General features: G+C 43.3%; 1 protein-coding gene across 2 annotated transcripts; it reads left to right on the forward strand.

Annotated features, from left to right (window-relative positions):
* Positions 1-29,269: 29,269 nt before the first annotated feature.
* Positions 29,270-103,225, forward strand: ICAM5 (intercellular adhesion molecule 5). Of its 2 annotated transcripts, XM_040414926.1 has the most exons (8): positions 29,270-29,553; positions 45,488-45,566; positions 72,167-72,454; positions 87,924-88,157; positions 89,352-89,609; positions 90,922-91,182; positions 91,878-92,138; positions 102,458-103,225. In XM_040414926.1, the coding sequence occupies exons 2-8, from the start codon at positions 45,515-45,517 to the stop codon at positions 102,541-102,543; spliced, it is 1,440 nt and encodes a 479-aa protein (XP_040270860.1). In that variant the 5' UTR covers positions 29,270-29,553; positions 45,488-45,514; the 3' UTR covers positions 102,544-103,225. The 2 variants fall into 2 exon arrangements, with proteins under 2 accessions (XP_040270860.1, XP_040270861.1); XM_040414927.1 differs by lacking the exon at positions 91,878-92,138 and having other exon boundaries at positions 29,285-29,553.
* Positions 103,226-143,018: the final 39,793 nt, after the last annotated feature.

Consider the following 143,018-nt stretch of genomic DNA (forward strand, 5'->3'; position numbering starts at 1 on the left):
GTGGCAGTAATGCTGGTACTAGTTTAGGGTACATATGATTTTTGGTTGCTCTATATTACACTTTTTGTGAGGCAAGGTAACAAGAAATAGCTGTTTTGGCACAGTTTTTATTTTTTGTTATTTACAACATTCGTCTGACAGGTTAGATCATGTAATATTTTTATAGACCAGGTTGTCACGGACGCTGCGATACTTAATATGTATACTTTTTTTTAATGTAAGTTTTACACAATGATCTCATTTTAGAAGCAAAAAAAATCATGTTTTAGTGTTTCCATAGTCTTGAGAGCCATAATTTTTTAAGTTTTTGGGCGATTACCTTGGGTAGGGTATGATATTTGCGGGATGAGATGACGGTTTTATTGGCACTATTTTGGGGTGCATGTGACTTTTTGATCGCTTGCTATTACACTTTGTGTGATGTAAGGTGATAAAAAATGGCTTTCTTTACACCGTTTTTATTTTAAATTTTTTACGGTATTCACCTGAGGGGTTAGGTCATGTGATATTTTTATAGAGCAAGTTATTACGGATGCTGCGATACCTAATATGTATGCTTTCCTTTTATTTATGTAAGTTTTACACAATGATTTCATTTTTGAAGCAAATAAAAAAACATGTTTTAGTGTTTCCATATTCTGAGAGCCATAATTTTTTAAGTTTTTGGGCGATTACCTTGGGTAGGGTATGATTTTTGCGGGATGAGATGACGGTTTTATTGGCACTATTTTGGGGTGCGTGTGACTTTTTGATCGCTTACTATTACACTTTTTGTGATGTAAGGTGACAAAAAATTGTTTATTTGGCACAGTTTTTATTTTCTACTTTTTACGGTGTTCATCTCAGGGGTTAGGTCATGTAATATTTTTGTAGAGCCGGTCGATACGGACGCGGCGATACCTAATATGTATACTTTTTTTTATTTATGTAAGTTTTACACAATAACAGCTTTTTTAAAACAAAAAAAATTATGTTTTTTTTATTTTTTGGGCGATTGTCTCAGGTAGGGGTTCATTTTTTGCGGGATGAGGTTACGGTTAGATTGGCACTACTTTGGTGGGCAAACGCCTTTTTGATTGCTTGCTGTTGTACTTTTTGTGAAGTAAGGGGACAAAAAATGGTTTATTTAGCACTGTTTTTATTTTTTATTTTTTACGGTGTTCATCTGAGGGGTTAGGTCATGTGATATGTTTATAGAGCCAGTCGATACGGACACGGCGATACCTAATATGTATACTTTTTTTCCCCCCCTATTTTTTACCAATTTTTTTTAACTTTATTTGGGGAAAATTACGTTTTTGTTTATTTTTACTTGAAACTTTTACATTTTTTGGGGGGAAACTTTTTTTCACTTTCTTTTTTGTCCCACTTTGGGACTTGAACTTTTGGGGGTCTAATCCCCTTTACAATGCATTCCAATACTTCTGTATTGGAATGCATTGGCTGTATGAGTAATTCTGTGTGTATTACTCATACAGCTTCCGGCCTGTGAGATCCAGGGGGCTGGATCTCACAGGCACGTCACAGGAAGGCAGCGGCGATGCTTCAGGAAGGCATCGCGCTGCCTTCCATGCCATCGGGTCCCTCCTACAGCCGCATGGGGACCCGATGGCACCGCCGCCCGCCGGATAAGGTAAAACCGCAAACCGCAGGTCTGAATTGACCTGCGGTTTGCGGCGTTCGCCGATGCGGGGGGGTCACATGACCCCCCCGGCGTTGTGACAGGATGCCCGCTGAATGATTTCAGCGGACATCCTGTTGGGATTAACCCCCGCCACGCCGCAATGCTGTTTTAAAGTTAGGACGTACCGGTACGTCCTAAATCCCTAAGGGGTTAAGAAGAGGGTGAAATTCAGAGTAACTGCACAGAGATCAATCACTGAGCTCTGAACTTGCAGCTCTGCAAGCAGACATGTCATACTGCTGATATACCGCACATTGAACAGCTCCAGGTTATATAAATTACATTACTCCTCCTGTAATAATCCTGGGTTATAGCTTTGTATTATACTCCAGAGCTGCATTCACAATTCTGCTAGTTGTCATCTTTCATGTGCCTTAATCCTAAAAGACATAGGACATATGAGAAGCTAATCCCTCAGTTGATTTCGTTTAGCACATTCAGCAGCAGTTAAGTAAATCATTACAGTTGAATCCAGTGAGAACTATTCAGATGGTATGAAGATGACTCACCAGAACATGACAGCTTCCTAGCAAGACTTGGAATTTGGGTGCATTCCAAACTGCACAGTGCACAGCGTCCAAATATCATCTGCTTTGTTTGGGTTTACTTGAAATAATACTGCAGACATTCCAAGATGTTATCCAACATCAAACCATGTAAACCAGCCGAGAAAACCACCTCTGGTGGAACTAAATCTTCAGGCCGATGTTGTGTGATGTACTGATGGGTCATGTTCTCTGAAGGAAATCTCAACAGGCCCCCATATAGTCACCTTTGCCAAAGGTCAGCTACTATAAGGCCTCTTTCACACTTGCGTTGTCCGGATCCGTAGTGTACTCCATTTACAGGAGGTGCCCGCCGGATCGGTATCACCGCAAGTGAACTGAAAGCATTTGAAGACTGATCCGTCTTCAAAATGCGTTCAGTGTTACTATGGCACCCAGGACGCTATTAAAGTCCTGGTTGCCATAGTAGTAGTGGGGAGCGGTGGAGCAGTATACTTACCATCCGTGCGGCTCCCGGGGCGCTCCAGAATGACGTCAGAGCGCCCCATGCGCATGGATGACGTGATCCATGCGATCACGTCATCCATGCGCATGGGGCGCCCTGACGTCACTCTGAAGCGCCCCAGGAGCTGCACGGACGGTAAGTATACTGCTCCCCCGCTCCCCACTACACTTTACCATGGCAAACAGGACTTTAGCGTCCTTGCAGCCATGGTAACCATTCAGAAAAAGCTAAACGTCGGATCCGGTAATGCGCCGAAACGATGTTTAGCTTAAGGACGGATCCGGATTAATGCTTTTCAATGTGCATTAATTCCGGATCCGGCCTTGCGGCAAGTGTTCAGGATTTTCTCCAGCCAAAAAACTTTCCGGTCCGGAACTGAAGACATCCTGATGCATCCTGAACGGATTTCTCTCCATTCAAAATGCATGGGGATAATCCTGATCAGGATTCTTCCGGCATAGAGCCCCGACGACGGAACTCTATGCCGGAACACAACAACGCAAGTGTGAAAGAGCCCTAAGACATATGGCCACAAGGTGAGGCTGAAGACCACAGTAGCTAGGAAATTATAGATTACGCCTGAAAATTTTCAGCACATATTCTAGTAACCTCACCTTGACTGGCCCAAAGTAGGCCCTGGGCTACAAGACAAGTAGGTCCACCACTCATATGATTGCAAAACGCAGTAGTTATGCCCCCTAATGCCCCCAGTAGTTTTGATCACCTGGTGCCCCCATAGAGTACTTATTCCCCCTCATTCTCCCCACACAGTACATATGAAGGGTAAAACAGGAACACTTTATTGAGGGCTACCCGCCCGTATTTATGCAGGTCCCCATCTGGTGGACACGCCCCTAGGGGACCAGAATGAAGACTATGACACAGGACAGATATGCAGCACTGCAGGATAGACAGACACAATACATCCCCACAATGCATCATGGTTTCCTCCTCTCTGCCCTGGAGACACCCGAGAAGTAATCCAATTATCTCTCAAGACAAAGGGAAATCACCAATACACATGTGGGAACAACAGGACAGGAATCACCACCCAAATACACAAAATCCTTCCTTCTGTCTGTGATATAATTATGGATTAACATAACTATCACAGACAGTAAAAATACAGTTTTTAAACATACACTGTAACTTTAAAACCATACATTCCATCTCCATAAAAATTACATATTTAAACTCAGCATACATCAAACATAAACACTTCCAAAAATCACACAAATCCCTCCAGCGGATCAAAAGTTAAGTGGAAGTCCTTTATGACCGACCGCAAGCACAATTTCCTGCCCAAAACAGTTCCATAGATTTAAGCTGTGCGGCCGGTCTGTCTGCTCCTTTAAAGTTAGTATGGGCCATAATCCTGAGGCAAGAGGCTGGTAGCCAGGCCCCTCCGAAGCCCAGTGGCGAGGTTGGTTTCGCCACAGGCAGTATTTCTGACACCGCGCAGTTTGTGAACTGATCTCGTGCTGCTGTGGTGAAAGTGTATTGTGAGTGGACAGATGGCACCATTGTGAATAAGTGACGTGGAAAATGAGGAGCACCAAATTCCATTGATGTGAGAGGTGAACACCAGCTATGATGGTTCACAAGGGTGGACCAACACACTAGTGATGAGCAGCATAGGCAATATTAGTTTTCGCAATATTTCGCAAATTTTTTGCCTAATATTCGCCATAAATTCTCAAATTCTACAATTCGTGATCTCCAGTCATTATTTTCTTGATTGCGAAAATCGGCAATGTGATATGCGCGTATTGCGCACGCAATACAGGCGTTGGTCACTTTTGCTACATTTTTCAAGCTGTTAGAAGTTTCCTGAGACTGGAGAAAATGGTTGGCAGCAACTTTCGTGCCTGTGAGGAAGAACTACTGATCACTGTAAGTAATTTTACATTACAGCACTGTTTTTGATTACATTTCACATGCATGGCAGAATAATCGCTTTATATGCAGATAGAGTGCTTCAATATATTCACGATTACGCAAATCGGCACTAATGATGCGCATATTTTTGGCGCAATACATGCATCTTCGCATTTTATCAGGTCTGAGTAGATATTACTGATTGGTGCACTAAGTATTGTTGTGACATCACAGCACTATGTCTGTAGTATGTATGTATGGACAGCAGAGAAACAGTAATTCTTATCACACTACCTAACACCCTGCACTGGAACCTATCAGCTACACTGTATCACTATATCACTGTCACTATATCACAACCTACACTGACTATCTCCCACTAACTATCTGTATTATATATATGAACTATCTAACTATCTAATGTAATTGGATAAGCAATAGGATCCAGATGAAAGCACAGAGCACAGCAATGACACTGCTCTCTCTCCCAGAACTGCAAAAAACTGCAGAAAATGGCTGTTATATAGTAAGTGGTAGACAACTTTCCTATTGGTTGCTAGGGATATTGCTAAGCTCAGACAAAGATATTGCAGCCTTCTCATTGGCCCACAAGCAAAGCAGTGAGGGTACAAAAAAAATCTAGAATATTTGCGATTACGAAGGTATAGCACTACAGTTGCAAGAAAAAGTATGTGAACCCTTTGGAATGATATGGATTTCTGCACAAATTGGTCATAAAATGTGATCTGATCTTCATCTAAGTCACAACAATAGACAATCACAGTCTGCTTAAACTAATAACACACAAATAATTTAATGTTACCATGTTTTTATTGAACACACCATGTAAACATTCACAGTGCAGGTGGAAAAAGTATGTGAACCCTTGGATTTAATAACTGGTTGAACCTCCTTTGGCAGCAATAACTTCAACCAAACGTTTCCTGTAGTTGTAGATCAGATGTGCACAACGGTCAGGAGTAATTCTTGACCATTCCTCTTTACAGAACTGTTTCAGTTCAGCAATATTCTTGGGATGTCTGGTGTGAATCGCTTTCTTGAGGTCATGCCACAGCATCTCAATTGGGTTGAGGTCAGGACTCTGACTGGGCCACTCCAGAAGGCGTATTTTCTTCTGTTTAAGCCATTCTGTTGTTGATTTACTTCTATGCTTCGGGTCGTTGTCCTGTTGCAACACCCATCTTCTGTTGAGCTTCAGCTGGTGGACAGATGGCCTTAAGTTCTCCTGCAAAATGTCTTGATAAACTTGGGAATTCATTTTTTCTTCGATGATAGCAATCTGTCCAGGCCCTAACGCAGCAAAGAAGCCCCAAACCATGATGCCCCCACCACCATACTTCACAGTTGGGATGATGTTTTGATGTTGGTGTGCTGTGCCTCTTTTTCTCCACACTTAGTGTTGTGTGTTTCTTCCAAACAACTCAACTTTGGTTTCATCTGTCCACAGAATATTTTGCCAGTAATGCTGTGGAACATCCAGGTGCTCTTGTGCAAACTGTAAACGTGCAGCAATGTTTTTTTTGGACAGCAGTGGCTTCGTCTGTGGTATCCCCCCATGAAATCCATTCTTGTTTAGTGTTTTACGTATCGTAGATTCTCAGGGATGTTAGCATATGCCAGAGACTTTTGTAAGTCTTTAGCTGACACTCTAGGATTCTTCTTCACCTCATTGAGCAGTCTGCGCTGTGCTCTTGCAGTCATCTTTACAGGACAGCCACTCCCAGGGAGAGTAGCAGCAGTGCTGAACTTTCTCCATTTAGAGACAATGTGTCTTACCGTGAACTGATGAACAGCAAGGCTTTTGGAGATGCTTTTATAACCCTTTCCAGCTTTATGCAAGTCAACAATTCTTAATCGTAGGTCTTCTGAGAGCTCTTTTGTGCGAGGCATCATTCAAATCAGGCAATGCTTCTTGTGAAAAGCAAACCCAGAACTGGTGTGTGTTTTTTATAGGGCAGGGCAGCTTGTAACCAACACCTCCAATCTCATCTCATTAATTGGACTCCAGTTGGCTGACACCTCACTCCAATTAGCTCTTGGAGATATCATTAGTCTAGGGGTTCACATACTTTTTCCACCTGCACTGTGAATGTTTAAATGGTGTGTTCAATAAAAACATGGTAACATTTAATTCTTTGAGTGTTATTAGTTTAAGCAGACTGTGATTGTCTATTGTTGTGACTTAGATGAAGATCAGATCACATTTTATGACCAATTTGTGTAGAAATCCATATCATTCCAAAGGGTTCACATACTTTTTCTTGCAACTGTATATTCTAGATCTTCGTGAATTCTCAAAGTGCCGATATTGTAGTGTTGATCGCGAAAATTCTAATCGCAATGTTTTATTGCGATTAGAATATTCACGATCAACACTACAACACACTACAGTGGAGCTCACCACCAAAATGAACCAGGGGGCTACCAGAGGTGTGTCTAATTCAACAGTTCAGTGAACCCTACTGCGTATGGGGTTATGAAGCAGATGGATGGTCAGTGCACCTCTCCTAACAAAGTTTATCAGCAGAAAAGGCTCCAATTTTGGGACCTTTGCTGATTGGTCGACGGTTGTCTACTCCGATGAGTCACGTTTTCTTCTTCATCGAATGGATGAACGTTGGCGTGTCAGGTGAGAAACATCACAGAGCAAACACCCGGCAACCATTGCTGGAAGAACACAAGCTGGTGGTGGCAGCGTTATGGTCTGGGGAAAGTTTTTGTGGCATTCTCTGGGCCCAATCATCCATGTTGAAGGCACTCTCAACCAATTTGGGTATGAATCCATCCTTGGGTAATCTAAAATGTAATATTTTATTAGTAATGCAGATAAAAAGATAGTTTCCAAAATAAAGTGTGCAAAAGACAAACCTTGGGATAGGAATGATGTATCAACCCTATGGCAACCCAGGTATCTATCCCAAATGAAAATAACAAAAAAATACACGATAGTGCACGGCGGCACCAGTAACCGTTTGTCCTACCGGTACCGCGGGACAGGATGCGGATCGATAACCACCGTCGTCAAACCTTCGGTTGAGGTTTCTCCAATTGAAGATAAATATTGAAGAAATCAATGAACATCAGGCAGTAATGCACATGTGTGCAGGGTCCCTGTTGAGGCCCTATGGCTAGCTAAGATGTTTATCCCTAACACTAGATGTAGGTAGCAGCCTCACCACAGGGCACTCGTCCTGACAAGGATGACCCCGTCCGGAACCTGTCCCTCAAATGAATTAACTGTGTGTCCCTAAAGGAAAAAAGATCTCCCTACACGCATGTTTCACTGCCTTAAAAACCAAATTAGAAGGCAATTCATCAGGGGAGAGATGAGGTAAAAAGTACTAGGGATAGGTATAAGATACACCCTATATCCCTAGAGACCAGCCTAACTAGATACGTCAGCCAGTAGTGGGGGTAACCAGATGGTGGAAACCTCCTGGGGCGGTCTCTGTGGATAAGGAGACTATGGTGCATGCAGTGACATGATAAAAAGGACTGCACATGGGACGCCACTGGCGTCCCTGGCGTCCCATGTGCAGTCCTTTTAATAGACAGTCTGGTTAGACTAAAAAGTCAGAGATATCAAAATTCTTCTAATGCCACAGCGCAAAAGGCACTTCATAGTGCTGCGCCTGCCACAATGACATACCCCAGGTACCTAGTCTCTTCTAAACCTATCGCACATTTTTTTGGGTTAGCGGTTAGGCCAGCTTTCCGAAGCGAGTCCACTACAGCCTGCACTTTGGGTAGGTGAATTTCCCAGTCGGAACTGTGGATAACAATATTGTCCAGGTAAGCCAAAGTATACCGACGATGTGGACGAAGCACAATGTCCATTAGTCACTGAAAAGTGGTGGGGGCGCCATGCAGACCAAAGGGTAAGACCTTATATTGATACAGCCCCTCAGGCGTGATGAAGCCAGTTTTCTCTTTGGCAACCTCCATTAAGGGCACCTGCTAGTACCATTTCATGAGGTCCAAAACAGAAAAATACCGGGCTTGTCCTAACCTCTCGATGAGCTCATCCACCCGGGGCATGGGATACGCATCGAATTTGGAAACCTTGAGAAGTTTTCGAAAGATCCTACAAAACCGCAATGTCCCGTCCAGCTTGGGCATCAATACTATAGGACTGGCCCACTCACTTTTTGACTCCTCAATGACATTTAGCTGCAACATTAGCTGCACCTCCTCCAATATGGTTTGTTTCCGAGCCTCAGGTACCCGGTATGGTTTTTATCTGACTTTTGCCTGAGGCTCAGTGACAATATCATGCTGGATTATGGAAGTGCATCCAGGGAGGTCCGAGAACACATCCGTGTTCCGACTAACGAACTCCCTGGCCTCCTGAGTCTGTTTAGATGAGAGGCTGTCAGCAATATTTATTGTGACAGCCGCCTCTCTTGCATCAGACAGAGGGGCCAGTACCTCTGCTCCTAGAAAACCTGGCGGCGGGCTGTCTTCTGTACAGGTTTCCCTATCTTTCCACGGTTTGAGTAAATTCACATGGTAAACCTGCTCCGGTTTTCGCTTCCCTGGCTAGTGTACCTTGTAGTTTACATCTCCAATTTTCTTGAGTATCTCGTAGGGCCCCTGCCACCTAGCCAGGAACTTACTGTCAATGGTCAGCACCAGAACCAAAACCCAATCACCCAGGTTAAAGATCCAGACCCGAGCCTGCCGATTATAGACCCGACTCTGGGCTCACTGAGCTGCCTCCATATGCTCCCTAACAAGAGGCAACACTGTCTCTATACGATCTTGCATCTGGGTAACGTACTCAATGACACTTTTATGTGGAGTGGGTTGTTGTTCCCATGCCTCTTTGGCCACGTTCAAGAGACCACAAGGGTGTCTGCCATATAGAAGTTCAAAGAACTCAGTAGAGGCCTGCGAACATGAGATAGGACAAAATGGAGATCCCAGTCCTTCCCATCTTTGGACACTACCTTTTTCAACATATTTTTTAATGTTTGGTTAAACCGTTCTACCAGACCGTCAGTTTGCAGATGGTAAACGGACGTCCATAGTTGTTTTATGTGCAGCAACTTACAGAGTTCCCTCATCACCTTGGACATAAAAGGGTTCCCTTGGTCAGTCACAACCTCTTTAGGTAGTCCTACTCGGGAAAACATCTCCATTAAGTCCTTAGCTATGAGTTTGGCCAAGGTATGTCGCCGTGGCACCGCCTCCGGGTACCGAGTGGCGTAGTCCAGAATGACTAAGATGTGTTGATGCCCTCTGGCACACTTCGGTACTGGGTCTATGAGCTCCATAGCTATTCGGTCAAACGGTACTTCGATAATCGGGAGAGGTACTAGGGGACTACGGAAATGTGGCTGGGGGCTGGTTATCTTGGGGGTCGGGCAAGACTTACAAAACTCCTCCACTTCTTTGAATAAGCTGGGCCAGTAAAACCGTTGTAGAATACAATCCTGAGTTTTCTGCAGCCCCAGGTGACCTCCGAGAACGTGTTGGTGGGCTAGATCTAACACAAGCTTGCGATAAGCCTTGGGTACCACCAACTGTTCAATAGGCTCACCCCATAGTTGATTTACCCGATACAACATATCTTGATGAACCACAAAACGGGGAAACACTGACTCTGCCCCAGGTTGTTGTGGTTCACCATCTACTATTAACACATTTTTACTAACGTAGAATCCAATGATTCTACATTAGTTATGAAGAAATATCCACATAATGCTCTGAATATCTTTATGACTCCAAATTATTGTAAAGGGCTTGAAAATGAACACTCTTGAAAAATATTTTCCAGAAAAAACGCACCGGAAACGCATCAAAACCGCATGCAATACCGGTGTGTTTTTTATACTATGTGACCCCAAAGGGGATGTTGAATAATTGTATGAAAGATCTTTTATGTAACTTATTGCCATCCAGAGAAATATCCACATAATGTTTTTATAATGTTTTTAATGTTTTTATGTCTCTAAATTACTGTAAGAGGCTTGAGAATGAATTCCTTTGAAAAACCTTTAGGTAATATTATATTTTTAGAAAAAACGCACTGGAAACGCATTAAAACCGCATGCGATACCAGTGCGTTTTTTACACAATGCGACTCCAAAGGAGTTGGGGAACAATCGTATGTAAGTTTCTTTATGCAATTTTATTATCATGACTTTTTACTAATATATATTCTTAAGGTGGAAAAATATTTATAGATCCCAATCCCTCAAAAATCGGTATTCCAGACCAGTCCTTTATACATCTTTGATTCACTATAAAAGAGGAACATCAGAAGGGGGATGTTAACCACTGAGGAAGGGGTCATTGTCTTAAATCCCTGAAACGCGTCTGGTGTTAATTCCCCCACTAAGGAAAGTAGGGATATTGCAAGACCGAGGAGGCCTGGACATTACCATAAGAATAACGAATTGCCAAATTAAGAAAGCACTGCCGTACAGAAGACATTAAGACCGCGTGCAGCAAACAATTCAATTGGCGCGAAAATTCGAATTTGAACCAACAGCCCTTGAGACTGGAACCTTAAAGGAAAGTACGCCGAGTCGAGGGCTCACCGTCCAGTAAAGACCTCCTGGTAAGACTACGAATATCCTATATAAGCGATCGCTTTGCAACTAAATACAGCGGGACGCCGCTGTGCTTATTAGCAGCCTTAATATCGTCTGCCCAAATTATTGGAAACCATACATGCTTAAAACTCTGGGCACCATTATACACATGTGTTAAAAGACTATTCCGCAAGCCGACTATCATATTCGGCAGTTTGCGATCATCTCTATTACGAAAATTTCGCATTGACTACTTATCTATGTATATAAGAGACTGGTCATAAATCGGAAGCAAACGACTATTTATCGATTATTTACCTATTCATTTTCTTAAATATTCGACATGTGTAAAACGCATCTAGTTACCACTAGTGGACAATACGTTTTTTACGAATATTTATATGAATATTTATCCGATTATTATTGAATATTCGAATTTATCCTTTTTAAAATACTTACATATTGGGATCTATATTTATGCTGTTTTTATTTTAGGTTTTATCTACCGCTGAATTCTCACCGCTTTCATTAATGATTTATCCTCTGCTGTTTTAAATATTGTTGAATTTTATCATATATCATACATTGTCAATTTTATTGTATTTTACGTTAATTAAAGATCCCTTTACTTTAGAGAGTGCCCCACTTCTATTTCTTTATTATATCCACTTTTATCAGACTGGGTGTAGTCTGTTAGTGGGAGCACCTCTGTTGGATCTCCACCCCATTCTAGTGCGACATTACTTTATATTTAGCATTTTAAACTATGCCACAACAAAGATCCTACTTGTCTTATTTATACAGCATTGACGAATGTGGCATCAGATTGGAGAGGAGGTGATTTGATTAACCACCTGCCATCTGGGCCCTTTGCCCCCTTCCTGACCAGGCCAAATTTTGCAAAACTGACATATCTCACTTTATGTGGTAATAACTTTGGAACGCCTTTATTTATCCAAGTCATTCAGAGATTGTTTTCTCGTGACACATTGTACTTCATGATAGTCATAAATTTGAGTCAAAATATTTCACCTTTATTTATGAAAAAATCCCAAATTTACCCAAAAATTTGAAAAATTCGCAATTTTCTAAATTTCAATTTCTCTGCTTTTAAAACAGAAAGTGATACCTCATAAAATATTTATTACGTAACATTCCCCATATGTCTACTTTATGTTGGCATCATTTTGGAAATGTCATTTTATTTTTTTAGGACGTTAGAAGGCTTAGAAGTTTAGAAGCAATTCATCAAATTTTTAAGAAAATTGCCAAAACCCACTTTTTAAGGACCAGTTCAGGTCTGAGGTCACTTTGTGGGGCCTACATAGTGGATACCCCCATAAATGACCCCATTGTAGAAACTACACCCCTCAAGGTATTCAAAACCGATTTTACAAACTTTGTTAACTCTTTAGGCGTTCCACAAGAATTAAAGGAAAATGGAGATCAAATTTTTACATTTCACTTTTTTGGCAGATTTTCCATTTTAATCAATTTTTTTCTTTAACACATCGATGGTTAACAGCCAAACAAAACTCAATATTTATTACCCAGATTCTGCGGTTTACAGAAACACCCCACATGTGGTTATAAACTGCTGTATGGGCACACGGCAGGGCGCAGAAGAAAAGGAACTCCACATGGTTTTTAGATGCCATGTCCCATTTGAAGCCCCCTGATGCACCCTTACAGTAGAAACTCCCAAGAAGTGACCCCATTTTGGAAACTAGGGGATAAGGTGTCAGTTTTATTAGTACTATTTTTGGGTACATATGATTTTTTGATCATTCATTATAACACTTTATGGGGCAAGATGACCAAAAAATTGGTTGTTTTAGCACAGTTTCTATTTATTTATTTTTACAGCGTTCACCTGAGGGGTTCAGTCAAGTGACATTTTTATAGAGCAGATTGTTACGGACGTGGCGATACCTAATATGTATACTTTTTCTCATTTATTAAAGTTTTACACAATAATAGCATTTTTGAAACAAAAAAATTATGTTTTAATGTGTCCATGTTCTGAGAGCTATAGTTTTTTTATTTTTTGAGAGATTTTCTTATGTAGGGGCTCATTTTTTGCGGGATGAGGTGACGGTTTTATTGGTACTATTTTGTGGGACATATGCATTTTTGATCACTTGGTGTTGCACCTTTTGTGATGCAAGGTGACAAAAATTGCTTGTTTTGACACAGTTTTTTTTCATTTTTTTTTACGGTGTTCACCTGAGGGTTAGCTCATGTGATATTTTTATAGAGCTGGTTTTTACGGACGCGGCAATACCTAATATGTATACTTTTTTTTATTTGTTTCACTTTAACACAATAATATCATTTTTGAAACCAAAAAAATGATGTTTTAGTGTCTCCATGTTCTAAGAGCTATAGTTTTATTATTTTTTGAGAGATTTTCTTATGTAGGGGCTCATTTTTTGCGGGATGAGGTGACGGTTTTATTGGTACCATTTTGTGGGACATACGCGTTTTTGATCACTTGGTGTTGCACCTTTTGTGATGCAAGGTGACAAAAATTGTTTGTTTTGACACAGTTTTTTTTGTTTTTTCTTACGGTGTCCCACCCGAGGGGTTAGGTCATGTGATATTTTTATAGAGCTAGTTTTTACGGACGCGGCAATACCAAATATGTCTATTTTATTTAATTTTTTCTATTTTTAACATTTTTTTTCATTCCTTACTTGGGGACTTTTTTTTTTACATGTGAAACTTTTTTTTATTTTTTATTTTCAACCTTTTATTTTTATTTTTTTTATTTTACACTTTTCGTCCCCCATAAGGTCATACAAGACCTCTGGGGGACATTTACTTCACTTTTTCTTTTTTTTTTCACTGTTGATTTCTCCTGTAACTGGGGCTGACATAGTAGCCCCAGTTACAGAAGAAATGCACCCCTAGAGAGGCTGTACAGCAGCAATCCAGCGCTGTACAGCCTCAGAGCAGGGCTGATCGAGGTCTCTGAGAGACCTCACACAGCCCCTGCACTCTCCGGTCACGGCGGTCACATGACAGCCGGGCCGGAACAGGAAGCGCATAGCGCTTCCTGCTCTGCATACACAGCGCTCGGTGAGCGCTGTGTCTGCAGCGATCCAGAAGGCAGGGACACCTGGGCACTGTCCCTGCCTTCTCTAAGGGTTGCCCTGCTGTCACTGACAGCGGGCAACCCGATCAGCAGCTGCACGATTAGCGTGCAGCTGCGATTTCTGAAAGGACGTTTTAAAACGTGCTTTCAGAAATAGAGGTCCACCCATAGGACGTTTATATCCTATGGGCGGACGGAAAGTGGTTAAGAAGATGTAAAGAATAGAATCTAAGTTTATATTTGATTTTGGCTCATTAACCCCGAATGTGTTGAATGCAGATTGGGAGTTATATGTTTTTTTGTGATTGGGCGCCCCCCGATTTAATGGAAGACCAGTTTATATTATATTCCTTGGTCCCCTTTGTCGGTGGGCCTCCATTCATTTTTGCCCAATTTCCCCCATTCTCCATCAAATATGGGGATACATTATTTGTTGTGGGCATTAAATATTAGCTGCAATATAATTATTGCTTTTGCAGGATCAATAACGGTATACAAAGATGTTATGGATGTTTATTGGATATATCTTTTAATACAAGCCCGTTTTTTATGTAATTTTATATTAATTATTATTTCTGGTGTATTTCAGCAGTAATGGCATATAAAACGCAATTTATGAAAAAAAAAAAACGCATTGAAAACGCACAGAAATTGCATCCTCATAAAAATGCTTAAATGTTTAAAATCCGGGTTTTCTATACCTCCATGAAGTTAATTGATTCCAGTTCGGATCTTAGCTTTTGCTATAATGTAATATAAAAAGATGTGGGGAAGCACTTCAAGGTTACCACTGAGGAAGGGGTCATTTAGAAACCCCGAAACGCGTATGGTCTATACCTTGTTCCGGCATGCTGGCATAGCGGGTCACATGAGCTTCAGCGTCTATTTTAAAACTGAAAGACAACGAACATCTTTAGACACCAAGTCTCCGCAAGGACAAGGAGACACTGGTCGGGCATAGGTAATAGTAGTACAGTTGCGTTTAGTAGGTGGGACGCCACCTTGACATATTACCGCACTGTGTCCATTTGTTTTCACCTTAAGTCCCTGTGACTGGTTGCATATGTTCTAGTAAAAGCAGGGTGGCACTACCTTCTTGAATTCGCGGAGCAGTCTGATGAAAGCACACTTGTGCTGAAACGCGTCACTATGCCACTTGAATATGTGACTGAATAAATCTACATTGTGATCTACATCTGCGAAGTGCCGGTCTTCTTCTTTGAAATGGTTGCATATGTTGTCCGTTTGATACCTTTGACAGGAGCATTATATGAGACTGATTGCCTTTCTAAAAGCCGAACATAACTGTTTGAAAGGGTGATATTATTGCCATTATTGGAAAAATTACAGCGGCTCACCCTCTCTCTATATGGAAAAGGTGCTCACCCCCAAGTCCCACCCTCAGGACCCGTAAGGAATAAGTAAAAATAACAAGTATGGGGGGGGCACACGGCATACTATGTGCCCCCCCATACTTGTTATTTTTACTATTGCCATTATAACAAAGGAAAACTACAATCACGACCATCTGATTGCGGTCTCACATTGCAGTTATATATAGACCCATTGATGAGTATTATTTGACTGCGGTTTCTCACGATATATATCCATTGCTGCCAATTGTGGATTTAATGCTGCATATTTGATTTTAAAGCTGTATATTTTAATATTTATTTAGTTTTACTGCCATTTTAGGGGTAAATTTTCTAATAAATTAGATATCTCGGTTTGATTCCATATTTGAGTTCCTGGTCCTATATTTATTATTATTGTATTTATTATTTTGTGACTGGGTGGGTCACAAGGACCAAGAGCACCTTATCCTGATAACTCAGCTGTAGTGATCCACAGTCATTTGTGCAGATACATACATATACACTCACCTAAAGAATTATTAGGAACACCATACTAATACGGCGTTGGACCCCCTTTTGCCTTCAGAACTGCCTTAATTCTACGTGGCATTGATTCAACAAGGTGCTGATAGCATTCTTTAGAAATGTTGGCCCATATTGATAGGATAGCATCTTGCAGTTGATGGAGATTTGAGGGATGCACATCCAGGGCACGAAGCTCCCGTTCCACCACATCCCAAAGATGCTCTATTGGGTTGAGATCTAGTGACTGTGGGGGCCATTTTAGTACAATGAACTCATTGTCATGTTCAAGAAACCAATTTGAAATGATTCGAGCTTTGTGACATGGTGCATTATCCTGCTGGAAGTAGCCATCAGAGGATGGATACATGTTCTCATTCTGTTTACGCCAAATTTGGACTCTACCATTTGAATGTCTCAACAGAAATCGAGACTCATCAGACCAGGCAACATTTTTCCAGTCTTCAACAGTCCAATTTTGGTGAGCTCGTGCAAATTGTAGCCTCTTTTTCCTATTTGTAGTGGAGATGAGTGGTACCCGGTGGGGTCTTCTGCTGTTGTACCCCATCCGCCTCAAGGTTGTGCGTGTTGTAGCTTCACAAATGCTTTGCTGCATACCTCGGTTGTAACGAGTGGTTATTTCAGTCAACGTTGCTCTTCTATCAGCTTGGATCAGTCGGCCTACAGGACTGCCGCATACTGGATGTTTTTCCCTTTTCACACCATTCTTTGTAAACCCTAGAAATGGTTGTGCGTGAAAATCCCAGTAACTGAGCAGATTGTGAAATACTCAGACCGGCCCATCTGGCACCAACAACCATGCCACGCTCAAAATTGCTTAAATCACCTTTCTTTCCCATTCTGACATTCAGTTTGGAGTTCAGGAGATTGTCTTGACCAGGATCACACCCCTAAATGCATTGAAGCAACTGCCATGTGATTGGTTGACTAGATAATTGCATTAATGAGAAATAGAATAGAAATTCTTTAGGTGAGTGTATATGTCCTTCTTTATATATATAGATGTAGTGGTACGAGTGTAGGTTTACACTCACTCGCTGGAAAAAGGGACGTATACAGAGAATCTGCATGCAGGAGATATATGTCTTCCACTGTGTGCAGGTTACTGTAAACGCAGCCAAGACTGTGACTCTCGCTGCCCACGCTCCACATTACAGTGTAAATACCCAGCAGTACATGTGTATTCTGCAGCTCTAGTACAGCATATACACATCTGTAGAGATAGTATATAGTGGCTCCTTAGGGAAACAACATTTTACATAGTTGCCCATTTTGTGACAGGATTGGATTAGGAAGGATTTCAGCTACTGAACCTGCAGTGATCACATCTGCATGAAACAGAGACCGGAACCCAGTAATAGATTGTGACTTATTGTCTGCCTGTTGGGAGGTGTTCCTATAAAGTTTCCAGATCTTATTCATTTCCTGATGCTTTTATAGCCATTACATATTCCCATGTACTATCCTGAGAATTTTGTGTTGACTAATTGTTATAGAAGTCAGAGCTCTATTTTTAAGATTCAGAGCTTTGAATCATCCATTTAGAGGTGAATGATAAAATTATCTCTCCCAGTTGTCACCACTAGAGGGAGCTCACTGCATACAGATATATACAGCTCCCATAAATCAGTCTTCAGTAAGCTCCTATGCTACCTCTCCCTCCCTCTGGCTGCAGGTAGACAGATTTTTATGATTTAAAACTTATCTAAACATTCAGTTAGCTTCTCAGAATAAGCTACCATGTGTGTAGGCCTGACTGATAGAACAAAATCTGAGCATTATATGACATGTGTCTGGCATTTTCAGCAGTTTTGCATTTTTGCATTGTGCACCTCTAATTCTCAGTTGAGTTGAGCTGGTGCATAGAGACTAGCTGGTATCATGTTTGCCCCTAGACTACACATGGAGATAGTAGATTCTGCTCCCTAATTCTCTCTTACTCACACCGAATCAGTCAGAAGCATTATATAGGATCTTATAGGGAAGTTCTGGGCCAAACTGGGAAGAACCTGTGTTGAGATATAACACTTACTATTAGCTGCTAAATCTGCTGCATCATTCCTGTGTTGTGCGTCTCTCTGTTTCTTTCTCCCTCCTCCTCCTGCCTCCTCTCTCCATAGACTCCTATGGGATGATGTAATCTGATCTTCCTGTTGCAGGCAAGCTGTCTTGGTCTCACAAGATGGATTTTCTCATAAATGTTAGAGAGAAAGTTTAGAGAAAGCGAGGGCCGGAGAAGAAAACAGATGATAACTATAGAGCAAAGCATTTTTCTCTAATATATTACACATTTCTTATATTTGCCTTTACTATTGATTTATGCAAAGTTGTGTGAAAGTACAGTGACCATAAAAAGGATTTATCCTTCGAACAGTATTACTATGCAATCATTAAAGGGGTTGTCCGAGTTATATTTATTGATGACCTATCCTCAGGATAGGTCATCAATATCAGATCGGCAGGGGTCCGACACCCGTCACCCCCCGCCGATCAGCTGTTTGAAGAGGAGGTGCGCGCCGTGCCAGCGTTGCCTCCTCTTCACTGTTTACCTGCTCGCCGTTGCATCTGCAGCGGTGAGGAGTTGTAATTACACCCAAGCCGTCCCATTCATTTCAAGGGGACGGATCCCTTCTATACACTTATAGTCAATGGGGATGGAGCGACAGACCGGGGGCACATGTGAACTAGCAGCAAGAGGGATCCGACAGGCTCTTCACCTGCCGGAACAGCCTGCAGGAGTCCCCTGCCACTAGTGTGAAACTAGCCTAAGGCCTCATGCACACGACTGTTCCGTTTTTTGCAATCCGCAAACTGCGGATCTGCAAAAAACGGAAGCCGCCCATGTGCCTTCCGCAATTTGCGTAACGGAACGGGCGGCCCATTGTAGAAATGCCTATTCTGTAGGCTATGCTATATATTTTTTTCGGGGCCACGGAACGAAGCAACGGATGCGGACAGCACACGGAGTGCTGTCTGCATCGTTTGCGGCCCCATTGGAGTGAATGCGTCTGCACCCGAGCCGCAAAAAATGCGGCTCGGATGCGGACCACAACGGTCATGTGCATGAGGCCTAAGTGTGTGTGTAAAATATTTGTGAAAAAATATAAAATTGGATATCCTCTCCAAATGTTGGTTGTGTGATATTTGGAGCTAGGAATATACCAGTAGGATCGTGAGGATTTTTATAAAAATAATAAAAAGATTTATTTTCAATCTTCATAAAAGTTGATTACAGTACTAATATAGTAAATTTCATCAGTATATTGTCCATGTCAGTGTGACTGTCCTGAAGGTATCACGTTGGAAGTCAGAGATCCCTTCTCAGGCCTCTGCCTTGTTTCTTGTAAGTCTTCTTTTAGCATCAGTTCCCAACAGAACTCCCCTCATGCTTGTCCCTGTCACGGATATATAGCATGGATAAAAGCATGTCATACACGTGTAGGTGTTTGTTCTTCTTCATATATGGAATACTTGAAATATAGTCCTTGACATATGCATACAGAAATTCCATCCCCCTTTGGTTTTGTAACATCCTGAAGTATGTCAAGTGTATGTATATTGTCATCTGGTAAAAGTTTGAATCATTTCCTCTACAATGTGCATTTTCCAGGTCTGTAATATCCATGTACACCAGCAGGTGGCAGCAGTATGTAGCAGAACCAAGCCAGTTAGTATATCTAGACTGGAATAGACCATTCCAGGCTAGCTTCCCCCTATCTGAGGAGGAGTGAAATGTTCCCACATCCTACTTCAGAGGGAGGATAGAAAGTTCTAGGCAGTGTTCCAGCCACCCCCTGTTGGGGTAGGCTGTGTGAATAGGAGCTCCCAGAAACAGGGACCCAACCAGGGATCCAAGCCTCTGCTGAGGCCCAAGATCAACCTTCCCAGCCTGAGTCCCTTACCTCAGCTGGATGACCAAGAAAGCAGCCAACTTCAGAACTATCAGATCTCCAGGACGCCACCATCATACCCTGCGAGCAGTCCTGTAAGTACAGATTCCAGAACAAGGAGAAGATAAGTACCTCCATAGCTAGTCAGGCCCAAACTAAGCAGACCATAGACAGAGCAGAAGACAGATACCTGCCAGATTCTTAAAGGCGTATGTACTAGATGCAGAATATATAGATATATAATTCCTGCCACATATTGCCAACACCTGCTGGGATCCTAGACTATTGCTGTAACATTGTATGGATCTAAAGCTGCCTCTTATAACATCAAGTAAAGACAAGTTGGACCCTCTTTTCTGTGTGGAATTCCATCATTCCTACATTACTCCCAGGGGCGTACATAGAAATCACTGGGCCCCATAGCAAGAATCTAAATTGGGCCCCCATTCCCCTTTTATAGCCCCTCCCACTACCCATTCCAGGCCTCTCTCTTTGTTCCATGAACTATGCTTGCTGCTGCGTTTTATAATTTATGCATCAGGGCCGGATTGGGATTACAAAACAGGCCTGGCAGACAAAAGAGGTATAATAGATGCAGTGTATACAGATGTATAGTGTATACAGCAGTGTACTGATATGTGAGGAACATGGTATAATATATGCAGTGTGTACAGGTATACACTGCGTGCAGAATTATTAGGCAAATGAGTATTTTGACCACATCATCCTCTTTATGCATGTTGTCTGACTCCAAGCTGTATAGGCTCGAAAGCCTACTACCAATTAAGCATATTAGGTGATGTGCATCTCTGTAATGAGAAGGGGTGTGGTCTAATGACATCAACACCCTATATTAGGTGTGCATAATTATTAGGCAACTTCCTTTCCTTTGGCAAAATGGGTCAAAAGAAGGACTTGACAGGCTCAGAAAAGTCAAAAATAGTGAGATATCTTGCAGAGGGATGCAGCACTCTTAAAATTGCAAAGCTTCTGAAGCGTGATCATCGAACAATCAAGCGTTTCATTCAAAATAGTCAACAGGGTCGCAAGAAGCGTGTGGAAAAACCAAGGCGCAAAATAACTGCCCATGAACTGAGAAAAGTCAAGCGTGCAGCTGCCAAGATGCCACTTGCCACCAGTTTGGCCATATTTCAGAGCTGCAACATCACTGGAGTGCCCAAAAGCACAAGGTGTGCAATACTCAGAGACATGGCCAAGGTAAGAAAGGCTGAAAGACGACCACCACTGAACAAGACACACAAGCTGAAACGTCAAGACTGGGCCAAGAAATATCTCAAGACTGATTTTTCAAAGGTTTTATGGACTGATGAAATGAGAGTGAGTCTTGATGGGCCAGATGGATGGGCCCGTGGCTGGATTGGTAAAGGGCAGAGAGCTCCAGTCCGACTCAGACGCCAGCAAGGTGGAGTACTGGTTTGGGCTGGTATCATCAAAGATGAGCTTGTGGGGCCTTTTCGGGTTGAGGATGGAGTCAAGCTCAACTCCCAGTCCTACTGCCAGTTTCTGGAAGACACCTTCTTCAAGCAGTGGTACAGGAAGAAGTCTGCATCCTTCAAGAAAAACATGATTTTCATGCAGGACAATGCTCCATCACACGCGTCCAAGTACTCCACAGCGTGGCTGGCAAGAAAGGGTATAAAAGAAGAAAATCTAATGACATGGCCTCCTTGTTCACCTGATCTGAACCCCATTGAGAACCTGTGGTCCATCATCAAATGTGAGATTTACAAGGAGGGAAAACAGTACACCTCTCTGAACAGTGTCTGGGAGGCTGTGGTTGCTGCTGCACGCAATGTTGATGGTGAACAGATCAAAACACTGACAGAATCCATGGATGGCAGGCTTTTGAGTGTCCTTGCAAAGAAAGGTGGCTATATTGGTCACTGATTTGTTTTTGTTTTGTTTTTGAATGTCAGAAATGTATATTTGTGAATGTTGAGATGTTATATTGGTTTCACTGGTAAAAATAAATAATTAAAATGGGTATATATTTGTTTTTTGTTAAGTTGCCTAATAATTATGCACAGTAATAGTCACCTGCACACACAGATATCCCCCTAAAATAGCTAAAACTAAAAACAAACTAAAAACTACTTCCAAAAATATTCAGCTTTGATATTAATGAGTTGTTTGGGTTCATTGAGAACATGGTTGTTGTTCAATAATAAAATTAATCCTCAAAAATACAACTTGCCTAATAATTCTGCACTCCCTGTATACACTGCTCAAAAAAATAAAGGGAACACTTAAACAACACAATGTAACTCCAAGTCAATCACACTTCTGTGAAATCAAACTGTCCACTTAGGAAGCAACACTGAGTGACAATCAATTTCACATGCTGTTGTGCAAATGGGATAGACAACAGGTGGAAATTATAGGCAATTAGCAAGACACCCCCAATAAAGGAGTGGTTCTGCAGGTGGTGACCACTTCTCAGTTCCTATGCTTCCTGGCTGATGTTTTGGTCACTTTTGAATGCTGGCGGTGCTTTCACTCTAGTGGTAGCATGAGACGGAGTCTACAACCCACACAAGTGGCTCAGGTAGTGCAGCTTATCCAGGATGGCACATCAATGCGAGCTGTGGCAAGAAGGTTTGCTGTGTCTGTGAACGTAGTGTCCAGAGCATGGAGGCGCTACCAGGAGACAGGCCAGTACATCAGGAGACGTGGGGGAGGCCGTAGGAGGGCAACAACCCAGCAGCAGGACCGCTACCTCCACCTTTATGCAAGGAGGATTAGGAGGAGCACTGCCAGAGCCCTGCAAAATGACCTCCAGCAGGCCACAAATGTGCATGTGTCTGCTCAAACGGTCGGAAACAGACTCCATGGGGGTGATATGAGGGCCCGACGTCCACAGGTGGGGGTTGTGCTTACAGCCCAACACCGTGCAGGACATTTGGCATTTTCCAGAGAACACCAATATTGGCAAACTCGCCACTGGCGCCCTGTGCTCTTCACAGATGAAAGCAGGTTCACACTGAGCACATGTGACAGACGTGACAGAGTCTTGAGACGCCGTGGAGAACGTTCTGCTGCCTGCAACATCCTCCAGCATGACCGGTTTGGCATTGGGTCAGTAATGGTGTGGGGTGTCATTTCTTTGGAGGGCCGCACAGCCCTCCGTGTGCTCGCCAGAGGTAGCCTGACTGCCATTAGGTACCGAGATGAGATCCTCAGACCCCTTGTGAGACCATATGCTGGTGCGGTTGGCCCTGGGTTCCTCATAATGCAAGACAATGCTAGACCTCATGTGGCTGGAGTGTGTCAGCAGTTCCTGCAAGACGAAGGCATTGATGCTATGGACTGGCCCGCCAGTTCCCCAGACCTGAATCCAATTGAGCACATCTGGGACATCATGTCTCGCTCTATCCACCAACGTCACGTTGCACCACAGACTGTCCAGGAGTTGGCAGATGCTTTAGTCCAGGTCTGGGAAGACATCCCTCAGGAGACCATCCGCCACCTCATCAGGAGCATGCACAGGCATTGTAGGGAGGTCATACAGGCACGTGGAGGCCACACACACTACTGAGCCTCATTTTGACTTGTTTTAAGGACATTACATCAAAGTTGGATCAGCCTGTAGTGTGTTTTTCCACTTTAATTTTGAGGGTGAATCCAAATGCAGACCTCCATGGGTTGAAAAATTTGATTTCCATTTTTAAATTTTTGTGTGATTTTGTTGTCAGCACATTCAAATATGTAAAGAACAAAGTATTTCAGAAGAATATTTAATTAATTCAGATCTAGGATGTGTTATTTTTGTGTTCCCTTTATTTTTTTGAGCAGTGTAGTATATACAGCAGTGTATTGATATGTGCAGTACAGGGTATATTATATGCAGTCTGTACAGATATATAGTATATACAGTAGTGTAATGTGAGGTACGAGGTATAATAGATGCAGTGTGTACAGATATATTGTATATATAGCAGTGTACTGATATGTGAGGTACTAGGTATAATAGATGCAGTGTGTACAGGTATATAGTAAATATAGCAGTGTACTGATATGTGAGGTATAAATTACAGCTCGTACCTCACATATCAATCCAATACTGTATATACAATATACCTGTACACACTTCATCTATTATACCTCGTACCTAACATATCAGTACACTGCAATATATATTATATATCTGTATATATTGCATCTATAATACTGTTTAATATATGCAGTGTGTGTGTATATATATATATATATACAGTCAGGTCCATAAATATTGGGACATCGACACAATTCTAACATTTTTGGCTCTATACACCACCACAATGGATTTGAAATGAAACAAACAAGATGTGCTTTACCTGCAGACTGTCAGCTTTAATTTGAGGGTATTTACATCCAAATCAGGTGAACGGTGCAGGAATTACAACAGTTTGCATATGTGCCTCCCACTTGTTAAGGGACCAAAAGTAATGGGACAGAATAATAATCTTAAATCAAACTTTCACTTTTTAATACTTGGCTGCAAATCCTTTGCAGTCAATTACAGCCTGAAGTCTGTAACGCATAGACTTCACCAGACGCTGGGTTTCATCCCTGGTGATGCTCTGCCAGGCCTCTACTGCAACTGTCTTCAGTTCCTGCTTGTTCTTGGGGCATTTTGCCTTCAGTTTTGTCTTCAGCAAGTGAAATGCATGCTCAATCGGATTCAGGTCCGGTGATTGACTTGGCCATTGCATAACATTCCACTTCTTAAACCTTGAAAAACTATTTGGATTGTTTTTGCAGTATGCTTTGGGTCATTATCCATCTGCACTGTGAAGCGCCGTCCAATGAGTTCTGAAGCATTTAGCTGAATATGAGCAGATAATATTGCCCGAAACACTTCAGAATTCATCCTGCTGCTTTTGTCAGCAGTCACATCATCAATAAATACAAGAGAACCAGTTCCATTGGCAGCCATACATGCCCACGCCATGACACTACCACCACCATGCTTCACTGATGAGGTGGTATGCTTAGGATCATGAGCAGTTCCTTTCCTTCTCCATACTCTTCTCTTCCCATCACTCTGGTACAAGTTGATCTTGGTCTCATCTGTCCATAGGATGTTGTTCCAGAACTGTGAAGGCTTTTTTAGATGTCGTTTGGCAAACTCTAATCTGGCCTTCCTGTTTTTGAGGCTCACCAATGGTTTACATCTTGTGGTGAACCCTCTGTATTCACTCTGGTGAAGTCTTCTCTTGATTGTTGACTTTGACACACATACACCTACCTCCTGGAGAGTGTTCTTGATCTGGCCAACTGTTGTGAAGGGTGTTTTCTTCACCAGGGAAAGAATTCTTCGATCATCCACCACAGTTGTTTTCCGTGGTCTTCCGGGTCTTTTGGTGTTGCTGAGCTCACCGGTGCGATCCTTCTTTTTAAGAATGTTCCAAACTGTTGTTTTGGCCACGCCTAATGTTTTTGCTATCTCTCTGATGGGTTTGTTGTGTTTTTTCAGCCTAATGATGGCTTGCTTCACTGATAGTAACGGCTCTTTGGATCTCATCTTAAGAGTTGACAGCAACAGATTCCAAATGCAAATAGCACACTGGAAATGAACTCTGGACCTTTTATCTGCTCATTGTAATTGGGATAATGAGGGAATAACACACACCTGGCCATGGAACAGCTGAGAAGTCAATTGTCCCATTACTTTTGGTCCCTTAACAAGTGGGAGGCACATATGCAAACTGTTGTAATTCCTGCACCGTTCACCTGATTTGGATGTAATTACCCTCAAATTAAAGCTGACAGTCTGCAGTTAAAGCACATCTTGTTTGTTTCATTTCAAATCCATTGTGGTGGTGTATAGAGCTAAAAATTTTAGAATTGTGTCGATGTCCCAATATTTATGGACCTGACTATATATATATATATAGCTGTGAGGCATACAAGGTATAATACTGTAGATGCATTGTTTATAGAAATATGTGGTCAGTTATGCATTATGGTCACTGTGTGGGAGGTACATGAGGTAGTGGTCACTGTACCTGTCTGAAGTATTATACATGAGTGTGCAATCAGTAAAAACAGGGCATGGGGGGAAGGGTAAATGACAAGAAGTGGAGGACCTCCTCTTACCACTCCATTCCAGTCTGTATGGATCAATGCAGAGCTGATTGTGAACTTCTAATACTTACTGTTAGGGGTTGAAGGAACTGTGATGATGTCATCACAGGTCCTGGCAGATGTACCTTTCAAACCTAGGAACTACACCATTTTTGGTGCAGTTCCTTTGCTAGATCCTGCAGGACCTGTGATGCTGAAGATGATGTCATCAGTGGTCCTGGCAGATGTACTGTTCTAACCTGGGAACTACACTTCACACTGTGCAGTTCCCTTACAGGACCTGTGATGACATCATCAAAGGTCCTTTAGCTTTAGAAAGATAGACCGTAGCAATTAGGGGGCGGGGCCTCTCCTCCACTGCGGGCCCCTCTTCCTCACGGGCCCCATAGCAGCTGCGTGGTCTGCCTATATGGTAGGTACGCCACTGATTACTCCTATTTACAGCACTCAATTTGTTGCATGTGAGCCAGGATACAGGAGTCCATCCTTACTACAGGTAGGAGACACCGGTGACACAATACAGAGACAATATCCCCCTCTGGCATTCCTAACCTAGTACGTGTGCTCATATCATCTTAAAGGGCCCTTCTATAGTACCTTCGCAAGCTGCAACTGGCATCACAAATTTATACACAACTAAATCTGACCCACTGCATAGCAGCCCCAACTAACCCAGTGTCCTGCTCAATGCAGTTTTAATATAGATGATGTCAGTACAATGTGTAGTGGATCCTTTACATACCAACTATGTTATGGCATTATCATATGTGACCAACGCTGCAGAGACAAGAATGAAAGACGTAATCATGGTGGTCTGCTCCCAATGGAGAAGATGAAGAAAGAGAACATCTACATTAGGAACATCAATAGTTATATTATGTATTTAGTGCTGTATATTCCTTTATATTTTGTAGTGCTGAATGTATATAATATAATATAAAATAAAATATAATATAGCATCCATCCAGCAATAGAGTAACAGTGGATTTCCTATCTACATCCCCCCTGGCTTGACAAGCTTAAAGAAAGGTTTACCTGATTTGTATGGGCCCTGTAAGCCCAATAGGCCCTGGCATTTGTCCAGGATTCCCTAATTCTGATGCCCAGTTGCAAGAACAAATAAGTGAACCCTTTTGAATTACCAAGGACACCAAAACACCTGCAGAAGACTTTACAAACTGTAAAAACCTCTGGCCATGTGCCATTATAAAAACACTGAACAAGAATGGTGTTAATGGAAGGACAACAAGAGGAAAGACGCTGCTGTCCAAAAAAAACATTGTGGACCATCTCAAGCTTGCTCAAGTCCACCTGGATGTTCCACGATGTTCTACAGATACATGAGACAAAAGTGGTGCTTTTTAGCAGAAATGTACAACACTATGGAGTGAAAAGAAACAGTGCGTACCAACACTAAATTCAAACCCCAATAGTAAAACACGATAAGGGGCATCATGGTTTTGGGTTAATTGTTGGCCTTAGCTTGGGACATTGAGAAAACAGTGAGACCCTGAACTTAACCCGCACTACTGTCCTTACCTGATTGCAGGATCCGCCCTAAATGACAGCCCACAACTGGACGGCAGTCCCTTCCTAACAAGGTGGAGGGGCCTTTATAAAGAATTGCGTGGAAAAAATAATAAACTTAGGGATAGATACACTAAACAGATACAGACCATATGGGTCGGATGAACAGAAGTGAACCAAAACAAAGATTACACAGAGCAGTACAAAACAAGATCAATATCAAGAGTCAAATCTAGAAAACAGAAATCAGAAACGTACAAAGCCAGAAGGTCAGACCAGAAAATCTTGTGAGATCCAAATCGTTAGGCAAAATGGTAAAAGTCAAAACACGCAGAGGTCTTAATTGGGGAGTAATGCCAGTAGTGCTGGCTGCTTGCAGAGCGTGCCCTCCGTCCAGTTAAAAACAACACAGAGTATTTGTGTTTTAAAGTGGAGTCAAAGTCCTGACCTTACCCATATTTGATATGCTGTGGAATGACTTTATGGGGGCTGTGCACACAAGAAATCCCCCCAAAAAATTGATAAATTAAAACACATTTACAGGGAGGAATGGTCCATAATTCCTCCTCAACATTGTTTAAATCTTATTTGCAGCTACAGGAATTGTTCAGTAGACGGATTGCTGCTGAAGGGGGATCTAAAAGTTATTACATTTAAGGGTTCACTTCATTTACGTTACCGCCCTGCACTGTGGATATTAACTCTATCGGGGGAATTTACCATGGGGGAAATATCTGGTCAGTTTTGCTTCAGTCTGTGTTGGAGTACCTTAAGAATTTGTCTTATTCTTAAACCTAACAGTTTTGTCTAGAAAAACTACTCCAGTTTTCCTACTCCACCCCCCTCCTGGAGTGAGATTGAGACTTTTTTTTTATAAAGTGTCAATGTTAAATCTGGAGTGAAGCTCATTAAAATAGCTCTTCATGTCCACTTATCCACTCACATTACAAAACTCAAGCAAATGGTGTAAAAGTAGCAACATTTTTGCACAAGTGAGTGGAAAAAGTTGCAAAAGCCAAATTTTGCGACTTTTTGAAGCTAAAATTCTGGAGTGAAGGCATGGTAAATCAGGACCTATGTGCTCAATAAAAAGACATGAACGGTACAACTGTATGCTATTGTTTAGCTAGATTAGGGATGCCCAACCTGCGGCCCTAGTGCTGTTGCAAAACTACAACTTCCAGAATGCCTGGACAGCTTACAGCTATCAGCCTATAGCAGGGAATGGTGGGAATTGTAGATTTCCCTAATCTAGCTAAACGAATAGCTAGATTGTATTTTTCTATAAATGTGACTTAGATAACAATCCAATCAAATTTTCTTTGTAATCAATGCAGAAATCCAACTGTATAATAAAAACAAAAATTAAGAATTGTGATAGTTTTAATTGGCACCATATAGTACACCATAAATAGAAGATGCCCAATCACACACCAACATCATGCCAACATGGAACGCAACATAAGCTGGAAAAGGGAAAAAGAGAGGGACTCCATGAGTTCTGCATGATCTTTTGCACTTGTACACACAGCTGGATTCAGTCAGCAGTATTATGGCCTATTACATAATTACATCATAAAAAAGCACACTATTCAGAAAGGAAGCAATGCAGTAATATACATGGCTTCCTGTTTTTATATTTTCTGCTAATAAGCATTTTACAGTAGAGGCTTAGAAGCAGCCGATAAGAGGTAAGAAGTCTCGGTCCGGAGCCTCCTCTGCATAGAGGACTGCAGAGAAGGATGCCACTGTAAATAAGATGAGGTTCATGTGGGGGATGCAGAAATTATCTCTGCTGGGAACCTAGGACGCTGGGAAAATTATAAACATCTGCCAAGTGTTCCTTGCCTGCGCTGCTTGGGATTTCATAAGACTCCAAGACGAGGAAACTACGGCATGTATAATAGATTCCGGGAACAAGGTAGATAACGCATATCTTATAACTATAAGCCTGAGCTTTCCACTATCATCGTCTATATACTCTACAGTACTCCATGCGTTACGTCCTCAACTATCTATCTGCATATCCCTCTATAACTCCTTCACATTTCTTTGCCTCATACATTACAAAATGTGTTCTATTTTCTTATAAAACTGTTGATACTACTCCACATAAATGTATATTACTCCATATACCCTCTCCTCTTATTATTCCATATAACCTCTCCTATATCTCCTCCTTTTACTCCATATAACCTCTCCTATATCTCCTCCTATTACTCCATATAAACTCCCTATATCTCCCCCTATTACTCCATATAACCTCTCTTATATCTCCTCTTATTACTCCATATAACCTCTGCTATCTCTCCTCCTATTACTCCGTATATCATTTCCTGAATCTCCCCATTTAAATCCATATATCCTCTCTTATATTTCCTCCTATTACTCTATATATTTTCTCCTATATCTCCTCCTATTACTCCATAAAACCTCTCCTATATCTCCTCCTATTACTCCGAATAACCTCTGCTGTATCCCCCGCTTTACTCCATATATCCTCTCCTATATTCCCCCGCATTGCTCCATATATTACTCCTCCCATTACTCCATATATCCTCTCCTATATCTTCTGCTATTACTCCATATAACCTCCTTTATCTCCTCCTATTACTCCATATAACCTCTCCTATATATCCTCCTATTACTTCATATAAACTCTCCTATATCTCCTCTTATTTCTCCATATACTCTCTCTATATCTCCTCCTATTACTCCATATAATCTCTCCTATATCTCCTCCTACAACATCATATCACCTCTCCTATATCTCATCCTATTAAGCCATATAACATCTCATATATCTCTTCCTATTACTCCATATAACCTCTCCTATATCTCCTCTTATTACTCCATATAACCTCTCCCTATATCTGCTCCTATTACTCCATATAACCTCTCCTATATCTCTTCCTATTACTCCTAATAACTTCTCCCCAAATCTCCTATTACTCCATATGTCTCCTCCTAGTACTCCATGTAACCTCTCCTATATCTTCTCCTATAACTCCATATAACCTCTCCTATATTTTCTCCTATTACTCCATATAACCTGTCCTATATCTACTCTTATTTCTCCATATAATCTCTCTATATCTCCTCCTGTTACTCAATATACCCTCTCCTATATCTCCTCCTATTACTCCATATAACCTACCCTATATCTCCTCCTATTACTCCTAATATCCTCTCCTATATCTCCCCCTTTTACTTCATATATCCCCTTCTATTACTCCATATAACCTTTCCTATATCTCTTCATTTTACTCCACATAATCTATCCTATATCTCCTCTTATAATTCCGTATAACCTCTCGTATATCTCCTCCTATTAATCCATATAACCTATCCTATATCTCCTCCTACAACCTCTCCTATAATTCCTCCTATTACTCTGTATATCCTCTCGTATATCTCCTCCTATTACTTCCTATTACTCCATATAACATTGCCTATATCTACTCCTATTACTCCATTTAACCTCTACTATATCTCCTTCTATTACTCCATATAATCTCTCCTATATCTTCTCCTATTATTTCATATAACCTCTCCTATAGCTCTTCCTATTACTCCATATAACAACTCCTATATCTCCTCCTATTAGTGCATATAACCTCTCTTATATCTTCTCCTATTACTCTATATAACCTCACCTATATCTCCTCCTATTACTCTATATAACCCCTCCTATTTCTCTTCCTATTACTCCATATAACCTTGCCTATATCTCCTCCTATTACTCAATATAACATCTCCTATATCTCCTCCTATTACTCTATTACTTCGAATATCCTCTCCTATATCTCCTCCTATTACTCTATATAACCTCTCCTATATCTCTTCCTATTACTCCATATAATCTCGCCTATATCTCCTCCTATTACTCCGTATAACCTCTCCTATATCTCCTCCTATTACTCCATATAACCTCTCCTATATCTCCTCCTATTACTCCATATATCCTCTCCTATAACTTCTCCTATTACTGCATATAACCTCTCCCATATCTCCTTCTATTCCTTCATATAACCTCTGCTATATATCCTCCTATTACTCCATATATCCTCTCCTACATCTCCTCCTATTACTCCATATAAACTCTCTTATTTCTCCTCCTATTACTCCACATAACCTCTCCTATATCTCCTCCTATTACTCCATATATCCTCTCCTATATCTTCTCCTATTACTCCATATAACCTCTCCTATATCTCCTCCTATTACTCCATATATCCTCTCCTATATCTCCTCCTATTACTCCATATAACCTCTCCTATATCTCCTCCTTTTACTCCATATAACCTCTCCTATATCTCCTCCTATTACTCCATATAAACTCCCTATATCTCCCCCTATTACTCCATATAACCTCTCTTATATCTCCTCCTATTACTCCGTATATCATTTCCTGAATCTCCCCATTTAAATCCATATATCCTCTCTTATATTTCCTCCTATTACTCCATATATTTTCTCCTATATCTCCTCCTATTACTCCATAAAACCTCTCCTATATCTCCTCCTATTACTCCGAATATCCTCTGCTGTATCCCCCGCTTTACTCCATATATCCTCTCCTATATTCCCCCGCATTGCTCCATATATTACTCCTCCCATTACTCCATATATCCTCTCCTATATCTTCTCCTATTACTCCATATAACCTCCTTTATCTCCTCCTATTACTCCATATAACCTCTCCTATATATCCTCCTATTACTTCATATAAACTCTCCTATATCTCCTCTTATTTCTCCATATACTCTCTCTATATCTCCTCCTATTACTCTATATAATCTCTCCTATATCTCCTCCTACAACATCATATCACCTCTCCTATATCTCATCCTATTAAGCCATATAACATCTCATATATCTCTTCCTATTACTCCATATAACCTCTCCTATATCTCCTCTTATTACTCCATATAACCTCTCCTATATGTCATCCTATTACTCCATATAACCTCTCCCTATATCTCCTCCTATTACTCCATATAACCTCTCCCTATATCTGCTCCTATTACTCCATATAACCTCTCCTATATCTCTTCCTATTACTCCTAATAACTTCTCCCCAAATCTCCTATTACTCCATATGTCTCCTCCTAGTACTCCATGTAACCTCTCCTATATCTTCTCCTATAACTCCATATAACCTCTCCTATATTTCCTCCTATTACTCCATATAACCTGTCCTATATCTACTCTTATTTCTCCATATAATCTCTCTATATCTCCTCCTGTTACTCAATATACCCTCTCCTATATCTCCTCCTATTACTCCATATAACCTACCCTATATCTCCTCCTATTACTCCTAATATCCTCTCCTATATCTCCTCCTTTTACTTCATATATCCCCTTCTATTACTCCATATAACCTTTCCTATATCTCTTCATTTTACTCCACATAATCTATCCTATATCTCCTCTTATAATTCCGTATAACCTCTCGTATATCTCCTCCTATTAATCCATATAACCTATCCTATATCTCCTCCTATAACCTCTCCTATAATTCCTCCTATTACTCTGTATATCCTCTCGTATATCTCCTCCTATTACTCCATATAACATTGCCTATATCTACTCCTATTACTCCATTTAACCTCTACTATATCTCCTTCTATTACTCCATATAATCTCTCCTATATCTTCTCCTATTATTTCATATAACCTCTCCTATAGCTCTTCCTATTACTCCATATAACAACTCCTATATCTCCTCCTATTAGTGCATATAACCTCTCTTATATCTTCTCCTATTACTCTATATAACCTCACCTAAATCTCCTCCTATTACTCTATATAACCCCTCCTATTTCTCTTCCTATTACTCCATATAACCTTGCCTATATCTCCTCCTATTACTCAATATAACATCTCCTATATCTCCTCCTATTACTCTATTACTTCGAATATCCTCTCCTATATCTCCTCCTATTACTCTATATAACCTCTCCTATATCTCTTCCTATTACTCCATATAATCTCGCCTATATCTCCTCCTATTACTCCATATAACCTCTCCTATATCTTCTCCAATTACTCCATATAACATCTTCTATATCTCCTCCTATTACTCCATATATCCTCTACTATATCTCCTCCTCTTATTTCATATAACCTCTCCTATATCTCCTCTTACTACTCCATATAACCTCTCCTATATCTCCTGATATTACTCCATATAACCACTCCTATATCTCCTCCTATTACTCCATATAATCTCTCCTATCTCTCCTTATATTACTCTATTACTATGAATATCCTTACCTACATCTCCTCCTATTACTCTATATAACCTCTCCTATATCTCCTCCTATTACTCCATATAACCTCTCCTATATCTCCTCCTATTACTCCATATATCCTCTCCTATAACTTCTCCTATTACTGCATATAACCTCTCCCATATCTCCTTCTATTCCTTCATATAACCTCTGCTATATATCCTCCTATTACTCCATATATCCTCTCCTACATCTCCTCCTATTACTCCATATAAACTCTCTTATTTCTCCTCCTATTACTCCACATAACCTATCCTATATCTCCTCCTATAACTCCATATAACCTCTCCTATATCTCCTTCTATTAATCCACATAACCTATCCTATATCCCCTCCTATAGCTCCATATAACAACTCCGATATCTCCTCATATTACTCCATATAACCACTCCTATATCTCCTCCTATTACTCCATATAACCTCTCCTATATCTCCTTATTTTACTTTATTACTCTGAATATCCTCACCTACATCTCTATCTATTACTCTATATAACCTCTCCTATATCTCATCCTATTACTCCATATAACCTCTCCTATATCTCCTCCTATTACTCCATATATCCTCTCCTATATCTTCTCCTATATCTTCTCCTATTACTCCATATAACCTCTCCCATATCTCCTTCTATTCCTTCATATAGCCTCTCCTATATCTCCTCCTATTACTCCATATATCCTCTCCTACATCTCCTCCTATTACTCCATATAAACTCTCTTATTTCTCCTCCTATTACTCCCCATAACCTATCCTATATCTCCTCCTATAACTCCATATAACCTCTCCTATATCTCCTATTAATCCACATAACCTATCCTATATCCCCTCCTATAGCTCCATATAACCTCTCCTGTATCTCCTCTTATTACTCCATATATCCTCGCCTATATCTTCTCCTATTACGCCATATGTCATCTTTTATATCTCCTCCTATTAATCCATATAACCTCTCCAATATCTCCTCCTATAACTCCATATAACCTCTCCTATATCTCCTTCTATTAATCCACATAACCTAATTTATATATTTTCCTATAACTGCATATAACAACTCCCGTATCTCCTATTATTACTTCATATATCCTCTCCTTTATATCCTCCTATTACTTCGTATATTCTCTCTTTTATCTCCTCCTATTACTCTATATAACCTCTCCTATATCTCCTCTTATTTCTCCATATACTCTCTATATATCTCTTCCTGTTACTCCATATACCCTCTCCTATATCTCCTCCTATTACTCCATATGACATCCCTTATATCTCCTCCTATTTCTCCATATAACCTCTCCTATATCTCCTCCTATTACTCCATATATCCTCTCCTATATCTCCTCCTATTTCTCCATATAACCTCTCCTATATCTCCTCCTATTACTCCATATAACCTCTCCTATAGCTCCTTATATTACTCCATATAACCCCTCCTATATCTCCTCCTATTACTCTATTACTCCGAATATCCTCTCCTATATCTCCATATATTACTCTATATATCCTGACCTACATCTTCTCCTATTACTCTATATAACCTCTCCTATATCTTTTCCTATTACTCCATATATCCTCTCCTGTATCTTCTCCTATTACTCCATATATCATCTCCTATATCTCCATATAACCTCTCCTATATCTCCTCCTATTACTCCAAATAAACTTTCCTATATCTCTTTCTATTACTCCATATAACTTCTCCTATATCTCCTCCTATTACTCTATTACATAGAAACATAGAATGTGTCGGCAGATATGAACCATTTGGCCCATCTAGTCTGCCCAATATACTGAATACTATGAATAGGAAAAATTCGTACCTGGGATTTTACTTTCCTTGAGTCCGGAGGCAGCACAGCATGGGTTAATAGTGTGACATCTTCTTTCTAGGACCGCCCACCTAGTAAAACAAGTAATCAATTAATTAAATTAATAGCCTCCCCTATAAGGGTCACCTCCCAGAATGCCTCGGCGTGTTAAAGAAATAGACTCAGACAAACATATGCACAAAAACAATTTATTAGGGAGGGTATACTTGTGCTGCCTCCGGACTCAAGGAAAGTAAAATCCCAGGTACGAATTTTTCCTTTCCCCTATCGTCCTCCGGCAGCACAGCATGGGATTTTTATAGATCTCATAGGGAGGGACTTTCATCCACGGCTGCTGACAAAACCCCAGTACCAAAGGCTGAGCTCCTAGCATTGATGTCCAGACGATAGTGCTTAGCAAACGTCAGAGACGAGGACCATGATGCGGCATTGCAAATATCTTCAATGGGAACTTGCGCCATTTCTGCCCAGGAGGTTGCTGCAGCTCTGGTGGAATGGGCCCTGATTGGAAAGGGTGGAGGAAGGGCTTCAAGAGAATAGGCTTCCATAATTGTTGATTTTATCCACCTCGCAAGAGAGTCCTTAGAAGGCAGTTGTCCCTTTCTTGGACCAGCGAAGAGAACAAAAAGATTTTCGGTTTTCCTGAAGTCTTTAGTTCTCTGGAGGTAGATCTGTAAAGTTCTCTTAACATCTAGAGTATTCAGAAGTATCTGTTGTTCGTTAATCGGATCAGGAAAGAATACCGGGAGAAATGATTCCCTATTCTTGTTAGCTGAAGAAGGTACTTTCGGCAAGAAAGTCGGAATTGTACGCAGTAGGACTCCATCTGGTAAAAAGCGTACATAGGAAGATCTGGACGACAAGGCTTGTAGTTCTCCGAGCCTCTTAGCGGAAGTGACGGCCGTCAGAAATAAAGCCTTATAAGAAAGCCATTTGAGATCTACATCTTGTAAAGGCTCAAAAGGTGCTGAGGTAAGTCTCTTTAGGACTAAGGAAAGGTCCCAGATAGGTGTAGGGTCCCTATGTACCGGTTGCAGTCTTCTAATTGCCTTGAAGAACCTGAGGATTAGAGGGTGATGAAGGAATCGTTTTTCTGTCATAGAGTTAATGGCAGTCATATGGGCTCTCAAAGTATTTGGTTTGAGACCTTTCTGAAGCCCATCTTGTAGAAATTGCAGCACTGAAGAGACGTCAAGGTCATTGTGGCCAGAATCAGAACTCCAGGATACAAATTTCCTCCATATTTTAGAATATTTCCTGTTAGTCGAGTCTTTGCGAGAGGCAAGAAGAGTATTAATGACGGACTGTGAGAGACCTTTTGCTTCTAATTTAGATCTTTCAACTTCCAGGCGGTAAGATGTAGACGGTCTAGACTCTGATGATATAGGCCGTTCTGGAGAAGTAGATCCGGACGTGGAGGGAGCTTCCAGAATTCTCCCCTGGACAGATGAAGGAGGAGCGGGAACCATGACCTCCTTGGCCAGAAGGGGGTTATCATTATTACAAATAGAGGCTTCTCTTCTACTATTTTCCATAATGTCTTCGGAATGAGAGGAAGTGGGGGAAAAACGTAGGCGGAAAGGTTCTTCCAACTCATTGAGAAAGCATCTACCACTGCAGGATTGTCGGAGATCTTCAGAGAACAGAACCTGCTTAACTTCTTGTTCGTTGCAGATGCCATCAGATCCCAAGACGGACAACCCCACTTGGCTACAATGCTTTGGAAGACAATAGGATTTAGTTCCCAATCTGCTTGGTTGGCTATTTTCCTGCTCAGAAGATCCGCTTGAGTATTCGAGGAGCCCCTGATATGCAGAGCTTTCAACTCCGCAAGATGTGATTCTGCCCATCTGAAAATCTTCTTGCATAACTGCAGCAGGGGCCTGCTTCTCGTGCCCCCTTGCTTGTTCAAATAGAATACCGTGACAAGATTGTCTGAACGGATCAGCACTGACTTCCCTGACACCTCGGTCTTGAACTTGTACAGTGCTAATATTACAGCTTTCAATTCTTTGTAATTTGAAGACTGTCTCATTTCTCTGGAGGACCAGCGGCCTTGCACCCATTTGTTCTGGAGGTGCGCTCCCCAGCCCTGGCCAGATGCATCCGTCGTGATGATTACTGAAGACTGAAACTGGAATTTCTTCCCTTTGATCAGATTGCTTGAGTGAAGCCACCATTTGAGGCTCTGCACTGTGGAGGAAGATAACTTCACCTTTGCCCCCAACTGGTAACGACTGCGCCGCCAAGCCTGGAGTAAATTCTGCTGAAGATCTCGGGTGTGGATATTCGCCCAAGGCACTGCATCCGCAACAGCTGTCAGATGTCCCAGTGTTTTCATAACTCTGTGGACGGACGGTGAGGGCAGAGATATTAGTGTCTTCACTTCCTTTTTTAATAATTCCATCTTTGGTAGAGGAAGGTATAACTTCATGGAGACTGTGTCTATCAGGAAGCCGAGAAAAATCTTGGAAGTGGAAGGAATCAGATCGGATTTTCCCCAGTTTAACAGGAAACCTACAGACTGGAGAAGTTTTATGGTCTCTTCTAGATGATGCTGCAGACGACTCTCTGACTCTGCAACGACAAGCCAGTCGTCCAAATAAGGGAAGATCTGAATCCCCTGAAGACGAAGCTCCACAACAACAATGACAGCAATCTTTGTGAAGATCCTTGGGGCAGAACACAAGCCGAACGGGAGGGCCTTGAATTGGAAATGCAGCGTTCTCTTCCCCATCCTGATGGCGACTCTCAAGTATTTTCTTGACTGCAACTGGATCGGAATGTGGAGGTATGCGTCCTTTAAGTCCAGAGAGGACATAAACTGATTCTTCCTGAGGACCGCAGTAATGGACCTTATTGTTTCCATTTTGAAATTGATTTTTTTCATGCAACGGTTCACATAGCGGAGATCTATAATTAAGCGGCTTTTTCCGTCGGGTTTGGGAACGCGAAAGACTCTGGAGTAGACGCCTGTATATTCTTGATGAACTGGAACTGGTTCTAAGGCTCCTTTTTCCAGGAATTCTTTTAAAAGCTGGATGATCTTTAGATCTCTTCCATCGTTGAGAAGAAACCTGTCTCTTAGTAGATGGTTGAACTCTAGGGCATAGCCATTGTGAACCACATTCAGCGCCCAACAATCTGAGGTAATCTGCTGCCATTTGGAGTAGAAGAATGCCAGGCAGATCTGGTAGATCTGTTATCGTCGGTCTTCTTTCTAGACTTCTCCGTAGGAACCCAGGTTCTACGGTCAGATCTTCCATGACTGGACCGGCCTCTAAAGGTAGATCTTCTGGAATCTTGACCCCTGTAGGGACGAAAAAATCTTTTGTCTCTGCGTTTAGGCTGTGGAAAACTTAATGCTTTATCTTCCATATTGGCCTCAAGAAGTTTATCAAGATGAGAGCCGAATAATTTGCCAGGTTCGAAGGGAAGGGAACACAGGTTACTCTTTGAAGAGGGGTCTCCAGACCAGAGTTTTAGCCATATGGCTCTTCTAACAGAATTAGCGAGTGCCATGTTCTTAGCAATAAGCCTTAAGGAGTCAACTGGAAAGTCGCAAAGAAATTCTGCCGCCAGTTTCAGAGACGGAAGTTGCCGAAGTAGATCTTCCCTGGAGACGCCATCTTCAATGTCTCTGCCTAATTGGCTGAGCCAAACCCTCAGAGCACGGGCTACAGGTACCGTGGCCATAGCTGCTTTATTCATAGAAGCGAGATACGTATGTAATCTCTTAAGCAGAGCATCCGCCTTTTTCTCCATAGGGTCTTTTAACAATGCTGAATCATCTGAAGGGAAGAAAGATTTTCTTGTTAATCTGGTTACTGCTGAATCTACTCTGGCAGGAGACTCCCAGCTTGTGGATTCCGCAGGATCAGTCTTATAGATATTCTTGAATCTAGATCCTAGATTAATTCTGCCTACCGGTTGCTCCCATTCTTTATGCATTATTGCATCTAGGACCGGATGGCTGGGAAACACGGGAGCCTTCTTCTTAGGGAAATAGAAGGGATCATCCTCCTCACGAGTACCGAATTTCTCCTTACTGGCTTCCATGATATTTTTAACTTCTTTTATTAAACGGTTCGCATCCTTTTTATTAAACAGAAAATTATCTTCAATGAAGTGCGAATCTGAATCGGTAGAAATCTCGCCTTCCGAACGAAGAGACTCCTCAGAAGATGATGGGGATAAACATGGCTTCTTTGATCTCTTCTTTTTAGATTGTTTAAGGAACTCTTTGAACAGAGACATAATCTTTTCTGTTTCGGCATCAGACGGATTATCTGGCTGAGTACAATCCTTACAAATATTGGAGGAATGATCCGCGGGTAACTGGTGAAGACACGAGATACAGAGAGACGACTGCGACTTCTGTTTCTTTTTGGATGGCGAGGAATCCTGCGTATCGCGGTGACACCTGACACATAGATCCTGCGGGAAATCATCAGGGAGCGGCTGTTCACAGGCCTGACACATCCTGTGTCTGCTCTTTCTGGCTCTCTTTTCCCCCCTGCTTGATGAGGTGGACATCTCTGAAATGCTGGAGCTCTGCTGCCTGGTACAAGGGCACCGAGCTCCAGCTAAAAACCGCTTTAAATACCTTACAAGATTTGAATTTGGCGCTCAAACAGGGCCGGGTGCGCCAGTGATGTCATCCGGAAGCGCCTGCGTGTCACGATGCGTTCCACCGCAAAAACCGGAAGTTCGGCTCTTGACTTCCGGTCGCGCTGCAAACCGGAGAACCGGGACCTGCTGCCGAAGAACCAGGGGCTTCGGGGATGGCGCCAGAGCGGTCGGGAGTGGAGCCAGGGGACACCATGGCTATTCCCACTGCCACGGCCATAACCGTGTCAAGGTATTGCGGCCACAGAATTCTTCCTATAGGTGGGCTACATCCTATGTAGAAGAGGACAAATAAAAAACACGCCGAGGCATTCTGGGAGGTGACCCTTATAGGGGAGGCTATTAATTTAATTAATTGATTACTTGTTTTACTAGGTGGGCGGTCCTAGAAAGAAGATGTCACACTATTAACCCATGCTGTGCTGCCGGAGGACGATAGGGGAAAGCCCCTGGCCCTATCTTATATAAAGGATGGCCTTATGCCTAGCCCATGCATGCTTAAACTCCTTCACTGTATTTGCAGCTACCACTTCTGCAGGAAGGCTATTCCATGCCTCCACTACTCTCTCAGTAAAGTAATACTTCCTGATATTACTTTTAAACCTTTGCCCCTCTAATTTAAAACTATGTCCTCTTGTAGCAGTTTTTTTTCTTTTAAATATTCTCTCCTCTTTTACCTTGTTGATTCCCTTTATGTATTTAAAAGTTTCTATCATATCCCCTCTGTCTCGTCTTTCTTCCAAGCTATACGTGTTAAGGTCCTTTAATCTTTCCTGGTAAGTTTTATCCTGCAATCCATGTACTAGTTTAGTAGCTCTTCTCTGTTCTCTCTCCAAAGTATCAATATCCTTCTTGAGTTATGGTTTCCACTCCAGTACTGCGCACAATACTCCAAATGAGGTCTCACTAGTGCTCTGTAGAGCGGCATGAGCATCTCCCTCTTTCTACTGGTAATGCCTCTCGCTATACACCCAAGCATTCTGCTAGCATTTCCTGCTGCTCAATGACATTGTCTGCCTACCTTTAAGTCTTCTGAAATAATGACCCCTAAATCCCTTTCCTCAGATACTGAGGTTAGGACTGTATCACTGATTTTATATTCTGCTCTTGGGTTTTTACGCCCCAGGTGCATTATCTTGTACTTATCAACATTAAATTTTAGTTGCCAGATTTTTGACCATTCCTCTAGTTTTCCTAAATCCTTTTCCATTCGGTGTATCCCTCCAGGAACATCAACCCTGTTACAAATCTTTGTGTCATTAGCAAAAAGACACACCTTGCCATCGAGGCCTTCTGCAATTTTGCTGATAAAGATATTAAACAATATGGGTTCCAGAACAGATCCCTGAGGTACCCCCACTGGTAACAAGACCATGGTCTGAATATACTCCATTGACTACAACCCTCTGTTGCCTGTCCCTCAGCCACTGCCTAATCCATTCAACAATATGGGAGTCCAAGCACAAAGACTGCAATTTATTGATAAGCCTTCTATGTGGGACAGTAGCAAAAGCCTTCCTAAAGTCTAGATAAGCGATGTCTTCTGCACCTCCACCATCTATTATTTTAGTCACCCAATCAAAAAAATCAATAAGATTAGTTTGACATGACCTCCCTGAAGTAAACCCATGCTGATTTTCATCTTTAAATCTATGGGATTTTAGATGTTCCACAATCCTCTCCTTAAGTATGGTTTCCATTAATTTCCCCACTATTGATGTCAGGCTTACTGGCCTATAGTTGCCCGTTTCCTCCCTACTGCCTTTCTTGTGAATGGGCACAACATTTGCTAATTTCTAATCTTCTGGGACGACTCCTGTTACCAGTGATTGGTTAAATAAATCTGTTAATGGTTTTTCTAGTTCACTGCTAAGCTCTTTTAATAGCTTTGGGTGTATCCCATCAGGCCCCTGTGACTTATTTGTATTAATTTTAGACAGTTGACTTAGAACCTCTGTAAAGACACATGCATCAAAAGATTCATTAGTCTTCCTTCCTAACTGAGGTCCTTTTCCTTCATTTTCCTTTGTAAAAACTGAACAGAAGTATTCATTGAGGCAGTCAGCTAGTTCTTTATCTTCTTCCATATACCTTCCTTCTTTTGTTTTTAATTTGTTAATTCCTTGTTTTAGTTTCCTTTTTTCATTTATGTATCTGAAGAATGTTTTATCGCCTTTTTTCACTGACTGAGCTAATTTCTCTTCTGCCTGTGCTTTAGAAGCTTATATAACTTGTTTGGCCTCTCTCTGCCTAATCTTATAAATTTACCTGTCACCTTCACTCCGAATATCCTCTCCTATATCTCCTTCTATTACTCTATATAACCTCTCTTATATCTCCTCCTATAACTCCACATAACCTATCCTATATCTCCTCCTATTAATCCACATAACCTATCCTATATATCTTCTCCTATTGCTCCATATAACATCTCATGTATCTCCTCTTATTACTCTATATTTCCTCGCCTTTATATCCTCCTATTACTCCATATAGCCTCCCCTATATCTTCTCCTATTACGCCATATATCATCTTTTATATCTCCTCCTCTAACTATATAACCTCTCCTATTTCTCCTCCTATTAATCCACGTAAACTAATTTATATCTCTTCCTATTACTCCATATAACTTCTCCTATATCTCCTCTTATTACTCCATATAACATTTCCCTATATCTGCTCCTATTACTCCATATAACCTCTCCTATATCTCCTCCTATTACTTCATATATCCGCTCCTATATCTCCTCCTATTACTCCTTATAACTTTTCCCCAAATCTTCTCCTATTACTCCATATTTATATTTCATCCTAATACTCCATATAACCTCTCCTATATCTCCTCTTATTTCTCCATATACTCTCTCCTATATCTCCTCCTATTACTCCATATAACCTCTCCTATATCTCCTCTTATTACTCCATATAACCTCTCCTATATCTTCTCCTATTACTCCATATAAGCTCTCCTATATATCCTCCTATTTCTCCATATGATATCTCCTGCTTTTACGCCATATAAACTCTTCTATATCTCCTCCTATTACTCCATATAACACTGCTTGTCACCAGCCTTTGGCCAGGGAACCAGCCTTCTGAGAGAGAGAGGGACAGTTAGCTCAGGCCTTTCCTCAGCATCAAAACTTCTACTGCCTGGGAGTAGACTAGAGAAGCTAGCTCGGTGTATTGCCTGTATTGTTCTGCACTTCAGCTCCTCCAGTAAAGAAGTACCCTGGTTTACTGCAGACCCTGACTCTCTAGACTTATGTCCCATTGGGGTGCACCATGCCTTCCCTTCCCTTCTGGAAAGTAGCAACACATGGTGACATCTAAGCATTGGGGCCCCCCGTAATCTGGCCACTGCACCTGTATTTCCTCGTATTACTTTTTTTCATGACAAGGTCTCGGTGCCATCACCTTAGTCAATATGGCGTTTATGTTAGAGACATACATTTTGAAATCATATCTGTCTCCATTGTGTCTAAAAGAACAAGACATTTCCATATTTACATATACATGGAGATTTAGTAGGACTGGTGTAGTGTACGCATGTCTTAATTTGTCCTGCGCTGGTGTGACATACAAATATAGTGTTGAGCACGAATATTCGAATCGCGAATTTTAATCGCGAATATTGCCACTTCGAGAATTCACAAATATTTACAATATAGTGCTAAATATTGATATTCGCGAATAGTGTTGAATATTCTAATCGCAAATTTATCACAAATTTATCGGGAATTTATCACGAATATATTACATTGCAGCTTTTCGCAATCAAGTATGCAATGACTGGAGATCACGAATTCTCAAATTTGCGAATTTATGGCGAATATTCGGCCAAAAATTTGCGAAATATCACAAATTTGAGTATTGCTTATGTCATCAGTATACAAATACAGAGGAACATGTCTCTTCTGAATCTAGCGCAGCAGAATGGAAATCTATTGGAGCTGGAGTAGATTTTTGGTGTAATGTTCCCCAGTTTTCTGGTGCACATGTTGTTAGATGAGTTGGTCGCAGAGAGTTTGCCCGCAGCATGCCTCCTCCTGCCCATGCTTCACCCACTTTTTTAGAAAAGTAGAGATAAAAAGGATGAAAAGTCATAAACTTTTGCAAAAGTTTGCAACTGTTCCACACCAGAAAACTGGCATAGAGACATAATAAATCTCCCCCACCGTCTTCATTATAAAAAATATGTTTTTTGTATACATCTCCTATGCAAACCTAGCATCTCCATAATTACAGACTACACATTAATGCTATGTGTAGTCTGTTTATGCGGTTCTGTGTTGTTCCATTCCCTCTCTTTCAGCTTATCATTAACCTACCTATGCTGATTAAAGGGATTGTCCTAGGAAGACAACTTATCCCCTATCAACTTGATAGTGGATAAGTGTCTGATCGGTGGAGATCTGAATCCTGGGGCCCCCGCAACTAGGGGGCCAATGCTCCCCTGTTTGAATGGAGTGGTGATCACTACCGCTCCATTCAGCTGTGTTCAGGTACCTCAGGTAATCCTACAGAGTTGAATGGAGCGGCAGACATGTGGGGAGCACGGGCCCTCGTTCTTGCAATTGTTGGGGGCCCCAACGATTGGATTATCTTGTTGATAGGGGATAAGTTGCCATCATGGGTTAAACCCTTTAAGAAGAAACACTTGAAGAGACATCCACATCTTCATAAGGGCTGTGTACACAAAGCAAAACAATTTGATCATAATCACAGTTGCCTCATTTTTTGTTGCAGATACACTGGAGTAATAAAATATGGCTTTGCAAAAGTATGTACACCCTTTAAATGTGAGGACCCTTTGAGTTCTCTTTTACATAGCGAGCTCCATCCCTCTTTACATAAAGATTAAACTATGCCTTAAGACCTCCGGCTTTAGCACCCTCAAGGCTTTCCGTATAATACCGCCCTTTTCTGCACCATTTGTAGATGTTTCTCGCACTCTACTCAGCAATAAAACAATCTGAAAGTCCCAGGGAAAAAAAAAACATCAGTGCATCTCACACCAGCCGACTTCCTTCCATCTATTGTTTTGTCAAAGTCTGTAAGAGTCAGACAGCAGCAGAAATTCTTTCTTTCTAAACCCTACAGCCGCACTGAGATTCACACCGCTGTCCAATGAAGCTCCTCTCCATCCTCACGCTGGTCTTCAGAATATGGTGTGTTTTGGGTAAGTTTCCCCTTCATTTTCACTCTATTTGGCACTTCACGCTTCACATGGTAGCTATCAATGCAAGTGATGGGGGAGTTCAGGAAGCTGAGATACGGGGTGTTGTTTGGCAGGATGTTTGTGATGGAGAGCTGGTGGTTCTCTATGAGGTTCTTCTCTTCCTGACCAAGTGCTGGTCTTCAGATTCTGCTCGATGGGAAAATAGGGAGCATCAGCTACCTCGTGTGAAAACCTTGTCAAACTGCACGCCATACCTTATCTTCATGAACATCTGTGGGATATGAACATTTTAAGGCAGTGAAATCAGGTTTGATGTCTGGGGATTGACAATTTGTTATGTTTCAGTTTTTAGATAATCTGCTGGGTTATTCATGAAACAAAACAGTTCTTAGCTCAAGTATTTGTGTCGCTTAGAGCCAAAAAGTCTGCATGGGGCTTGAAGGGGGAGATGCTGGGAGCTGGGCTCATTATATGGTCCACCAGCCCTTGTTTATTGACAGATTAAAGAGATATTTCCATCTGGGACATTTATGACATATCCTGGCCTGATAGGTGGAGGTCCCACCTCTGGGACCCTCTACTATCTCGGTGAACGGAGAGCACGCATATGCATGGCCAGCTCTCCATTCACTGAAGCGTACACTCGGCTATTTTCCAAAGTCCCATAGCAGTGACTGGAGGGCAAGAGTGGCCACCCTCCCTTCACAAATTTAGTATTTCCAAAAATACCCGAAACAGCAATCAACTATTTTCAGAAGTCCCATAGCAATGAATGGAGGGTGGCCACGCATGTGCAGCTTGCTCTCCATTCACTTTAGTGGGAGGGGGTTCCACAGGTGAGACCCACATCTATCAGACATTTACGGCTAGAGATGGCCTTGCGGTTCGCCCGGCGGTCATTTCACGGCGAACTTTGCGTGTTCGCGATTCGCCGAACATATGGAGATATTCGCGCCCGCCATATTCTTTTACATTGTGAAGAACTTTGACCCATGACACATCCATTAGGTGGTACAGGACAGCCAATTGAGACGTTTTAGCACATGGACATACCCCTTAGCTTATAAATAAACCTGATCTGGCCGCCATTTTACATTCAGTGTTTTGCCAGTGTAGATAGAGGTTGCTGTGTGGAGCAGGGACATGCTGTTAGGGACACCAAACACTAGCTATTAGGGCCACAAAAGTCATTTTATAGGTGTGCTATCGATAGGTGTGATACACAGAGGGGTGCGATATACTTATAATATACTTTTATAATGAGTCAAAAACACATAGATCTATATAGTGATCACCTGAAAGTCAGGGGCCTAGCGGCTTACTAGGGCCATTTTTATATAGGGTAAGGTTCCGGACGGGGTCGCTCTTATCAGGGCGGGTGGTCTGTGGTTAGGCTATCAGGGCCAGAATAGCACCCCCCTGTAGGGCAATATCAGGGACAGTTCTTTGCCCACCCTGTCCTTCAATACCACATCATCATCTAGCCCAGGGATAGATGTTTTTTGGTTTCCCTCCGGGATTCATGGATGTGCACTGGAACCCCCCGGATTGTGGTAGGACATATGGTTTCTGATTTGGTGCCGCTGAGCACCTGATTTAGTGCTGCCGAGCACTTGTTATTGCCGACCACGTCTATGCTTTTTGCTTAACTTTAATAATTACATTTATTTTCATTTTGAGGGATATCTTCCATTCACACGTCCGCAAAATGGGTCTGCATCCGTTCCGCAATTTTGCAGAACAGGTGCCGACCCATTCATTTTCAATGGGGCCGGAATGTGCTGTCCACATCCGCATTTGCGGATCCGCACCCGTGCTTCCGTTTCCGAAAAAAAATAGAAAATGTCCTATTCTTGTCCGCAATTGCAGACAAGATTAGGCATTTTCTATTATAGTGCTGGCGTTGTGCGGTCCACAAATTGCGGAATACACATTGCCGGTGTCCATGTTTTGCGGATCCGCAAAACACTTACGGACGTGTGAATGGACCCTCATAGTAACATTATTAAAGGTTACGTTTTAACTTTATGTATATTCTAATGGATTGCCTTCCTTGTACAATGTTATAATATGCTTTCTATGTTAGAAAGTATATTATAGTGCATTTGTATTGTGCGGCAGTTGTGTGCGGTTCTGCTGCGATACTGCAGGTATATAGAGGCACAAGCGTTATTGGAACAAATAATTTCTACTGGTGTGATATACCAGTCGTCCCCCAAAAAAACTGATTGAAGCGGGGTGTTATATACCAATAAACTTTCTTTATAGTGCATTTGCGCATGCACGAAAATTATATTGCCGATATTTCGCATTGAAAAAAATAATGAATGGAGATCGCAAATTCGAATAATACATCTGGTATGTCACTGTCCATGTTGTGGGACTATTTGTGCACTTCTAGTAATTATTTCTTGGCTGCAAATATGAGCTGAAGGTTTTTCAGGTTCGTCTGCCATTAAAAGGAATAGGACCCGCCGCGAACTTGCGGTTCGCGAACATTTGATCGCGTTTGCACGATCGCGTTCGCGAACCGTCCTGGCACATGTTCGTCCATCACTATTTATGGCATATCCTATCAATATGCCATAAATGTCCCATGTGGGAATACCCCTATAAGGGCCATGCTTGTAGATATGAGTGGCTAAGCTCTGCTCCTCGATTGCTCCACCATAACCACCTGTATGGACATACACTTTGCACACTGGCACAATCAAGGCTAATCTTTGAGGCGTGAAACCATTTCAGTCGCACATAAAGAATCAGATTTCCCCTGCTGACATCTGAGGCTCTTGACCACCATGAATCTGAATATTAACCACTTCAGCCCCCCTACCTTAAACACCCTTAATGACCAGGCCACTTTTTACACTTCTGACCTACCCTAATTTAACCGTTTATTGCTCGGTCATGCAACTTACCACCCAAATGAATTTTACCTCCTTTTCTTCTCACTAATAGAGCTTTCATTTGATGGTATTTCATTGCTGCTGACATTTTTACTTTTTTTGTTATTAATCGAAATTTAACTATTTTTTTGCAAAAAAATGACATTTTTCACTTTCAGTTGTAAAATTTTTCCAAAAAAACGACATCCATATATAAATTTCTCTCTAAATTTATTGTTCTACATGTCTTTGATAAAAAAAAATGTTTGGGTAAAAAAAAATGGTTTGGGTAAAAGTTATAGCGTTTACAAACTATGGTACAAAAATGTGAATTTCCGCTTTTTGAAGCAGCTCTGACTTTCTGAGCACCTGTCATGTTTCCTGAGGATCTACAATGGCCAGACAGTACAAACACCCCACAAATGACCCCATTTTGGAAAGTAGACACCCTAAGGTATTCGCTGATGGGCATAGTGAGTTCATAGAACTTTTTATTTTTTGTCACAAGTTAGCGGAAAATTATGATTTTTTTTTTTCTTACAAAGTCTCATATTCCACTAACTTGTGACAAAAAATAAAAACTTCTATGAACTCACTATGCCCATCAGCGAATACCTTGGGGTGTCTTCTTTCCAAAATGGAGTCACTTGTGGGGTAGTTATACTGCCCTGGCATTCTAGGGGCCCTAATGTGTGGTAAGTAGTTTGAAATCAAAATCTGTAAAAAATGGCCGGTGAAATCCGAAAGGTGCTCTTTGGAATGTGGGCCCCTTTGCCCACCTAGGCTGCAAAAAAGTGTCACACATCTGGTATCTCCGTACTCAGGAGAAGTTGGGCAATGTGTTTTGGGGTGTCATTTTACATATACCCATGCTGGGTGAGATAAATATCTTGGTCAAATGCCAACTTTGTATAAAAAAATGGGAAAAGTTGTCTTTTGCCAAGATATTTCTCTCACCCAGCATGGGTATATGTAAAATGACACCCCAAAACACATTGCCCAACTTCTCCCGAGTACGGAGATACCACATGTGTGACACTTTTTTTGCAGCCTAGGTGGGCAAAGGGGCCCACATTCCAAAGAGCACCTTTCGGATTTCACAGGCCATTTTTTACAGATTTTGATTTCAAACTACTTACCACACATTAGAGCCCCTAGAATGCCAGGGCAGTATAACTACCCCACAAGTGATCCCATTTTGGAAAGAAGACACCCCAAGGTATTCCGTGAGGGGCATGGCGAGTTCCTAGAATTTTTTATTTTTTGTCACAAGTTAGCGGAAAATGATGATTTTTTTTTATTTTTATTTTTTTCTTACAAAGTCTCATATTCCACTAACTTGTGACAAAAAATAAAAACTTCCATGAACTCCCTATGCCCATCACGAAATACCTTGGGGTGTCTTCTTTCCCCTTGTAAGGTAAGTGAAACCAGAAACACACTTACCTGCCACAGACACACTGACTGGAACCCGTGCACAAGTGCTGGTGTCCACACAAACATTAAAGGACACAGCACACACCACAAACCACACAGGGACCCAGGACACCCATAGCTGCAATAAACGTAAGACACCATAAAAACATCTTCTCTGACCACAAGGGTGGCCCTCACTGGACAGATGGAATATGAAGACCAGGAGGATAGCTCCAGCATACACCATGGCTGGAGTACCCCCCAGCTTCAGGCATCCAGCAGAGGCTAAATAGCCCAAGCAGCCACACCCACATAAACCCTAGTGATAACAAAACACTAGGAAGGGAGTTAACCCTTCCAACACCAGACAAGGGGAGGAAGCCACTTAAAGGGTAAGTGCACACACAAGCATGCAAAAATACATGTTGCCGCAGGCAACAACATGCGTGGCAACCATGTCACGGTAATCACCCAGAAGGCCGAGACACTGCAACCGCATGCACACACAGCAACACATTGCCGCGGGCAACCGCAAGTGTAGCAACAGTGTCACAGTGCACACCATAGGCCGTGACAACATCGCACAAATATGTACACAGGGTTCCGGCAAAGAGTACCACCAGGGAAGGCCGGAAGCAGCTAAAATTCTGATATTTCAGTGCAATTTTCAAAAGAATAATTGCTCAATTTAAAATCGGCCATAATCTGTTGTTTTTGATACGATCGGACAATCAGTGTCCAATTGGACATTATAAAGGGGTGGGGGTTCGTTTTTTATTGATTTTTTTAAATGTTTGAGGTGATATCAGCCAAAACTACAGTCTGAGTTACAGTAAATATTAGAAGAACTTGGAGGTTAATGTTGTTTTTCTGAGATACCTAATATTGTATATTTAAAAAATATTTCCAGAGACTCAACGAGGAGGTGGCCTGGGTTTGTGCCTCAGGGTGTATCACTAAAGGTGCATTATTTTGTTAGCAATTCCATGTCTCAGGGTGGCCATAGACATTAGACAAACATTGGCCAATGATTTTGTCAACCGGACGACCCTGTAATGCTTATGGTGCTGTCCCAACTCTTTTTCAACGGCAGATCTTGGGGAAAGAAGAGTTAGGAGGCATCAGGCAGAGGTTTATTCCCCTTTTCTTCTGAGAACCCCTGCAAGCATGGCCATCTGTTGAGGCGTATGGGGGTCGGTGGAAAAAAGTATACAGTATGGCCAGCTTCACATTTTTCTACTGTAACCCACGTGAGGAGGAGAAATTATCTACTTCTTCCCCCAATGATGTCACCACTCATCATGCTTAGGCCTCATGCACACGACCGGTTTTTTTTACGGTCCGCAAAAAGGGGGTCCATAGGTCCGTGATCCGTGACCGTTTTTTCATCCGTGGGTCTTCCTTGATTTTTGGAGGATCCACGGACATGAAAAAAAAGTCGTTTTGGTGTCCGCCTGGCCGTGCGGAGCCAAATGGATCCGTCCTGAATTACAATGCAAGTCAATGGGGACGGATCCGTTTGACGTTGACACAATATGGTGCAATTTCAAACGGATCCGTCCCCCATTGACTTTCAATGTAAAGTCAGGAGTTAATATACCATAGGATCGGAGTTTTCTCCAATCCGATGGTATATTTTAACTTGAAGCGTCCCCATCACCATGGGAACGCCTCTATGTTAGAATATACTGTCGGATATGAGTTAGATCGTGAAACTCAAATCCGACAGTATATTCTAACACAGAGGCGTTCCCATGGTGATGGGGACGCTTCAGGTTAGAATATACTAAAAGAACTGTGTACATGACTGCCCCCTGCTGCCTGGCAGGTGGCAGCCCCCCCCCCTGTAGTTAACACATTGGTGGCCAGTGCGGCCGGCCCCCCCTCCCCCTGTAGTTAACTCTTTGTTGTCCAGTGCGGCCGGCCCCCCTCCCTCCCCTGTAGTTAACTCATTGGTGGCCAGTGGGCCCCCCCTCCCTCCCCTGTAGTTAACTCTTTGTTGTCCAGTGCGGCCGGCCCCCCTCCATCCCCTGTAGTTAACTCTTTGTTGTCCAGTGCGGCCGGCCCCCCTCCCTCCCCTGTAGTTAACTCTTTGTTGTCCAGTGCGGCCGGCCCCCCTCCATCCCCTGTAGTTAACTCTTTGTTGTCCAGTGCGGCCGGCCCCCCTCCCTCCCCTGTAGTTAACTCGTTGGTGGCCAGTGCGGCCGGCCCCCCCTCCCTCCCCTGTAGTTAACTCGTTGGTGGCCAGTGGGCCCTCCCCCCTCCCTCCCCCCTCCCTCCCCCTCCTAATTAAAATCTCCCCCCCTATCATTGGTGGCAGCGGAGAGTACCGATCGGAGTCCCAGTTTAATCGCTGGGGCTCCGATCGGTAACCATGGCAACCAGGACGCTACTGCAGTCCCAGTTGCCATGGTTACTTAGCAATTTGTAGAAGCATTATACTTACCTGCGAGCTGCGATGTCTGTGTCCGGCGGGGAGCTCCTCCTACTGGTAAGTGACAGGACTGTGCGGCGCATTGCTTAATGACCTGTCACTTACCAGTAGGAGGAGCTCCCGGCCGGACACAGACATCGCAGCTCGCAGGTAAGTATAATGCTTCTACAAATTGCTAAGTAACCATGGCAACCGGGCCGGCCGCACTGGACAACAAAGAGTTAACTACAGGGGAGGGAGGGGGGGCCAGCCGCACTGGACAACAAAGAGTTAACTACAGAGGAGGGAGGGGGGCCCACTGGCCACCAATGAGTTAACTACAGGGGAGGGAGGGGGGCCCACTGGCCACCAATGAGTTAACTACAGGGGAGGGAGGGGGGGGGCGGCCACACTGGCCACCAATGTGTTAACTACAGTTATGTACACAGTTCTTTTAGTATATTCTAACCTGAAGCGTCCCCATCACCATGGGAACGCCTCTGTGTTAGAATATACTGTCGGATTTGAGTTTTCACGAAGTGAAAACTCATCTCTGAAAAAGCTTTTATGCAGACGGATCTTCGGATCCGTCTGTATTAAAGTAACCTACGGCCACGGGTCACGGACACGGATGCCAATCTTGTGTGCATCCGTGTTCTTTCACGGACCCATTGACTTGAATGGGTCCGTGAACCGTTGTCCGTCAAAAAATAGGACAGGTCATATTTTTTTGACGGACAGGATACACGGATCACGGTCTCGGCTGCAAAACGGTGCATTTTCCGATTTTTCCGCGGACCCATTGAAAGTCAATGGGTCCGCGAAAAAAATTGGAAAACGGCACAACAGCCACGGATGCACACAACGGTCGTGTGCATGAGGCCTTAAAGAAATTATAACCTTCTAAGTTAGGGCGCATGTTTCTTAGCGTATGGACATATTGTAGATTTCATGACATCTCTGCTCAGTAATGGGTGGGGGCAAGCGTCTCTCATTCTACAGGCAATGCTAAGAGATGGATGTGATTGACCCAATGGGTGACCAGTTGGTAGAAAACGTATCCCACGGAGAGATAATATGGTTGACAGTGTCCACCGTCAGACAAGTACCACAGTGTCATATATTGTCCATATACATGAGAATAGAATGTGTCGGGACATTTGTGAGATTCTGAGTTGTTTACTTGAGATATAATAATGTGCTGTACGTGATGAGGAAGTAATAGCACATGACATGAATATGCCTGGGTACTGGGATCATTAACCCCTCCAATGTGCAGTCACGTCTTCAATGTGCAGTCATGAGTTCATTTTTTCCACCTATTAGCTGTTTCAGAATAATGATCAATACTGATTATGACACTGGTCAAAGTGGGGAGCAGTGCAGCAGTGCAACTTAAAGCTCTTAGGCGCCATTGATCTTCAATAGTGTAATAAGCAAGAGGGGTCTCTCTATTGCTTCATGTTCACCTAGTTGCTAACTTTGTTTAGCTCGTTGCTATGCAGCGCCCTTTCATCTGAATCTCGGTCTGGTTATCACTTTGCTTCGCCTGATTAATTAGGCTGGAGTTGCTAACTGTTGAGCCTTTTTTTAATTAAGTTTTATTCCATTTTAGGTATTAGATATAGCGTTTTCTTGAATAATTGACTTTCAGATATTTTGTTCTGTATCATGGGATCTGTGGTTCTGCAGTTGTATCTTGTTGTAGCCAAGTGTGCTTTCGGTGTGTTCTGTAATCTCTAGTTTCACTGCGTTTAGTGTGTTTGTTGTGTTTTTGCTGGCTGATTTGCTGTGTTTAGATCAGGTCAGTTCAATATTGCTCCGTTCCTGTTTACTGTCATTCATCCACTCTCTACCTCTTCCATCCATTCCATTGATGGATCATCTCCACCATCCATGACCTTCCGCATTCGGTTCCTGTCATCCACTAGTGAGTGTGTTTCAGAGTGTTGTTTTCTCCCAGTATTGTATGCTTCATGTATGTCGTTTCTGCAACTATTTGGTTATTGTACAGTTCAGCCCTACAGTGAGTTCTGGGTGGGGTATCAAAGTACCAGAGCCTCAGTTCCGAGGGGCACTCGCTATAGGTGAAGTTCAGCTCTGCGGTATTGTGCACGACCAGAATAATTATAATCAGAAATAATTTTATATAAAACGAGATGTGCAGTGTCAATGTATTAACTTCCTTTAGTTTGCATAGAGCCGGCTCTGATATTACACAGGAAATTAAGGCGACGGATCCAATTAACCCCTTAAGGACCTAGACTAAGGGCCGGAGGCATTTCTTTGATTTTCATTGCCTAATTACAAGAGATGTAACTTTTATATTTTTTGTCTATAGAGATAAATTAGGCCTCCTTCTTTTTGATTTATTTTCTTTCATTTTGGAGACGTACTGATCTTTAACTTGGATTTCTGAGTAATCACTGCCTGTCAGTGTTATACTGACAGGCAGTCTGTTAGACCATACCTCTGGCAAATGGGGTGGCTGATGGTGTAACATGACTAGGGAGCCCTTCTTTTGTCTCCAGTAGCAGGGTAAATGTCTGTGTTTCGGAGTAAGTGTGGCTGCCTGTGTCATGGGGGCGATGCATCTGCACGTGTTGCTTGCAATTTGGTAGAACTGTAAGTAAACACACATATAACTGGTTCAATATACAGTTCTAATCACTATACTAACAGTAGGAACATTATATAACTGTTTTAAATACCTATTTTGGCCTCACTGCTTCCATAAAAACACAGCTCTCAGTGGAGTGAATGTCTCTTCAGCTCCTGTCTCTGGTGAATAATGATTCTAGCAGCTCCTGCTAAGGGAATTCCCAGACAGGCTGTGTGTGAGGCTGGCTGTAATTGGTAAAAACTCTTGCTGTGTGAGAAGCTGGCTGTGATTAACACTATGCTTTCTGTTGTTTCTGCTGTGTCACTGAGCTTACCTTACATTACAAAATGAATCTTAAAGGCATATTATCTTTTTCTGCTTCTGTGAACACAAAATATAACAGTTATATGACATCCAAAACATGATGTCACAGTAAATAACTCTGCTTTTGTCTTTAACACATAAACATAGAAACTGTATTAAGGCTATTGGCAGGTCTAGCTGTATACACATATAAGCTATACTAGCAACCTAGGACAGGTCTTAGCTGGCCAGCTACACTCCCACCAAAATTACCTATAATTCTATGTCCTTAGTGGTAGGACTTGAACATGAATTTGAGGAATTTTCCATCAGGTTCTCAACTTCCAAGTGTCTTTTATCACTCGCAAGTAGAACAACTAACTTCTGTATAGGACGTTCCAACTTGAGTGGAATAGTGAGACGTTTCCCTTTTTTGTCAAGTTTTGAGTCTCCTATTTGTAACAACACTCTTCTTACTAGTTTGTCTTCATCCTTTTGAACTTCTAGAACTTTGGCCAATTTCCATTGACTTCTAGGTAAATCTTTTTCACTAACACTATGTCACCAACTTGGACATTTCTTCTGGGTGTTTGCCATTTACTTAGCATAAGATTGGCTAAGTACTCTTTCCTCCATCTATTCCAAAACTGATCTGATAGATGTTGAACTCTTCGCCATCTCCTTGTAGCATATAAATCCTCTTTGGTGAACTTGCCAGGCGGTGGCTGTATGTAATCCGACTTAAGGTGAAGTAGATGGTTGGGAGTTAAAGGGTCCAAACTTGTTGGATCGTTGATGTTATTAACTGTAAGTGGGAGACTGTTAACAATCGACATTACTTCATAGAATAGGGCCCTAAGTGAAGCATCATCTATTCTTCTGGCGTTCTTTTTCAACACTGAACTTAACACATTTCTCACAGTTCTGATTTGTCTTTCCCAAACTCCTCCTGTATGGCTTGCATGTGGAGCATTCATATGAAAATTATACTGTTTCTCTAACAAATACTCAGTTACTTTTTCTTTATCGATCTCTTTTAGAGCTTTCTTCAATTCATTATTTGCTCTGACAAAATTTGATCCTTGGTCAGATCAAAGCTCTCTGACAGTACCTCTAATGGCTATGAAACATCTTAAGGCGTTGATGAATGCGTCAGTTGACATATCCTCTAACATTTCCAGGTGAATTGCTCTGGAGCTCAGACATGTAAATATTAGTCCATATCTCTTGTACTCCTTGCAGTTCTGTTTGGTGATGAATGGGCCAAAACAATCCATTCTGCTATAAAGAAATGGTGGTGATGGGTTTACACGATCTGCCGGTAAATCTGCCATTCTTTGTTCTTCTGTAGGTCTACGTGCCTTTCTGCAGACTAGACATTTACTTATATACTTTGCTATAACTTTGCTTCCTTTCACAATCCAGTAACCACCTTCTCTCAAACAGCTTTGGGTAAAGCTTCTTCCTTGATGCAAGGATATGTTGTGGTAGTGATCAATAATAAATCTTGTGAAGGTAGAGTTTTTGGGTAGAATTGCTGGATGCTTCACTCTGCTAGGTAATGATGCATTTTCCAGTCTCCCTCCCACCTTCAGTATACCATCCTGCAGAACAAGATTACGCTTGTACAATGGGTGGTTGTTTGGAAGCCTTTTAGGTTCTTGACTAAGTCTCTTTAACTCTTCACCATAGAATCTCTGTTGAATGAGTCTTATGACTGTTTCTTCAGCTTTCATTCTTTCTTCTACATTCAACAATTCCTTCTTTCTGATTCCCTTTGCCAAACGTTGAATTCGGCCTACTACATTTATGACTGTATTCCATTTTAAACATCTGGCTAGTCTTTCAAGTATGTCATCTTGACACTTGGCAGCAGTGCTCAATGTTTGTACAACTTTTACTTCTGGATCCCCCATAGACAATTCTGTGTAACCTTTACTGGGCGTGATTTCCTTTTCCCAAAGGAACTCTGGACCGGTGAACCAGTTAAAATTTTTCAATTCTGTTACATTCAGGCCTCTTGAAGCATGATCTGCTGGGTAATGCTTTGTGTCAATGTGATGCCAATGTTCCAGATTTGTTATTTCTCAAATTTTCTCAACTCTGTTGGAGACAAAGATATGGAATCTCAGAGCTTCGTTGTTTATGTATCCTAGGACAACTTGTGAGTCTGTCCAAAAATATTCTTCATCTATTTTTAATTCCAATTTTTCTCTCAGAAACTTGCTTACTGATGCTGAAACTACGGCTGCTGTCAGTTCAAGTCTTGGTATTGTCTGAATACTAGTAGGTGCAACTCTGGCCTTCACCATAACCAGGGCACAGTGTATCTTTTCTTCTCCTATTACTCTGAGGTAGGAGCACTGACCATAACCATAACTACTGGCATCTGAAAAGTGATGAAATTCTATTTTCTTGTACTTTCCGAAATCATGAGGTACAAAACATCTGGGTATCCGAACTTCTCTCAAGTTTTGCAAGTCTCTTATCCAACTCTCCCACCTTGGCCTCAAATTTTCAGGTATGGGCTCATCCCATCCCAACTTCTGTCGGCATAATTCTTGCAGTATTTCTTTTGCTCTGAGGATTACTGGGGCCAAGAATCCCAATGGATCAAATATAGAAGCCACTGCAAAAAGAATGGTTGATCTAGTTGCAACTTTCTCTTCAATAGATACTTCAAAGAAGAACTTGTCGTTCTCTACATTCCATCCCAATCCTAGTACGTTCTGAACTGGAAGATAATCATAATTGAGATCTACATTCTTCATTGTTGCTGCACGTTCAGAGTCACTGATGAATTCCAGTACCTCTCTGTTGTTTGAGATGAATTTGTGAAGGCACAGTTTTCATCTTGAGCATAACTCTTGGCTTTCTTTCACTAGTTTGATTGCACATTCTGTGGATTCTAGACTTATAAGACTATCATCTACATAAAAAATTTTCTTCAGAAAATTTACTGCTGATGGGCAATCTTTTTCATTCTGATTGGCTAGGTACTTCATACCATAATTGGCATAACCTGGAGATGATGCTGCTCCAAACAAGTGTACTTTCATTCTGTATTCTGCTGGTTCTGTACCTGTATCTCCATCCTCCCACCATAGAAACCTCAGGAAGTCTCTATCTTCATTATTCACATGAAACTGGTTGAACATCTTTTCAACGTCACACATGACCGCTATGGGATACTTTCTGAATCTACAGAGTACTCCAGACAGAGTGTTTGTAAGATCTGGTCCTTTTAGTAGATGATCATTCAATGCAACACCATTGTACTTTGCTGAGCAATCAAATACTACTTGAATCTTATATGGTTTCTTTGAGTGGTAAACACCTTGATGTGGGATGTGCCACATTTATCCTTCTTTAGGTTTTTTATTAACTTTCTCTGCATGTCCTTCTTCGAGGATGCCTTCCATGAATTTCAAATAATCCTGCTTGAATTTGGGATCTCTTCCCATCTTTTTCTTCAAACATTTTAATCTTGATAGGGCAAGATTTCTGTTATTTGGCAGATGAGGTCGTTCTCTAAAAAGGTAAGTGCATTTCAAGATGACCTTGTTAATTCTGCTGAATACTTTCTTCTAGAGTGTGTACGAACTTTATGTCTTCTTGAGATACACTCTTTACTTTAGAACTTATGTCTGCAAAGTCAGATTCAAGGAGCTTGATTACTTTTGCTGGACTTACAGTTGGTAACTCTTGGACAGATATTCAATGACACAATCCTGTCACCTGTATTGAGTTTGCGATCTGCTGTTTTCCTCCAACAACACCCCATCCTAGATCAGTTTGAACAGCGTAGGGTTCACCCTTTTCTCCTGTGATTACCTTTCGTGGTACCAAGGCTTCAGGACAATCGTAGCCTATCAACAGTCCAACACCAAACTCCTTCAGCGGGGACATTTCATGAGATATTACAGATAGGTGTTCCCATTCATTGGCTGTTTCACAGGTAGGTATGTGATCTTGATCTAGAGGTATATTGTCTTTTGTATAAGCTGGAGGTAAATCTAATGTGCAGTTTGAATGAAGTCCTCTAACTCTCAGTCCTTTGACCCTTTGACTGTTCACCCCGTCATTGTGGTGAGTTTTAGCTTCACTGGTTCTGTAGACACTTGTAATTTCTTTCAGATTTCTTGATCAATGAAGGTGACATCACTCTGGGCATCCAGTAGCGCATAGGCGTATACCTTCTTGTTCCCCCTTTTAGGATTTAATATGCACACTGGTACAACCATTGATGTGCCATTGCTTTCTCCTTCCCTCACTCTGCAAGAGAATGCCGATACTTTCTTTCCTTCCTCAATATCTTTAGTTATTGAGGATTTATCTTTCTTTGGACGTTCTTCATGTAGTGGTGTAGGATGGTGTCCTTTGCAAACGCTTCATGTGGCCTTTTTCTTACACTCCTTAGTAACATGGCCTTTTCTTAGGCATCCGAAACACAGTAGGTTATCCAGCACAAATAGTTTATTTTCTTCTGGGGACTTCGCCTTCAATTGTTGCCACTTATGTATGGAGTGGTTCTCTCCACAGAACATACACTTGAAGGTAGTCTGAAGATTTGTCGGTTCTGTCTCTCTACTGATCCCAGTAGTGACTTTGAACTTGCTCTCGTAGGTATCTGGACCTTTAGCTGCTGTGTTGGTTGCAAAGCTGGTTGCTCTTGCACGTCTTATCTCTCTTGCAGGCCTTTCTTCTAAGGATTTTAAGACGTAAGATGATGTTACTGGATTACATGCTATCTGTGCTTCCTCATTGACAAACTCAGAGAACTTTTTAAAACTTGGGAAGTTCTTACCTAGATCTAACTGTTTAGTCACATAGCGATTCCATCTAGAAGCCACTTCTTCAGGTAGCTTAGTTAGCATTCTGTGGTTTTCTAGATAGTCGTCCAGTACTTCCAGTCCTTGAACATGTGGGATGGCATTGCTGCATGCTTGCAGGAAGTCATCATACTTTTGGAGTCTGAAGTGTTCTTTAGGACTTATTTTAGGCCAGTTATTCAGTTTCTCTTTAAAGGCTCTTTGTACTAAGAAAGGATGACCATATCTTGCATTCAATTTTTCCCAAGCTTGTTTGTAGGCTTCTTCGTCTTTTCTATAGAAGTTACCTTCAAGAACTTTCTTGGCTTCTCCACCAACATATCTCTGAAGGTAAATTAACTTGTCAACTGGACTGAAGCAATGATGCTCAATGATCATTGCAAAACTTGCCTTCCACTCTATGAACTTCAGTACGTCTCCTGAAAATACAGTGGGTTCCGGAACGGGAAGTCTAGCTAGGAGTGTTCTCTGTGGTCTTGCTGGGACAATGGTTGTAACACTCTCCTGAGCATTGCCATGGCATCTAGGAATAGAATCATCCGGTTCTATTTTCTCACTTAGTATTGAATTAGGTGAGTCCTTTTCTTCATCTTTTCTGGTAGAGATAGAGGGTAAATTCACACACCCTTTTCCTAACACTGAACTAGGCCTCTCTTTCTTTTTATGAGCAGGGATGGAAGAATAATAACTTATTTCTTCACTACATACTGGAGATTTCCTTCCATTCTCCTAGGCATATGGAGGAAAGTAGGAGTCTGTTTCTTCACTTAGTACAGATTTGAACCTAAGACTACTCTGATTCATATCCTCTTTGTGTACTCTGAGTCTGACTTCTATGATTTTAACTTCTTTCTGCCTTTCCAGACTTTTCATCTGTTGGCGCTGTGCCTCGATTTGAGCTTCCATTTGATGGCGCTGTGCCTCCATTTGAGCTTCCATTTGATGGCGTTGTGCATTCATTTCAGATTCCATTGATGGCGTTGTGCATCCATTTCAGCTATCCGTTGGCGCTGCGCCTCGATGGCAGCTTCCATCTCAATTTCTGCTTTTTTGACAGCAAGTTGTTCAGCTAATTCCTTTCTTATGGCTGAAGTATTTGAAGACTCTGATATATGGGTGGCACTTCTGCTAGCGAAGGAAGTCACACTTAAGATTGTGGTTCCCCCTAAGGACCTAGCATAGTCTCTCATAAAAAGATCATTCATTCTACTTCTTGCTTTAACTTCACCATAATTAGCTGCAGATGAAAGTTCTCTCATGAGCTTTACTAAATCTCTAGTGACTGCATTACATGTGTCCATGTTCCTTACAATATCCTGGGAAGGTGTCGTAAGCAACCGCAGGTTGACATATGCTGCCATAAGCTCTGATTCAGATTCTTCTACCTTCTCTACCATATCACTCAAGTTCCGTTTTATACTTTCTTGTTTTAACTTTCCACGAATGCCTTTTATGTACAATTTCCACTTCTCATACATTCTGGCAAACTTTTTTCCTTTTAATGCTGCTTCTTGCTCCAAATTTTTCAGTATCTTTGGGGTCGGTTTTCTGGCACGTGATGAACGTCTTAGTTCATCTGTTTGGGCTATATTTGTTTGAGGCAAGACTAATGCTGCATCAGACTCTTCTACCTCAGACAGGTTCCCTTGCTCTTCCCCCTCTACTCTATCTATCTTTGTATCCTCTAACAGTGGCATGGTAACACTAGGTTCCGACATTTTACTTTAAATGCTATAACAATCAATACGAATATTAAGAGTCCTTTCACTTTAAATGCAATACTGACAAATGCAGAAATAAATGACTTTCATTTTAAATACAACAGCGATAAATGCAGGCAATAAATGACTTTCACTTTAAATGCTTTAGAGTCTGTGTACTACAAACTGTCCTTTCTGAACACAAAAAAAAATGTCTCTTTATGCCAAAGCTTATATGCAATGATAAGTAATAAAAGGAAAGCTCTGACCTTATTCTTAAGAGCAGGATACTGCAATCTGAAGGTTGCTGGAACAAATGTCTTAAAGGAGACTTGTCTTTTCTTGATGTGATGCGATGCTCTGCTCTGACTTGCGATGCTCTGTGCAGACTTGCGATGCTCTGCGCTGAGTTGTGATGCGCTGGCTTAGATATGCTGCTGCAGGCTTTGGGCCTAGTGGCGGGAAACTAGCTGACTGCATTACGTGGTCTCTCCGTGGATAGCGGTGTAGGCACTCTAGCACTGGACTTTGGCCTCCCAACATGCGTCTCTTTTTCTCTCTAGGGATCACTGTTCAATCTTGTCATTCAACATAAAATGGTGGATATATTTCTCTCTTCAATATCTCTGACTTTTAGTCTAACCAGACTGTCTATTACTCTGTAATTCCTCTAGCGCTGTTCTAAGGAAACAGTAGGTTAGTAGGTTTTAAGAGCACACCAAATGCTTGAAATAACTTATTTATTAACTTCAACTTTTCTTCATATATAACACTGTTGCCTTCGCAGCAGATAGTCTATGTATGAAACATGTGTTGAAAAGATATCACAAAATGGCGGTATGGTTCAACTGTTCAATCTTGTCATTCAACATAAAATGGTGGATATATTTCTCTCTTCAGTATCTATACTGTCACTTTAAGTTATTTAAGCACTTTATTATCTCTCTGAGAGGTATATATGAGATTTAACAGTTCTACTGGTTAAACTGGGTTTGCAGTTAGCAGTAACTATTTGCAGATTGGTTGAGTATGATCTGGTATGGTTGTATGCAATTTCTATGGAATCTGGTTTGTATGCTTGCAATTTGGTGGAACTGTAAGTAAACACACATATAACTGGTTCAATATACAGTTCTAATCACTATACTAACAGTAGGAACATTATATAACTGTTTTAAATACCTATTTTGGCCTCACTGCTTCCATAAAAACACAGCTCTCAGTGGAGTGAATGTCTCTTCAGCTTCTGTCTCTGGTGAATAATGATTCTAGCAGCTCCTACTAGGGGAATTCCCAGACAGGCTGTGTGTGAGGCTGGCTGTGATTGGTGAAAACTCTTGCTGTGTGAGAAGCTGGCTGTAATTGATCTAGACTTCTGCCCAGCAACAACAGATTAAAAATATGCTTTCTGTTGTTTCTGCTGTGTCACTGAGCTTACCTTACATTACAAATTGAATCTTAAAGGCATATTATCTTTTTCTGCTTCTGTGAACACAAAATATAACATTTATATGACATCCAAAACATGATGTCACAGTAAATAACTCTGCTTTTGTCTTTAACACATAAACATAGGAACTGTATTAGGCTATAGGCAGGTCTAACTGTATACACATATAAGCTATACTAGCAACCTAGGACAGGTCTTAGCTGGCCAGCTACATTAAGGGCACACTAGATAACACACTATACACAAGGAATATATACAGTGGTCGGAGGTTACAAATACAGGTAATATGGTACAAACAGGATTACAAAGAGCACAAGTCAGTTACCGGGTAGATGAATGTTCCTTTGCTGTATTCACATGGAGGGCAGTGATGTCTGCTGGTTGCAGGTCCCTCTAAACACATGGCACAATGTGACCCTCCTTCAGAGAAAAGACACGCCCGCTTGCTGGCACAAGCCCTTTAACTTGTAGCCAGGCCCTCCCCTCCTGGCCTTTGGGAGGGGTCCACCCCCCTCTCTGCTGGGCTGGCAGCAAATGACCCACACAACCCTTTAGGGTTCATAGCTACAGGCCAGAAGGTCACAGGGAGATGGTTCTGGGACCAACGGATCGGCCTGGGTTCCGGCTACCAGTAGAGTCCAAGCATGGTATCGTTATTGGGTTTCTGTGGGAAACTAAGACCATGAGCATGTTCATCGTGACCATCGGGACACAAATGTGTATCCGGTTTGCGCCTGTGATGGCCGGACGATTCATAATTTCTTATGAAATATCGGTGCTAACATGTCTGTGGGAAAGTGATAGATCTGGTCTAGGGCTGAGACCTCCTGCCGGGAGTTTTCCTGCTACATCCCCTTGGTGCCTGTCAGCTGGAAGAGTTGTGACTTTATCCACCTGGGGCCTCCTTTAAGCCTGGACCCCTGGGGGGTTTTCTTCCTTGCTATCTAACAGCAGATGGCTGGGGCGTGAGAACATATTTTGCATGTACACTGACTGTGTACATGCAAAAGGTGAATCAAATGAAAATCAGGGCTGCCAGTAAATGATAATCCATATTCCTCACAGTGCCCATCTACCAATATATGTAGTATATATTGAGGGTAGCGCCTCTTTTAGACTGAGCAATGCCCATCTGCCTGGGGCTTCTGAGCAAAGTACAAATGTAGCTGGTTCCTACACTGCTCTGAAAATGTAGACTTAGGTAAGTCCAAAAGAGGCGGTATATTAGTGTTAGGGACCCATCTGCAGAAGCCACCTTGTCGCCTGGTAGATGGGCCCGACACAAGTTTGATCAAAATGTGCGCAAAGAGCTTCCATTTTTTTCATTTATAGTAGGTATAATACCACTTCAATTTCAAATGATCAGCTTTATTGTTTGTATGTGTAAAGTTGTGCAGCCATTATTTTTTTATCAACCATGTTTGCTTTAGGCCTTATGCACACGACTGTTGTGTGCATCCGCGTCCGTTCCGTCATTTTTCACAGTTTAGCGGAGGTCCCATTCATTTCTATGGAGCTGTGAAAAAAAACTGATAGTCCTCCGTTTTTTCTCTGCGTCCGTGATTCCAGTCCGTCAAAAAAATATAACCTGTCCTATTCTTGTCAGTGGAAAACGGAGGATGGACCCATTCAAGTCAATGGGTCCGTCAAAAAAAACACGGATGCACAACTGGTATGTCATCCGTGTCCGCGTCCGTGTCAGTTTTTTTCTACAAGACCTTGGTGCAATAAAATTACACTTTTCATTAACCTTCCTTTTTTTCCTGTCAGACAAAAAAAAAGGAAGACACAAGGAAACACAACTGAAGCAAAATCGGACACGGACCACTGAAGCCAAATCACTGACAGTGAAAAAACACTGTCGTGTGCATGAGGCCTTCTGGATATGCACCTGTGACTATGAATATGAATGTGCTAGTCTAAATTTTTTCTGTAGGATATATTGAGGGTAGCGCCTGAGCAAAGTACAAATGTAGCTGGTTCCTGCACTGCCCTGAAAATGTAGACTTATGGAAGTCCAATAGAGGCAGTATATTAGTGTTAGGGACCCGTCTGCGGAAGCCATCTTGACGCCTGGTAGATGGGCCGACACAAGTTTGATCAAAATGTGCGCAAAGAGCTTCCATTTTTTCATTTATAGTGGGTATAATACCACTTTAATTTAGAATGATCCGCATTTCTCAGCTTTATTGTTTGTATGTGTAAAGTTTTGCAGCCATTATCTGTCTATGTTATGGGGGTCAACCTTGATAACCGTATTGCAAAAGCACTGTGGCTGTCTCGTGGGTGGGGCACTGTGCCTTGTGTTCTGCAGGAACCACGGCTGCCTTTGTTATGGGTAGGTGATGCTTGCAATGTTATGGGCACACTGTGATATACAGCAGCTGGATCTGTTATTAAAGTACTGAAACATGTAAGGGATATGCAAACAAATTGCCCACCTTATTATAAAGACACTGTGGTTGGTTGTGGTAGGGTAGCACTGCGGCTAACTAACTGTGGTATGGGGTACTCTGGCTACTTTTGTTATGGCAGCACTGTAGCTATCTGTGCTATGTGTTGGCTGTGTTAGGAGGCACTTTTAGCTAAGTAGATTATGGGGCACTGTGGCTGAGTGTCTTATGGGGCATTGTGGCTAGAATTGTTATGGGAGCACAGTGGGTAACTTTGTTATGGAGCACCGGAGCTGACTGTGTGATGGGGCACTACAGCTGACTGTATTATCGGCACTTTATCTGACTATCTTATAGGGATATGTGGCTGATTGTGTTATGGGAAACCATGGCTAGCTGTGTTATGGTGCACTGACTAGATGTGTTATGGGGGTACCATGGATGACTATGTTATGGGGCACTGTGGTTGGTTGTCTTATAAGAGCACTGATGCTAGTTTTGCTATCGGGCACTGTAGCTGACTGTGCTATGGGCACTTTAGCTAACTACTGTATGTTATGGGGCACCATGGCTGGCCGTGTAATGGGGCACTGTGGTTGGTTGTGTTATGGGGCGTCGTGGCTGACTGTTATAGGGCACCATAGTATGACTATATTACGTGGGCACTACAGCTAACTGTATTATGGAGCCTCATGGCTGGCTGTACTATGGGGAACCACAGGTGACTGTCTTATGGGGCACCAGGGATGACTATGTTATGGGGCACTTTGGCTGGTTGTCTTATGGGAGCACTGTGGCTAGTTTTGTTATGGGGTACTGTAGTTGACTGTGCTATTAGCACTTTAGCTAACCACTGTACTGTATGTTATAGGACACTATGGCTGACTATTTTATGAGGCACCTGAGCTGACTGTGTTATGGCGCACTGTGGTTGGTTGTGTTATGGGGCACTGTAGCTGTCTGCATTAGGGCACTTTAGCTATTTTATGGCACACTGTGGTTAGTTGTGTTATGGGGCACTGTAGCTGTCTGTATTAGGGCACTTTAGCTATGTTAAGGCACACTGTGGTTGGTTGTGTTATGGGGCACTGTAGCTTTCTGTATTAGGGCACTTTAGCTATGGTTGCCTGTTTTTTGGGAATATGGAGTTAATGTTGCTAGTTACAGTAAACAGGGGCAGTGGTCAACCATGTTATGGGGACACTGGGACTGGTGATTTTAAGTAAATGCTGTGGTTAGCTGTGTGATGGTGGTACTTTGGCTGCCAGTGTTATGGGGGCACTATTATTGGGTCATCAAAGCTGGAAATGATTCCCATCACCTCTGTAAGAAGGTACAAAGAATCATTGTGAATGATAGGTATGTGTCACCGAGGTTCCTGGCCTCGGTGGAGTAAGAAGCCAGTTTTCATGTGTCAGCAGCAGTTGCTGTTTGACACTTTGCTATTTAGTATGGCTGTAAATAGCTGATCCGAGGCGGCTCTTATTGGGATTAGTCAAAGTGCTGGGTGGGTGACTACTCCCCACGTTCCAGGCCGGGTTTTGTCAGGCCTATAAAAAAAAGCCAGCAGTGTCAGGTGTGGGGAATTATCTCTCTCTGACATTGGAGCTCTGGCAATCTCTGTACCGGGATCTGAGCCTTGTGCCAGGCTGGAGACCTGAATCCGGGAGGACTGCTGTGTTCTGAGATATGTCGGTCGGGTGTGGATTAACACCCAGGACAAAAGGTGACTGTTTTGTTTTTGAGCTATCTGGGTGTGAACTAACACCAATACTGCAAATGAACTGTCGTACTGTGTAATTGCAACAAGTGTGAATAAACACTGACGTTTTTGAGTTATAAACTGGTCTTTGCCTCTATACTGCGTCCGCTTGTCCTGACTATTAAAGCTAGTCCCCACACCTCCCATAGATAACCAACATCGATTGTCCAGTCATTCTGTCTATGGCCAGTTAAAATTAATTAAACCGATCCCTCAGTTTTTGCTTCATGACACCCTCTACCACGTCTTTGAGTGTGACTTACGATGGTTGCGCAGATTTTGGGCAGAGAACCCTATTAGTAAAGGCTTTGATCACACAGTCAAGCATCAATGACATTCTCTTCATTTCCTACTTTTCATGGCAAACAATTCCCCACGGACCAAGCTGGCAAGTGAGTCAACCAGTGCATATGAAAATTCCTTCCTGCCATAGAAAAATGAAATTTCTTGTAGGATCAGCAATCAACCTGGATAAACATTTCTACGGCTTTCTTCAAGCAATTAGATGATATCTATCAGCACAGGCTTCCTGGGAATGTTGCTCCGGTGCACTGCAATAAATCAGCTCTGGCACCTTTGAGGGCTGGGGCCACAAAGGTTATAAAATTGCAGAACATGGAGAGTTTGATTTTTGTTGCTGTATTTTCCTCGGGTTTTATGCGATGGCATATTTTTGACCTCACATACCAGGGGTGCCTAAAGACTGACACCCTATAAAATCTGTCCGACACTGGTCGCTTCCAGGGGTTACGGCCATCGTTGCAGCGCAGATACGAGGTGCCTATGTGCGCTCCTGAGGTGTTGGCCACCAGAGAGGCCTGGCCTTTTTCTTATAGTGTGCAAGCAGGATTGCAGGGTGGTCGTAACTATGGAAACCAACAGTGTATAATGTGATGGAAAAATGAATCAGGCCAGCAAAGGAGACAATATGGATGATAACAACACATTAGTAAGTGCATACTGGTGACATGTCCTGTCCTGGGATATAATCAGTGGCGTACATACAGGGGTCGCAGTTGCAACCGGGTCCGGCACTCCAGGGGCCCGGCCGCCTGTGGACCCCCCCTGGCCCCTGCAGTCAGTGTTCCCTTCCCTCTAACTAAGCTGCGTGGGTGGGCGGCCGCGCAGCCATATCGCGCCGCTCAAGCTGCTGGCAAAATGCCAGCGCCCAGCAGTCAGTGCAGTGAGTGTCAAAAACATCTCCGTCACGCGCCTCCTGCCCCATCTGCCTGCTCCTTCCACTTTATGAATGAAGCAGGCAGGCGGGGCAGGAGGCACATGACGGAGGGAGAGATGTTAAGCTCAAACTGCCGGCGCGGTGGCGAGTCTGCATGTCACACACCGGCAGCACAGCAGCAGAGCAGCCCTCTAGTTCAGCTGCCCACTGCTGGCCATGTGAGGAGTGGGAGTGGTGAAGCGGCCGCCGCTCAGGAGACTTGTGTAGCAGCAGTTGCGGTGCGGTTGGGGCTCATCTTCCAGGCTCGTGGTCCCCCCGCAGTGCATAGTCCATGTGCCCGCCCCGCTGCCCTGACAGCCGCTCACTCCGCAGCCGCTGCTCTGCATCTCAGCAGCAGCAGCAGAAGAAGCGCGGGAAGGAGCTGGGTCATGACCATGGAGCAAAATGTCCTGCAATAGAACTCCCAGAAGGTAGGAGCTGCCCCCGGTGTGTGCACAGCGCCGGGCACTGCACCGGCCCCGCCGCAAGTGTCCTCGCCTTCTCCCTCCCCACTGATACATTACAAGAAGGCACTTATGGGGATATCTATGGAGGGCACTGTTGTGGGGGGATCTGTGGAGGGCACTGTTATGGGGGATCTGTGGAGAGCACTTATGGGGGATATCTGTGGATGGCATAAGCATAGCATAAGATGCTATATATGTGTCATCCACAGATCCCCATAACAGTGTCATCCACAGATATCCACATAACAGTGTCATCCACAGATCCCCCATAAGTGCCCTCCACAGATCCCCAATAAGTGCCCTCCACAGATCCCCCATAACAGTGTGTCATCCACAGATCCCCATAACAGTGTGTCATCCACAGATCCCCCATAACAGTGTGTCATCCACAGATCCCCCATAACAGTGTGACATCCACAGATCCCCTCCATAACAGTGTCCTCCACAGATGGCAGTACAGCAGGATTGCCATCCAAAATTGGCCTGTCCCACACAAAGCGGTACTGTTGGGAGGCATGTTGGGTGAATGGTAGGGGAGATAGTGGGGGGGGGTGGAGGCTTGTTGGGGGGGCAGCGGCAGGTTAGGGGATGGACGGGGAGGGGGCCCCATGGATCAGTTTTGCACCGGGGCCCCATGGATTGTGTGTACGCCACTGGGTATAATACATGATGTAACTCAGGATCAGTACAGGATAAGTAATGTATGTACACAGTGACTCCACCAGCAGAATAGTGAGTGCAGCTCTGGAGTATAATACAGAGTGTAACTCGGGATCATTACAGGATAAGTAATGTAATGTATGTACACAGTGGCTGCACCAGCAGAATAGTGAGTGCAGCTCTGGAGTATAATACAGGATGATTCCCAGGATCAGTACAGGATCATTACAGGATAAGTAATGTAATGTATGTACACAGTGGCTGCACCAGCAGAATAGTGAGTGCAGCTCTGGAGTATAATACAGGATGATTCCCAGGATCAGTACAGGATCATTACAGGATAAGTAATGTAATGTATGTACACAGTGGCTGCACCAGCAGAATAGTGAGTGCAGCTCTGGAGTATAATACAGGATGTAACTCAGGATCAGTACAGGATAAGTAATGTATGTACACAGTGACTCCACCAGCAGAATAGTGAGTGCAGCTCTGGAGTATAATACAGGATGTAACTCAGGATCAGTACAGGATAAGTAATGTAACATATTTACAATGTTAATTAACTTTTTATGTATGGAACCAAAGAAATGGCATCAAGATGTAATAAGGAGAAAAGTTGGGAATCTGTGGCTGTCCCATGGCAATTGCTGTGCCTCCTTTTATATAAATCACTGCATGTAACAAAATATTGCTCTAGTAGGAATCACTGGAGAACATAACTTTTAATATGTTGACTAAAAATCCCACTCCATGGGACAACATACTGGCTCTACCATTTATATCCATTGGGATGACATATGCAAGTCCCCTGATGAACCTACCTCATCCACAATAGGGGAAATGCACCAGGACCTTTTTATGGGAAATAGTTTAGTAGGAAGGGACATATTTTTTGTAGGGACAGCCACCAAGAAGAGGGGTGATTACTCTACTTTTAGGCAGGGACTACAAGAACATTAGGGTTAGAGTCCATCCTCACCTTTATGCCTAAAAGTCGGCATACAAGCCGTCCGGGAGACTTCAATGGAATAAGAAATTGAACTCTGGAATCGGCATGCATTATTGATCCTTGAATGGAAATCAGCACAACATATTGTGAGTGACTACTATATTTGTGCAGCTTTACATTCAAACCATAAGTGGCCACGAATGTGGCAACTTCAATTGATGCAGGGGATGTTGTACAGCTTGGTTTATTGCTACATTCTTTTGTTACATATATTTCAGCATGTAGTGGGATTTGTAGTCAACATATTAAAAGTTGTGTTTTAGAGTAGGACTGTTCTCTAGTGATTCCCCTGCTTCCCATGTGCTTACAACCATGTACGTGAAGACCTACTCACTGCAAGGATAGGTGGTCTTATGTTTGTTAGACTAGTTGCATAGTAAATTGTAATTATTCAGCTGTAAAACCATAATATGATCAGTCAGCAACAGATAACAGTTAGCCTGCTTGCTGATGGAATGGGTAGGAACATTGGAGAAGTAAAGACATGTAATGTGCCACCTTTTATACAAAACTCCTGCCAAACCATGAGTCCTCTCTTTACTAGCGGCAGGGGTCATATTCGAATTTGTGATATTTCGCGGATATTTTGTAGAATATTCGCCGAATATTCGTTATATTCTACATTCTTTCTTTTTTTTTACTCGAAGATCGGCAAGGTAACGATCGCGTAATATGCGAATATTACGCGATCAATACAGGCGTGGGTCAAAAACTAATATATAGCACTATAGAATATAGTGCTATATATTCGTTTTTAGAATATTCTGCATTTTTTTTCCATCCGAAGTCATGATTCCTCCCTGCTTAAGTTGCTTGTGGGCCAATGAGTCATTGTTCCACAAGCAACTTAAGGAGGGAGGAATCTTGACTTCAGATGGAAAAAATGGTGAATATTCTAAAAAAACAAATATATAGCACTATATCGAATATATTCATTTTTTCAAATATTCGTAATATTCTAAAACAAGAATATATAGCAATATAGCGAATATTCGAAAAAAATATTAATATAGAGCAATTTAGCTAATATAGTGCTATAATCTTTTTTTTTTAATAGTTGTAATTTTTTTCCAATCTGACCTTCAGATGAGAAAAAAATTCTTAATTTTTCTCATCTAAAGTCATGATTGCTCCCTGCTTAAGTTGCTTGTGGGCCAATGACTCTTTGGCCCACAAGCAAGAAGCAGGGAGGAATCGTGTGTTCAGATGGAAAAAATGACGAATATTCAATATAAAGAATATATAGCACTTTATTCTAAATATTCGCGAATTCTGGAAGTGGTGATATTCGAGATAAAAATTTGCTTTTCGAATATTCGTGCTCAACACTACTCTTTACTATGGTAAATTAATTCTTTAGTTTATCAGCAATAATGACACTAAAGTACTTCTCCATAGCATCCATTGTTTTATCACAAAATGTATAAGCTAACACGTGTCAACAATGAGCCTCATCGGCAATGAACCTCAACTTCTCACCTTCTCATTCCAGGTAGTCTACCTATTCCCGAACTGCGCTTTAAAGATAACATCATTGAGGATGACGATACAGAAATCACATGTGGATTGCAATACACAGACCCCAGCTTGGACGTGATCTTGAAGATAAAAGGCAATGCAACATTACAAAACTGTGTGACCAGAAAATACCAGTCCAAAAATGGCATCTCCACCAATGAAACATGTACATTGGAGGTCACCAAGGAGATGGACAAGATGGAGTTCATATGTGAAGCTCAGTTTAAAACCCGAAGCGAGCCAAAGAAGATGTATTTACTAAGTAAGTATAAGGCCTATGGATGGCTAATGACCAAGGCACTCGATTGTGAAAATATGCTTAATAATGCCATAGTCAAGCATTGTGGAATTCTGGGTAAAGATGCTATAAGCCAGCATTATGGAAATTATAAAAATAAATACTACTTAATAAAGCTATAGTCTAGCATTGTGGAATTCTGGGTAAAGAGGCTATAGAGCAGCATTATGGGAAAATGTAAAAAATCTGCTTAATAAAGCCATAGTCTACCATTGTGGGATTCTGGGTAAATAGACTATATTATTAATATTATTTATTATTTATACGTACCATTAATTCCATGATGCTGTACATCCAGAGGGGGTTACAAATACATAATATAAAAATACAAGAAACAAGAAACTATTAACAGACTGGTACAGAGGGGGAGAGGACCCTGCCTGCAAGAGCTTACAATCTACAAGGGAAGTGGAAAGAACAGACCAGCATTATGGAATTTTGTAAAAAAAAAAAAAAAACATACTTCATAAAGCTATAGTCTAGCATTGTGGAATTCAGGGTAAAGAGGCTATAGACCAACACTATAGAAATTGCAAAAAAAAAAAAACAACTACTTTATTAGGCTATAGTCTAGCATTGTGGAATTCTGGATAAAGAGGCTATAGACCAGTATTATGGAAATTGTAAAAATCTGCTTGATAAAGCCATAGTCTACCATTGTGGAAATCTGGGTAAAAAGGCAATATTATTATTATTATTATTATTATTCATTTGAAAGCATCATTAATTCCACAATGCTATACATCAAGAGGGGGTTACAAATACATAATATAAAAATACAATAAACAAGAAATTATTAAGAAATTTGTGCAGAGGGGAAGAGGACCCTGGCCACAAGAGCTTACAATCTACAAGGGAAGGGAAGAACAGACCAGCATTATGGAAATTGTAGAAAAAAAATTTACTTAATAATGCTATACTCTAACGATGTGGAGTTATGGGGAAAAAGGCTATAGGCCAGCATTATAGAAATTGCAAAAAAATTATACGTAAAGGAAATCTGTCACCAGGATAATCGCTATTAAAGTAAAGCCATAGCCTAATAGCAGTTAGTACCTTATTTCCAGATGTGCCTTTGTTCCAGCAATAGATGTTTTTATCCTCTGAAAATCCAGTTTATTTGGTATGCAAATGAGCCAGTAAGGTGCCCAGAGGGGCGTCACTCTTGCAGGAAGGAGCCCAGACACGCCCCCTGCCACAATGTGTCCACCTACCCCTCCTACATCACATTCAAGCCATAACTCTTCCCCCCTTTTCCCTGCTTCCAGCATGAGGGCCCTAGCAGGGGGCTTGTCTGGGCTCCTTCCTGCAAGAGTGACGCCCCTCTGGGCACCTTACTGGCTCATTTGCATACCAAATAAACTGGATTTTCACTTCCGGTTCCGGCGCTGGTATGGAGTGACACGAGTAGCGGAGCTCCGCTACTCTTCCCAGCGGCATCACCTTCCACAGACTGCCTACGAGCTCATTTTTCCCACCCATTGTGTGGGATATCCCGCAAAGGCTTCTTCGAGTGTATGGAGAGGTATTTATTGAGGAGTGGGAAGAAACCGGGTGACGGCAGATCAACAACGTGTCCAAGATGGCGTCTGAGAATGCTACCATCCCAGTTTTTGTAAGGGAGCTCACCTGAATATAGCCCACCCTGCTACACCACCTAGCTCCTATAGTATAATATTTAATTAATGGCCGGCTCTGTATGTAAAACACAATTAACATAACATACATAGAAACACCAATATCCCTGTATCCTTCATAAATAATAGCATACAGAAATATAATTGCATATATAATCACTACCATAAAATAGTGTACAGTCAGGGTCCCTCTGTCTATTCCTATTAAAAGAGCAAACAAAACTTCCTGTTATTGTAATCTTCCTCAATGTAACGTTCTAAGTCGTTATAATACAGTCTTTTTATTGCTTCGTATTACAGTTCCATATATAACGTACTTGCTGTGTACCCAAGTCGGATATGATGTATTCTCTATGTGTTGGTTTGGTATTGCTGATAGCAGTTAATACATACGCGGTTTTCTCATATGCAGCTGTTTATCTTCCAGTTCCCACGTTCCCCCAGTTCCAGTCCCAACTTCCAGTTCCCACAATCAGTCCCCGCGCCAGTGCCGGCACTCACTTCTCGGCGCATGCGGGTTAGGCGTATTGAGGCGCCGATTGCATTCCGTGGCTACGTATATTCCTTCTTGGTTCAAGTTTTCAGCTCTCTGTATATCTCTGTATTTTATTTTTATGTTCACCAAACGCGTTTCGAAACCTCCAAGGTTTCTTCTTCTGTGGTTAAAAATATGATACGAACGAGGGACTAAGGAATAGACAGAGGGACCCTGACTGTACACTATTTTATGGTAGTGATTATATATGCTATTATATTTTTGCATGCAATTTTTTATGCTTTTTTTATGAAGGATACAGGGATATTGGTGTTTCTATGTATGGTATATATATATTTTTTTTAATAAATGTATATGTCTTTTACATACATAGCCGGCCATTAATTAAATATAATACTACCATCCTGCCTGATAGCCTATCCCTGGACCTACAGCCTGCTCCCTCACAAGAACATATCTTTGGGCCCAGCTCATTCCCAGCCACCGACCTTAAGCGCCTTGCTGTTGAGGTGGCAAATCATTTGGCTCCGGACCTCAAGGCCTCACTGTCAGCTACGGTACAATCAGCTCTCACAGAGCTGCAAGAAGCAAGGCTATCGCATTGATGAACTTGAGCAACGTACCTCTTGTGTGCAAGAAGACCTAGGAGGCACCAACGCAAAAGTGGCGATGCTGCAGCGTGGGGAGCTTAGGGATAAGGTGGACGATTTAGAAAATCGTTCTCGCCGCAGTAATCTACGCCTGGTGGAGCTACCGGAGGAGGTACCAGGGTTGGAGATGCGACGCATTTGTGAGTTTGACCTACCTAAAGCACTTGGCCTATCAATACTACGAAAAGTGGAACGAGCGCATAGACTGGTACCTAGCTTAAATGCTGCAGATGGACCTACAGAGAACATGGAGAGGTCCCCGAGAGCGAGGCAGGTCATCATGAAGTACCTAGATTTCACAGACAAAGAGGACATCAACATGATCCTAATCCTTGAATAAAAAGGTGCTTTTCTGAATCCTGAAACTTCTATTCCAATGTTGTTCTGACAGTTGATCTGACTGTCCTCAGGATTTGAACTGGAGATGTAGATGCTTCTTGCTATCTCCTACACCTAGTACAAAGGTGCCTAATAAGTCCTCAGGTAATGACTATCTTGCTAATCCTTTGTCTTGCATAAACGTGATAATTCCTTAAATACTCGGCTGCATACAGTTTAGACATTGGTCACCCTGGAAGAGCGATCTATAGGAGTGAATTGCTCACCTCTAGGTAGAATATTTGCAGGCCTTAACCCTGGACTGTGAAGCTGACAGGGACAGAGTAGAGAGGCTAGGAAGATGCCTCCCTCTAGGTATTCAGCTACATGGCTGTTGCTTTCTTGTAGGCTCATGAGAGAACTGCATAAAACTGAACTCTCACTTGGATTGACCTGAGCTCATCTGCACTGGTTTGGATTTACCTCAACCAGGAACTGGACTGCTCTGCACAGCACACAACTGCACAGGATTGCACAGAACAGCACACGACTGCACAGCCTAACTTAGGTCTGAGCTAAGCTATATATACACTGACACTGTTCCATCTAGTGGAGAAACAAGTGTAGTGCACCCTGACTAGGCCTGTGTAAAGGATATTTGCATGTAAAATCACATTGTGACATGGAGAATATGACAGGAGATAAAATACAAAATACAGGCATATCACATGACATTAATACATGATAAAAGCACGTTTGCGGGGCCCACGGTTACTTGAGTGGGACACTGCAATGGGCGCTGAGGGATTTCTTCCTAGGATCCACAGATACGCCCTAATGTGGCATTGAGCTATGAAGGTACTGTCACATGAGGTATTTTTCTTCCCCAACATGTCCAGATTTAGACGGAATGGAGTGTCGTGAGATACCAGAAAAAGTCTACGACTTTTCTTCTCTTTACAGTGGGACTACCGCTTGGTTCACAATATTACTTTTTTTTTTTTCTGTTGGAGTTATTATTGTTTTGATACTGCTGATTACTTCCATGCCTACATGAGTATGCATAGCGAGGGTAAAAGATGCTGTCTTATATTACATAATGGTTAAAATAATTACCTGGAACTTCAAAGGTCTGCACTCCCCGCAGAAGCGCATGATGGTGCTGCATCATCTCAAGCGCCTAGGAGCAGACATCACCCTTCTGCAGGAAGCGCACCTCATAGAATCTGACTTCCAGAGAAGGGGAGGGGGAATTTATGGATCTCCAGCAGTTCAAGGTAAAATAGGTGTGCTTACACTAATACACAAAAACCTAGTCCATAAAGTGCAGGCTCAGGCCACAGATGATGAAGAAAGAGTGCTAGTTTTAAAGGTAACGGACCCGAGTGGAGAACTCTATAATGTATACGCCCTGAATGTGGCTCAGAAGCCATTTTTTGAATCCTTGAGAGACAGGCTTCTGCAAGATCCCGTATGGGACAAGATAGTGGGGGGTGATCTTAATGCAGTAGCAATCCCAAATGAAGATATCAAACAGGCAGGTGACCCTAATGCCACTACGAAAGCGGGTGGAGGGGTTCTGGCCGCCTTCCTAGAGGACACATCCATGCTGGACGTGTGGAGGATCTCGCATCCTGATGACAGGGAATATACCCATTACTCCCACGCACAAGACTCATGGTCTAGAATCGATTACTGGTTTACAGATCCCCAGCTAATGTCTAGGGTGCAGGAGGTATTCATTGGAGATCTGGTGATCTCAGATCATTCTACTGTTAGCCTGACTCTGGCGGACACGGTCCTGAGGGGAGCAGAGTTTGTATGGCGGTTCCCATCTGTGGCGAAACCAACCTCGCCACTGGGTTTCAGAGGGGCCTGGCTACCAGCCTCTTGCCTCAGGATTATGGCCCATACTAACTTTAAAGGAGAAGACAGACCAGCCGCACAGCTTAAATCTGTCTTTGGAATTGTATTTTATGTTATGTGAGGGTACCCAGATAGCTAATTTTATTGTATTCGTGTATTCTGAGTGCCATTCACCTAATAATATGCACTCAGACTTGAGCTATCTGGGGATATGTTAAATATCTGTGTTTACTGTAAGGGTTGTGACATTGCATGTTTAAATGGTGATTTCTGTCCTGTTGTCTCCACATGTGTATTGGCGATTTCCCTTTGTCTTGAGAGATAATTGAATTACTCCTCGGGTGTCTCCAGGGCAGAGAGGAGGAAACCATGATGCATTGTAGGGATGTATTGTGTCTGTAGAAAAGAAATGGTGGCTCTCTCACTGTTCCACTTCTGGAATGGTGCGCTGCCCCACAGCACTCCCAAATGCTGGTATAAAGAGGTAATTGTAAAGTCTGGATTGGGGGTCACTCAAATATTAGGCAAACAACACGATATAAGTATCCACATAAATTTTATAGGCTTGAATATCACCACATTACAATATTACACATAAAACATTTCATAAAAATTAATTAATAAAACACAATATAATATGTAATTAAAACTATAACACCGCACTAAAAGATCATAGGCTGTAGACCTATATTCCAGCAACACTAAGAGTCTCTGAAGGGCTGTGCAAAAATACTGGTGTATTTCCAGAAGTTGTTAGCAATTGGCTGCACGTTCTATAGTTCAGAGACGACTATAATTGATAAACAGCAGGTTCTATAGTCCAGAGACAATTATAATTGATAGATCACAAATGTCAGTAAATCCACATTACGTACGGTACTTTACCGCTCCTGTAGCTGGTCCGCTTGTACGTCAGGTTAGCTGATGAGATGCTCTATTTTGAGCTGTCAGGACCTGTGAGTCGGCTGTGCAGTGAAGTTCCCTGGATATTCGTTGTAGCGGTAGTGTTTGTATTACCGCTTTGACCTTCCAGGACCTGTGTGGCGTCCCACGTGGTTTGCTGGGCGGTCAGGTGTTTCCAGGCGGGATTTTCAAACTTCTTAAGTATAACAGGCTTGCTCCGTACTCATGTGGACATCCGATTATGTATTCTTCTTAGTGGTCCCTCACTGTCATTCACCAAACGCGTTTCGGGGTAAAAGGACCCCTTCCTCAGTGGCTTGACAGTGGAGGTGTAAAGCCCCAATTTATATAGTGTCCATAATTGGTAAAAATGGGTTGGGACATGGATTGAACCATGGGTTGGACTAGTGAGGGACATCGTAAAGACCAGGAGTTTGGATCCAGATATTGGAAATAAATCTTTTCTCATAAGTCTCAATATTAATGGATTTATCATTCTATTTAGCATTTCATGCGGTGTGTTTCACTTTAATACATGTATATAACTTATATAAGGTAAAATAGATAAAATCCGCAAAAAACGCATGTGCGGTTTTTATGCGTTTTTGATGCGGTTTTTTCGGAAACAGTGTTAAAATGGATCCCTGCATAAAACTGGATACTTGGGTAAATTTAAAAATGCATTGTACACTTGTAAAAATTTCACATATATAGAATTTCAGGAATAATATAAAATTTCAGGAATAATAGAGTTCTTACATTGCGAAAATATTGGATAGGGTGTCAATACTATTCTCAAATTCGATAACTTGATTTCGATAGCTTGTTTGAATATATCGATGTAAAAGGGGGTGCTGAGCTGACGGGAGAGAGAGATCTGGGTGCTGGTAAACAGCCCGACGCAGATGTCTCTGTCCCCCCAGGCCAGACGACCCTACTATAGGAATGCAAATAGTTCCATGTCGGCATTTAGACCTTTTGGTAACAAAGTATTAAACTCAAATATCCTCTTAGATTCTATCCTGGACATCTGAAGGATATGGTTGCCTCCTCTCCATGTATATTTGACTTTTTCTAATGCCATGTATTTGAGGCTAGATGGATCACTATCATGATGATCTTTATAATGTTTAGATAGTGAATGCAATTCATATCCCTTTTTAATATTTGCAACATGTTCCGACACCCTCTTTTTCAACGTTCGTTTTGTCCTGCCAATATACTGTTTACGGCATGGACATTCAATTAAGTATATAACACTCATTGAGTCGCATGTCAAACCTTCTTTAATATCCATGGAAAATGAATTCTGCGTCGACTGGGCTTTAGAGTTTTTTTTAGGGAAATTAGTGATTTTACAGTTGGAACATCGTCCACATCTGTAAAAACCACTAAACGACAACCAATTTTGTTTTTCTGCTATAGTATACTTCTTCTTTTTTACCGATGGGGCAACTTTGAGACCCAAATTGGAAACCCTGGTGTATGTTATTTGAGGTGAGGTGTTCAATAGGGGACCATTTATCTTATCGTCGAGCAGATGGTGCCAGTATTTCTTAATCACTCTCTCCATGCCTTTATATTGTGCATGGAAAGGTAGAATGATTCTCAATGAATCTTCTATGGCTTCCCTCTGCTTGGGGACAAAGAAATCTTCCCTCTTCATTATTCTGACTTCCCCCAATGATCCCTCCAAAAGATGGATAGGATATTGTTTCTCCACTAATTGTTGTTTTAGTGTTATTAAAACATTGGAGGAGGTGGAGTTTAAGAATGGATGGATTTTGGGCACCCTGGATGTTAATTCGCTTTATACAATAATCGACCATAAATTAGGTCTGTGGGCCCTACGTGAACAACTTATTGCCCATAATACTATGAAAGAGGAACAGATACTGTATACGATAGAGGGAGTTCAATATATATTGACACACAATTATTTTTCATTTAATGAGGAATTCTATGTGCAAAGAAAAGGAACTGCCATGGGTACCAGATTCGCCACCAGCTATGCTAATTTATTTATGGCCCAGTGGGAGGCCACCACCATCAGACCAATACTGGGGGCGGGTCTGGTACTATGGCGAAGATACATAGATGACGTGATATTTATATGGCAAGATACAACTATAGCACTGTCGTCATTCCTGGAAGAAATAAATGTAAATGATTGGAACCTCAAATTTACCTCCACCACTAGTGCGGCAAATATACAATTCCTAGATCTCAATATCACAGGACAAGACAATAAACTCATATGTAACACGTATCAAAAATCAGTAAATAAAAACAGTTACATATTATACACGAGTTGCCATTTACCTAGATGGTTGACTAACGTGCCAAAAAGTCAGTTTAGAAGAATAAAACGCAATTCTACTCATGAATTACAATTTGAGATGGAAGCAGAAACACTAAAACAACAATTCGTGGAGAAACAATATCCTATCCATCTTTTGGAGGGATCATTGGGGGAAGTCAGAATAATGAAGAGGGAAGATTTCTTTGTCCCCAAGCAAAGGGAAGCAATAGAAGATTCATTGAGAATCATTCTACCTTTCCATGCACAATATAAAGGCATGGAGAGAGTGATTAAGAAATACTGGCACCATCTGCTTGACGATAAGATAAATGGTCCCCTATTGAACACCTCACCTCAAATAACATACACCAGGGTTTCCAATTTGGGTCTCAAAGTTGCCCCATCGGTAAAAAAGAAGAAGTATACTATAGCAGAAAAACAAAATTGGTTGTCGTTTAGTGGTTTTTACAGATGTGGACGATGTTCCAACTGTAAAATCACTAATTTCCCTAAAAAAAACTCTAAAGCCCAGTCGACGCAGAATTCATTTTCCATGGATATTAAAGAAGGTTTGACATGCGACTCAATGAGTGTTATATACTTAATTGAATGTCCATGCCGTAAACAGTATATTGGCAGGACAAAACGAACGTTGAAAAAGAGGGTGTCGGAACATGTTGCAAATATTAAAAAGGGATAATTGCATTCACTATCTAAACATTATAAAGATCATCATGATAGTGATCCATCTAGCCTCAAATACATGGCATTAGAAAAAGTCAAATATACATGGAGAGGAGGCAACCATATCCTTCAGATGTCCAGGATAGAATCTAAGAGGATATTTGAGTTTAATACTTTGTTACCAAAAGGTCTAAAGGCCGACATGGAACTATTTGCATTCCTATAGTAGGGTCGTCTGGCCTGGGGGGACAGAGACATCTGCGTCGGGCTGTTTACCAGCACCCAGATCTCTCTCTCCCGTCAGCTCAGCACCCCCTTTTACATCGATATATTCAAACAAGCTATCGAAATCAAGTTATCGAATTTGAGAATAGTATTGACACCCTATCCAATATTTTCGCAATGTAAGAACTCTATTATTCCTGAAATTTTATATTATTCCTGAAATTCTATATATGTGAAATTTTTACAAGTGTACAATGCATTTTTAAATTTACCCAAGTATCCAGTTTTATGCAGGGATCCATTTTAACACTGTTTCCGAAAAAAACGCATCAAAAACGCATAAAAACCGCACATGCGTTTTTTCCGGATTTTACCTTAAGTTAAGTTATATACATGTATTAAAGTGAAACACACCGCATGAAATGCTAAATAGAATGATAAATCCATTAATATTGAGACTTATGAGAAAAGATTTATTTCCAATATCTGGATCCAAACTCCTGGTCTTTACGATGTCCCTCACTAGTCCAACCCATGGTTCAATCCATGTCCCAACCCATTTTTACCAATTATAGACACTATATAAATTGGGGCTTTACACCTCCACTGTCAAGCCACTGAGGAAGGGGTCCTTTTACCCCGAAACGCGTTTGGTGAATGACAGTGAGGGACCACTAAGAAGAATACATAATCGGATGTCCACATGAGTACGGAGCAAGCCTGTTATACTTAAGAAGTTTGAAAATCCCGCCTGGAAACACCTGACCGCCCAGCAAACCACGTGGGATGCCACACAGGTCCTGGAAGGTCAAAGCGGTAATACAAACACTACCGCTACAACGAATATCCAGGGAACTTCACTGCACAGCCGACTCACAGGTCCTGACAGCTCAAAATAGAGCATCTCATCAGCTAACCTGACGTACAAGCGGACCAGCTACAGGAGCGGTAAAGTACCGTACGTAATGTGGATTTACTGACATTTGTGATCTATCAATTATAATTGTCTCTGGACTATAGAACCTGCGGTTTATCAATTATAGTCGTCTCTGAACTATAGAACGTGCAGCCAATTGCTAACAACTTCTGGAAATACACCAGTATTTTTGCACAGCCCTTCAGAGACTCTTAGTGTTGCTGGAATATAGGTCTACAGCCTATGATCTTTTAGTGCGGTGTTATAGTTTTAATTACATATTATATTGTGTTTTATTAATTGATTTTCATGAAATGTTTTATGTGTAATATTGTAATGTGGTGATATTCAAGCCTCTAAAATTTATGTGGATACTTATATTGTGTTGTTTGCCTAATATTCGAGTGACCCCCAATCCAGACTTTACAATGTATTGTGTCTGTGTCTCCTGAATTGCTGCATATCTGTCCTGTGTCACAGTCTTCCTTCTGGTCCCCTAGGGGCGTGTCCACCAGATGGGGACCTGCATAAATAAGGGAAGGTAGCCCTCAATAAAGAGTTCCTGTTTTACCCTTTATCATGTTGAGGCTGGTGTTTGGGTAACTGATCAACACTGGGGGATTGCTATACGCTGTATACTCCCCTGGCTATAACTACTAGCTCTTGTAAGAGCTTGTTCCTGGTCCCTGCTCTCTGGATGTAGGAGAGGTTCACCCACTGGAGCCTGGAGCCTTGTCGTAGGTCCAGGGTGGGTAGGAGACGGTGAGGCCTCAACCAAGCTTCGGCGGTTCGTGGGGTCTGCAGTGCTTACGGTGTCAAGTGGAGTGCTTGAAGTCCTCTGGAAGCACTAGGAGCACCTATCGACGGAGGTACCCGGTCGGGGTGCTAGGAGATCCGTTACACCATCTTTCCTAGAGAAAGACAAATCCTTTGCCGTTTTGGTGCAGGGTTGGTGGCTAGAGTATAGTACTTTAAATCAAGAACATGTCTCCAATCCCGCACTGTTTTGGGAGGCAGGTAAGGCAGTGATAAGGGGCCGTCTGATTACACATGCAGCAGGGCTTAAAAAGGCAACCAAGACCCAATATATTAAAACTAGCAGGGCGGTTCAAAAGGCATATAGAGAGTTCATACAAACTGTGGGCATTCGCTCTGGTAGTTAGGACTAGCGGATGCAGTATAGAGGCAAAGTACACGGTTCTTGAATCAAACAGCGGTGTTTATTCACACATTGGTGTATAACAAAATGCAGATAAGGTGTATCACAAAACGCAGGTGGCTTGGTGTTTGTTCACACACAAAGAAAGTCCATAAATAATAAAAGTCGCTTTTTCTCCTGGGTGTTAATTCACACCCTGTTAGCAGTTCAGCCTCATCAAGTCCATAGTCGGCCTGTTCGCCTTTAGAGGGGCCTGAGTCCTCCAGCCTGGCTCAAACCTCGAATCCCAGCACAGCCCTCAGTTCACAGCACACAGACTCCTGAGCTCCACTGTCAGAGGGAAGTAAATCCACACACCTGGCAGTGCTGGCTGGTTTTTATGCCTGGCAAAACCTGGCCTGGAACATGATGAGTAGTCACCCACCCAGCACTTTGACTACTCCCAGTAAGAGCCGTCCCGGATCAGCTATGACAGCCATACTAAATCTCAAGGTGTCAATTAGCAATAGCTGCTGCTGACACATAAAATACCGGCTCTTACTTCACTGAGGCCAGGAACCTCAGTGACACATACAGTACCTTCCATCCATGATGATTCCAGGTACCTTCTTACAAAACCCAAACGCCCCAGCATAAACAAGCCTGGATTGAGGCAAGACGAGATTTTGAAACCTGGGCAGATAGGAGGGAAGGTTTCTACAAATCCCAATGGAAATGAGAACTCCATAGATATGGGAACAAGGGAGGGAGATTGATGGCCAACTTAGCTAGGGGACGTCGCCCACCACGTCCCTTGTATCAGCTGTGCAGGCCTGGAGGTGCACTGGAGTCAAACCCCTCAGAAATTCTGAAGATCTTTAGGGACTATTATTCAAACCTGTATTGCAAGCCTGAGGGCACTGGAGGGGGAGAAATAAATTTTCAGGAGGAATTAGATTTTCCCATTTTGACCCCTGAACAACTAGGCTATCTCAATGCGCCCATCACGGCAGAAGAGATACAAACTACAATTACACAGCTACCAGGCGATAAGTTCCTGGGACCCGATGGAATCTCGGGAGATTTTTACAAAATATTGAAAGAGCAGGTCTCACTTACCCTGTCATGCATGGGTAGTGCGATTCTGCAGGAGTAGGTGTTATCACCACAGATGAATATGGCCCACATTAGATTGCTCCCAAAAGAGGGCAAACCTTCCGAAAATCCGTCCTCTTACCGTCCGATCTCCCTTATCAACCAAGACCTGAAAATTTTCGCTAAACTTATGGCCAATAGGCTAGCTTGATTAGCCCAGTACAGGTCAGCTTTGTGAAGGGGAGGTCGGCGGTCACAAACATCCACAGAGTCCTGGCGGCTCTTGATGCAGTAGATTGGAGAGGAGGGGGGGTCTCGGCTCCCGCCCTGGTCACCAGGGGCGGACTGGGAACTAAAAGTGGCCCTGGAAAAAATACTAAAAGTGGCCCCATTTTGTAACTGGATCCAAATTGATGGAAGGCAGGGCCAACATTACCATATTGTGGCACATTATACCACCACAACAGAGCCAAATACCACAGCCCATCACAAAATACTGCCAGCAGCACAAAATACATCCCCAAAAACTTCCATTGGCCGGCCGTCAGGAGGACCCAGACGGCCCCCTGGGCATAGGCCCACCGGGAAATTTCCCTGTAAGATCTATGGCCAAACCGCCTTTGCTGGTCACACTGGATGCTGAAAAAGCATTTGATAACATTCATTTGGAGTGGCTAGGGTGGGTGCTGGACAAACTGGGGATGATGGGTTCCTTTAGGATGTATCTGAAACAGCTCTATTCCAACCTACAAGCTAGAATAGGCATCCAGTACTTCTTGTCTGACCCTTTTGTTCTGCATAGAGGCACCAGGCAGGGTTGCCCCCTGTCTCCTCTTTTGTTCAACTTGGCAGTGGAACCCTTGGTACGTTATCTGAATACCCGGGGAGAATTTGAGGGTATTAAGGTAGGGAATGTTGAGCTGAGAGTAGCCTTTTTCGTAGATGATGTTCTGCTGTTCATGGAACGACCCCGGGAGGAGCTGCTAGGTGTGCTAAACAGCATCAATGATTTTGGAAAGTTCTCAGGCTTCAGAGTTAACACAGCCAAGTGCGCACTCCTACAGTCACAGCGAGGGAACCTCATCGCCAACCATGAGTCTCTATGTGGAATACCGATAGCGAAAGGCAGTATAACCTATCTGGGCATTAAAGTGGGAAGCACAGAGGATTCCCTGTACAAGCTTAATTATACTCCCCTAATCCATAAGATAGTTCAAGAACTACATAAATGGCACAACCTACTTCTATCATTCTTGGGAAGGATACATTTAATTAAAATGATGAGCTTCTCAAGACTTTTATACCCCCTTCAGACTTTGCTCCTATTGATTAAACATATGGATATAGCCAAGTTGTACAGTGAAATGACACATTTTCTGTGGCGAGGTAGACGCCCTCGAATAGGTATAAAAAAAACTCATGGCCCTCAAAATAAAGCAGGGAATGAATATGCCGAATATACGATTATATAACTTATCCTGCCTACTCAGGCATATTATAGACTGGGTGCATCACACGAGTTTTCATTCAGACTATGTACTGGAGAAAAACCTCTGCTCCCCTTGGGGATCCCTGCACCCTGCTCCAAACGGGACTGAAAGATTTGCCTATGTATCATCCCTTTTCAGACATACCTGGGCAGCATGGAGAGCTCTTAGAAAAGATTTCCGTTTATGTCAAAAGATATCAAAATACCTATCGTTATGGGGCCACCCAGAATTTGAGCAAGGTAGGAGTAGTGGTCTCTTTAGAGAATGGAGAGCAAAGGGGATCCTCACAGCCCAACATATGATGCATGATTTAGAGTATAGGTGGTGGACATATCAGGAGGTCAGAGACAAATACAAACTAAACCCCTTCCAGGGCATCCAGTTTGCCCAGGTCAGGAAATTTCTCACTGACAGATTGTCTGATCTCTCGAGAGAAACCAATCAAAATGGCTTTGACAGGCCCCCAATCCATATCCTTTCTCTACTCCCAAGTCAGAGAAGCCTTAGTCATTTAGACCATGGGCCCAGATTTTGGAAGATCAAGAGGCGGGGGACAAGATTCTGAAAGGCTGGTGGGCTCTGAGAAAATCAATACTAAATGAAACCTGGAGAGACACACATTTTAGGATAATGCATAATGCTATCTATGCTTTCAATTTGCCGCCAGCCCCTAGCAGACCAAATAGACTAAAAAGTTGCCAAAAATGTCTCACACCACACACAGATCTGCATCACGGTCTTTGGGCCTGCACGCAGACCTATTCTCTATGGGGTCAAGTAGCACAAATAATCAAAGATATCTGGAACCTCAATATTCCCCTAAGACCTATGATCTATCTCTTCCATTACTGGGAGGAAACGGGCAGTGAGGGCCCAACCGAACAAAGGCTACTGGTCCTATTTCATGCCATTTGCTTGGTGACTAAGAGATGTCTCTTGCAAAATTGGCTGCAGCCCGCGATCCCCTCAAGAGGGTCCATCTTGCAAAAACTGAAAGGTTTATTGTCACTGGAACGTAGAGAAGCAGAAAGGCGTAAGGAGGGTAGTATAGAAGAGTTAATTTTAAAAATGGCGCAGCTTCATAGTGCAAATCCTCTCTAGCTCGGAAATTGAAGCAATAATGAGAACCTTTACTCTTACCCTATGGTATTTGACTGAGCAATTGAAAGGCACGTTAGGTAGGCTGAAAAGACGACACTAACATAACACCATTATTAGGCTGAAAGGTACATAACCTGTGGAACACCCTCACTGTATTAAGATATATGTGTAACATTCAGACAAAATGCTTTGGTCATGGAAGGTTTCTATTGTTCTTCTATGTGCTGGACATGTTTGTATATGTTTTAATGATGGTTATACCTTTTTATGTACGATGTATCGTGTCTCAAATAAAAATATAAAAATAAAAAGGATTTTCAGAAGATAGAAAAAATCTATTCCTGAAACAAAGGTACATCTAGAAATAAGGTACTAAGTGCTATTAGGCTATGGCTTTACTTTAATATCCTGGTGACAGATTTCTTTAAAAAAAACTATACTCTAACATTGTGGAATTCTCCGTAAAGAAGCTATATGCCAGCATTGCCGAAAATGTGCAATTCTAGGTTAATAATGCCATAGGCTGCTAGAATCATCGATATAGAAGAATCCTGGGTAACATGGTTTTCCTGCTGATAGTAACAGTTTTTGTGTCTTCTCTCTTTCCTCCAGGTGAACCTACGATTACAGATTGCCCTAATAACTTAGTTTGGATAGAGAAAGAAGAAAACAGTTTCCACTGTAAGGCCACAGGATACCCACCTCCGTGTGTGTCTTGCCAGAAAGGCAACAAGAACTATTCAGAGGGAGTGAAGTTTAAAGCATTGAGAAATATGACCGGCACTTATATCTGTACTGCTAAAAACTTTGATCAGATTTCCAAGCCAGTAGAAGTGATTGTACAGTGTAAGTATCCAGATATTGGCAGTATCAGACATAGTGTTTTTACAAAGGTTTCAAAAATGGGAGAATCAATAGGTTCATACACATAGCAAAGTGAATTAATAATGTGTGCCTAAATAGTCACTTTCCATTCCACAAATTTTTCATAAAGGTGAATATAAGAAACTTTATAATATATTTTATCATAGAAGATTGTCTCTTTCTCCCCTTTGTAAACGGTCTCTGCTAAATTAGTTGGATTGCATGCTGTTGCAAAAACATACAAGACACATACAAATACATGGAAGATATTTAACGATCATCAAAAGACAATATCAAAAGATACAAGCAAGATACTTATTTAGCATATCAGCAAGACACAAAAAAGCAATACACAATTTCCCAAAAGAGTATTCAGTCTGTGAAATATGCTCCATGTGACAGCAGTATTTCATGGACTCAACGTTGCTCTTGTGACACGAACTCACTGCATTATAAAGTTTTCATGCCCGACCTCGGCTGTACTTCATTGTACTCATATAATGGTGTCAGTACAGTTCAGTACAGCCAAGGTGGGGCAGGAACACACAGCATTATCAATCATTATAACACTATGAGTTCGTTTCACAGGAGCAGTGTTCAGTCCATGAAATACTGCTGTCACATGGAACATACGGTATGTCAATGCTCTTGTGTGAAATTGGCCTTAGCCTCCATGGTGTCCGATCTGGGTATATCACAACATCCAGAAAAGAGTAGTTGGATCTTACTCTTTCACAGTTCCACAATTGTGAGGCTTTTTTTTAAACACAGATAATTAATTGAAGGTTTACAACAACAACCAAAAAAAAATAATAATATAAACTCAAGGATAGTCAATTAATGATAAAATTCAACAGAAAATAAACTTGGGGTGAGGCCTATCGTAGGCAGGCCAGGGGGGAGGGCTCCTGGTACAGCCAGTTGCCTGACAGCCAAAGACAGATCTGATTTCAGGCCATTTTATGGAAAAGTGTGGTATACTACGCTTTTCCATCCTGTGAGTCCTGCAAAAAGTATAAATTTATGTCTAATTTTTTTTTTACAGAGGAACTCTATGGTGACGGATGCCACAGTATGGTACCTGTCTGAGGCATCCGTTAACATATACGTTTTTTTGTGTAAGTTAAACAGACGACAAAAACATAATGTGAACCCTTCTTCTATTTTGTTTTTTAGACAAGCCGGAAGTATTAGAAATAAAAGTGAGTCCACCCCTACACAATGACGGTGACACTGTGACAATGATGTGTAAGGCAGACGGTGAACCAGCTCCTGCTTACAGCTGGGAAACTCCATCATCCAATGTCCAGTTTTCTCCGGACAACACAACCATTACAATCCAGACAATGACGAAGAGTCACCTTGGAAAATACTCGTGCACAGCAAGGAACAAGCATGGCCAACACAGTCTCAAGGAAGAGCTCACTCTAGAAGGTTAATCGTTATTTAGTAGAAAGCAAATTACAGAAGATAGAGATGATGGAGGCAAAAGGCCAGTGAGTCAAAAGAGTGAGCCTCTAGCAGCGACGTGTAGGCTAACACCTTTCTCAAGCATGGGCTACAGGGTTTTCTGGGAGTACAATATTGAGGACCTGTCCTCAGGATAGGTTATCAATATTAGATTGGTCAATGTGAGGCAGCACACCGTGGTTGCAGTTGCAGTGAATTAAAGGGGTTGGCCCATCTCATACATTGGTGGCATATCGCTAGGATATGCCACCAATGTCTGATAGGTGCGGGTCCCACCACTGGGATCAGCAGCTATCTCTAGAACAGAGCAAGCAAAGTGAAGGAGAGCAGACGGCGCATGCGCGGCTGTCCTCTATTTTTCCTATGGGCGCGCTCGGCTATTTTCCCATAGAAATGAGTAGGAAGCATATAGCGCAAGTGCGACCACTGCTCCATTTACTTCTATGGGGCTGATGGAAATAGCCAGACAGCGCTCAGCTATTTTCGACAGTCCCATAGAAATTAATGGAGGGCAGCAGCGTATGTGAGGTGCACCCTCCTTCACTTTGTAAGCTCCGTTTTACTGTAGAGATAGGTGTGGGTGCCGCCGGTATATCCTAGCAATATGTCACCAATGTTTGAGATGGGCTAACCCCTTTAATTTATTAATGCTGCCATATAGGCGTCATAAACAGCAAGAATTTGGGCCTTAGTGCTAATAGGCCTTTTTCATGCTGAGGAAAAATCACAAATAAATTGCATATGTACTACATACAAAGATCAATATAAAGCATGTACAAAAATAAATACCAGATAGATGGGGAACCTACTCCCAGCACCCCCCGCCAATCAGCTATTTGTAGTGACCATGGTGCTCCGGTAAGCACTGCAGCCTCTTCATAGCATGCCAAGCACAGCGCCATACATTGTATAGTGGCTGTGCTTGGTATTGCAGCCCAGGCCAATTCACATGAAAAGGATCGGCTTACACATATACCTTGGGACCAACGAACATGATGTCAATGGCCTAGGTTGAGGCCATGGCACTTAATGGAGCCTCTTCAAACAGCTCTGATATTGAAGAGCTATCCTGAGGAGTTGTGCCTGGGCAACCCCTTTCAGTAGTTGTAGATACTACTATCTGGCTCATAGAAGCAAGGGAGAAGACTGGGTGGTGAAGATTTGTATATGGTGGAAGCCCTTGAGTAATATCTCTTTTGACCCTTCTGACAACCTGCCCAATCGCTACAATATATTATTTAACACTTGTATTCTTGTCTATTTCTGTTTTTTAAAGCCAAGCCTAAAATATCAGAAGTGAAGGTGGAACCTTCTGTCGAAGTGTTTGAAGGCGACAATGTAACGGTGTCTTGCGAAGCCAGTGGATTCCCCCCTCCTACTTTGAGCTGGGTCCATCCAAAGGCTGAGGTTCAAGTCTCTAAAGATAAGCGGACTGTGAAAATATGGGGCATAAAGAAGGAACATATGGGAAATTACTCCTGCTCTGCTCAAAATAAGCATGGGACTGTCACTCAGAGCCAGCAAATCACACTTGCAGGTAAAATTTGAGAACTACGACACCCCCAATGAAAATGGTCAGTTTTGCCCACCCATTGCCTCTATTGGTTACCCAAGGTGCATGAAGTCCTAAAACAGAGGCGTAACTTGACGTTCTTAGACTTCTTGTAAAATCTGTAACAGGGTCTTCCAACTACCAAGATGTCACTACTTATAGCTTTACCCGTGTCCTGAAGCAATATGTTATCCACAATGCATTAGGCTGTACCCTAGTTATTCTGCCACAGATGTACATGGGAGAAGTCTCTGAGTGTGAGTGGCAATCTTTTGTACAAGCAATGGAAGATAGAGAACTCGCTATAATCATTCCCCTTGTGACACCAGTTGCATATAGAATTCCAATGAGGGAGATAAAATGGATATGCCTTTAGGTAATACATTTATTGAATGTATCTTGAGAAATGATCATAGATGTCAAAGGAAAATCATCTCTTCAGCTCTGTGATGCATATATTACACACAGGAAAAGACTGCAGGACACAAGATGAATGATATAATGAATTCCAACCATAGATAACTTACATAAAACAACTATAACAATGTACTCTAGATGGCAGCAAAGTATACTAAGTATAGTGGATAACAAATATAACACAGAATTCAATGATGAGAAGCATTTGCTGGGACAGCACACTAGTCATTATTAATATTCTTTGACTTACTGTTTATTTTTAGTCAAGCCTAAAGTGTTAAGAATTAACATCAAGCCATCTATACCCGTGTCGGAAAAGGAAAACTTGATCTTGACTTGTGTGGCACAGGGTATCCCCCGTCCTACCTACAGTTGGCACCTTCCAACACCCAATGTGAATCTGTCGAGTGATAACAGTACTATTAATATCTCTGCCGCCCAGAAAGCACATGAAGGAGATTACAGCTGTACTGCTCAAAATAAGCATGGGCGGGACACAATGACAAAGAGAATTACTGTTAAAGGTAATGGCATGAATACTCTAACATTACAATGCATGGATGTCTGGGACCTCTCATCGACATCATTGTCATCTACCAAACCCACTGATACATCCCCTCCTACATACCCACTCTCATTCCATCTACTAAAGTACGAACTTTTTCCCTGAAAAACCCCTTTAAACCCATAGGCCCCCATAGGCATTGCGCCCGTACGGAATCCGGACCTATTCATTTGAATGGGGCTGTGTACATGTGCGTTGCTTTTCACGCATCACTCTCGCGTTGCGTGAAAATCGCAGAATGTTCTATATTCATGTTTGCTAAGAGATGATGTTTGTATACATTCAGTTTTTTATCACGCGCGTGCAAAATGTATTAAATCGCATTGTACCCGCGCGATAAAAACTGAACTGAGCGCAATCGCAAACAAAACTGAATAGACTTGCTTGCGAAATCGCGCAGTTTTCACTAAACGCATCCGCAACGCATCCGGACCTAATCCGGACATGCTCGTCTGCAAGGGGCCTTAGGGTCACAACTTTTTCACGCGTTCAGGAAGCATCAAGTTTTTGTTTTTTTCATCTTTGCCACAAAGCCATAAAGTTCTTTAGCTTTCCATTGACATACCCATCGGAGCATTTGCTCTTTGCAGGATGATTTTTAGGTTTTAACTGCACCAATTTAGGGCAGAAATTTATTGATTCAAATTTTGGTGGTGAAATGGGAAAATATAAGGAAATCCACCATAGTTGATAGTATACTCTTTTTATATCCCTTTCCTTACATTTGCTGTACATGCAGTACAGACCAAAAGTTTGGACACACCTTCTCATTCAAAGAGTTTTCTTTTTTTTCATGACTATGAAGGCATCAAAACTATGAATTAACACATGTGGAATTATATACATAACAAACAAGTGTGAAACAACTGAAAATGTGTCATATTCTAGGTTCTTCAAAGTAGCCACCTTTTGCTTTGATTACTGCTTTGCACACTCTTGGCATTCTCTTGATGAGCTTCAAGAGGTAGTCCCCTGAAATGGTCTTCCGGCAGTCTTGAAGGAGTTCCCAGAGATGCTTAGCACTTGTTGGCCCTTTTGCCTTCACTCTGCCGTCCAGCTCACCCCAAACCATCTCGATTGGGTTCAGGTCCGGTGACTGTGGAGGCCAGGTCATCTGGCGCAGCAACCCATCACTCTCCTTCATGGTCAAATAGCCCTTACTTTCAAAGTTTTCCCAATTTTTCGGCTGACTGACTGACCTTCATTTCTTAAAGTAATGATGGCCACTCGTTTTTCTTTACTTAGCTGCTTTTTTTTTGCCATAATACCAATTCTAACAGTCTATTCAGTAGGACTATCAGCTGTGTATCCACCTGACTTCTCCTCAACGCAACTGATGGTCCCAACCCCATTTATAAGGCAAGAAATCCCACTTATTAAACCTGACAGGGCACACCTGTGAAGTGAAAACCATTTCAGGGGACTACCTCTTGAAGCTCATCAAGAGAATGCCAAGAGTGTGCAAAGCAGTAATCAAAGCAAAAGGTGGCTACTTTGAAGAACCTAGAATATGACATATTTTCAGTTGTTTCACACTTGTTTTTTATGTATATAATTCCACATGTGTTAATTCATAGTTTTGATGCCTTCATAGTCATGAAAATAAAGAAAACTCTTTGAATGAGAAGGTGTGTCCAAACTTTTGGTCTGTACTGTATATGTCGGGTCTTTAACCCCTTGGTGATGGAGTTATTTTCCATTTTTGCATTTTCTTTTTTTACTCCCTGCCTTCTTGGAACCAAAGCTTTTTTTTCTGTTCACATAGCCGTGTGAGGGCTTGTTTTTTGCAGGACAATTTGTACCTTCTAATGGTACCATTTAATATTGCATACAATGTAGTTGGGAGCAGGAAAAAAATTTCAAATGTGGTGAAATTGGAAAAGAAAACAATTCCGCAACAGTTTTATGTTTTTTTTATTTTTTATGGCTTTCACTATGCGGTAAAATAAAAATATTTGCTTTCATTCTCCAGGTCAGGACAATTATGGCGATACCACAGATGTATAGTTTTTCTTGCGTTTTAATACTGAAAAAAATAAAAACCTTCCAAAAAATAATATTTTTGTTTTTGTCGCCATATTCTGACCCCTATAACTTTTTTATGTTTATGGAGCTGTGTGAGGGCTCATTTTTTGCGGGGTGATCTGTACTATTTATTGACACCATTTTGGGGTGGGTACGACTTCTTGATCATTTTTTGTTAAAGCTACCAAAAAAACGCAAATCGGCCATTTTGACATTTTTTTCTGTTTCGCCGTTTGCCGCATTGGATAAATATTTTTAGATCTTAATAGTACGGGCGTTTTGGCAATGCCCCTGATGTGTATTTTTTTTATTGTTTAAGTATTTTTAGTTTCATTTTGGGGAAAGGGGGGGGTGATTTGAATTTTTATATTTTTATTTTTTTTATACTTTTAAAAACCTTTATTTTTTGTAAAGTTCCTATTGAGGGCTTAATGGAGCCACTGATTTTACAACAGAACAGTAGTAAATTATTACAGTTTATGGTATAAGTGATCACTCTATAAATAAAGACAAAAAAAAAATTAAAATAAAAATAAAAAAAGTTTTAAATAATATTTTAAAAAATAAACAAATAAGAGTCAAACATTTGAATCACCCCCTTTCCCCATTGTACAAATAACATTAGAAAAAAAAACATTGGTATCAATTGGTACCCAATTAAATGGGTTTTCTGGCTTTTTTATACTGATGACCTATCCTGGATAGGTCATCAGTATTCCATCGGTGGGGGACTGACATCCGGGACCCACCCTGATCAGCTGTTTGAGGAGACACCAGCACTCCAGTGAACATGGCTGCCTTCTCACAGCGCCGTACATTGTATAGCGGCTGTGCTTGGTTTCGCATCTCAGCTCCATTCACTTAGGACTGAGCTGCCCCCTAGGCCATGGGACTATGAACGTGACATCACTGGTCTAGGGTAAGCTGCAAGAAGTCCACAGCACTCAAAGGAGTGCTATAGGCTTCTCAAACATCCTATCTGTGGGGGTTCCAGGTGCCGGACCCCCACTGATCAGATACTGATGACCAGGGGCGTAGCTAAAGGCTTATGGGCCCTGGTGCAAGACTTCAGCTTGGGCCCCCCTTCCCTCAGTGCTTGTTGGCAAGGGGTAGGGGAGCACATATCCTTCCTGCTGCCTGAGGCAAACATTGAAAGGGCATCCCCTCAAATTCTTGACCTAACCCCTTCCCTCCAGCCAGAGGTGTAAATTGACCAGCATGCACTTTCTATAATGCCAGTGTCTTATGTGGCACAAGGGTCTTTGGGCCCCCTCAGGCTCCTGGGCCCGGTAGCAACTGCTACCTCTGCACCCCCTATAGCTACGCCCCTGCTGATGACCTATCCAGTGGTCACCACCAGTATAAAAAAAACGTCTGAAAACTCCTTTAAAAGGCAAATGTATTTATCCTCTATGGTGAACGCTTTCAAGGAAAAAAATATAAAAAATACCCAAAATACAATTTTTTGGTCAATTGACCTCCCAAACAATTAAATAAAGGGTGATCAAAAAGTCATAAAAAATGTACTTCCCTCCCCAAAGAAAAGACTTCACACAGCTCCATAAAGGAAAATATAAACAGGCTATGGATCTCAGAATTTGGCGAGGCAAAGAATTTCTTAACATTTTTGTTTTTAGTCGTAAGTAAAAACTAGATACATTTGGTATTGTTGTAATCATACTCATAAGTAAAATACTGTAAAATCGAATACAGTAAAAAAAAAAAATTCCCAAACTTTCTAATTCCAACCAGGAACTAAAAAGCAAAAAAACCAAACAAACAGAAAATGGTTGCTTCAGAAAGGAGTTAAGAAATACAACTATTTTAATTTAAAAAAAGGACTTCTAAAAATTAAACCTTATTTTACATTTCTTTTTTCATTTTAGTCCCACTAGTGCTAAGTGTATCAGGCAGATATCTATTAGATTTAAATCGGCGGTTTTGGCCAGAAAATGTGTGTGGTACCAGAAGGGGTCCCATTTTAATCTTTTGAATGGAGCCTCCTCACCTTCATATACACCTCTGGTTACTGCACCACCCGGGATAAATGAAAACCATGCATGGTGCCCATTGAAATGAATGGACAATCCATAACATGATCTTTGTATTATAAAAGACTTCAGCGGAGGGTTGTTTCTTGCATCCTTTTTCCTTATATATAATCTTTAGAAAGTTCTGAGCAGAATTTTAATTTACTAATCCATCCATGAGTGGACATGTTACAGTACTTATTTCATTTTTGCATGACTGACATGACATCAATGGACTGAAGAGATTTTCCTATTGAATGTACCCATTACCCATCTCCATCCTGAGTCATTGTGAATACGGGTTCAGTCTGCATCATTGTTGTTAGTGATGAGCAAAGTATTTGGAAAATTAAATTTGTCTGCTTCGCCAAATTTTACAAAAAAAATAGCCTTTTGACAAATTACTTCGTCATGAAGCGCATATCTTTGTAAGTAGTGGGTGCAATGACAGGGAGTGGCGATTGCGCAGCCCTCCGTCGTTGTACCCCTCAGATGCCGCGATAATCCGGAGTAAAATTGAAAAAAAATCATACTTACCTGATCCATTTGCTCGTGACGGGCACGCCGCCGCCAACTTCTGAATCAAATTTATCCTGAAATTCAGATCGAAGTCCACTTCGCAGACTTTGTTTCTCTCAATGCTAATTGTTGTCCCTGCTATGAATTGTGTAGCTCCAGGGTTGTAATTTGCAAGGTATGTACCTTCAGATGCCTAGATCCGTATACCTTTAGGCTGGGTTCACACCTGAGCGTTTCTACGCGCTGTAAAACGCTCAACAGGCAAAAACCAATGTTTCCCTATGGGCATGGTTCTCACCTGAGCGAAGTACAGGAGCTTCCTTGGGGCGTATTGTCGCGCGTAACACCTCTGTTTTTCATTGTACGCCTCTGCGGTCAATAGCAAGAACGCGCGTACGACGCGCGTTTCCAAAATACAAAAACGCCCCAAAATACGCCTCAAAAACGCCCGATAAAAACGCCTGTAAACAGCGCTTATCGAATACGCTCAGGTGTGAACCCAGCCTTAAGGGCCCAGGCAGGGATGGATTAGAAACATAAAGTGGCCCTGGAAAAAAGTAAAAGAGGCCCCATGTCGTAAGCAGTCCAAATTGACAGGAGGCGAGGCCAACAAAAGTAGGCAGGTTCAATAGTAAAGCCCCAGCAGAACCAAATACCACAGTGCAGCACATTACACTGCCCCAGCAGAACCAAATACCACAGTGCAGCACAATATACTGCCCCAGCAGAACCAAATACCACAGTGCAGCACAATATACTGCCCCAGCAGATCCAAATACCACAGTGCAGCACAATATACTGCCCCAGCAGAACCAAATACCACAGTGCAGCACAATATACTGTCCCAGCAGATCCATATACCACAGTGCAGCACAATATAATGTCCCAGCAGAACCAAATACTACAGTGCAGCACAATATACTGCCCCAGCAGAACCAAATACCACAGTGCAGCACAATATACTGCCCCAGCAGATCCAAATAACACAGGGCAGCACAATATACCCCCCCGGCAGCACAAAATATCTCCCTAGAAGCAGCCCTTTTGTGGGGCTTATGTACCCTGCTGCTGACGTGCCCAGCGTTAATCAACACTAGGAGCGTCAGGTTGTTATGGACTCCCCTGACGGCCATAAGGAGGGCTCAGGCAGCCCCCTGTATATCAGCCCACTGGGAAGTTTCCCAGTGGGGTCTATGGCCAGGTCACCCCTGGGCCAGGCTTTAATATAGCAATGTGAACCAGCCACAACATGGCCTATGACTTCCAGCAGCAGACAACTCTATTTGAAGCTGAAAGTAGACAGGTCACTTACTGTTGGGGTCAGCGTTGGACTGGGCCACCCAAGTACGAGACGATATGGTCAGCCCAGAGACAATATATTTCCACTAGGGTCTATTTCTTTGAATCAAAACTTATTAGAGTTTATTAATGGAACCCCAGACCAACCCTGGTTGGAATGATCACTATTTGAGAAGGGTGTTTCCACAAAAAAAAGTATGATCTTATATGTGACCTGAAACTAAACGTGGTCAGGCAGGTCCATTCAGGTGAATCTGGGCCCTTGCATAAGAGAAGCAACACCAGATCACAAAGAAGTTCAAGCTTCTCACCCTCACCCACAAAGCTCTCCACAGTGCTGCACCACCCTAACTCGTGCTCTCCGTTCTGTTAGAGACCTAAGATTAATAACCTCCATAATTCGTACCTCTCACTCCCGTCTTCAAGACTTTTCTCGAGCTGCACCTACTCTCTGGAATACTCTGCCCCGGAATACCAGGTCAATTCACAACTTCTCCACCTTCAGTTTCTGGGTCCGCTTGTGAGATCGGTTTCAGGGCTCTCACAAGCGGCCCAAAACGGATCAGTTTAACCCCAATGCATTCTGAATGGATAAGGATCCGTTCAGAATGCATCACTTTGGCTGCGTTTGGCCTCCGTTACGTTTTTTAGACGGTCACTAAAACGCAGCTTGCAGCGTTTTGGTGACCGTCTGACGATGCGGAGCCTAACGGATCCATCTTGACTTACAATGTAAGTCAATGGGGACGGATCCGCTGACACAATATGGTGCAATTGAAAACGGATCCGTCCCCCATTGACTTTCAATGTAAGTCAAGATGGATCCGTTTTGACTTAGACTTTTTTTAAAATGAATAATGCAAACGGATCCGTTATTAACGGATACAAGCGTTTGCATTATTCGTGCGGATCCGTCTGTGCAGATACAAGACGGATCCGCACAAAACGCGAGTGTGAAAGTAGCCTTATCAAGCTTCCTAAAATGACTTTTCCCCGACTAAACCTTTCCCCCACCAACTCCTCTGGCCTGACCTCGATCCTTTAGTAGTCCCAAACCCGAAGCAGAACGGCCGGCACCGCTCCTGTCAGTTCAATAATGACTCAAATCCTACTTATCACAATCAACTACCTTATGTGTCACCCCCAATTCCTCATAGATTGTAAGCTCTTGCGAGCAGGGCCCTGACTCCTAGTGTTTCAGTTGCATATTAGCCAGTTATTTTTGTTTTGTACACGAACCCTATGAATTTGTAAAGCGCTGCGGAATATGGTGGAGCTATATAAATACATTTTATTATTATTTTATTATTTCCCTGCTACTATTGAGAGCGCTAAAGGTATAGCACAGCAGGGGGCGACATTGAGCACAAGCTCCTTCTAGAGTGAAGAAAACATGGAATCTATGGCTCATCCTTAAAGGGGTTGGCCACCCTAAGTATTCAAAAATCCAAAAAGCCCCAGACAATAGCCAAAACCATGAAGTATTTATATCATGTGAAATGTACCGGCTATATGTCCTTTTTCTAACCTGTTCCCCATGGCAGACTTCCCTGGGGTAGATCCTCAGACCGGATGTGTGGGAGGAGCAGCTGCAAAGTGAAAGTAAAAATCCCAGCATGCACTGCAGCAAGTATCTTCAGAGGAGCAGTCACATGACATCCCCGCCCACCTGTGTTCCCATGGAGACAAGAGCCCCTCCGACATTATAAATATCTCAGTCATCAGTGAATAACTGCAGACATAGTAATAGGAAGAACCCCCCAGTCCCAGCAGTAAAGAGAGGTCACTGCCCGTCCCACACAGTCACTACCACGTATCACACATTTGTTGTTGGGGGAGTTACCCCGTTCATAAACTTGCTGTGGGGCCCAGTCATTTCCAGTTCTGCCACTGGATGTAAGCCATGACCAGAATGAATAGAAGGGGAGATTTATCATCTGCCTTGTTTCTGAAATGTGGCGTTAAAAAGTTGCAAACTATGTGTTTGCGACTTTTCGACTGTGCCTTTAAAATAAAAAGGGTTGGGGGGGGGCATGACAATGGCCAGGAGGGGGCGTGACCAGTCGCCTCAACAAATTTCCGTTCATTTTCGCCAGTTTTCGGACTCAAATGAAGCCAGAAGTACAAATTGATCTGCTGACATAGCGAGGAGCATCCTGTCTATCATCACACGACCTGCTCCCGGCTGACAGCCTAGAAGTCATCTATGAGTATAGGATTACCCTTCACCTGGGGAAAAGAGAAATGAGTGTAGTCCGACATCTCTGTATACAGTGTACAGGGGGGTCACACATCTGTATATACAGTATAAAGGGGGTCACAAATACACGGGTACCTTATAAACAGTATATAGTTGTATGTGTCCTACCTGTACACTGTATATAGAGACACCCCCTTCCCTGTACACTGTGTATTATGATAATAATGAGATCCTCCGGTGCAGGGGGTCACACATCTATATACAGTGTACAATGATGGTGGGGGTGGGGGTCACATATCACTGCAAGCAGTATACAGAGGGTCACACATCTCTATATACAGTGTACAGTGGTGGGGGTCACATATCACTGCATACAGTATACAGAGGGTCACACATCTCTATATACAGTATACAGTGGTGGGGGTGGGGGTCACATATCACTGCATACAGAGGGTCACACATCTCTATATACAGTATACAGTGGTGGGGGTCACATATCACTGTATACAGTATACAGAGGGTCACACATCTCTATATACAGTATACAGTGGTGGGGGTCACATATCACTGTATACAGAGGGTCACACATCTCTATATACAGTGTACAGTGGTGGGGGTCACATATCACTGCATACAGTATACAGAGGGTCACACATCTATATATACAGTATACAGTGGTGGGGGTGGGGGTCACATATCACTGCATACAGAGGGTCACACATCTCTATATACAGTGTACAGTGGTGGGGGTCACATATCACTGCATACAGTATACAGAGGGTCACACATCTCTATATACAGTATACAGTGGTGGGGGTCACATATCACTATATACAGTGTGCAGGAATTAGAGGGCACACATTTACAGATGAGACCAGTGACTGCTGCTGATATCACTGACCTCAGCCATATTTACAGCTCAGCAGGGGTTAAACTCTTGGTCTGGCTGTAATAAACATGTCTGTGATAAGATCATAAACAGGACAGACACTGGGATTGCTCACAGTTTGTGCTCCACAGCACCTTCCTGGCTCTGCTACATCCTCACATACAGCAGTAGCCTCTCAGTACAGGAGACAGAGTGGTTGGAGTCTACAGTCAGTCAGCTTCCATCCGCCATCACAGCTTCTCCTCAGTCTCCCTTTCTCCTGCAAAAGTTTCTTTATTTCTGCTTGAATCTTCCTGCTGAGCCCCTCCAGCCCTGCACAGCCAGGAGTGCCAGTCACTGAAGGAAAGCACATCTGATACAAGCAGGGTGCTTTAGGACCCAGGGAGCAGCACACTCCTTCAGGCATGGACGAGTTTGCTCCTCCCTGGCATGTGCAGCTATGGACGAGACAGGCAGGGTGAGAGCAGGACAGGAGGGGGCGTGGTGAGAGCAGGACAGGAGGGGGCGTGGTGAGAGCAGGACAGGAGGGGGCGTGGTGAGAGCAGGACAGGAGGGGGCGTGGTGAGAGCAGGACAGGAGGGGGCGTGGTGAGAGCAGGACAGGAGGGGGCGTGGTGAGAGCAGGACAGGAGGGGGCGTGGTGAGAGCAGGACAGGAGGGGGCGTGGTGAGAACAGGACAGGAGGGGGCGTGGTGAGAGCAGGACAGGAGGGGGCGTGGTGAGAGCAGGACAGGAGGGGGCGTGGTGAGAGCAGGACAGGAGGGGGCATGGTGAGAGCAGGACAGGAGGGGGCGTGGTGAGAGCAGGACAGGAGGGGGCGTGGTGAGAGCAGGACAGGAGGGGGCGTGGTGAGAGCAGGACAGGAGGGGGCGTGGTGAGAGCAGGACAGGAGGGGGCGTGGTGAGAGCAGGACAGGAGGGGGCGTGGTGAGAGCAGGACAGGAGGGGGCGTGGTGAGAGCAGGACAGGAGGGGGCGTGGTGAGAGCAGGACAGGAGGGGGCATGGCTGCCAATAGCAGGAAAACCAGGCAGATCTGCTTAAGAAGATATATTAGTGAGTGTAATATCTCCCTACTTTCTTTACAGTTGTAATAAGTGCTAACAACGTGGCCAACCCCTTTAAGGCATGATGGGAATAAAATTTTGTAAAAATCTGAACAGCAAACCAAATTTTTTAAAAGGACATTACCAATAATCTAGGGAATTTCCACTGTATGGACAATGCTTGTACGAGCCACGACTGGAGGTCCCCTTTAAGAAACATAAAATGGCACTGAAGCCATTATGTAAGATAACGTCTTGTCACTGTCTCTTTCAGAAAACGGAGCAGACAGAAGAGAAATGAGCGTCACCACCATCCTTTCTTTGCTGATTGCCACCAGTCTGATGATCTATCTGTCGTAAAGATTTCCTCCTCATCTGCAGCAGACATCCGGCGGTTTATCGGTTTTCCTGTGGTTTATTGCATCACAAATCCAAAAATTGAATGAATACATTTTTTTATAAAGTTATATTTATTGCATAATTTTTTACACATTTGGATAACACAATTTCATAGAATTATGTATTTGTTGTAATGATAATTTTAAAGAGTGTAATATTTATGGTCTTTCTTCAGGATAGGTCATTAGCATCTGATCCCTGGTACCCCCAGTATTTTAGGTTTTAAGTTTAGTTGAGATCCATCAAGAGTTTTCCATCATGTCGAGGTGACTTGTTCCTTGAGCTGTGATCCTCCCAGTGGCGTAACTACAACTGACTGGGCCCCACAGCAAATTTTCGAAGGAAACACAGCTTTTCCGCTAACCACAAAATCACGTGCAACCTCCTGTGGCTAGTCAAGATTGACTTCTCAGACAAGGTCCGCCAGCCGTTCCATCCGTTTCCTACCGTGTCATTGCATATCATTTCATTGTATACTACTGTTGAGGGGGCCCTGACAGTAAAATCTTTTAGTCTTCCTTCTGAGGGGGCCCCTAGTGAGTCTGGGCCCCAAAGCAGCCGCTTCCCCTGCTTTCCCTATAGTTACGCCCCCTGATCAAGGCACAGAGGAGCCTAAGGCCCGGTTCACATCAGCATTATAGAATTCCGTTATAGGTTCTGTTATAACAGAGTTATAACGGAATATAACGGAATTCTAGGACGGAATGCAAAATGGAAGCCTTTAAGAGGCATTCCGTTTTGCTCCGTCCTAATACATGTCTACGGGGGGCACATAACGGTTCCGTTTCTTTCCATTATAACATCCTGTATAACGGAATTAGGAATGCTAATGCGAACCCGCCCTAAGAAGAACAAATATACAAGCAAATACATTTTCAGATGGACCTATACAGTGCTGCCCATAATTATTCATACCCCTGGCAAATTTTGACTTAAAGTTACTTTTATTCAACCAGCAAGTAATTTTTTGATGGGAAATGACATAGGTGTCTCCCAAAAGATAATAGGACGATGTACAAGAGGCATTATTGTAGAAAAAAAACATTTCTCAGCTTTTATTTACATTTGAGCAAAAAGTGTCCAGTCCAAAATTATTCATACCCTTCTCAATAATCAATAGAAAAGCCTTTATTGGCTATTACAGCAATCAGACGCTTCTTATAATTGCAGACCAGCTTTTTGCAGGTCTCCACAGGTATTTTTGCCCATTCATCTTTAGCAATGAGCTCCAAATCTTTCAGGTTGGAGGGTCTTCTTGCCATCACCCTGATCTTTAGCTCCCGCCACAGATTCTAAATTAGATTCAAGTCTGAACTCTGGCTGGGCCACTCCAAAACGTTAATGTTGTCTGCTAACCATTTCTTCACCACTTTTGCTGTGTGTTTTGGGTCATTGTCATGCTGAAATGTCCACTGGTGCCCAAGGCCACGTTTCTCTGCAGACTGCCTGATGTTGTCGTTGAGAATCCTCATGTATTGCTCTTTTTTCATGGTGCCGTTTACTGTGATTAGGTTCCCTGGTCCAGTGGCTGAAAAACACCCCCAAAGCATTAGGTTCCCACCACCATGTTTGACAGTGGGGATGGTGTTCTTTGGGTTGAAGGCTTCTCCTTTTTTACGCCAAATGAAGGAAACATCATTGTGACCAAACGATTACATTTTTGTTTCATCTGACCATAACACAGAGGACCAGAAGTCTTCTTCTTTGTCCAGATGAGCTTTTGCAAAGGCCAAGCGAGCTTTTGTGTGCCTTATTACTTGCTGGTTGAATAAAAGTAACTTTAAGTCAAAATTTGCCAGGGGTATGAATAATTATGGGCAGCACTGTAGATGCTGTGATTAGGTGTTAAATGTTGTTTATGGGCCATCCACTTTAAGGACACGAGTTTAGATGAGGACTTCCAGTTAAGGACCTTTATTGGTTAGCCAGAGAAGAGAGCAACTACTTGCTTTGGAGGACCTGACCCGCCAGCCCATTCATTTGCTTAATTCACCCATTGGTGGCGCTGCAAGGACATTGATCACTATCAACCAGGTTCCCTCACAGATTCCAGCTAATCGCTGGCAGTCTTGTGAACCAAGGGCAAGGCAGGGGGTTTGGGCTCCGCAACCAGAAAAGAACGCACATGCAGTGGTCAAGTTCAAGAAAAATTTATTTACAACAGGTTAATAAAGGCAAGTTAAAGGTAACAAGGAGAAGGACAAGCAAAATACACAGTATATTATGAACAATTCAAGGCAGATTCTGCAATAGTTTCCACTTTTACTACGTCCCCTTCTGCAGTAATGAACTGAATGAACAATATTCCCAAAACTATCCCTAACTGACCCTAACTTCACAGTTGGGTGTGTAATGACCCAGAGTGGCATTTCCACTTCCGCACCCCGCTACTGTCTCTTTCAGGCTAATTCCATGTCATCTTATGCATTTATTTCAGATCCGTCACAATGTGCATATCTTTTTTTGTAATGTACCTGGTTCACCAGAGGTGGCAGCAAACATGGCAGTGCTACTTTTGCAGAGGATGGAACCCTTCTTTCCATTCTAAACTCCCTGTCTAAGGAGAGGAGGAGACTAGTTAGTTGAAGTGAGTTGAGAGTTACCCCCTGACGAGGGAGGAAGCAGGTCCAGCCTGGAGCCTAATCAGCCAGGAGGATAAGTTCCCTGGATTAATCTAGAGTCAGACTACAGAGAGAGAAGTTGCAGCCTAAAGCAGAAAACAAAGATTCCATTTGAGCCTGTCAGCAGAGCAGAGCCAGAGAGCAACAGATGTAGCAGAGTTGAGTTTGTTTGCCTGCCAGAGTTTATGCTAACGCCTGCTGGAACCAAGATAAAGTCTGTAAACGTTTATTCAAAGTAAAGCTGCTATTGAACTTCACACAATGTCTGGACTCAGTTTATTACTTTTCTTTTGCACCTAATGGTGCTGGCGTCACGAACACCAGAGACCCTGCCGCCAAGGTACCTTCACAAAAACCCATTCCACTCAGGGCACCTCAAACACCATCTGGCAGGATTCCCTGGTATTGTCCTTCCCATCACTGCTCGCTGGCCCAGGGAGGCTCTGCCAACCGTGAGTAAATCAACTACTACCCCCATCGGCCCACCGTGCCTCACGTGTCGCCCCTGCGGACTCAGTTGCTGCAGGTGCGCACCCCCTTTTCCCCAGTGGTCCAGGTGGACCGCTTACAGTCCGTAGGAGCGCCCGGTGGGGCCCAATGTCGTCCCTTTCTTTGATAGCGAAGCGTCCTCTCCTCACGGTTATACCCAATATCCGAAACAATGAAATCCTCCTCAGCAGGCAGGGAAACCAAATAGATGCAATGGAGTCCAACAGCAGGTATCACTCAGCACACTGACAGTCCTTTAGAATCCATACACTGAGGGGTGATGTAATCCGGGGTTTTGCAGTTACTGTCCGGTACTCAACAGCACTGCGAGTCTCCAACTTTGGGGGCAATATACAACACTGATTAGCCACTGAGCTCAGTCCTTTCAGCGTGGCTCCACTAAGTGTACTGTCTCTTTATACTCCGTCCGCCTCTGGACTGAAATACATACAGCTTGGCTGCACAGGAAAGTCCTCGAATATCTCCACACACTCTCAATACAGCACAGACAGTATCGGACTGGGGTACCTAGGGCCCACCAGTGTAACTGATTCTGGGGGCCCACCTTAGGCCTCCTGCACACAAACTTAATATCCATGTCCATACCATTTTTTTGTTGTGGCCTGTATGTGAAACCATTCACTTCAAAGGGGCCGCAAAAAACGGAAATGACTCCATGTGCATTCCGTGTCTGTATGTCCGCATGGCCATTACGCAAAATGATAGAACATGTCCTATTATTGTCGGCATTACAGACAAGGATTCTGTTCTATTAGAGGCCTATAGGACCCTGATATTAATGGCAGGGATGAGACTACCTGTTCCTCCAAAAGGAAGGACGAACAGGCGTCTCCTTCAGGCCTAATACAAACAATAGAGAAATGCAACACACGGAACCCAAACAAAATACAAAAGGGAAAGGAAAGAATTAACTTCAAAAGAGCAATAGAAGCACCAGGAACAGCCGAGATCCAACCACAATCTATCCAAAGGTCCAAACAGAAGCTATAAACCGCACAGCATTGTGGGAGAAGCAACTATAAATAGAGAAGGTTAAATAACCCTAATAGCCACACCTGGGGAAGCACCAGAAACAACACAGACATCATTTGATCCAAACATCAAACATGTCAGATCAAACCACGTGTTGCCAGTCTCACCGATCTCATGCCACCTGTCGCGGGAACGTCCGTGATAGTACCCCCCCTTCTATGGGTGATCTCTAGACACTCAGGACCGACCTTATCCGGGTGAGACCTGTGAAAAGCTTTCACCAAACGACTGGCATTCACATCAGATGCCGGTACCCACATCCTCTCCTATGGTCCATAACCCTTCCAGTGAACAAGATACTGAAGAGATCTACGGAGAACTCGATAGTAAATTATCTTGGCGATCTGAAATTCCAAACTGCCGTCCACCATGACAGGAACGGGTGGCAAGGAAGACAGCTCCAATGGTTCAACATATCTCTTCAACAAAGATTTATGAAACACATTATGAATTTTTAGACAAATCACAGTAGTATTTATAGGGTTTAGAAAAGTATCAATATATTGTATCACAGAGAAAAATGACTTTTCATCTAAAACATAACTTTTACTATCATTGGTTAAAATATTACCCCATCTAGATATAATATTAGGTCAAATAGATAGATAAATAGATTTTTTTTTATATATCGGACTGTACTATCCTGGATATGTCCAAAGTAGGGCCTTGTCTATCTATTTGACTAAGGCTACTTTCACACTTGCGGCAGGACGGATTCGACAGGCTGTTCACCCTGTCGGATCCGTCCTTCCGCTATTTCGCCGTGCCGCCGCTCCGTCCCCATTGACTATAATGGGGACGGGGCGGAGCTCCGGCGCAGCACGGCAGTGCACGGCGAAAGGCCGCCTGACTAAAAGTCCTGCATGTCCGACTTTTTAGTCTGGCGGCCTCTCACCGCGAACTGCAGTACTGCGCCGGAGCTCCGCCCCATCCCCAATATAGTCAATGGGGACGGAACGACGGTCCGGCTGCACGGCGAAATAGCGGAAGGACGGATCTGACAGGGTGAACAGCCTGTCGGAACAGTCCTGCCGCAATTGTGAAAGCACCCTTAGCCTAATATTCTATCTAGATGGGGTAATATTTTAACCAATGATAGTAAAAGTTATGTTTTACATTATGAATTTTTAGAGCCTGAGGGAGTTCAAGAAGAAAAGCTACAGGATTAATAATGGCAGTGATCTTATATGGACCAATAAACCTTGGACCCAACTTCCAAGAAGGTACCTTCAACTTAATGTTTCTTGTGGACTGCCACACAGAATCACCCACTCTTAGGTCCGGACCTTTCATATGTTTCCTGTCAGACACACGTTTATACTTGTTGTCCACATTCATCAAGTTATCTTGAATTTTCCACCATATAGATGACAATGATGACAAAAAACATTCCTCCTCAGGGATACCAGAAGTATCTGAACCAGAAAATGTGCCAAACTGCGGGGGAAACCCATATGCCCCAAAAAAACTGCAACTTCCCAGTGGATTCCTGTCTACGGTTATTTATAGCAAACTCTGCCAAAGACAAAAACGAAGACCACTCCTCCTCGTTCTCAGAGACAAAACATCTCAAGTAAGTCTCCAGACTCTGATTAGTGCGCTCCATCTGTCCGTTCGACTGAGAATGGAAAGCCGAAGAAAAGGACATGTGTACCCCCAGTCGAGTACAGAACGCTTTCCAGAATCTGGAAACAAACTGAGTCCCACGATCCGAGACCAAGTCAGATCGAATGCCATGGAGTTTCACAATGTTGTCAACAAACACTTGTGCGAGTGTTTTAGCATTAGGTAGGCTTGGCAACGCTATAAAGTGCACCATTTTACTGAAGCGATCAACTACCACCAGAATAACTGTCTTTCCTGAAGAATTAGGTAGATCAGTGATAAAATCCATGGATAAGTGAGTCCATGGTCTGGACGGGATGGGCAACGGAAGTAGACATCCGGAAGGCCGAGTATGTGTCACCTTAGCACGTGCACAGGTACTACAGGTTGACACATAGTCCTCAACACAATTACGCAACCCCGACCACCAGAATCTACAAGAGATGAGGTCAGCAGTGAATCTGCTCCCAGGGTGTCCCGTAAGAACCGTACAGTGATGTTCCTCAAACACCTTGTGACGCAATTCCAAAAGCACAAACAGTTTCCCAGAGGGACAAGAATCTGGAGCATCTCCCTGGGCCTCTAACACCTTCACCTCTAGGTCAGGGTAAAGAGCAGATATCACCACCCCTTCCGACAGTATAGGACTCGGATTTTCAAAATCACCACCTCCTGTAAAACTATGTGACAAGGCATCTGTCTTGACGTTCTTAACCCCAGGACGGGTAGGTGACAGTGAAATTGAATCTGGTGAAAAACAAAGACCATCTGGCCTGCCTCTGGTTCAGTCGTTTAGCCGACTCCAGTTAAGCCAGGTTTTTGTGATCTGTGAACACCGTGATCGGATGAATATCCCCTTCCAACCAATGACGCCATTCCTCAAAAGCCAACTTAATGGCCAGTAACTCTCTGTTCCCCACATCATAATTCTGCGGAAGAGAGTTTTTAGAGAAAAAGGCACATGGACGCCATTTACCAGGTGACGGGCCCTGCAATAAAACTGCTCCTTCCCCCACCTCGGACACATCCACTTCCACAATGAAAGGTTGTGATACATCCGGCTGCACCAATATAGGGGCGGAAGAGAAGCATTCCGCAGAAAAGGATCGCAACTCCGAATCAGACCACACTGAGACACCTGTCCCTTTCTTAGTCATGTCAGTTAAAGGTTTTACTATTGTTGAATATTTCTGAATACATTTTCGGTAATAGTTGGTGAACCCCAAAATCCTCATAAGAGCCTTCAGATTTTCGGGTCGATCCCAGTCCAATACAGCACGGATTTTCTCTGGATCCATTCGAAAACCTGAAGATGACAGCAGGTAGCCCAAAAACTGCACCTCGTGTAAAGCAAAAACACACTTCTATAATTTTGCGTACAATTTATTATCTCTTAGGATCTGTAAAACCTGTCTAACGTGATCCTGATGTATCTCCACGTCTGGAGAATAAATTAGAATGTCATCCAAATACATGACTACAAACCTCCCCACCAAGTGATGAAAAATGTAATTCACAAAATGCTGGAAAACCGCAGGACCAGGTTCTCAAAGTGCCCCTCAGCAGTCAGGAGAAATCGGGTACTACCAAAGACAAATGCACATTTTCTGACTCCCCTCTCACCCCTCCAAGAGTCAGCCGTTGAATGTATGGACATACTCTGACAAAATGTCCCTTCTGTCCGCAGAAAAAACACACTCCCTTCCTATTACCAGTATGCTTAAAAGCGGATCCGGAGTAGCTCCCCCTAACTGCATGGGTTCGTCTCCAGACATAAACCCAGGAGTAGCTTCACTCAAAGTGTCAGAGGAGGATGCAACCAGCCAGTCGCAGGGGCAACACGTGAGGTGCACGGTGGACCTCAAAAATATAACACACAGTTCATCAGTTTACTCACGGTTAGCAGAAAGCCTCCCTGGGCTGGCAGCACAGTGTTGAGGTGGACAGCACGAAATCCTCCGGGGCACACTCTGTGGTAGGGAAGCATCAGCCAAGATGGTGGTTGAGGTGCCCTTGATGTTAGGGGTGCTTAGGGTGCTTGTTGCGGCTGAGTCCCTTGATGGTTTTTGTCGTGAAGCCAGTACCGTTAATGGTGGTACAACCAACAGTGGTAATAATGAGGTAGACAGTGGTGAAATGCAACTCACAACTTTTACTTTAGATGTCTTTGGTTGCAGCAGTACAAAAATGCAGTTTCTTGATGGTACAGAGTTGATTCTGCAAATCCACTGTTTCTAGGCTTTTCAGGTTTTTAGTTTTGGGAGCAGTGGGTTAGGTGTACTTGGTTCCTTTTTGATGTGTCGGATCCTATTCCTTGTCTTTCCCTACAAACTGAATATTTAGACAGGAAAACTCAACTGTCTCTCAGAAGTTTGGTGTGGCTGCCAGAAGCTATAAAACCTCCACTATGCAAAGGTGTCTGTGGCCCTCAATAATGGCTCTTATCACCGATGATTCCTTAGGAAAGCTTGTTTCTTTTCCAGGGAGGCAAACTCTTCTCCTACTTGTCAGAGATGCAAGTCTATAGTCCGGCCACAGAAGGAAAACGCTCTTCTGCGCCTCACATCTTAGTACAACCTCATAGCGAAGTTGGCTTCACTCACTAATCTGTGTCATGGAGTCTTCACTCTACATTTTCTCCCACTAATCTGATCTGACTCCCTCAGATCTGCTCTCTTCTGAACTACATTTTGAACAACCTGGTCTGAACTCATCTGTCTCACTAGGCCTGACCTAGGTATATATAAGACCTAATTTATATCCCCATCTAGTGATGGGATGTACAAATTTCACCTAATCTGCCTGGTAACAGGGATTTTGCAGATACATACACACAAAATCATACATTACAACATAGTACTATTGACAAGGTAAAAAGTGCTTTTAAGCAGTGCCCACACACACGTAGTGGGATGCTGCAATAGTACGTCCTGAGAGTGAGGGCCCCTAGATCTCTCTCTCAGGCGTCTATCAATGTGTATAGCAAGAGACATAACAGCCTCCAGAGACACTGGGGTTTCATGAAAGGCCAAAGCGTCCTTCAGCCTCTCTGATAACCCTTGACAAAACTGGCTACGGAGGGCAGGATCGTTCCACTTCGTATCTGTAGCCCACCTCCTAAACTGAGAGCAATAAATCTCAGTGTAACAATCACCCTTACGAAGGCCGTGCAGCTTGGTTTCAGCTAGAAAGGTCCGATCTGGATCATCATAGATAAGACCCAAAGCTTCGAAAAATTAATCTACTGACCGGAGAGACTGGGATCCGGTCGGCAGAGAAAAAGCCCATGACTGCGCATCCCCCTTAAGCAAGGAAATAACCACAAAGACTCGCTGTTTCTCATCCCCAGATGAGTGTGGACGTAGCCTAAAATACAGTTTGCACGCCTCCCTAAACAAAATGAAATTATCATGTCCCCCAGAAAATCTGTCCGGGAGGGTAATTTTAGGCTCCAGATAGGCCTGGTCTCCACCACCACTACCAGGACCAACAGCCTGGACCTCTGTGTAACAGACAGTTTCAGCAGACAAGGGGTTAAAATCTGTTTAAGCGATATGCCCCTTTCTGAGAGACAGGCACAGCTACTGCAGAACACCAAACTCCCGAACTGGATACAAAATAGCACTCCAAACTGGGACCTCACGAATAGCTGCTAGCAGACGAACAGGAATCAGCTTACACTCCTGGCAATCAGTCTCTAACAGCATACAGTGGATCCCCCCAATAACGAGACAAGGCTCCGTGTTGAGGGTCAAGCAGTGGTCTGAGGTGCTGGCACACCCAGCCTGGTTTTTATTACAGTTGTTGCAAATACAGGTCCACCCACAGGGAGGTATAAAACAACCAAGCCCATCTGGTGGACACGCCCCTAGGGGACCAGAAGGAAGACTGGGACACAGGACAGATATGCAGCACTGCAGGATACACAGAGACAATACATCCCCACAATGCATCATGGTTTCCTCCTCTCTGCCCTGGAGACACCCGAGGAGTAATCCAATTATCTCTCAAGACAAAGGGAAATCACCAATACATATGTGGGGACAACAGAACAGAAATCACCATTTAAACATACAATGTCACAACCCTTTTCAATACACAGACATTTAACATCCCACAATGCCACTAGTGATGAGCAGGAGGTGCCATATTCGATTTCGCGATATTTCGCGAATATTCTAATGAATATTCGTATTATTTTCGTCGAAATCGAATATTCGTAATTATTTTATTTTTCGCGAATAATATGCGATTAAATTAATCGTACGATTTATTGGGGATTTTTTTTCCTGTATAAGGCAACGTTTCTATGACTATGGCTAGGCTAATATGTGTATTTTTACGAAATTTCTTAATATTGCTCTAACTTCGTCTTTTAGAATATTCGTAATATTCTAAAAGACGGAGTTAGAGCAATATTACGAATATTCTAAAAGACGAAGTTAGAGCAATATTAAGAAATTTCGGAAAATACACATATTAGCCTAGCCATAGTCATAGGAACGTTGCCTTATACAGGAAAAAAAAAGAAAAAAAATCGTACGATTAAATTAATCGTACGTTTTGTTTTTTTTTAGTTTTTTTTTTAATTAAATTAATCGTACGATTTTTTTTTTTTGATTATTTTTTTCCTGTATAAGGCAACGTTCCTATGACTATGGCTAGGCTAATATGTGTATTTTACGAAATTTCTTAATATTGCTCTAACTCCGTCTTTTAGAATATTCGTAATATTGCTCTAACTCAGTCTTTTAGAATATTACGAATATTCTAAAAGACGAAGTTAGAGCAATATTAAGAAATTTCGTAAAATACACATATTAGCCTAGCCATAGTCATAGGAACGTTGACTTATACAGGGAAAAAAAAATCAAAAAAATCGTACGATTAATTTAATCGTACGTTTTTTTTTTCCTGTATAAGGCAACGTTCCTCTGACGTCATAGGAACGTTGCCTTATACAGGAAAAAATATATATAAAAAATCGTACGATTAAATTAGTAAGCCTAAAAACTAGTAAAGGAAAATGGACACCTCCTAGTGAAAACCCTAACCAAAATCCTGACTGACTACCAGTATGAACAGACCCCAAAGGTAGGTGAGTTCATACGCAGGAATACCTAGAGTCCTATATAGCTCTATAGGACCCTGGTACTAATGGCAGGGACGAGACTACCTGTTCCTCCAAAAGGAAGGACAAACAGGAGTCTCCTTTAGGTAAAATACAAAAGGGAAAGGAAAGACTTAACTTCAAAGGAGCAATGGAAGCACCAGGAACTCCAACCGAGATCCAACCACAATCTATCCAAAGGTTCAAACAGAAGCTATAAACCGCACAGCATTGTGGGAGAAGCAACTATAAATAGAGAAGGTTAAATGACCCTAATAGCCACACCTGGGGAAAGAAGGTGTGGCAAGCACCAGAAACACAGACGTCAATTGATCCAAACGGAAAACATGTCAGATCAATCCACATGATGCCAGTCTCACCGATCTTCTGCCACCTGTCACAGGAACGTCCGTGACAGTATGATGGTAGACACTCACAGCAAAATGCACAAACATACATGTGTCCGAATTTAGGCTACTTTCACACCTGCAGTAGCAGGGTCCGGCAGGATGTTCCGACGGGGGAACAGCCTGCCGCATCCGTGATAATGCTAGCCCACCGTGGCGCCAGAAGTCCACTGTAGTTTTTGTCCGGCCGCCTCTCGGCATGTTTGCCATGCTGTGGCCGAACACCCGGCACGACCCCATTATAGTAAATGGGGCCGGAGCTGACCTCCAGCTTCACGGTGGGCTAGCATAAATGCGGATCTGGTAGGCTGTTCCCCCAGTGGAATAGTCTGCCGGACCCTGCTACCACAAGTGTGAAAGTAGCTTTACACATACATGAATATCCTGCTCTTAAGTCAGTCAGAAACAAGACACATGCAGTTCCTATCACACATAGGAAACATGGAATGCACGACCCAAACATTTTTTTCCTAACCCTATTAAGTGTAGCTGCCTCACTTCAACAAATGGCATTTATTATGTAGAGAAAGTTAATACAAGGCACTTACTAATGTATTCTGATTCTCCATATTGTCTCTTTTCCATCACATTATACACAGCTCGTATCCATGGTTTTGACCACTCTGCAATTCATCAGCGGTGGCCGTGCTTGCACACTTTAGGTAAAGGTGTTGGCCTATGCGCACTTCCAGCCTTTCCCTATAGTGTGTAAGCACGGCCACCGCTGCTGGATTGCAGTGTGGTCATAACCACGGATACGTGCTGTGTACAATGTGATGGAAAGGAAGCAATATGGACAATAACAATATATTAGTAAGTGCCTTGTATTATCTGCATGATAAATGCCATTTACTGAAGTGAGAAAACCCCTTTAACCCCTTTAACTGCCTTAAGCATAAATGTCTGGCATGAAATTTACCAAATCTTAACCTCCTCAGATTGCACATAATCTACAGTATATTTAAAAGGGTTGTCCTACCATAATGACCATTGCCTATCTACAGGATAGGTGATAAATATCAGATTGCTGGGGTCTGACTGCTGGAACACCCACTGACCATGAAAAAAGGGGTCCTGAGACATTCAATTACATCACCGCCAATCTATGTACACAAGGATCTTAAAGGGGTCCTCTCACTTCAGTAAGTGGCATTTATCATGTAGAGAAAGTTAATATGAGCAACTTACTAATGTATTGTTATTATCCATATTGCTTCCTTTGCTGGCTGGATTCATTTTTCCATCACATTATACACTGTTCGTTTCCATGGTTACAGACCACCCTGCAATCCTATTTTTTTATGGTTGCTATTCATTGGTCGTTAAAAAAACATCCATGTGAATAGCTGTTACATTTTTCACTGTGGTGTACATGCAGCCTTAGACTTCACCAGGGTACCCGACCAATTAGTCACTGCCCTTGTGATGTCTCTTAGGCCTCATGCACACGACCGTGGTGTGTTTTGCAGTCCGCAAATCACGGATCCGCAAAACATGGATGGCGTCCGTGCGCGTTCCCAAATTTGCGAAACAGCACGGACAGCCTTCAATATAAATGCCTATTCTTGTCCGCAGAGCGCGGACAAGAATAGGACATGTTATATTTTTTTAGCGGGGCCACGGAACGGAGTGAATGGGTCCGCGGACCAAAACAACGGCCGTGTGCGTTAGACTTCACCAGGTTACCCGATCAATTAGTGACTGCCCTTGTGATGTCTCTTACGCCTCTTGCATACGACCGTATGTCTTTTGTTGTGTTTTGCGGTCCATTTTTGTTTCCGTTGTGTTTCCGTTACGTTTCCGTTCCGTAAAAAATATCTGTATGGTTTCCATATGCGATCCGTTGTGTTTTACAGTATACACATGGGCAAAGTGGGCATGGATCCGCAAAAATGTCGGATGACATACAAATGTGTTCCGTATGCATTCCGTATTTTTTGCGGACCCATTGACTTGAATGGAGCCACGGATCATTATTTGCGGGCAATAATAGGACAAGTTCTATCTTTCAGCGGAACGGATATAAGGAAATACGGAAACGGAATGCATACGGAGTACATTAAGTTTTTTTTGCGGAACCACTAAAATGCATGGTTCCACATACGAACCTCAAACAGAATACGCAAAAACAGAACGGAAACGGAGAAAAAAAAAAACTTTGTGTGCAAGAGACCTTAGGCCAAGTTCACACTTCAGTTATTAGGTCAGTTATTTCCATCAGTTATTGGAAGCCAAAACCAGGTCTGCGTCAAACACACAGAACAGGTGCAGATCTTTCCATTAGGGCCCATTTTCTTTCCGTGTCCGTTCCGTTTTTTGGTTGGACCGTATGCGGAACCATTCACTTCGTGTGCATTCCGTTCCGCAAAAAAATAGAATATGTCCTAATATTTTCCGCATTACGGACAAGGATAGGACTGTTCTATTAGGGGCCAGCTGTTCCGTTCTGCAAAATACAGAATGCACACGGATGTCATCCGTATTTTTTGCGGATTCGTTTTTTTGCGGACCGCAAAATACATACGGTCATGTGCATGAGCCCTTATACCGTATCTCTGAAGGCTTCACTACGGGTTTGGCTTACAATAACTGATGGAAGTGTGAACTTGGCCTTACCTCGGGGCAGATCCTAGCTATACCTTTTCTATGGTATGCAGCAGGCCACCTATACATAAAGTGAGGAATGTTAGGAGCAGATGCTTTCCATCCAGAGTTCAGATGGGGGTGGAGGACTGCCGCTCCCAGGCCTGGACTTGGTACTCGTGATCCACAGATCCATAACTGGGTAGGAATCGGATAAAATGCAGTGACTCCTCGTGCTGGAATGTCCTCTCTGGCCCGGAGCCACGATTTTTCTTTTTCTTCCCTGGTGATTGGAGAAACATGCAAAAAAAAACAGAAAATTACAGAACTTCAGAAATGGCATAAAGTTCAGATGCTTAGTTTTCTCCCATAGTTTCATTCAGTTGTGATTAATAGTTTTGCAGCACTGTACATCATCCGATCTCGAAGATTCATCATTAGATTATCGCCCCCAAAGGCAAAAGGTCTTTATGGAGCACCCACCAGCAGGATCAACCAGCTATACTGACTGGGAGGGTTCATCTTGCTGATGAAAATGATACCTGTCTTGTGAAAATCGGTTGCAGCGTTTCCAAGAAAAAAGTTTTTGAGAAAAAAAAGATTTTTATTCTTTATGCAAATGAAGGCTTCAGTGCACTGAGGGTGGGACCTAGCCATTCAGTGCACCTCAGATCCTCAGCTTTCCAGTGCACTGAAGCCCTAATTCCATAAAGAATAGGGCCTCTTGCACACGACCGTATTACTTTTTCAGTATTTTGCGGTGCGCAAAAAACGGATCCTCAAAAAATACGGATGACGTCCGTGTGCATTCCGTTTTTTTGCAGAACGGAACAGCTGGCCCCTGATAGAACAGTACTATCCTTCAGAGGCGGCTCTAGACTTTGTGAGGCCTTAGGCGAAACTCGAACATGAGGCCCCCACAAAGATCGTTGGGATGCTCGCGATCTCCCGTACGGCGCCCCGGCTCAGTCCTCAAGAAATAAGCTGTGTCAACCACCGCACGGAGCGGTGATGTGGTCAACACTTCCCTCCATGTATCTCTATGGAAGACTCTGAGATACACAAGTGCTGTATCTGCGGCTCTCCCATAGATACATGGAGGGGGAGTGTTGACCACCGCTCCGGGCACAAGGAGATCCGGAGTACCATACAGGAGATCCCATCGGCCGGACCAACCCCGATCAGACACTTATCTCCTATCCTTTGGATAGGGGATTTATTTTCCTATCCTGGAGTACCCCTTTAATATGCAGTGACATCACAGTAAAGGGTTAATATGCACAGTGACAACACAGTACAGGGCTTATATTCACAGTGCATATTAACACTTTGCTTTAACCCTGGCCCAGTTCTCTAAATCGACCCTCCCCCCACACACCACATTGTGCTGTACTAGCTATACAGCAGCACATACCTGTCACATCCAGGGCCTCCAGGTGACGTCTCCTCGGATGTAGATCTTCTCTGTCATCAGCTTCTCCATTCGGTCCGTACAACTTCTCTCAGCCGCCCCTTATCTCACCCATGCTGGGTGAGATAAATATCTTGGTCAAATGCCAACTTTGTATAAAAAAAATGGGAAAGTTGTCTTTTGCCGAGATATTTCTCTCACCCAGCATGAGTATATGTAAAAAGACACCCCAAAACACATTGCCCAACTTCTCCTGAGTACGGCGATACCACATGTGTGACACTTTTTTGCAGCCTAGGTGGGCAAAGGGGCCCACATTCCAAAGAGCACCTTTCAGATTTCACCGGCCATTTTTTACAGATTTTGATTTCAAACCACTTCTCACGCATTCGGCCCCTAAAATGCCAGGGCAGTATAACTACCCCACAAGTGACCCCATTTTGGAAAGAAGACACCCCAAGGTATTTCGTGATGGGCATAGTGAGTTCATGGAAGTTCTTATTTTTTGTCACAAGTTAGTGGAATATGAGACTTTGTAAGAAAAAAAAAAAAAAAAAAAGAATCATCATTTTCCGCTAACTTGTGACAAAAAATAAAAAATTCTAGGAACTCGCCATGCCCCTCACGGAATACCTTGGGGTGTCTTATTTCCAAAATGGGGTCACTTGTGGGGTAGTTATACTGCCCTGGCATTCTATAGGGGCCCTAATGTGTGGTAAGTAGGTAAATGACCTGTGAAATCCGAAAGGTGCTCTTTGGAATGTGGGCCCCTTTGCCCACCTAGGCTGCAAAAAAGTGTCACACATCTGGTATCCCCGTACTCAGGAGAAGTTGGGCAATGTGTTTTGTGGTGTCTTTTTACATATACCCAAGCTGGGTGAGAGAAATATCTTGGCAAAAGACAACTTTTCCCATTTTTTATACAAAGTTGGCATTTGACCAAGATATTTATCTCACCCAGCATGGGTATATGTAAAATGACACCCCAAAACACATTGCCCAACTTCTCCTGAGTACGGCGATACCAGATGTGTGACACTTTTTTGCAGCCCAGATGCGCAAAGGGGCCCACATTCCTTTTATGAGGGCATTTTTAGACATTTGGATCCCAGACTTCTTCTCACGCTTTAGGGCCCCTAAAATGCCAGGGCAGTATAAATACCCCACATGTGACCCCATTTTGGAAATAAGACACCCCAAGGTATTCAATGAGGGGCATGGCGAGTTCATAGAATTTATTTTTTTTTGGCACAAGTTAGCGGAAATTGATTTTTTTTTTTTTTTTCTCACAAAGTCTCCCTTTCCGCTAACTTGGGACAAAAATTTCAATCTTTCATGGACTCAATATGCCCCTCAGCGAATACCTTGGGGTGTCTTCTTTCCGAAATGGGGTCACATGTGGGGTATTTATACTGCCCTGGCATTCTAGGGGCCCTAAAGCGTGATTAGAAGTCTGGAATATAAATGTCTAAAATTTTTTACGCATTTGGATTCCGTGAGGGGTATGGTGAGTTCATGTGAGATTTTATTTTTTGACACAAGTTAGTGGAATATGAGACTTTGTAAGAAAAAAATAAAAATTTCCGCTAACTTGGGCCAAAAAAATATCTGAATGGAGCCTTACAGGGGAGTGATCAATGACAGGGGGGTGATCAATGACAGGGGGGTGATCAGGGAGTCTATATGGGGTGATCACCCCCCTGTCATTGATCACCCCCTTATAAGGCTCCATTCAGATGTCCGTATGTGTTTTGCGGATCCGATCCATGTATCAGTGGATCCGTAAAAATCATACGGACATCTGAATGCAGCCTTACAGGGGGGTGATCAATGACAGGGGGGTGATCAGGGAGTCTATATGGGGTGATCACCCCCGTCATTGATCACTCCCCTGTAAGGCTCCATTCAGACGTCCGTATGTGTTTTGCGGATCCGATCCATCTATCAGTGGATCCGTAAAAATCATGCGGACGTCTGAATGGAGCTTTACAGGGGGGTGATCAATGACAGGGGAATAATCAATGACAGGGGGGTGATCAGGGAGTCTATATGGGGTGATCAGGGGTGATCAGGCGCTAATAAGGGGTTAATAAGTGACAGGGGGGTGTAGTGTAGTGTGGTGCTTGGTGCTACATATTGTTGAGCTACCTGTGTCCTCTGGTGGTCGATCCAAACAAAAGGGACCACCAGAGGACCAGGTAGCAGGTATATTAGACGCTGTTATCAAAACAGCGTCTAATATACCTGTTAGGGGTTAAAAAAATCGCATCTCCAGCCTGCCAGCGAACGATCGCCGCTGGCAGGCTGGAGATCCACTCGCTTACCTTCCGATCCTGTGAACGCGCGCGCCTGTGTGCGCGCGTTCACAGGAAATCTCGGCTCACGCGAGATGACGCCAATCGGCGTTAGTGTGACCTGGGAGAGCCGCCGCGATGACGCCTTTTGGCGTTAGCGCGGTGGCAAGTGGTTAAAGGACCTGCTGAGATCATTTCAGTAATCGTCTTGTTAACTCAGGTGAGAATGTTGACGAGCACAAGGCTGGAGATCATTATGTCAGGCTGATTGGGTTAAAATGGCAGACTTGACATGTTAAAAGGAGGGTGATGCTTGAAATCATTGTTCTTCCATTGTTAACCATGGTGACCTGCAAAGAAACGTGTGCAGCCATCATTGCGTTGCATAAAAATGGCTTCACAGGCAAGGATATTGTGGCTACTAAGATTGCACCTCAATCAACAATTTATAGGATCATCAAGAACTTCAAGGAAAGAGGTTCAATTCTTGTTAAGAAGGCTTCAGGGCGTCCAAGAAAGTCCAGCAAGCGCCAGGATCGTCTCCTAAAGAAGATTCAGCTGCGGGATCGGAACTTTTGGCCACGACTGTACAATACTATCCATGCACTAAAACATACAATACTATGCTGCTATTTCCATATACAATAGTAAATGAGACAGTATATTCATACCAGTCCATTAGATGTTGCATAAAACCATTTCAGCTGGCAGCTGACTGAAAGAGTTGGACGGTGAGGGTACTGTGTGTCAGACCAACACCTATCTGATATTGAGGAGGATAGGTCACTCCTAGCCAAATAGCCATAAGAAGTTTTAGGTGATATGTGAGCAGGTAAAAATTTAACTATTCTCTTTGTCCTTAACCCTTTCCCAACATCTACCGTAATAGTACAGCGGATGTCGGGTCTTTAAGGATGGCACCCGCTCCAGAGCAGAATGAGCGGCATAGCCACCAGGTGCCTGCTGTTTCATACAGCAGACACCCAGGGCTAATGTTTGTGATTGGCGATAATGCCAATCGCAGACATTTAACCCATTAGGTGCTGTGGTCAAATGTGACCACGGCATCTGAAAGGTAAAAAAACAGGAAGCAGGCGCTTCCTGGGTAGGAACGTCTTCCCCTGGCTGAGATCGGGGAAGGTGTTTCTTAGTAGTAAAAGGCCAGAGTCCGTACAAGCCTTCTAGGCTAATTACTGGTGTCATCCAATGCAGGCCTGCAGGTGGCAGCACTGCATTGTAATATACTGAACTTTGTATTGAGCAATAGATAAAAATCCATTAGTAAATGATTACATATTGGGGTTTCCTTGGGGCGGCCTCAAAAAAATTAACATAAAAAAAATATATAAAATTAAAAATTAAAATCACAACCTTTCCACAAAGTAAAAATAAATAACATAAAACATTATAGTTATAGCTGCATCCGAAAAAGCCTGTACTATTAAAATATATATTTTTTTATTTCAATTGGCGAATGAAGTAACGAAAATAAAACTTTATTTTTTTCAGTATTAAAAACACAAGAAAAACTATATAAATGTGGTATTGCTGTAATCGTACTGATTGGAGTATGAAGGGAACGAGTCCGTTTTACTGCATAGTGAATGCATACCCATAAACCTCCAGTGAAACTGCGTTTTTTTTCCAATTCCACTACATTTAGAATTTTTTTCCAGCATCCCACTACATCATATGCAATATTAAATGGTGTCAATAGAAAGTACAACTTGTCCTGCAAAAAACAAGCCACATACGGCTATGTGAAGGGAAAAATAAAAAAGTTCTGGCTCCATGGAGATAGTGACTGAAAAATGAAACCACAAAAAACACATGTCAGGAAAGGGTTAAAGGTTTTTTTTAGGTCCCAAAAATTGTTATAAAATAGAAAAAGAAACCTTACTCACCTTCTCAATCCCCGCCATTCCAGTGCTGCCACGGTCTATGCTTCTGGCACTACAGAGATGATGTGCCTGACTTCTCTACATGACCACTGTATTCAGTGGTCACATGAGGTAGTCAGGGACATCAGCACTGCAGAAAAACCAAAACTACAGCGATGATGTCTCCGACTACCCCAGGTGAGCGCTGAGGACAGTGGAGGTCATGGAGTAGTCGGATATGTCATTACTGCGGTGCTGTAATGGTGGGTGATTCTGGGTCGCTGACTATTCCAAATAAACATACTGTATGGGTAATGAATTTTTTTCTTGTCCCTCGGATGCAAATAAATTGGCAAAGATTGTAAGAGATATAATAAGTAGGGAAATTCTTCCATCTTTACTGTATTGCTAGTTCGCCAATGTGTCCTCCAGTGCTCATATATAGGGAGTGACCTTGACGTTATACAACTTGCCTGGTGACTTGGTGATCTGCACTCCCAAATAAGAAATAGACTGAGCGCACCATTGAAAAGCATAGTCCATCTCGACCTTGCAGGACCCTTAAAATGTGATCACGGGGTGCCGATGTGTGTATAGGCTGGCTGGGACCGTAATAACAAGCGATCAAAAAGTGTTATTTACCCCATAATGATACCAATGAAAACTACAAGTCATCCCGCAAAAATCAAGCCCTGACACAGCTCCATAGAAATAAAATAAAAAAAGTTATGGGTCTTGGGATGCATGAGTTGTGAGCCAACCAGTCTAGGTGGTCCAATTCTGTGCACCCTTTCAATGTTTAATTTGTATACCGACATCTACATATCCAATGCCTCAGAAAGATTGGAGGTTCGAAAAGTAACCAAGTCCTCTCCCATTATGCTTTCTGGGACCCCTATAAATCTAAGTGTAACGGTCACGTACACACACACACAGGTGGGAGGATAGTGACCACTGCGCTCCACCCTCACCCCTGGCCCTGCCTACTTGCCTCACGAGTCCTGATGACAGGGGACAACAGGACGGCAGTCCCTAACTTAGTATACGTGCGGGAAGGACAGACAAGACAAATAACGGATAGTGAACGGACCGGGTCAAAACCAAGAGGACAACGCAGTACAGAGGGATAAGCAAAGAAAGGTCAGGAGAAGCCGGGGTCATAAATACCAGGAGAGTCGAGAAGTACCAAAGGAGTCCGCAAAGAATAGTCAGGTGGAAGCCGAGGTTAATTGTGAGGTTACAACCTCCACTTGTTACATCTTATTGACTTCAATAAAGTATTTTGAAAACCAAAAAAAAAAATATAAAAAAAAATATATACCAGGAAGGATGCGCAGTACAGGAGGAACAGGCAAAGGATCGTCAGGGAACAGGATCAGGTAAGTACACAGGTATCCAACAACTGCCAGGAACCTAAATTAACAGGCAACCTGTGGCCAGCAGGCTGCCTGTATTTATAGTGGGGAGTGAGGGTCATGTGATGTGGCCAGCGTCACATGACTGACAGACCAACCAGTCGAGCACCGAGTGATCAGCTCGGCGCTCAAGGCAGACCTAGGAGCAGGGAGCCTCCCAGCTAGCAAAGCTGCCCTGGGAACGAGGTCAAACACAGATCCTCGCTCCCGAAGCTAAGCAGCAGGTCTGCGGCTGATGGGAGACCGAGTGTGCCTTCGGCACCCCGTTACAGTCCCCCCCTTTTACGAGGGGCCACCGGACCCAAGACTTCAGGCGATGGCCTTTCAGGGTTTTCTAAATGAAATTTTCGAACAAGTCTAGGAGCATGAACCTCCCTGGCAGGTACCCAAGATTTCTCTTCAGGTCCATACCCCTTCCAGTGAATCAGGTACTGCAAGGAATTACGCACCTTCCTGACATCCACTATTTTAGACACCACATACTCGACAGCATCATTAACAAGAACCAGCAGAGGCAAGGCTTTCGATGGTACTACCAGTTCAAAATATTTTTTAAGTAGAGATTTATGGAACACATTATGAATGTGGAATGACTCGGGCAGCTCCAACCTAAATCATACCGGGTTAATCACCTCCGTGATCTTATATGGTCCAATAAAACGAGGAGCAAACTTTTTAGAATCTACCTTAAGAGAGAGATTCTTGGAGGACAACCATACCTTATCCCCAACCTGAAAATTCACCCCCCTTGAACGTCTCCTATCGGCTTTGAGTTTCTGAGAACTTTGAGCCTTTTCTAAGTTCAATTGAACCCGGGCCCAAACTGTGCACAGTTCAGAGGAGAGCCTATCCGCCTCAGGGTTAGAGGAGGAGACGGATGACCCAGAATGAAAACGGAGATGGAAACCATGGTTACAAAAGAAAGGTGAAACCCCGGCAGAAGAATTGACACGGTTATTCAAAGCAAATTCAGCCAATGGAAGAAATTTCACCCGTAATTGCTGGTCATCAGCAACATACAACCTCAAGATATGTTCCACAGACTGATTAAGGAGTTCAGTCTGCCCATTACTCTCAGGGTGGTAGGCAGTGGAAAAAGACAATGAAATTTGACATTTTTGACAGAATGCCCTCCAGAATTTGGACACAAACTGCACACCCCTGTCAGAAACAATATTTTCCGGGGTACCATGCAATCGAACAATTTTTTTCACAAAAATAGACGCCAGGGTTTTGGCATTCGGGAGTTTAGACAGGGGAATGAAATGGACCATCTTGCTAAGCCTATCGACCACTACCCAAACTACAGTCTTACCCTCCGCCGGCAGTAGGTCAGTTATAAAGTCCATCGAGATATGGGACCAGGGTCTACTGGGAATGGGTAGGGGTCGTAGGTTACCAGCAGGGCGAGTCCTAGGTGTCTTGGACCTGGCACAAACCTCACAGGCTGACACGTAGGACTTGACATCCCTAGTTAGAGTGGGCCACCAATAAGATCTAGAAACCAGATCCTTAGTGCCCTCAACACCCGGATGTCCACAAAAGGCAGAATCGTGACACTCACCCAACAGCTGGAGACTAAATTGTACGGGAACAAACAACTTATCTGTTGGGGTGGATACCGGTGCCAGATGTTGTTCAGACCTAATGCGAGCCGAGATATCCTGGGTTAGAGCTGCAATGAAGATTTTTGCTGGTAAGATGGATTCAGGTGGTACCTCAGTAGGTTGAAAAGCATGGAAGCTCCGAGATAATGCGTCCGCCTTCACATTTTTACTTCCCGGCCTGAACGTAATGGAAAAATCAAAACGAGTAAAAAACAGAGCCCATCTGGCTTGACGGGGATTCAACCTCTTAGAAGACTCGAGAAACATAAGGTTTTTATGGTCAGTGACAACAGTTACACAATGCCTTGCCCCCTCCAGAAAATGCCTCCACTCCTCAAATGCCCATTTAATGGCCAGCAGCTCCCTATTCCCTATGTCGTAGTTTCTCTCCGTGGGAGAGAATTTCCTGGAGAAGAAGGCACATGGTCTCAGGTTAGTGAGGCTAGCAGGACCTTGTGAAAGGACTGCTCCTGCGCCGTCCTCGGACGCATCCACCTCCACAATAAAAGGTCTCTCCTGATCAGGCTGGATCAGAATGGGAGCGCTACTGAATGCCTTTTTTAATTTTTCAAATTAAGAAATGGCCTCAGTAGACCAATTCTCCAAATCCGCCCCTTTCTTAGTAAGGTCGGTCAACGGTTTAGCAATTACGGAAAAATTTGTAATAAATTTACGATAGTAATTGGCGAAACCTAAGAACCGTTGTAAGGACTTTAAGGATGAAGGTCTTACCCATTCCTTAATTGCTAGTACCTTACCAGGATCCATCTTGAAGGCGTGAGGAGTCAGAACATGCCCTAGAAACAGAATCTCCTGTACACCAAAGACACATTTCTCTTGCTTAGCGGATAACTGATTCTCCCTCAACACCTCTAATACTTGTTTAACATGAGACACATGGGATTCTAAGTCAGGAGAGAATATCAAAATGTCGTCAAGATAGACAATAACAAATTTACCTAAGAACTCCCTAAGAATGTCATTCATGAAGTTTTGGAACACAGCTGGGGCATTGCTGACTCCAAAAGGCATCACCTGATATTCAAAGTGTCCTGCCGGAGTATTGAACGCCGTCTTCCATTCGTCTCCCTCCTTGATTCGGATTAGATTGTATGCCCCTTTCAGGTCAATCTTGGAAAACCAGGTTGCCCCCAGAACCTGGTTAAATAAATCCGGAATCAATGGGAGGGAGTATCTATTCTGGACAGGGATTTTATTTAATCTCCGGTAATCGATACATGGCCTAAGACCACCATCTTTTTTCTTAACAAAGAAAAACCCTGCCCCCATAGGAGAGACAGAAGGTCTAATATGCCCTTTACCAAGGCTCTCCTTAATATAATATTCCATGGCCTTGCGTTCGGGCTTAGAAAGATTATAAATTCGCCCCTTAGGAAACTTGGCCCCCTCTACTAGCTCTATAGTACAATCATAAGGTCTATGGGGGGGGTAGAACCTCCGGGGTTGGTGATGAGAATACATCAGAATATTCCCTAACAACAGTGGGTAAAGTATCAGACTTTACTGAGACCCCAGCCTGTACCACGGACAAGCACAAGTCACACTTAGGCCCCCATCTCACCAACTCCCCCTTGGACCAATCTATAGTAGGGTTATGTAGTCGGAGCCTAGGCAACCCTAGTACCATCTCAGCCGGAAGGTTCTCCAGGACTAAAAGGGAACATCTCTCTGAGTGGCACACACCCACGGTTAGAGAAATCTCTGAGGTACATGAGCTCACCGTACCACCAATAAGAGGAGTAGCATCAATAGCCATGACATGAATAGGAGTTGGTAAAGCAAACATTGGAATACCCAATCTTACAGCGTATTCAGAGTCAATAAAGCTGGCCGCTGAGCCAGAATCAATAAAGACCTTACCTGGCCATTTATCTACCCCCAGAGAAATCGTAATGGGTACCAAAAGCTTACATTTAGATAAATCAGGGTGTACCTGGTCTTTAGGTTGCCTTGCCTTAGGAGACTTGACAGAGAGGACCTTCTTAGGACAATGGTTGATCCAATGGTCAGGATCTCCACAGTAAAAGCATTCTCCACGTCTGCGGCGAAGATTCCCGCGGGTCATGTCAACCTGCATGGGTTCCTCGGTGGAGACCTCAGCATTGTCTCTGGGATAGGCCTCTGGCTGGACGGCCATCTGGGAAGAGAACTGTTGTTCCTGTCGTCTCTCTCTAACCCGTCGGTCAAGTCGGACAACAAGGGTCATCATCTCCTCTAAGGTCTCTGGAAGTTGATAACTGACCAGAAGATCCTTTAAATTATCAGACAGACCTGACCTGAACTGACTCTTCAAGGCTGGTTCGTTCCATCCTGAGGGGACACACCACCTTCTGAATTGGGTGCAATAATCCTCTGCAGGTAGATTGCCCTGAACCAGTGCCTTTAGAGCCGTCTCGGCTACTAGAGCCCTGTCTGGTTCATCATAGAGGGTACCCAGGGCCTGAAAGAACCCCTCCACAGAAGTTAAACAACTGGCGCCAGCAGGTAAAGAGAACCTGTAGGGTAGTCGGGAAATGATAATGCCCAGGCGTTGACTCTCGGGGCCAGAGGACATGGGGCGCAAACGGAAGTAAAGTCTGCAACCCTCCTTAAAAGAGAGAAACCTCTTCCGGTCTCCAGAAAAGGGTTCTGGGAGCTTAATCTGGGGCTCAAAATGCGGACTGGAGGCCTGAGGAGTGGAAGAACCCTGCCCTAACTCAAAAGAACAGAGTTTTTCCCCTAGCTCCTGCACCATCTGCGTCAGATTAGAGACATGGTCAGTCAGGGTCACCAGAGGATTCATTATACAGTGGTTATTGGGCCTGTTAATCTGTAACGGTCACGTACACACACACACAGGGGGGAGGATAGTGACCACTGCGCTCCACCCTCACCCCTGGCCCTGCCTACTTGCCTCACGAGTCCTGATGACAGGGGACAACTGGACGGCAGTGCCTAACTTAGTATACGTGCGGGAAGGACAGACAAGACAAATAACGGATAGTGAACGGACCTGGTCAAAACCAAGAGGACAACGCAGTACAGAGGGATAAGCAAAGAAAGGTCAGGAGAAGCCGGGGTCATAAATACCAGGAGAGTCGAGAAGTACCAAAGGAGACCGCAAAGAATAGTCAGGTGGAAGCCGAGGTCAATATACCAGGAAGGATGCGCAGTACAGGAGGAGCAGGCAAAGGATCGTCAGGGAACAGGATCAGGTAAGTACACAGGTATCCAACAACTGCCAGGAACCTAAATTAACAGGCAACCTATGGCCAGCAGGCTGCCTGTATTTATAGTGGGGAGTGAGGGTCATGTGACGTGGCCAGCGTCACATGACCGACAGACCGACAAGTCGAGCACCGAGTGATCAGCTCGGCGCTCATGGCAGACCTAGGTGCAGGGAGCCTCCCAGCTAGCAAAGCTGCCCTGGGAACGAGGTCAAACACAGATCCTTGCTCCCGAAGCTAAGCAGCAGGTCTGCGGCTGATGGGAGACCGAGTGTGCCTTCGGCACCCCGTTACACTAAGGTTCTTGCAACAATCCTGATTTTCGAGGTGTTCCAATTTGGCGTGCAATGTTGCCTCTGTTTCTTAGCATTCTGCTAAGGCTTGTTCCAAATTGGATATAGTTATCTCATGTGCGGCATATTTATTTTCCAAGTCTCTTTCCAATTTTTACAATTTTCCAATTTTTCGCGAATTTGTAGTAATCAAAGTCAAAGCAGACTTGATGAAAGCGTGTGTGTCGCAGGCGCAGCACTATAAAGTGCCTTTTGCGCTGTGGCATTAGAAGAATTTTGATATCTCTGACTTTTAGTCTAACCAGACTGTCTATTACTCTGTAATTCCTCTAGCGCCGTTATTTGGAAACAGTAAGTTTAAAGAGCACACCAAATGCTTGAAATAACTTCTTTATTAACTTCAACTTTTCTTCATATATAACACTGCCGCCTCCGCAGCAGATAGTCCATGTACAAAACACGTGTTGAAAAGATATCACAAAATGGCGGTATGCATAAGATGGTGGTTCAACTGTTTAATCTTGTCATTCAACATAAAATGGTGGATATATTTCTCTCTTGAGTATCTGTACTCTCACTTTAAGTTTTTTAAGCACTTTATGATCTCTCTGAGAGGTATATCTGAGGTCTAACTAATAGTTCACTTGCAGTATGCAGTTAGCAGTGACTATCTGCAGATTGGTTGCAATTGAATTTGTGAACTTTGTGGTTTGCAATTGGTGGAACTGTAAGTAAATACATATATATTTAATTCAGTATACAGTTCTAAACACAATACTAACAATATGAACATTATATAACTGCTCTAAATACCTATTTTGTCCTCTTGTTCCCATAAAAACACAGCTCTCAGTGGAATGAATGTCTCTTCAGCTCCTGTGCTTTGGTGAATAATGATTCTAGCAGCTCCTGCTAGGGGAATTCCCAGACAGGCTGTGTGTGAGGCTGGCTGTGATTGGTGAAAACTCTTGCTGTGTGAGAAGCTGGCTGTGATTGGTCTAGACTTCTGCCCAGCAACAACAGATTAACACTATGCTTTCTGTTGTTTCTGCTGTGTCACTGAGCTTACTCTACATTACAAAATGAATCTTAAAGGCATTATCTTTTTCTGCTTCAGTGAACACAAAATATAACAGCAATATGACATCCAAAACATGAAGTCACAGTAAATAACTCTGCTTTTCTCTTTAACACATAAACATAGGAACTGTATTAAGGCTATTGGCAGGTCTAGCTGTATACACATATAAGCTATACTAGCAACCTAGGACGGGTCCTAGCTGGTCCTAGCTGGCCAGCTACAGTGTGGGACCTCCAATCGTTTATCAAACTGTGGTAGCAGGACATGAGATACCTCCTGTGCCACATTGGCAGCATTATTAGAATCCTCTTCTGGTGACGAAGGAGCCGCATAGCTAGGTAATAGGTTTGGGGGTATAATGTCATCTTCTGGTAGGAGGTTAGTGGCAAAAGAGGTTCTGGAACTGGCTGGGCAGAGCCTTGCGGAGCTTTGAGGGTGTGCTTTTTCAGTATACCAGTAGACTTAGACATTTTGGAGGTAGTATCACCAGACAGCATGGTAGGAATAGGAGAGATTGTACATGTTTGTTTTACAGAGGTCTTAGCTACAAATTTGTCCATGTCCACCACAGACACAGTGTTTGGCTGGCTAATATTGTTGGTTGTGTGGAGATTATACCCTATCATACACCATCTATATACATCATCCAGAGAAAAAGGGTCAGCATGGTTGTCACCTCTATGTACCAACATGACCAATGGTCCCCCAGCAGATGGCAGCAATCAGTTAATAATCTCACAGAATCAATACATTAAACTTAAAAAAAGGAAAACCGTTGCTGAAACTTCAAAAACATTGTGTCGCAAAAACATTTAGGTGATATTGCTTAGAAGAAAAAACGGAGACTGAGTCCCAGGCCACAAAGGCATATAGACAACCAAAAAGGAAGGCAAGAGTCACAAAAGATATGGTTTGAGATTTATCAATACTGGGGCTTTCTGCGCCTGTCTTGATATCCCCTGTGCTGCTGGAGAATGCGCCTAATTTATGACAAGGCACATCCTACTGCAGTCTGTGTGCCTAACCAAAAATCTACGACAGCTCAGAGCTGCCGTAGATTTCTTTGCTCATTAAGAAAAGAGGTGAGTACGGCGAAAAAGGGGAGATGCGACAATTTTTTTTTAAACAGTCACAGTTAAAAAGTTGCACCTGTGACTTTTTAAGGCCACTTTTTAGGTATAAAGGGAATGATAAATCTCCCCCGTAATCTCAGAACTGTGCATCTGATGGCTTTGGTGCTTCAACAACAGCTGTCCTGCTCCAGTCATGCTGTGAAGATGACAGTCACTCCATGTAGTTAGGCAGTCCCAGTGCACTATTTCGTTCTACCATCTGTGGAAAGTTGTTCCCCCTGCTCTTGGGTCAAAAAGCAAGTTCTGCAGGAGGGTTTGGTGTCCTATCAGAAGAGGAGCGTATAATATGGAGGGCCACGCCTTCTCTTAAGATGTCCACAGTGCACGCTCTGGCCTGCTGTGTAAGAGGTGGCTGTCTCTGTGGTATGTCCAGCCTCACAGGCAATGTCCTGATCTCTAGGGTGGTTTGCAGGTCCCTGGGAATCATGGAGGGGCACAACAGGGAGAGACAGTGCTCCCCAACCAGAACAGGTCTGTGGGGAGCGGGTGGTTGCAAGGCCTTGTGCTGCTGAGGGCCCCAGCTGGTGATTGCTCTCTGGAGCTGGAAATGGAGGTTTCCGCCAGTGGGGTATCATGTCTACAGTTTCTCCACTGTTGTCTGTGGCTGTGAGTGCTTGGGGCACTTTGATGGGCAGAAATAGAGAGGAGAGCCAGCTGGAGCCTTATTAAATCCGTGATGCCCCGCTTTTTGAAGTTGGCCCCATGTTCATATGTACCCGCATTGCTGACAAAAATTAAGTTTTATTATACGCAAATGAGCCTCCAGGAGCAATGGGCTGTTGCCATTACACCTACAGTCTCTGCCTTCTTAGCCTTTATCATGACCTTTGATGGACAGGGCCAGGCGTGATGATGTTTTCACTGCCTGGCCCTGGCAATCAAAGTGAAAAGGGAGGCGTGGCAGATGCAGAGAGAGCAGGGCCTCTAGGTTCAACAGAAATGCCCCCGTTGCTCCTAGAGGCTCATTTCATATATTAAAACATAATTATTCTCAGTAATGGAGGCACATATGAACATGGGACCAACACAGATGCCTTCAGCTGCCATGCGCACATCCAACAGATCAGCCAGTTTCATAGGTCCAAATCTGTTGACAGATATCCATTAAGTAGGTGAATATTGCTCCTTTTTTTATATTAAAAATCCATGTCCCTGTGTCTAGACTATTACATTCTAGTTATTGTGCCTCCTGCTGTTCTTTTAATACCCTCACCCATCTAATGTGCCCCGTACTGGCGAGAAGAAGACACATTTGGTGCCGATTCTTATTGGCTTGCCTGTATAATAGAAGTGGACCTTAAGCTGTTCGTCTAGACGTGGATCTAGGTGGTGAGACTGAGCTACTGAGCATGTGTGACCACCTGCACAGGACACATGTGATGATGGATGTTCTAATATGGGAATGAAAAAAATGGCAGATGGCACCATAACAAGCGTACAACAGCAGTATCAAGACACAGGAGTATTTCAGGACATTTGCAAACTAGAACCTATTGCTCAAGCATGTTCCATCGAGGAAGGTGTCTTAAGTACTGCAAGGTGGCCAGCTACTGGCCGGTTAAGATTAGGGTGTGCTCGCTACCCCTTATGAGTCGGAGCAAGCATGTATGTGTGCAAGACCTACGGGCAAAGAGGCCTAGCCAGCAAGCAGCAGACCGCAGCCTGCGTGGAAGGACATAGCTACCCTGTAAGCTGAAGAAAGTGAGAGAGGGAAGCTAGTCCAAGTGCTGGAGTGGGTGAGCAAAGCACCGGCAGCCATGGGCGAAGTGAACTGATTGCCATGTAGTTCAGTTTACTTCTGCTTGTCAAAGTTCTGAAAAGCTTCTCATAATGTACAGTCGTGGCCAAAAGTTTTGAGAATTACATAAATATTGGAAATTGGAAAAGTTGCTGCTTAAGTTTTTATAACAGCAATTTGCATATACTGCAGAATGTTATGAAGAGTGATCAGATGAATTGCATACTCCTTCTTTGCCATGAAAATTAACTTAATCCCCAAAAAACCTTTCCACTGCATTTCATTGCTGTCCTCAAAGGACCTGCTGAGATCATTTCAGTAATCGTCTTCTAACTCAGGTGAGAATGTTGACGAGCACAAGGCTGGAGATCATTATGTCAGGCTGATTGGGTAAAAATGGCAGACTTGACATGTTAAAAGGAGGGTGATGCTCGAAATCATTGTTCTTCCATTGTTAACCATGGTGACCTGCAAAGAAACGCGTGCAGCCATCATTGCGTTGCATAAAAATGGCTTCACAGGCAAGGATATTGTGGCTACTAAGATTGCACCTCAATCAACAATTTATAGGATCATCAAGAACTTCAAGGAAAGAGGTTCAATTCTTGTTAAGAAGGCTTCAGGGCGTCTGTGGAGAAACCAACCTCGCCACTGGGTTTTGGAGAGGCCTGGCTACCAGCCTCTTGCCTCAGGATTATGGCCCATACTAACTTTAAAGGAGAAGACAGACACAGCCTAAATCTGTCTTTGGAATGGTATTTTGTTATGTGAGGGTACCCAGATAGCCCATGTTATTGTACTTGTGTATTCTGAGTGCCATTCACCTAATGATATTGTGTGTTTGGGTGGTGATTTCTGTCCTTTTTAGTCTTCACATGTGTATTGGCGATTTCCCTTTGTCCTGAGAGATAATTGAATTGCTCCTCGGGTGTCTCCAGGGCAGAGAGGAGGAAACCATGATGCATTGTGGGGATGTGTTGTGTCTGTGTATCCTGAGTGCTACGTATCTGTCCTGTGTCACAGTCTTCCTTCTGGTCCCCTAGGGGCGTGTCCACCAGATGGGGACCTGCATAAATACGGGCGGGTAGCCCTCAATAAAGTGTTCCTGTTTTATACCTTTATGAAGTCTTGGCTCATGTTTGGGGGATGGAATAACTACACTCTTGGGGATTGCTATATCACAATACTCCCCTGAGTATAAGCTCTTGTAAGAGCTTGCTCCTGGTTCCTGTCTCTGGATTTAGGAGAGGTTCACCCACTGGAGCCTGGAGTCTTGTCGTAGGTCCAGGGTGGGTAGGAGACGGCGAGACCTCCACCAAGCTTCGGCGGTTCATGAGGTCTGCAGTGCTGACGGTGTCCAGTGGAGTGCTTGGAGTCCTCTGGAAGCACTAGGAGCTTCTATCGACGGAGGTACCCGGTCGGGGTGCTAGGCGTTCCGTTACATTGGTGGCAGCAGTGGGATGGCGTCCTAGTGCGAGGAGAAGCAGCTCAGAGACACCGGTAACGTGTGAAGTTACAAATTGAGGGCAACGCTAGCACTCGTGCAGCGCCCCTGGGAGCAGAGGTATCCAGCGACTTGGAGCAGACAAGTATGGAAGGCTCTGAAGATGACTGGCCGAGGTGAGGCAGCGAGTGGCCCAGTATGGAGATAATGTGTCCATGGATATATTCCAAGCCATCTGGAACCAGGTCACAGCCAAGCGACACGCAAGGATGGAACGAGAATTCCGACTGGCGAAAGAGAGAGAAATTGCCCAGCAGAAGGAGTGTTACAGCAGCCGAGCAGAGGCTGCATCCGAGGAGGTAAGCAGTCTCCCCCTGAGGCGGCTAGTGTAACCCAAAGTAGGGGTCCTCATAGACTGGTCCTGTGAGGAACAACAACAGGCAGGTGGAGACGGGACCGAGGTCTCTCCACCGGGATGTTGGGCAGCTGGCCCAGACCCTAAGCAGCAGCTGGAGTTGCCAGGTGTGGACGCAGGTGGTCCTTACTCGCAAATGTTGAGGGACCTCACAGACTGGTCCTGGGAAGACCCACAGATGGCAGGTGGAGATGGGACCGAGATCTCTCCACCGGCCCTACAGGGATGCTGGGCAGCCGGCCCACATCTCCAACTCCAAATGGGGGTAATACAGGGAGAGAAGTGTGTCGTCCTCCCTCCCCAGCGGCAGTGTACTTTGAAGGGAGAGGAGACAACCGGTCTGTCTCCCCAACCACAGGGGAACAGCACCCCTAACTCCAATGATGCATATGAGACCGCAGTCTCTGCACCAGGCCTACTGGGATGCTGGACGGCCGGTACAGAGTCCCCACCAACACCGCAGGAATGCCAGGAGGAGGAGGTAAGCGATCCCTCCTGTCCACAGCTGATACGCAACAAGGTCCTGGGGGTAGGATTCCCTGACCCCATCCCAGCGGAAGAGCTGGCATCTGGGCAGAGCGCAGTTGGCCTCTGCCCTCCTCTATCCTCTTCTCCAGAGGCTGACTCCACACAGGCTTCCCCAGCGGAAGAACTGGCATCGGGGCAGAACACAGTTGGCCTCTGGCCTCCCCTATCCTCTTATCCAGAGCCTGACTCCCCACAGGCTACCCCAGCAGAAGAGCTGGCATCTGGGCAGAGCGCAGTCAGCCTCTGCCATCCCCTATCTTCTTCTCCACAGCCGATCTGCAACAAGGTCCTGGGGATAGGATTCCCTGACCACATCCCAGCGGAAGAGCTGGCATCTGGGCAGAGCGCAGTCGGCTTCTGCCCTCCTCTATCCTCTTCTCCAGAGGCTGACTTTCCACAGGCTACCCCAGCGGAAGCGCTGGCATCTGGGCAGAGCGCAGTCGGCCTCTGCCCTCCCCTATCCTCTTCTCCAGAGCCGGACTTCCCACAGGCTACCCCAGCGGAAGAGCTGGCATCTGGGCAGAGCGCAGTCGGCCTCTGCCCACCAAGTAACTACAGCTCCAAGCTAGAAAGCAACAAGGAAGCAAGGAGTAGCAGATGCCCCCTCAACAGCTGGGGACATACAGAACAGAGCCAGGCCCCAAAATTCAACAGGTCCAGTATTGGGTTGTGGGTGGACTGCCAGACTAACTCAGATACCGACCGGCATGAGGTCAGGTATCTGGTTAGTCTTCCCTGGGAGGGGGAGATGTGTGGCGAAACCAACCTCGCCACTGGGTTTTGGAGAGACCTGGCTACCAGCCTCTTGCCTCAGGATTATGGCCCATACTAATTTTAAAGGAGAAGACAGACACAGCTTAAATCTGTCTTTGGAATGGTATTTTGTTATGTGAGGGTACCCAGATAGCCCATGTTATTGTATTTGTGTATTCTGAGTGCCATTCACCTAATGATATGCACTCAGACTTGAGCTATCTGGGGCTATGTTAAATGTCTGTGTTTGCTGTGGGGGTGTGACATTGTGTGTTTGGGTGGTGATTTCTGTCCTTTTTAGTCTTCACATGTGTATTGGCGATTTCCCTTTGTCCTGAGAGATAATTGAATTGCTCCTCGGGTGTCTCCAGGGCAGAGAGGAGGAAACCATGATGCATTGTGGGGATGTGTTGTGTCTGTGTATCCTGAGTGCTACGTATCTGTCCTGTGTCACAGTCTTCCTTCTGGTCCCCTAGGGGCGTGTCCACCAGATGGGGACCTGCATAAATACGGGCGGGTAGCCCTCAATAAAGTGTTCCTGTTTTATACCTTTATGAAGTCTTGGCTCATGTTTGGGGGATGGAATAACTACACTCTTGGGGATTGCTATATCACAATACTCCCCTGAGTATAAGCTCTTGTAAGAGCTTGCTCCTGGTTCCTGTCTCTGGATTTAGGAGAGGTTCACCCACTGGAGCCTGGAGTCTTGTCGTAGGTCCAGGGTGGGTAGGAGACGGCGAGACCTCCACCAAGCTTCGGCGGTTCATGAGGTCTGCAGTGCTGACGGTGTCCAGTGGAGTGCTTGGAGTCCTCTGGAAGCACTAGGAGCTTCTATCGACGGAGGTACCCGGTCGGGGTGCTAGGCGTTCCGTTACATTGGTGGCAGCAGTGGGATGGCGTCCTAGTGCGAGGAGAAGCAGCTCAGAGACACCGGTAACGTGTGGAGTTACAAATTAAGGGCAACGCTAGCACTCGTGCAGCGCCCCTGGGAGCAGAGGTATCCAGCGACTTGGAGCAGACAAGTATGGAAGGCTCTGAAGATGACTGGCTGGCCGAGGTGAGGCAGCGAGTGGCCCAGTATGGAGATAATGTGTCCATGGATATATTCCAAGCCATCTGGAACCAGGTCACAGCCAAGCGACACGCAAGGATGGAACGAGAATTCCGACTGGCGAAAGAGAGAGAAATTGCCCAGCAGAAGGAGTGTTACAGCAGCCGAGCAGAGGCTGCATCCGAGGAGGTAAGCAGTCTCCCCCTGAGGTGGCTAGTGTAACCCAAAGTAGGGGTCCTCATAGACTGGTCCTGTGAGGAACAACAACAGGCAGGTGGAGACGGGACCGAGGTCTCTCCACCGGGATGCTGGGCAGCTGGCCCAGACCCTAAGCAGCAGCTGGAGTTGCCAGGTGTGGACGCAGGTGGTCCTTACTCGCAAATGTTGAGGGACCTCACAGACTGGTCCTGGGAAGACCCACAGATGGCAGGTGGAGATGGGACCGAGATCTCTCCACCGGCCCTACAGGGATGCTGGGCAGCCGGCCCACATCTCCAACTCCAAATGGGGGTAATACAGGGAGAGAAGTGTGTCGTCCTCCCTCCCCAGCGGCAGTGTACTTTGAAGGGAGAGGAGACAACCGGTCTGTCTCCCCAACCACAGGGGAACAGCACCCCTAACTCCAATGATGCAGATGAGACCGCAGTCTCTGCACCAGGCCTACTGGGATGCTGGACGGCCGGTACAGAGTCCCCACCAACCCCGCAGGAATGCCAGGAGGAGGAGGTAAGCGATCCCTCCTGTCCACAGCTGATACGCAACAAGGTCCTGGGGGTAGGATTCCCTGACCCCATCCTAGCGGAAGAGCTGGCATCTGGGCAAAGCGCAGTTGGCCTCTGCCCTCCTCTATCCTCTTCTCCAGAGGCTGACTCCACACAGGCTTCCCCAGCGGAAGAACTGGCATCGGGGCAGAACACAGTTGGCCTCTGGCCTCCCCTATCCTCTTATCCAGAGCCTGACTCCCCACAGGCTACCCCAGCAGAAGAGCTGGCATCTGGGCAGAGCGCAGTCAGCCTCTGCCATCCCCTATCTTCTTCTCCACAGCCGATCTGCAACAAGGTCCTGGGGATAGGATTCCCTGACCACATCCCAGCGGAAGAGCTGGCATCTGGGCAGAGCGCAGTCGGCTTCTGCCCTCCTCTATCCTCTTCTCCAGAGGCTGACTTTCCACAGGCTACCCCAGCGGAAGCGCTGGCATCTGGGCAGAGTGCAGTCGGCCTCTGCCCTCCCCTATCCTCTTCTCCAGAGCCGGACTTCCCACAGGCTACCCCAGCGGAAGAGCTGGCATCTGGGCAGAGCGCAGTCGGCCTCTGCCCACCAAGTAACTACAGCTCCAAGCTAGAAAGCAACAAGGAAGCAAGGAGTAGCAGATGCCCCCTCAACAGCTGGGGACATACAGAACAGAGCCAGGCCCCAAAATTCAACAGGTCCAGTATTGGGTTGTGGGTGGACTGCCAGACTAACTCAGATACCGACCGGCATGAGGTCAGGTATCTGGTTAGTCTTCCCTGGGAGGGGGAGATGTGTGGCGAAACCAACCTCGCCACTGGGTTTTGGAGAGACCTGGCTACCAGCCTCTTGCCTCAGGATTATGGCCCATACTAACTTTAAAGGAGAAGACAGACACAGCTTAAATCTGTCTTTGGAATGGTATTTTGTTATGTGAGGGTACCCAGATAGCCCATGTTATTGTATTTGTGTATTCTGAGTGCCATTCACCTAATGATATGCACTCAGACTTGAGCTATCTGGGGATATGTTAAATGTCTGTGTTTGCTGTGGGGGTGTGACATTGTGTGTTTGGGTGGTGATTTCTGTCCTGTTTAGTCTTCACATGTGTATTGGCGATTTCCCTTTGTCCTGAGAGATAATTGAATTGCTCCTCGGGTGTCTCCAGGGCAGAGAGGAGGAAACCATGATGCATTGTGGGGATGTGTTGTGTCTGTGTATCCTGAGTGCTACGTATCTGTCCTGTGTCACAGTCTTCCTTCTGGTCCCCTAGGGGCGTGTCCACCAGATGGGGACCTGCATAAATACGGGCGGGTAGCCCTCAATAAAGTGTTCCTGTTTTATACCTTTATGAAGTCTTGGCTCATGTTTGGGGGATGGAATAACTACACTCTTGGGGATTGCTATATCACAATACTCCCCTGAGTATAAGCTCTTGTAAGAGCTTGCTCCTGGTTCCTGTCTCTGGATTTAGGAGAGGTTCACCCACTGGAGCCTGGAGCCTTGTCGTAGGTCCAGGGTGGGTAGGAGACGGCGAGACCTCCACCAAGCTTCGGCGGTTCATGAGGTCTGCAGTGCTGACGGTGTCCAGTGGAGTGCTTGGAGTCCTCTGGAAGCACTAGGAGCATCTATCGACGGAGGTACCCAGTCGGGGTGCTAGGCGTTCCGTTACATTCCAAGAAAGTCCAGCAAGCGCCAGGATCGTCTCCTAAAGAGGATTCAGCTGCGGGATCGGAGTGCCACCAGTGCAGAGCTTGCTCAGGAATGGCAGCAGGCAGCTGTGAGCGCATCTGCACGCACAGTAAGGCGAAGACTTTTGGAAGGTGGCCTGGTGTCAAGAAGGCCAGCAAAGAAGCCACTTCTCTGCAAAAAAAACATCAGGGACAGATTGATCTTCTGCAGAAAGTATGGTGAATGGACTGCTGAGGACTGGGGCAAAGTCATATTCTCCGATGAAGCCTCTTTCCGATTGTTTGGGGCATCTGGAAAATGGCTTGTCCGGAGAAGAAAAGGTGAGCGCTACAATCAGTCCTGTGTCATGCCAACAGTAAAGCATCCTGAGACCATTCATGTGTGGGGTTGCTTCTCATCCAAGGGAGTGGACTCACTCACAATTTTGCCCAAAAACACAGCCATGAATAAAGAATGGTACCAAAACACCCTCCAACAGCAACTTCTTCCAACAATCCAACAACAGTTTGGTGAAGAACAATGCATTTTCCAGCACGATGGAGCACCGTGCCATAAGGCAAAAGTGATAACTAAGTGGCTCGGGGACCAAAACGTTGACATTTTGGGTCCATGACCTGGAAACTCCCCAGATCTTAATCCCATTGAGAACTTGTGGTCAATCCTCAAGAGGCGGGTGGACAAACAAAAACCCACTAATTCTGACAAACTCCAAGAAGTGATTATGAAAGAATGGGTTGCTATCAGTCAGGAATTGGCCCAGAAGTTGATTGAGAGCATGCCCAGTCGAATTGCAGAGGTCCTGAAAAAGAAGGGCCAACACTGCAAATACTGACTCTTTGCATAAATGTCATGTAATTGTCGATAAAAGCCTTTGAAACGTATGAAGTGCGTGTAATTATATTTTACTACATCACAGAAACAACTGAAACAAAGATCTAAAAGCGGTTTAGCAGCAAACTTTGTGAAAACTAATATTTCTGTCATTCTTAAAACTTTTGGCCACGACTGTACATTTGGAGCAAGCCCAGGAGGGGAGAGGAGGAGGAGGATGAGAGTGTGGCAAAGGCAGCAATGATAGGTGTGGTAGTACTCACGGTGGAAGTCCTCACTCTGATGTTCCCTAGACCATCCAGTGATTAGTGATGAGAAGGAGGTGCCATATTCGATTTCGACGAAATTCGTCGAAATCGAATATTCGTCATTATTCTAGTTATCGCGATTAATATGCGATTTAAATAATCGCGTATTGCGATTTTAACTTAAGGTAACTTTCCTATTGGTTTGATATCTAGAATTAGCGAAGATGACGAATATGACGAATGTATTCGTCATATTCCTCAAAACGAAGATAATGAAGTATTCTCCATATTCGTTTTAGCTCCATATTCGTCAACTTCGCTAATTCTAGCAATCAAATAGGAAAGTTGACTAGAGACAGCTACGTTTTTAATTTGCTATGCGATAATATTACTTAGCTTTTTTTTTATAAATAAAATAATTATAATACTTGATAATTATAATTATTCTATTTATTTTTAAAAAAAGCTAAATAATATAATCGCATAGCGAATTAAACACAGCTGTCTCTATAGTCAACTTTCCTATTTGATTGCTAGAATTAGCGAAGTTGACGAATATGGAGCTAAAACGAAGATGGAGAATACTTTGTTAACTTCGTTTTGAGGAATATGACGAATACATTCGTCATATTCGTCATCTTCGCTAATTCTACCAAGCCAACCATAGTAAACCAGGTCTAAGTTGAAATCGCAATTCGATTAATTCAAGTTATAATAATCGAATTGCGATTTCAACTTAGAGCTGTGTTTCTAATGGGTCAGCTTGCTAGAATTAACGAAGTTAACGAATATGGAATATAGCAGTGCTAAGTTGAAATCGCAATTCGATTAATATAACTTGAAGTAATCGCATTGCGATTTCAACTTAATTCTCACATCCGACAGTACATTCTAGTATGGAGGCGTTCTCATGGTGATGGGGACACTCCATGAGCACGGAAGTCGGCAGAAGCGGCAACGGGCATTCCCTTCGGAATGGACCCCAGTCCATATAACCTCTTCTATATCTCCTCCTATTACTCCATATAACCTCTCCTATATCTCCTCCTATTACTCCATATAACCTCTCCTATATCTCCTCCCGTTACCCATATAACCTCTCCTATATCTTCTATTACTCCATATAACCTCTCCTATATCTCCTCCTATTACTCCATATAACCTCTCCTATATCTCCTATTACTCCAATAACCTCTCCTATATCTCCTCCTATTACTCCATATAACCTCTCCTATATCTCCTCCTATTATTCCATATAACCACTTTTATATCTCCTCCCGTTACTCCATATAACCTCTGCTATATCTCCGCCTATTACTCCATATATCCTCATCTATATATCCTCCTAATATCTCCTCCTATTACTCCATATAACCTCTCCTATATCTCCTCCTATTACTCCATATAACCTTTGCTATATCTTCTCCTATTCCTCCACATAACCTCTCCTATATCCCTTCCTATTACTCCATATAACCTCTATTATGTCTCATCCTTTTACTCCATATAACCTCTCCTATATCTCCTTCTATTACTCCATATATCATATCTTATATCTCCTCCTATTACGCCATATAATCTCTCCTATATCTCCTCCTATTACTCCATATATCATCTCCTATATCTCCTCCTATTACTCCAGATAACCTCTCCTATATCTCTTCCTATTACTCCATATATCCTCTCCTATATCTCCTCTTATTACTCCATATAACCTCTCCTATATATCCTCCTATTACTCCATATATCCTCTCCTATATCTCCTCCCCTTATCTTCTTCTATTACTCCATATAACCTCTCCTATATCCCCTCATATTACTCCATATAACCGCTCCTATATCTCCTCCTGTTACTTCATATAACCTTTGCTATATCTCCTCCTATTACTACATATAGCCTCTCCTATATATCATCCTGTTACTCCATATAACCTCTCCTATGTCTCCTCCTATTACTCCATATAACCTCTCCTATATCTCCATCTATTACTCCATATAACCTCTCCTATATCTCCTCCTATTACTCCATATAACCTCTCTTATATCTCCTCCTATTACTCCATATATCCCAGGCATCCTCAAACTGCGGCCCTCCAGCTGTTGTAAAACTACAACTCCCACAATGCCCTGCTGTAGGCTGATACCTGTAGGCTGTTCGGCCATGCTGGGAGTTGTAGTTTTGCAACAGCTGGAGGGCAGCAGTTTGAGGATGCCTGATATATCCTCTCCTATATCTCCTCTTATTACTCCATATAACCTCTCCTATATCTCCTCCTATTACTCCATATATCATATCCTATATCCCATCCTATTACTCCATATAACCTCTCCTATATCTCCTCCTATTACTCCATATAACCTCTCCTATATCTCCTCCTATTACTCCATATAACCTCTCTTATATCTCCTCCTATTACTCCATATATCCTCTCCTATATCTCCTCTTATTACTCCATATAACCTCTCCTATATCTCCTCCTATTACTCCATATATCATATCCTATATCTCCTCTTATTACTCCATATATCCTCTCCTATATCTCCTCATATTACTCCATATAACCTCTGCTATATCTTCTCCTATTCCTCCATATAACCTCTCCTATATCCCCTCCTATTACTCCATATAACCTCTATTATATCTCATCCTATTACTCCATATAACCTCTCCTATATCTCATTCTATTACTCCATATAACCTCTCCTATATCCCCTCCTATTACTCCATATAACCTCTATTATATCTCATCCTATTATTCCATATAACCTCTCCTATATCTCCTCCTATTACTCCATAT

Source organism: Bufo bufo, chromosome 1, assembly GCF_905171765.1.
Source record: "Bufo bufo chromosome 1, aBufBuf1.1, whole genome shotgun sequence".
Lineage (NCBI taxonomy): Eukaryota > Metazoa > Chordata > Amphibia > Anura > Bufonidae > Bufo > Bufo bufo.

What these genes read in the sequence shown, in the direction of transcription:
- ICAM5 (XM_040414926.1), top strand. Translation starts at nt 45,515, where the DNA reads ATGAAGCTCCTCTCCATCCTCACGCTGGTCTTCAGAATATGGTGTGTT. An exon ending in AAAGAAGATGTATTTACTAA is followed by an intron (nt 72,455 to 87,923) that starts GTAAGTATAAGG and finishes TCTTTCCTCCAG; the next exon opens with GTGAACCTACGATTACAGAT. An exon ending in AGTAGAAGTGATTGTACAGT is followed by an intron (nt 88,158 to 89,351) that starts GTAAGTATCCAG and finishes TTTGTTTTTTAG; the next exon opens with ACAAGCCGGAAGTATTAGAA.